The following is a 144,179-nucleotide window of genomic DNA, read 5'->3' on the forward strand; positions in this document are numbered from 1 at the left end:
CTGCATAAAGCAGTAATGAGTTAGAAAATGTACAGGCAAGAGTTAACTCTGTAGGCTTCAGGTGTTCACACTTGGCAGTTTCAAAGAAACACTGGCCATTGGCCAGCTCCTGAAAAAAAAAAAACAACATCCAAACCTTTGCAACTTCAGGTCTTCTTTTTAAATGTTGGGCTTTGTGGCTTGTGCCATACTGTAGCAGTTTGATCTTGGGGTGATGAAGACTGATCAACTATATTCAGCCACATACATGCTCCATGCTTATGTGATCAGCCTCCAAAATATTATGGAGTTCTCTTCAGTCTGGAGAGAGCTACTCTGGTTAGTCATACTTCATGCATGCTTTTGCACATTATTGGTGACAGAATTAAGCACTGTTCACATGATTCTCCAGGGAGAGGACACTGGTAGATCATGACTGGTTTCTCCTGGACTCTACCTTATGCATGCTTTTCCATTTGCTGATTGTATTCCGTGTGCATTTGCTGAAACAGAGTATTACTGTGAATATAACCACTTTTCTGAGTACTAGTGAATAAATGAACTAAGGGTGATTTTGAGGACTCCCAACAGAGGCATTTAAAACTAAAATGGAACAAAAATTTCAAATAATAACATGCAATGCAGAAAGCGAGTTTTATCTCCCACTAATTCTTAACTCAAGAATAAAGAGCCCTCAACCCAATTCTATTCAGCTTTGAGATCCAGGTTCACTTATTGGTGAGATTCTGAGAATATTAATCCAATAGATTAGTTTTTAATGGATTCACAAAGCAGATAACAAAAGCAAAGTGTAAGTCCTGTCTGGAAGAGTACACATTCAGATAAGTCTGTCAGGAAAAAGAGCCTGTCTTTCATTGAACACACAGTTTCTTTCACATGTTTTTTAAAGCTAAATATAAAAACCCAAAACTCTAAGCTATAAATAATATCAGAAAATTCAGGAGATATGCATTACTTCAGAGGGGGGAAAGGAATTTAAAAAAAAAAAAGCTAGTAACAAAAGCCAAAAAGGTAAAATAAAAGAGATTCAATACATAAAAAATTTAAATTTCTGTTCTATGGTCAGTGTATTATCTAACATTGAAGGGCTAAATAAAACAGAAAGAAAATATCAATAGCACATATAACCAGCAACATACTAATACCTAAAATATGTGCTAATAAAATTCAAAAAGTCACTCAAACAATTTCATATCAATTTTTATCTAAAAGACATACTGTATCTAAGTATAATCATCAATGATACAAATTAAATATTATGGTATTGAATTTCATTAGAAAAAATGAATACAATTTATATGTCTATCACATAAGGGAATGACTGAATCAGTTATACTTTATCTGCTTAATGAAATATTACTTAGAGTTGAAAAAGGAAGCTCAATTGGCATAACAGAAAATTTCTAAGATGTATTGTTAAGGTGTTGTTTTAATATTATACAGAAAGAATGCATTGTTTATGTATTACCTGTTTATTTTTTTTAAAACACAGGAAAATCCCTAGAGAGGGGACAACTTTTAGATTGAATATAGTTACTAAAACTTTCATAGTATTCTGATTGACACCTTTATGTGCTTAAGAATTTATTAGGCTATAAAAAGTTACTTTTAAATTTTGTTACAGTAACATAAATAAAACTATCATATCAAAATATAATCAGTCAGACAGGAAAATTGGCTTTTGTCTGTTATTTGATTCCTTATCTTTAGAAACTAATGTTATTTCAATTTATTATCATCTTGGTGGAAGTGTTTTAGAGATTTGCAAGTTAAAAACATATTTATGAATAAAGTAGTTGTGGAAAGGTCAAGATAAAGCATATTTTGGACACAGCTCAATTTATGACATTTTATCATCTGAATAACAAAGTGTAGGTTCTTTTACAGGGGATAAATGTGAGAATGAAATATTTGCTCATTTACAATAATCTGGGTTGGGTCCTAGTGGCCACAGGACTTTGCCTCAGTTGTTTGCATTTCAGCTGGCTTGTAACAAACAACTCAGGTATGTTAAGGGATATTGGAAATTGTTAAAGGCATGAAGAAGGCTATAATGGACTGAATTCATATTGACACCAGGCTGTGGAACAGAACAGAAAAAGATGAGCAGAAGAAGAAGGGTAAGAAAACAGATTCTTTAAGGAGAATAGATTTTTATTTTTGTTTTTGTTTTTGACAGACCTGTGAGTAGAATCCAGGCCTTTCACATGGCCAGAAAGCACTCTGGGTTTTTCCATGAGCTATAGTCCCATCCCTAACATTTCCATTTTAAAGGAGAATATTTGTGCCAGTTACGCCAATTATATGCCAGAGATAGGTACTGACAGTGCAGGCCTGAATAAAACATCTCTTAACTCCCATAGACTCCAGTCTATGATCTGGACAGAATTCCTCAAATCATCCATTAAGACTCGGATTTCTTAGTGGAACACTTAAAAATCTATAAAAATGTGGTTTCAGCAACTAAGGGCTTATATTCTAGCCCAGAATTCAGACCATAAGTACAAGAACCCATAACAAAAACAGGCAGTTGTAAACTTTGACAGTGAAGATAGAAAACTGGGTGCATAGTGTGTGTTGCAGAATTACAAGAGGAAAAATAAACCATTAGCATAATTTTAAGCTTTTACTTTCTGACTAGATTTTAAAGGAATTAGGTCTTGAGTCTGGCAAGAGATTTTCTCAACTGTATTTGTTATTTGATTGTTAAGTAATGTAGCAGTGTTATCAGCTCACTTTTCCTATTGTCATGTTTGTAAATCAACTTCAGCAATTTCTGAAGTGACTGGTGTGATTTCTGTGAGAGAAATGTCCCAACTGAATACTTTTGTCTTTTATAGAGTCAGGATATGCTACCCCAGAATATAGCATCTTAGCATATTGGGCATTTAAGCAGAAGGAATTTGAAAACATTATGTGCAGGAAGGATGTTCAGATCTTCTCCTGAAACAGATCATAATACCTTCATGCTTGTTTAAGATAGTTGAAACAGAGAACAGGAAGGTAAAACAGGTCCTGTCAGGGGGGTTGGTATCACTGGGAGGTGGGGAGGATGTAGTGAAAGGGGTGTAGGAGAGTGAATGTAGTAGAAATAATATGTACTCATGTATGAAAATGAACAAATGAGACTCGTTGAAACTATTCAAGGAATGGGGGAAAGGGAACATAAAGGAAAATGATGAAGGGATGATTTCAACTATGATACATTGTAAGAATTTTTATAAATTTCACAATGTACCCCTAGTACAACAAAAATATGATAATAAAAAAATTACCTTCATGTGGAGGTGGCTTCCTTCTACCCAGAGGAAGGAAGCAGTCTCCATCTCCAGAGACAAAGGGACCAAAGAGAGAAATTTTAATTAACAGGTTTTACTAAGTTCCCTCCCATCTACTGACTTAGCTCATGTCTTTATCCTTTGGCATTTATCCAGAATTTTCTGCTCTTCATCAAACCACTTATTTTCCCAATTATTTGGGGTCTTCATTTCTTCATTAAATCTCTAATGCACAGTAAAAGTCAAATCAATTTGTGTACTCTTTTTTATTATCTACCTTTTTTATGGAGGCCCCAGTCATGAACCTAGGATAGATAGAAGGAAAAGATTTTTATCCTTTTCCATGTATCCATCATTTTTTTTCTTTTATTCATATGTGCATACAATGTTTGGGTCATTTCCCCCCTCTTCCCCCCACCCCCCCTTATCCCCCACCTCCTGCCTCTGCCCCCCTATCCCCCTTGCTACCAGGCAGAAACTATTTTGCCCTTATCTCTGATTTTGTTGAAGAGAGAGTATAAGCAATAATAGGAAGGACCAAGGGTTTTTGCTAGTCGAGATAAGGATAGCTATATAGGGAGTTGACTTGCATTGCTTTCCTGTACATGTGTGTTACCTTCTAAATTAATTCTTCTCGAACTAACCTTTTCCCTAGTTCCTGGTACCCTTCTCCTATTGGCCTCTGTCACTTTAAAGTATCTGCTTTAGTTTCTCTGCATTGAGGGCAACAAATACTATCTAGTTTTTGGGTATCTTACCTATCCTCATACCTCCCTTGTGTGCTCTCGCTTTATCGTGTGATCAAAGTCCAATCCCCTTGTTGTATTTACCCTTGATCTAATATCCACATATGAGGGAGAACATATGAATTTTAGTCTTTTGGGCCAGGCTAACCTCGCTCAGAATGATGTTCTCCAATTCCATCCATTTACTTGCGAATGATAAGATTTCATCCTTCTTCATGGATGCATAAAATTCCATTGTGTATAAAAACCACATTTTCTTAATCCATTCATCAGTAGTGGGGCATTTTGGCTGTTTCCATAACTTGGCTATTGTGAATAGTGCTGCAATAAACATAGGTGTGCAAGTACCTCTGGAGTAACCTGTGTCACATTCTTTTGGGTATATCCTCAAGAGCAGTATTACTGGATCATACGGTAGATCTATGTTTAGATTTTTAAGAAGCCTCCAGATTTTTTTCCAGAGTGGTTGTACTAGTTTGCATTCCCACCAGCAGTGTAAAAGGGTTACTCTTTCCCTACATCCTCGCCAACACCTGTTGTTAGTGGTGTAGCTAATGACATACCCATCATCTTTGATTTGTCCTTTGGTAAGTCTTTTATACCCATCATAACTAGGACTTGAAGAGCAAAAGGACAAGTCAAAGTGTAATAAATGAGGGGTTGGCAGTATGGCTGCCTAGCAAGCATGAAATCCTGAGTTTAAAAAAAAAAAAAGGAAAAGAAAGTAAAAAGGAGGGGAAGCATAATAAATGAGGATTTAGAAAGTACAGAATAAAACCTCAGATCTAGATATGCAGATAGCTATTAAATAATAGAATAATGGCCTATGGGGAATTATTCATTATTTTCATGTCCACCTGTATAGTCACTTTAAGAACTACAAGATTCTACAAACTAGACAATGCTTAGGTGTTCTAAGGAAAAGTTGGTGTTCTGGGCTGCTGGCATTATAATAACAGAGAAAATGATTCCACAAGGTCTTTATTGACTTTTCCCCAGATGCATGCCTTGCCCCCACACTTCACAGGCAACCTCTGAGGGCATCTAGGTTATAGTTCTGGAATGTTTTTCTCTATATTACAATTTGTTTGTTTTCCTCATTCAAATTAATAGCATTATGTTCTCCATATAGAGCTCAAAATTTTTCATATGATTAAAAGGAATTCATTTTCCCACAGAGGAGAAACACTTAGAGTCACTGAACATAGATATCATTTGTGATCATGTGGAATATGTTTTTCATATACAGATTCAATGTCATAAGGTAACTGAACATGAACCATAAAGGTAGGCAAGCCCAGTAAACCCTGTAGTGGGAGCTTACAAGTTGTGCAACCTTGAAAAAGTTACCTAATCATCTTTAGTGTCCTCTTTAAAATAGTAAAAGTAATGCTAATTACCTCTTAGTCAAGTTGTGAGGATTACCTGGAATGCTGCATGGAAATAACTTACCACGCTGTATAACACTCAAAATGATACCAATTTCAATAGCAACTTAAAATATAGATTTACTTTGACAGCTCCGGAGAGTGCATTCTTAGAAAATTTCTATAAGATATATCTGTAATTAGGGTAAACTATTTAAAAATATTTTTGAAGATGTTTCCCAGCTCTTTGAATTGACAGCTCAAAGTTTATATGGTACAAGGCTAGTTAGTTGTACTTGCAAACTCAGGATAGAAGTTCAATGATAATCATTTGGAGGAATAAATGGTTTCCCAATTTTGACAAGGTGATTGTCTATGGATTATGCTTCTCAGGAAATAAATTTAAATGATAAGGTCTGCAAAACATTGTATCAACAGAATTTTCCATATCCATACTTTATGACCTATTGACAAAATAATTTTTTAAGTGACTGAGGCTTGAAGAGTTTGAGAAATTGACCTATCAACCTAAAATAACAACCAAAACAAAATTCAAAAGGCTCATTGGTTACTGAATAAAAATGAATGAGGAAATAGCCACTTCTGAGCTAAAAGTTCAAAGACAGTTAAACTGACTATTCTTGGTTTCCCTTTTCAAAACCTCATTGCAACATTTTAGATTTTTGTTTCCTTCTTGTTTATTTCTCCAAGTCAATCTAAAGAGCTCCCAAATTAAACCATTCTCAACACAATTTCCCAATCCCAAGTACAAACCAACCAAATATTTCTTAGAAATGTTTACCATGATTTTTTTTAATTTACACAAAAATACATTGAGCACACTAAAAGGATGGAAGCAAGCACTGTTAATAGACATGCAGAGTAGCTTATAATATTCAAATGGTGTTCTTAATAAAGCAGTCAACTCATGACAGAGCCCAGCGTTCTTACTTATACACTATTGATCTGCCCCTCACATCCTCTCAACTTTCAAGAATTTATTCATTCATTCATTCATTCAAGTGTTTATTAGTTTATTTACTGAGCTGTTCATCTATTCATTTATTATGTATTGAATTAATTGAAGGTATGCTTCAGGTGTGCTTTTGACATAATTCATTATTCTTGCCAGGATATCAAACAATTCTAGTTTATTCACTGGAGTGCTCTTAGATCTCAAAGTCAGCATCTAATTCATGCAGATGTAGTTCTCCATTTACATGAAGCAGAGAGTAGAAGTTTATGCATACACTATCTGCTAAATATGTATGTGTAACAGCTTGAAGTCTATCCTTTGTCTCCGTTTTTCTCTAGAAACACCATACAGACAGACAGACACACACACACACGCACACAAAGAGAGAGAGAGAGAGAGAGGGAGAGAGAGTTCACTAAACATAATGAGAAATCATACCTTTTAGAAAAACTTTTGAGAATCCAGAATCTTTGCCACACTTTCCCCTATAAACAAAGGAGCTTGTGTAGTGTCATCAGTTTAATGTGCTTTAAAAAGAATCAATGAAGTTCCTTAACATGGCTGTTGAGGTAGAGGAAAAACACAATATATGAATATACAAGTCCACATACTGGTGCAAGAAGAAAAAATATAGATTTACTTCACGTAAATCTATGTTAGCCATAGTAACCCATTCTTAGCTTAATATCTGTCTTGGATTATTGGTGAAGATATTGGGGTAGAAACTATTAACAGTGGAAAAAATCTATGATAACTGTCTCTCTTCTCTGCTGAAGATATTTATCTACTTAAAATGCCTTAAAACTGTTTTAGTTATGCTGTAACATGAACAGAGTTTGCCATCAGTATCTACAGTTTGCATTTAAAGATAATAGGAAAAAAATTATAGGCAATTATATGTGACTTGTCTGGTTACAAAGAGTAAATATCCTTACAAAGTGCAGCTGAAAGAGCTAGTTAATCAAAGCACAGAAGTATTACTGTCTGAAACTCCATGATTTTCACCATATTTTCTCTTATTTCTCACATAACTTTCATAATATGTATATGCCTATTCTTTGAGTTCGATATAATTATTCCCAACATATAAATAAAATCATTGAAACTTTGAATATTTATGATTAGGATGTTCAGAGCTAACTCCAACGATATTAAACCATCAAAAAACCCACTTAATGGTTCTGTCAGCAAGTTTCCAATAGGAAACTTAATAAATAAGTTTAAATTTAATAGTAATTAAAACAGGAAACTTTTAAAAAAAATTATTAATCATAGGAAGGATTTGGAAAATTGGTGATTGACTATTAAGCGGTAAAGAAAACTCTAAGGAAAACAAAAGTAGCAGCTAGAGGAGAAGCCACTATCTCTAGGAATGACAGAGTAACAAAGAAAGAAAAGAATCTGTAAATGAGCCCCTCTGTTGAATGCTGGGACTCAGACCTCTTTGGATAGAGCTCTAACACACACCAGGGGATGGTGGAGAAGTTCACAGAGAGCTTCACTGGGAAAGTGGCTGGGAAATAATCCTCTGGGAATGCAAAGGGAGGCACAGTAGAGAGAGGTCAGATACTACTGGCTGCAGCCAGGCAGGAGCTGTTCACAGAAACTAAGAAGTGCTTCTCTTCCAGTGTCCCTTCAGTCTTCTGTCTTGATAAAGTTTACGGTTTTGCCAGCTAGCAAGGGAGGAAGGTTCCAATATCATAAGCAGAGCCACAAAATGTGGCTTTGTAGCTGAGAAGAGTAGAATGATACCTGGCACATTGATATATCAAGAACATTCAGATGCATTGCATCATTTATTTTTCACAAATAAAAGGTTGATTTTTATTCCATCATGAATGAAGTCACTTAAAAATAATTTTATGTAATTATTTAAGAAAGATGGTGCAAGATTAAATATTTTCTCTATTACTACAAAGAATAAAATTTATAATCTGGGAATTGAGATGATAGAATTTAGCACCAGACTGTTCAGATATAGTTTTTGACTGTTAAGTGTTTGGGTAAAATATGACAGGAAAAGTATTCCACATGCTTGTATTTCTGCTACCTCATTAAACAAAGAAACAAATGTAAAAAGTGGAACTTGCTCGTCTATTATATTACCTCATATATTTCTTATGGAGTTTAGATTAGAAGGTTATTTCAATGAACATAGACATATACATAGCTGACACATAACATGATGATCATTTCTAGATTGTTCTTTTATTACTGTATATTACTGAGTTACTTCTCTCATTAAAAGATCCTAAATATATCTAGGATAAGGAACAAAAAGCTGTAAGAATCCTGGGAAGAACATCAATCACATACAAAAAATAACCAAGCTATACTCAGAGTACATCCCCCAAAATATGGAATACAAAACTGTAGAATGACATGCAGTTTCCGTAAGCAAGCTGGCTCTTTCTTATTCATATCTATATAAGCAACAGAAAAATAAGACAAAAATTCTGTCCCTGCAAAGTTCATCTACTCCTAAATGTATATGTCTGAAGACAAAAACCCAAGCACCTCCTATTTGAAAGAAAATATTTTTATGATGCTTATTTTGTTTTTCTTGTTATAAATCTAATAAGGGTCATCTTCCATGTATGTTGGAGACTGGTTCATGGAACACCCATGGATTCCAAATTTCACAGTCCCTAATATAAAATGGCATAGTTGTCTACATGTAACCTATGCACATCACCTACTTTGAGTCATCTCCAGCTTGCTTCTAATGTAAATGCTGTGTAAATAGTTGCTAAACAGCATTGGTGAGGGAATAATGATAAGAAAAAAGTCTAAACATGTCCACTGCAATATTTTATACAAATATTTTTATCCATAGTGTGTTAATCTGCAGGAGCAGAATCCACAGACAAAGCCGGTCAGATGTATGTAGTTTTCTGTTGAAAGACAGATAAAAGTTTAATGATCATAAAAATCACTCATCCATTTACCCAGAGAGAAAAACACAGATTTATTCCCTTGTAGTTTCTTCTCTATGTACATATTTATACCTAAGTCTTTAGAAATATATCTTTTAAAAATTGGTACAATGCTATCTAACCATTTTTATCCACTTTACCTAGAATAAAATTTAAACATACAATTCTTTTATTTCTTCAGGTACTGGCCCTTGAACTCAGGAGCTCATGCTTTCTAGGCATATGCTCCATGACTTGAGCCACTCTTATTTTTCACATAAAGTATTGCTTTTGCCTGGGTCCAGTCTCAGACCAAGATCCTCTTACCACTGCCTCCTGCCTAGAGAGGATTAGAGGCATGTGCCATGCTCAGCTTGTTCATTGAGGAACAATTCAACCATGGTGGTGAATGTTGTTTGTATCAGAAGTTTTTCCCCATTTTTCATGATAGAATAATATACCACCTTATACAGACTTTTTTGTAGACATATATTTTCACTCTATGGGATAAATTCTTAGGATTGGACACATGGTAAGTGAATGACTAAATTTTAAGAAACTATGAAACTGTTTCCCAAAGTGTTTGGCCCATTTTGCACCCTAATCAGCAACATGTAAGAAATTCAGTTCTTCTTCATCATTTGTAATCATTGCTGGTTTGATTTTAGCCAATTTAGTGCACATGAGTCATATTTTATTGTAGTTTGAATTAGCATTTCCCTGATAACTAATGATGTTAAACATTTTTTCATGTTTTTTAGAATTTTTATATCTGTTTTGGAGCATCACAATATTCTTCCAGTTTTTAATTGGATGCTAGTCTTTTATTATCTCATTGTAGGTATTTTTTACACATTAATGGCATAAGTCTTTTGTCAACTTATTTTTTTTATTTTATTATTCATATGTGGATACAAGGCTTGGGTCATTTCTCCCCTACTCCCTCCCTTACCACCCACTCCGCCCCCTCCCTCTCCCCCCCACCCACTCAATTCCCAGCAGAAACTATTTTGCCCTTATTTCTAATTTTGTTGTAGAGAGAGTATAAGCAATAATAGAAAAGAACAAGGGTTTTTGCTGGTTGAGATAAGGATAGCTATACAGAGAGTTGACTCACATTAATTTCCATTTTGTCAACATATATATATATATATATATTGCAAATATTTCTTCCCAGTCATAGGCTTGCCTAATTATTTTTATTGGTATGGTCTTCTGAACAGTTTTCACTTCTCATCAAATATAATTCATCATATTGTTTTATTTTATGATCAGAACTTTTATGATCCCTCAATTTCTTCTTACTGCAGGACTGCAAATCTATTCCTGTGTTTCCCTCTGGAAGTTTTATTTTTACTTGTAAATTTATGATCCATCCTGACTTAGTGTGTGCAGTATAAAATGAAGTCATGATTTTTTTTACATTGTTTTTGCACTTCATTGAGTGGGTTTTTTTTTATTTATATTTTGTTATTATTGTACTGGGAATACATTGTGACATTTGCAAAAGTTCTTATAATATATCATAGTTGGATTCATCCCCTCCATCATTCTCTTTTTTTACCCCCTCACCACCATTTCTGGAATAGTCATGATTCTTTTATTCCTCTACATATAACCAATTGTTCCTACACCTTTGTTGAACAGACTTTCCTTTCCCTCTAGAATTGTTTTTATTCTCTTATCAAAATAGTTGCACCATAAAAGTAGGAGCCTATTTCTGGATACTCTATCCTATGCTATTGTTCATTTTTCTTAATTCTTTCACCAATACCATGTTTTTTTGATTACTATGGCTCTGCCATAAATTTTAAAGTCATGTAAGTATGCCTTCCAAGTTTGATCATTTTTCAAGATCACTTTGGGTATATATGTGTGCACTGTATTCCATATCCATTGTAATTATCTTGTCAATATATTAGAAAAACAAGTAACTTTAACTAGAGTTTTCCTTGTAATTTTACTGATTCTATCAACTTGAAGAGAACTGACCTTCAACAATACCAATTCTCCACATAAATCAAGTATTTTATTATATTAATTATCTATAAGACTTCTCCCAATAGATCACTTTGAAATGAATGGAACTTCTGTAGGAAATACTTGGTGAATTGGTAGATTCCTTTTGTTCCCTAGACTTATATAGATTTTTTAAAATATCACACCAGTCCAAACTCCATTTAAAAAAAAATCTTTGATGGTCTCTTTAATCATAGAATGCAAGTCAATAACAAAATGATTTTTCCTAACACCCTGTCAATCAAGAGATCAGGATGTTGTTGCTTGTGTTCAAGATTCATTTCTTTCTTTTTTTTAATTTTCTCTCTTTCTATTTTATTGCTTTTACATTTACTTACATGTGTATACATTGTGCCACCTTCTCCCATTTTTCTACCCCTCTCACCTCCCATCCTTCTCATCTCCCACCCTTGTCACCTCCCCCAACCCCTCCATTTCCAGGCAGAACCTGTTCCATCCTCCTCTTCTCTGATTTTGTTGAAGAGAAAACATAAGAGATAATAAGAAAGACAGCCTTTTTGCTAGTTTAGTATAAAGATAGCTGTACAGAGAGATTCCTAGTGTTGCTTCCATGCACTTGTGTATGGCAATCCAAACTCCATTTTTAAGGATTATTAATACCTTCACTATTTTAATTTTTACCTACTGTGGTTGGTAGCTTCCTCCTCCCACTGATTTGCAAAAGATGAAAGCCAGGGTTTGCCATTTTTTAAAATTTCAGCTTATTACATTTTAAATTTTTTTTTGGTCACAGTTCTTGGATTTACTTAAAAACATTGTACTTTTGTGCAGTATCCAGCTTGCTGTTGTTGCAAGGATGTGTTTTCTTTCAATTTCCTGCATACTATGGGGAATCTGAAGTACCATTGACATTTTAACATGAACCTTTCCCTGTGTTGTTAAGTATTCTTTAAAAACACACATATTAAATGCCTGCATAATAATCCATCCTATAGCTATATATTAATTTGCCAAACACATCCTCAATTTGTAGACATTTAGATTGTTTAGATTTTGCCTTATGAAAATATTCAGATTAATTTTCTAAAATCAGTTAAATATTCATGTGCTGCTTTACCTTACTCCAAATTACTGCATTTATATCAATTTAAATAATGAGGCATTATGTTTACCTATCAAAATGCACATCTAAGTGGTTGACTATACTCCCATACACCACTGTTAGAAACCCAAATTGATAATAACCTTAATTTTGCCCTTTGAAAGCAAATTTAGCAATATCTACCATATTTATTAAAGTCAAGTGCCCCTTAATATGTAACACACATGCCTGTGGTTATTTATTGCATTAGTTTTCACAGTGGAAAAATTCCAGAAGTGACCTAAACACCCAGAAGTAAGAGACTAACTAAATGGGATAAAGTGTACCTGTACAACAATCATTGAGAGGATTAACTCGACTTTCATATGCTAACAGAAATGGATTTGCAACACTGTTTAGTTAAAAAAAATAAAAAAGAAAATGTGGGTAACAGACACCAAAGCAAAGTAAGATAGAAGAAATAAGTTCCAATGCTTCACAATAATCTATTATATATTGTATGAAGATCTAGGAGAGAGGAATTCAAGGACTCCAAACAAAGAGATGACAAGAAGAAGGAAATACAAAATAGTGCACACTGTATGCATGTTTGTAATATCACACTGAACCCAATTAATATGTGCAATTAATAGGTTTTCAAAAAATAAAATGTCTTAAAATAATGAAAAGAGACAATAAGAAAATGTATTTTTTAAAGTGGAACATTAGATATATAGTACTCTCATTTGTTAAAAAATGAACTATATGATTTCATGTATATGTACATGTACACAAATAGGTGTTTTATGCATATATAAACACATATACATGTGTTTGGATATGTGGGGAACATTTCAGGACACATGAAAATCTTTCAATCAGTTGTCCATGTTAAAAAGGACTGGATGCCTGTCTAGGAGAAATGTTCTATTTTATGTACAAACCCCTCATGCTGCATGAAATGTTGAACATATATTATATATATATATAAATAGTATAAATGGTTTTTTCTTATGATTTTATATTGCATTTACAGGTAAATATTTCATTCACTTAAAATCCATTTTGAGTAAAGTGAAATGGAGCTCTTCAAAATAATTTTTAAATTATTTTGATTTGTTTTGAAACATCTGAAAATTTCTTTCATTTTGTTACTTTTTACTAAAAACTATTGTTTGGATTGAATGTTTATTTTTATTTCACTAGAAATAATGTTGATTTCTCTGGAACTGAAGTTAATAACTTAATTAACAATAAGTTAGTATGACTTTGTATATTATAATTTGGTGGGAGACAGGTGGACCATATGACATTATCAGGTTCTTACTTCACCCTTTTTCCATCAATTTTTGTTTTTGTATTTATTCTTCTGATTAAATTCATTTCTTTAATTTTAGCTGTGCTGTTGTTTGAACTCAGGGCCTTAAACTTTCTAGGCAGGTGCTCTACCACTTTAATCATACTCCCAACCCTCTATTGCTTTAGTTATTTTTCAAGTAAGGTCTTGTGTTTTTAACTAGGGCCAGCCTCAACTGTGATCCTCCTACCTGTGGCCTCCCACATAGCTGGGATCAGAAAAATATGTCACCACATCTGTCTAAATGATTGAGTTGGGGTCTTTCTAACTTTTTACCTGAGCTGGCCTCCAACTAAGGCCAAGTGTGAGCTGCCAGACCTGTCCCTGGAATTATCTTTTATATGCTCCTGATATATTTTAGTAGTTTTCCCAGTGAAGAGATATTAATCACTTTCTTTATCTGAGAAAATTTTAACTATAACAAAATGTTTGTGTACATACATAAATAACAGAAACTTTATAAATAGAATTGTCCCCCATTCGATCTATATATGTTGTGTAAACAGACAAAAACACATTATACATAATGTTCTACTGTGTCATGGTACATAATGTTTTAATGAAGAATGGTGAGAGTTGCTTTTTTTTTCTTATTTGCAATTTTTATAACTTTTAAACTCAAAAATGTATCAAAGCATTTTCAAATGTCTTTATGAACGTTTGATTTTTTTCCAATCTCAACCCTATTTCAGGCCAAAAATTTCATCTTTTCTTAGATTTAAGTTTTTATTTCCTTGCTATCTTTCTCTTTCTTCCTCAGAAAAAGTTACATGTCTTTGTCATACCTCTGCACCTCATACCCATCATTATCTAGGTCATCTTTTTCATCTTTGATTTTGCTCCTGCAATATGAAAACTTTTCAAATTTTTCTGCATTTCATTGTATGAATTTAATTTTATGTGATCTTTACTGACCCAAATGATTTTTCATTTTTTTCTATTGAATTTTATATTTTCACCCAACCTATTTTAGCTTCTGCCTTTTCCATTCTTCATTTCATCCTATTACCTTCTGAGAAACACCTACTCCAAGTTCATAGAAGTTCTCCTCCTGAATCATTTGAACACACTAAGATTTATACCTTGATTTATGATTTTCTCAGGCATTTCACATTCTATACATTTAAACTAAATTTTAACTAATATGTGAAAACATTTAAAAATTGTGTGTAATTATGGGTACCATGTGATATTTTGATATATGTACAAACTGTGTGATGTTTAAAACAGGTTAACCATATTATCTTTCCAAACATTTATTATTTATTTATGATGAAAACTTTCAATATATTTTTTCTGGCTTTTTGAAATATATAGACCATTATTCTTATCTATTTTCAACCTCCTGTGCAATATCACACCAAAATGTCTTGCTCGTATTTAACAATAACACCCATTATTGGCATTTCCACATCCCTTTACCTTATCCCTCCCCAGCTTATTTTAACTACCATTCTGCTCTTAACTTTGATGAGATTGACTTCTTTAGAATTTTTAGCTCTTTCAGGATAAACTAATTTTAAGAGTTATGCTATCAATGGTAATTGATAATTCAATTGTAATAATTGTAATTGAATTGTAATAATTCAATGGTAATTGGTAATTCTGTACTAACCTTCACATATCCTCTCTTAGTCCTGTTTTTCCTCTTCATACCATTCTTTTGTGTTCTCCATCTTCAAACACACACACATGCACAAAGACATTTATGAGAAACTCACAATATTCTGTGCTTTTACTTTTTTACTATTTTGATAGGAAGTTAATAAAACCTATCAGAAATGTGTATCCCATTATTTTTTAACCAGAAAGTTTCTTTACTATTATGCCTCATTTTTTTCTGAATCAAATTCACAGAAACCCTAGAGCTCTTTCATTTATTCCACTCTTTCATCAAAGTTATATATCTAATCTAATTTATATTTAAAGATATAGATGATCTACAATGAAGTACCCAGTAAAAAACATCACTTTACTTTTCATATTGAGAGGTAGATCATGTGAACTCCTCTTCAATGCATACTTCCAGGGTGAGTCAAGGGGTGGGGAGTCTACATTCAGCTTATTAGTCAGGTGTTTACACACTCCTCTTTGCCCCAGACAGTTCCAGCCTATGCTGTGTGTTGGCATAATTATTAATAGTCCTGCTTTCATTCTCTAAAGTTCTCTGGTTTGCATAGTAAGTTACCTCATCATCCTACATAAGACTATGAGATAGGATTGAAATGAGTCATATATGCATAAAGGCCTCATTCATACTTCCTTAATATCCTGACAAAATTTTAATGGGACAAGACAAGAATAAGAGGAAATTATGCTTAATGATATTCACCTACAGTTCATTCACTAATACTTTAATCCTAGTCAAATGATACCTGAAGAGCTCATGCCATCTACAATGTCCAAAGGAGATTGCTAAATCCTAATCGTTGGCCCCATATTTTATGTTTGCTAGTTAATTATGTATTTATTCTTTAATTGTAAGAATCTTAGATAGGCCCCTTTGGTCCAAAGATTACAGATCAGATGACTGATATATATTTCAAAGCCTCACCCTTTCTGTCTCTGAGGGTCCTCTCATAGTCCACTTGCCGTCATGCACAAACAGCCTACCTACTGCAGCCATACACTGTGCCCTCACCTGTCAACATGTGAAAGAGCTAATCCCTCTCAAAACTTATCACCCAGCTCATGAAATAGTGGATGGGACTTTTAAATTAGGTCAGGATAAGTAATGTCCCAAATAATGTGAATCTATAGAGTCAGCAGAATTGATTATTACTAACTTTTGTTCTTGGAAATGTTACTTCAATCCTCCACAGTTTTCTTTCTAAGGAATAGTGAAAGCGCCAATGTCTTGGGCTATCTGTGAAAATAAGAGAAAATAAATGTAAATATCTACAGAAACAGCTGGCACATTCCCTTTATGAATTCCAGATATTATTAATTAAGGGGAAATTAAAGGAAAAAGAAAGATTTGCTACCTTTTCTGGAATTTAAAAATAAAAATTTTATGACTATTTTTGGAGCAGTTTTTGCTTTGTAGCAAAACTGAGTAGAAGGGACAAAGATTTCCTACTTACCTATTTCCCACAAGCATAGTTGCAGTTGCCCCTATTATAAAATCCCCCAACAGAATGGTACAGTTTTTACAATTTTGATAAAACTACATTGACACTCCTTAACCACATGAAGTCTATAGTTTATGTTAATGTTCACTCTTGGTATTAAATATCCAATAGATTTACCAAATATATAATGATACACATCCACCCTTATAGTGTCACACAGAAAGATCCTCTGTATTCCACTTATTCATCCTCCTTTAAACCCTGTAAAGAAATAAGTTTTTGTACAGTTTTTCATTGCCTAGAAAGTCATAGAGTATACAGTATGTGTATTTTTCAGACTGGATTTAACATATGTGTAAGTTTTATCCATAGTTTGATAGCTCATTTGGTTTTTATCACTGAATAATGGTTTGTTTTCTGATTATACCAGAGCTTATCCATTCACCAAATGAGATGCTTGGAAGCATCTCAGTTGCTTCCAAGTTTTGGCAGTTTTGAATAGAGCTGCTGTATATATATATGTGCAGGTTTTTGAATGGAAACAAGTTTACAGCTCTTTGGGGTAAATGCCAAACAACTTAATTGTTGGATCATGTAGTTTTGTAAATAATCACTAAGCTGTCTTCCAAAATGGTTCTCCCATTTTGCATTTCCACAGCAGTAAATGATGCTTCCTCTTGCACTACATCCTAATCAACACTTGGTGCTATCAATGTTCTTGATGTCAACCCTTCTAGTAGGTGTGGAGTGGTACCCCACTGTTATTTTAACCCTCATTTCCCTGATGACATATGATGTGGACCACCTTTTTATATGCTTAGTTGACAATTGTATATCTTCTGTAGTGAAGTATTTATTAAGTTTCTTGGCTCATTTAAAATTTTTTACCTCAAAGTACTTTTAAATCAATATTTAAAAATATTAAAATTCTACATACAAATGAGTACCATGTGATATTTCAATACAAACATACTTTGTGCAATGTTCAAATGAGATTAAATGTACGTATTTTCTCAGTCATTTGTCACTTCTATATGATGAAAACTCAGAATCCTTTCTCCTAGCTTTCTGAAATATACAGCAGATTGTTATGATCTATATCCACCATTCTGTATAAAAGCATACTAGAACTTCTTGCTCTTAGCTAACTATAAATCAATACCAGGTGATCAATATTTCCATCAGTACCTCTCCCTACATTCCCCAGACCTTGGCAACAATCATTCTACTCTCAACTTATATATATATATATATATATATATATATATATATATATATATATATATATTTGTTTGTTTGTTTGTTTTTGGATTCTACATAGGAATGAGATCATGTAGTATTTGTCTTTCTGTGCCTGGCTTATTTCACTTAACATAATGATCTTCAGTTACAACTGTGTTATCACAAGTAATAGGATTTCATTCTTTTTATAGCTAGATGTATTCCATTGCATGTAAGTGCCATAAATTCTTCATCCATTCATCAGTTGATGGACACTTGGATTATTTCTATCTCTTGACTACTGTGAATAGTGCTGTAATAAACATGGGAGTGCAGATGTCTCTTCAACATACAGATTTAATTTCCTTTGGATATAGCCAGGAGTAGGATTGCTGGAACATAAGCAGTTCTATTTTTAATTTTTTAAAGAACTTCCCTACTTTTTTTCCATTATTGCTGAACTAATTTACATTCCCACCAACAGTGTGCAGTTGTTCCATTTTCTCCACGCCTTCACCAGCTGGCCCATTTTTTAAATGAGTTGCTTGTTTTCTTATTGTTGAATTTTAGGACTTCTTTGTTTATTTTGGATAACAGCTGTTTGTCAGATATATACTTTGCAACTTTTTTTTCCTGGTCTATGGGTTATCTTTTTATTATCTTATCATGTCTGACACAGAGTGAAAAATTTTAATTTCAATGAAGTTCATCTTGCCCATTCTTTCATTCCTAAACTATGCCATTAGTGGTATATCTAAAAAGTCACTGCCAAATTATACAGCTTTTCTCCTACATTATCTTAAAGGAACTTTATAGTTTCATGTTTTACATATAGTGTTGTGATTCTTTTTAAGTTAATTTTTGTGATGGTTGTAACTTCTGCATCTAGCCTCACTTTCATGTGTATGTCCAATTGTTTTAACACAACTTGTTGAAAAGAGAAATGTTTCATTTGTTGTTTCTCCCAGCTTTATTAAGATATAATTGACATATAAAATTTATATGAATTTGTGGTGTACAATATGATGTTTTATGTATACATTGTAAAATGATTAAGTCAAGTTACTTAATTTATCCATCAACATAAAAGAGAAAAGTTTTAGTTTTTTTGAGCATGGAAGTATGGAATTTATTAAAGCAAGCAAGACAAAAAGAAGCGTAGCTCATGTCAGGTGAGGGAGATCCTGATAGAGGGATGCTGAAAAAGTTTTAATATTAATGAATAAAAAAGAAAGTGAAACAGATGAATTCTTTGATGATGCCTATCCTTTATGTCAGGATTGTCTTCAGCCTCCAAATGATAGAGCCAAGAAAGTAGATGAGGGAGTATAATCACAGTGGAATGCATACACTAATAGGCATACTAAAGGAGCACTTAGAATTTTGAAATTCCCTAATCAGCCAAATTCTATTTCTAGTTATCAAGAGCTCTAAGAATGTGGATTACTAAGTGGACCTAAACTCATATGTCAGTTTTATTTCAAAGGGAAATCTTTAACAATAGTATGACTTTTTAATATGGCACTGGCTTTATGCTGTTAAATTTTCCTTATTAAGCTTTGAATAAGACACAGATCCCAACATGTGAAGAAACCAGTACTCAATTTCAGAAGCAAGTTGAAAAAGTAAGGTGGCACTGTTTTCATTCAGTTAAGCACAAACTGTACAAATATAAATGAATGTAGCTGTGACTTGTCAGTATCATTTGTAAAACAAATGTATTTGAATGAGCTATAGATACATGAATCAAAATGTTGTATTCTATAGATCAAGTAACCCCCATTCAATTTGCAATATAAATGCTCAAACTGAATCTATTTCCTCTCTGCCTGTATTCCAAATCACTAGTCGTATTTTTTATTGTTTCTGATTTACTGTTAAACCATCTATTGAGTTCTTAATTTCTGATTTTGTATTTCTCAATTCTAGAAGGTCTATTATTATGTCATTTTAATTTTTTCACGAAACTCTCCATCTTTTTAAATATTGTTCTATTTTCTTAAATATTTAAATCAATATAATCATTTTAAAGTTATTGTTTGCTAATTTAAACATCTATGATACCTGCTTTCACTCTCTGTAGATTATCATGACAATGTTCTTTCTCATTTCTTGACTGATAGTTTTATAACTATTTATCTGGCCACTATAGAAATCAATATGGAAGTTCCTTAAAACACTAAAAATAAGACTCCCACATGATCCTGCTATACCACTCCTAGGCATATATCCAGAGGAATATATTCCAGAGGAATGTAAGTCTGCATACAATAGACACACCTAGTAAATAGTGTTGCATGTTTATAGCAGAACTATTTATAATAGCCAAGCTAATGGATAAGGATTTTATATCTACATCTATATATCTATATCTATGTATACAAATAATACAATGGAGTATTAATAGAGTATTCAATGGAGCCAAAAGAAGAATGAAATTATGTAACTTTCAAGAAAATGGAAATCATCAAGTTAAGCAAAATAAGTCAGATTCAAAAAAAAAATACTGCATTTTTCTCTTATATGTGAGTTGTAGCTATTAAAAACACATGAAAGTCAAATGGAAATTATTTGGGGGTAAAGGTTCTAGTGGGAAGACAGGGGTGATAACAGAGGATAAACATGACCAAAGGACATTGCACACATGTATAAAAATGTCATAGTGCAACACATTATTTTGTACAATTAGCAAAAGCTAATAAAAAGGTCAAGCATTGCATATTCAGAAACAAGAAGGAAAAGCTTCAGATGGTGTCACTTTACCAAAGAGGTTCAACCTTCCCTCTGTTAGGCAGATGGAATATAAGGGGAGACAGGGGCTGACCACTATAATTTTGGGTTTCATTGAAAATCTTTAGATCCTTTCCTTCCAACTCTGAGATAACAAGAATCTCTGCTTGATTCTTTCAAGGTCCTTGGCTTCTATATTTGGCCTCACACCCAGTGAAAATTCAGAGTTTGCTGATTATCTTGAGAGGGTGATTGGCTATGTTTGAGATAAATCTAATCACCAACTTTACCATCCCAATTTTGATAGATGCCAAAATTCATTGCTGGTTTATCTGTGTTCTGTCAGGGGCCAAGATAGAATCCTCAGCCTCTAGCTAAGCCAGACTGCCAAACACCTCCAGGGACAAGGCAGTTGTTGCAGATTATTTTTATTTTTATTTTTTTGAGTGCGACTGGGGTTTGAACTCAGTGCTTCAATCTTGCAAAGCAGGTACTCTACTGCTTGAGCCACACCTCCAGTCCATTTTTTGCTATGGTTATTTTGGAGATGGGATGTTGCAAACTATTTGCCCAGTGCGGCCTTGAGCCAAGATTCTCTCTATTTGAACTCCCAAGTAACTTGGATTATAGACATGAGCACCAGCACCTGGCTATTGCAGATTATTTTGGAGTTAATTCAATTCATTTCTTCATTTGAGGATATCAGCTACTAACTATCCTCCTCATAGACGCTTGTCTGCTGAGCATTAGAAAAACATGAGTTATTCCACTTTGCTTTTCTGTGTTTGGGCTTAAAATTGTATCCTGCTATCTATGAGATTTTAGAACATAGTGGGTATGTTGGGGAAAAACAGAATTTGAAGTCCCTCTACTCTGCAATTTTATCATGCCAGATTCAGGTCATGGCCAAAAAAACTTCTACTGTTTTTCTGTCTTCCAGAAGCAATATTCTTCTTGAGCCAAGCTTAAGTTCACTATTTGCATCCAAAATTGGCAAGTATTTCTAGAATAAGCTTTAAATCTTTAGTTTAGGTTCTTCTCTTTCTTGAATTTTGCTCCCTTTGGTTCTTATTGGTTTGGTTGACCCCTGATGCCTAGTATATATTATCTCTGTGACTGATCCAGGGTTTCTAATTGCTGTCTGTGGGAGCACAGACCTGACATTAATTACTCCATCCCATAAGAACAACTCATGTAGGTTTCAGTTGATTCCTGCACACTTTTTAATAGGTGCAGATGAGGTATCTAGTATGATTTAGATAGAGAGTAAAGTTTTCCATTTGAACGCTAAGTTCTTGATACAAGGAATTGCCTTATGGATCTTTCTACCTATAAACTTATACATCTATCACCCATCCATCCATTGATCCATTAGTCAATCCTGTTTACAGTAATTCCATGATAATGATAATGGATTATATCACAGAAGACAATTGGTATCAAAGCTGTGTTGACATCTTGTGTTAACTCAGCATTGTCCAGTTGAACTTCCAGCAGTGACAGAAACATTCTATAGCTTCACTAATGAGTACCACAAGCTAAATATGGAGACTGAATACTTGAAATGCACCTACTACAATTGAGGAACTGAATTTTTAATGTTATTTAATTTTGATCAATTAAAATTTAAGTGTTCACATGCCCATATCATACTGGGCAGTACAACTCCAGACGGATTATATTGGTTCCTAAGCCTGGAAAACCTTGTGGAGTATTCAGGGAGACAATTTCAGAAAACATTTCTTAGAGTTAAGAAGCTGCACTGTCACTTCTTGACCTACTTTTTAAATAGAAACCGATATTGTATAGGGAGAAAAATGCATATCCTCATCTTTATTACTAAATAATATAGTAAATAGCCTACTTGTAAGTATTTTGTATGAAATAAAGAGTATATAAATAAGGTACTTTCCTCAAGTTGGAGAGCATTTTCCTTTTTTTATTTGGGTTTGTTGTGTGCAGCTGGATGCACACAGGAACACCACACTATATACAATGAAAAGCTGTTATTTTATATTTACTAAGAATGCATTTGATGTTGGCATTGTGGAACTAAGTGGCAATCCTAGTTGACTTCCCCTCTCTTCCCCTGAGTCAGGCTGACAGGATGTGCTGAGTAAGCAGGGTGGCAGCAAAGGATATTTAATATGATTCTCTCCGGAGCATGTGAGGTGACTCCTTCTCCTCCTGCTCTTCCTCATGCCAAATGATTTAAAGCAAGTACTAATGGCCAGGAGTCATAGTCTAAGTGTATTCTTTATTACCTCCAGAACTCCTCACTCCTCTTCCTTGACTTTTTCAACCAAAAGAGCAATTCCTTTATTTATATAAAAGCTAGAATTCTGCTTTTGCTTTATATAAGGAGTCTCAAAAAGCAAACCAATATTTTACATAGCTAAGAACATTGTGTGAAATAAAAGCAATGACCCTCTTCCCAATAGAATAAATTGGAATTTTTCTACCTACTTTTTCATATTTTTGGCCCCTTAAATGATTGAAATTATTTTAAAAGTGCAGGTAACTCAAGGGATTTATTCCTCTGCTTCCTCCTCAGTGCTGGTTGTGTTTTTAGTTCTTGTTGGAAAGTTCAAAATTGGCTTAGTGGTCGTGGCTGCAGAAGGACTTTTGATTGACTGCACATGTGTTAAAGCCATGCATACATTAATTACCAGGACACTGTGAAGCAGCAGGCCCTCAGAGACACACTTATGAAAAGAGTGGTTGACTCAGGCCCCACCTATACAGAGCTCAGTTCCTAAAAATAGGTGTCAAGTTGCATCCTTTAGACACATGGCTAAAATAAATTCAGCCGTCCTATCTCCTTTCTTCATAGACCCTTTGGTGGAGCTGGACTCCACTCTACTGATTGCTTTCAGGGGACTGGGAAATTTGCTGTACATGGAACAAGGGAGGAAACTACCCAGTGAAAAACTGTAAGGATATATGACATTTGTACAAACGTGGGGTTAAGTCTTTCACAAAAGGTATGTGTAGTATAGTCATTGATATGTGTGTGCTTACAAGGTTGTAAAATGTTCTTGCTAGTCACTAAAGATCAATGAAGATGTTAGGTCAAGTTTTCTTCATTACTAAAGAAAATACTCAGTTGGATTTTGTTTTGTGGTCATATTATTGCCTTATATTATGAAATTTAGGAGTTTATACATTAATCTCTGCAAAAAAGCATTTCTCATATTTAATATAGAAGAATATTGAACTCAACTTAATCAACAGTTGCAAGTTAAAAGTATAGTACAACCTACATCTAAAAAACTGAAAAATAATTTGTCATTTATGATTATAAATTGAATGAATATAGTAAGAAAACTGTATTTCATGGAATTTGGTGAGACAAAGGAAAAGTTTGAAATATTTTCAGTCATTGTGGCTTGCTTAGGGAAATAAAGGAAAATTATTCTTTTCCAGACTTAGTTTGATTTTGTAGTTCTTGCTCCAAACTATGGGCTCCAGCCATGGGCCCATCTCCTCTGGGAGTTTTACTGGAGTAAAGATTAAAGAATCAGGTTTTTACATGTTTTGCAGAATTAAGAAAAGCACTGCCAGTTGAATCTGCCAGCCCTAATTATAGTGACTACAAACTTAAATAGAGAAGACTGAGCTTACACTTTGAAGGTATCATGCCCTATATACTGTTTCAAATGGATTTTTTTCTGTCTTCGATTGCCTGTGAACACCTTAATTTGGTCCTGTTGTGCCTTAAGTGTTTAGATATTAAGAGGCTGATGTGATTTGGGAAAGACATTGTAACAGAATCTCCTAAGACACATCTAAAAGCAAGGACACTTTAAGATTACATAATGTAGAGTTTAAATTTAGCTAGCTGGTGCTGAACTGAAAGATATTTTATTTTTACCAGAGCTCTATTTGGTCACTGACAAGCTGTAGGTTGTTTGAATTATTTTAAAATTTTATGTGCAAGTGCCAAAGGACAAGTAAAATATTTACCTCAACTATATTCAGAGCCATGAATTTTTATATGAAAAAGCACCTGTTTAGGGTTTAGAAGATATAACTGGTGACTGGCAAAGGTACTGGGAACAAAAATTAGAAAGTACTGAATTTTATGCTTAAATATTTCTCTGCTCCTCTGCCTTGTCTTTGAGTATTTTTCCTTCTTACTAGCAACATAGAAACTAACAACTAGACCCATTTTTAAATGTCAGTCAGCATTTCAGATGTCTGCAATCTGGCACAGTGCCAGCTGTTTGGACTGAATGCTTCTGCTTTCATGGCGTATTAGGTATCTTGAAGGTACAGCTTCTCTCAAACACCTGAAAAATGAAAGTACACATTCTCTAATGATCACAGAGGGCTCTACTTCAGAACATGTTCTTGCAGAATGTCAGCCTCATGTCTTTTGTGATTACAGAGGAAGAGGAGGGTAGTCTTTCTTAGGTCTGCTTTTGGATAAAAAGTACATCGAGTTCATGGGTAATTTATTGTTGCTTACAGAAATAACTGCCCGCTATTCACTCACTTCCAGCATTCTGCCTCTCACTTTATATTTGCCACAACCAGAAAACTTCTGCACAGCACTGTTCTTTTCACTCGATACACATACCACTTATGATGAAATAATTTGGTGTTGGACTTCCCTGGTAACTTCAGTTCTGGTAATTAATATTGCACACTCATTCACATACTCACACAAACACTCATGCACACAACTCTGAGTTTTAAAAGGGACTGTTTTGTAAGGCCTGTTTAATAGGGAGTAGTCATGTCTAGATTCAGTAATTTATAGAGCAGGGTAAACACTTAATGAGTGCCTGGCAGTTAATTCCAAGATTTTTGATTGAGCAATCTGTGAGGGACAGAACTTAATTGGCATTACTCTGTCCTTTTTATTTGCTTCCCACATCCTCTTTTCAAAGTATTGGAGTTACATTTTGAAACCTAATTAAATTGCAATTTGTTTCTTCCTGTTTCTGAAATAAACACATGTTCATTCAAATCACACATTCACTTCTTGCAGAGTGGTGAGTAACCTCGGCCTTTTCTGATTCAGAAAAGACTTTTTTAGAACTGTAATTTATTCCATGTAGGTGCATGGTCCTTATATGACTGTGTGGTATGTTGTATTGTCTGTTTCCAATCACTACTTTGAATACCAAATGTTGTGTCTTTTCCAACAGCAAGCAATTCGCCAACACTAACTGGACATCCCACCATTCAATTCAGTTCTGACACTAACTCTCAGACTTGGCAAAGGCCCTAGTGGTTTTAGGCTCAGTCACATAGACTTCCCCTACTTCAGATAGGAAGAGCCCAGACCTATACACTTATGTCCTGCTGACTATTGACTGTCGCCCCCAATCCCCTCCTCAGGTCTGATACTTATTAGAATGGCTCACATGACTCAGCAGCATATTCCACTTATTACAAACTGATGTATTATAATGGGTACAATCTAGCTACAGCAAAATAGAAGAGATGCATAGGGCAAAGCAGACTGTGGGAAATGGGGAACCATAGAGCTGTCTTCTCCATGACACTTTGATGTGTTCAAGGTTAAACCAACACTCTTGAGAAGGAATCTCTGAAATTAAAGGGCTTATTGATCTGTTGCAGCTGCTAGCCAGAAAAAGGACCAGGTCCTGGGACGGATTCCCAGAAGTACCAACAGCAAGACTAGATAGCAGTTACAGAATTGTCTGCCAGACCTAGCCCTTAGGACATTTTTATAGTGAAAACTTGGGGAAGGGGCATGTAGGTTGTTTATACATAAAGCCTGCATTTGGCTTTAGATCAAAGGTGCCAGGATCATGCAGAACAGAGAAGGCTTTGGGGTAGGACAGCTCATAAAGACAGCTAGTGCTTTCTGGGTTGGTTGGGACTGTAAGCAGGATAGAAAGGCTCCTAAGGGGTCAGCAATATGGGGTTTGGGGTCAAGCTTTTTAACATCTATTCAGAAATGAAAAATAATCCTCTATCTGCTTCTGGCAATACTGTTAGCTGGTAACTTTTCTGATCTCTCTTCTCTGCTATTCTCTGGCCTTGGCAATTAAACTTAGGACATCTCGGACTTTTTCTCTTATGATCAGCTACCCAGAAACTAACAAAATCTATCATTTAGGTTTCATGGAGGAAATCAATCTGCAGTCTCTCTCCCCTTCTTAGAGGTAGGAGGTAGGGATGAAAGTGCTAATTCTCTCATCCTTGGATTCATTTTTGTGGCAAGCAGAACCAATTCTGAAGCCACTCCCGCTCCCCAATCCTACCCCACCTCACTTGTCACGAACTATTCCACTACTATATAAAAAAGGCACCATCGCCCAGGAGACTTTAAGGATTTCTGTGTCAGAAACCAGGAAGAAAGAGCAAATATTTGTTTTTGGTATATCATGAATGTCTACAATGTGGTCTTCTTCTTCTTTCAAATGCCATTTATAAACTCCAGATTAAAGATTTCATAGTATTTATTTTCCTAATCATTAGAATCCATCTCTCATGAATTTAACTAACCTGAGCATTTTTTCATTTGTACAATATAGTTAGTAAGGGCGTAAACTAGGCAATGAAAAGAATAAAGGTTTTCTTAAGACAAATCAGCAAATTCAAATATTTGATACATCAAATGACAACGGGTCTATATTTAATGACTTTGGGGACTTTCTGTCTCATTGATGGCATAAAAATAATCTGTGAGCTGCACAGTAAGTAATCTAAATTCCTGGTAGAGTAGTTGCACTTCTTAAAATATTACCAAAGATAAAAGTAATTATGACATAGATGACACAAAGCAAAGAACCTTAGTCATTATTTGCTTCAAGTCCTTTATGTTCTAGATGAAGAAAACAACATATTAGAACATTAACTAGTAGCTGATAGAGGGTTTAAGCACAGAGATCTAGCAACAAAGTCCACATCATTTTGTAAATCTTTGTGCCATAATATCAACTCACCCTCTCCCACATGACCTGGGAATCATTTCAAGGGAGATTTTGACAAAATCTTATTTTAACAGCCATAACCTTTTATTGTTTTTCATTTTGCATTTCATGATTTTCTTAAAATCAGAACAAATTTTATAAAAGAAAACCTGATCACATATTCTGTTAAAAGTCAAAGGATGATGACTGGCTTATTTGTAAATTTTACTAAATGTTTGTGATCATCTTCTTTGTTAGATGAGATCCCCTCCCTCAGCCCCCACTGTCTTGTCTTTGGACACTTGTCATTTTTCACTGCTTTTTTTGGCAAGCCCTCATGTGTAGCCCTTTAATGCTTTTATAATTGTACACAGGATATTTCCTTGTCTTGAGCACAATGATTTAGGTATGTCTTATTGCTCAAAAGTAAATAATTGCCAAATTGCTCCAGGCCTACATATGACTTAAAATAAATATAATATTAAGAGTTAATTTTGGCAAGTCTCTCTGTTAGTCAAAGATCCAGTAACTCTTTTCCCCCCAAAATCTGGTTGTTACCAACAAAGAAAAGCTAACAACAACAACAACAACAACAAAATCTCATGTCACATGTTTAAGAGCACAGTTTGAGATTATAGCTTCAAATCACATGCTTAGTCTTTTTCAAAAGTTCAATAAAGGTGGAATGAATATAAAATAATGTTCAAATAACAATGATTACCTTTATTTTACTTTTAATTTATAGGAACTCAATCACATTGTAATGAGTTGTAGGTAGATATCACATTATGAAGTACATGGGTTTTTGAAAATTGTGTGCATTGAATTTTGTTCAGTCACATTTAAAATATTTAATTGCATTATAATGTCATAAGCAATTTATCAGTATCTCTGTTGTTGATTTTTTGTCTGTTTTTAGTCAGCCTTCTCATAATAAGAAATGGGATTTATGTTCTTTAACTACTAAGCCATTTAGACAAATAATTAGAAGTTTATAAACAACTATAGTGATTAAGTGCTCCAGGGAAACAGTGAAAATCTTTTTATAAAGTTAAAGCTTGCTTATTGATTTATCAGTTTTGTATGTGGAATTTTTGAATGTCCACTCAAGAGTTATATTAACAAGATGGAATATTCTGAAAGGGACTGAATGAAATAAGTTTGTTCATAGAATTAAAGGTTGTCTGTTTCGCTACAAGCTTTGTTTAAAATTCACTTCCTCTGCTCCTGTTGAATCAGAGCCATTATCCTAAACACAACATAGGACAGAAGGCAACTGTTTGTCTACTAAGGTAAAGTCCCCCAGCAGCCTCCAATCAGAAAACAGGGGAGATGGCAAGGAATGCATAAAGGAAAACCATGGGCAGTAATCACTCCTTCTCTCCTCTGCACCATTCCAGGCCAGGATGCTCAGAGTGGAAATAAGTCTTCGATAGGGCCATAACTTTTCCGTAGGACTCACACTAGTTCTCTAAGTCCTGGAGGACTCTGGACTCTGAACCACTTTTTTTAGGAATGGAACTGTACTAGCACATGTCTGCTTTCATTCACTGACTCATTCTTGCATGGAATGATTTCAAGATTCATCAACCTTCCATCATCCAGAGCTGGACAATACCCACACCTTTACTCGGTAAAATTTAGAGAAATAAAATTTGGGAGGCATGTTTATATCTAAGTAATATACCCTTTTATTTCTCAAAAGGTCTAATCTGCCTGTTGAAGTTGTCAATTCAAAACTACTATTTATAGTTTCCAATGACCATTTGTAAATAGAAGCAATAAATTATTATATGTTTCATTTCAATTTTTACCAATTTCATTTACTTTACCATTTCAGCCTACTTGGCTTCAACTTCATAACTGTGCCATTATGCTATGTTATTGCCATGTCTTTCAATTATGCTCAAGTATCCTCACATACATACACAATATGTAGTATATGTATGCATATGTACGTATGTATATATAAATATTCTCAGTAAAGTATAGTGCTACCTGTGCTTCCATATAGTTCTCTATTTCTTTCATATTCTCAAAGTCTACTTGGATGTTAAAAGAATGATGAGTAGTCTGCAAATAACCACCATTATCCACAATGTCGTCTATGATGACATCTTCTTTTATTTTTGTATAATAGTGAGTAAAGAGCCTGACATAGAATTTTATAAATATTTGTATTGAGAAAGTATAAAGGTAAGTCTTAATAAAAATAGAGATTCCTATACAATTATTCTTCTAGGGGTAGATATTAAAAATATTCCAGGGGTTGATATAGAAAATGTCATTATTAGTACCATCTTCACATTTTGATCAATCCTTGAAATTAGAAAGATTTTATACATGCTGTATTATGCTTTTGCTTTCTGTCTGTCTCTAAACCGTCTTTCTTTATATTTCATTTTTATGAAAGACCTGTAGAATATCTTTCTTGATGCCAGAATGAAACCATCCATGAAATGTTTGAAGTGCCTTCATTTTAACAGAATGACAAGGCATCATCTCCTAGAGCCAAAGAAAGTTCCAAATGAACTTTCCCCACTAGAAATGCAGTCATATTAACCCTAATAGGCTGAACACAGACTAGAACCACCTTTTTGGGTTTGAATTCTGGCTCTCAACACTTACTTACTAATTAACCTTGGACAGATTAACAACTGACTCATTTCCTCATATGAAAATAGATATGCTAATAGTATTTGTCTGATAGGGCTGTTCTGAGGATTAAGTAAATTCATTTTTGGTTTTAGTTTTGGTTTTGGATTTTTGAAACAGGGTCTCCATATGTTTCCCAGGATGGCCTTTGTCCCTGGATCCTCCTGCCTCAGCCTCCCATGCCACCATGCCCAGCTTTGTATTTGTAAAGCAACTAAAACATTAGTGCCTGACACACAGTGCTGCATAAGCTTTTGTCATTAATATCACTATTATTGCCAATTAAATGTGAGGCTATGTAGTAATAACCATTATTAATATATTCCCAGGGAATAAGATAAGAATGGAGAGCACCAAGTTACCCTGCATGTGGAATGTTCAAAATAGCAATACATGAAAAACAGTTTAAGAAAGAAAATTTTCTGTCTGATTAAAAAGTGTCTTTAAAGTCTTCCTTACTTTTCACAGATGTGCTGTTCAGCTCAAATTAAATTTCTGTCCTCTCTGGAGTTGTAGAAAGTTATTAGTACTTTCTTTCAATTATAATTGTTCCATCTTTTAAACAAATGACCTTTTTGTTATTCTTGTTGTTGTCAGCACCACATTACTTTAAATTAGGGGGAAAAAAGAATTTTTCAACCCTTCAGTCCTAATGATTCCATCTCTTTCTGAAAGAGCTGCTCATAGCCACATTTGAAACTCGTCACTATTTTGACCTAGTTCTTGAAATCAAAATAAAATCTCTAATCACAATTTGCACTTCAGTATGTCTGCCACTTTCCCTTTTTAATGGAAACTAATCTTGACTCACAGATACTCTCAGCATGTCCTGACTGTAGACATTTCTGACTTTTTTTTCCTCATTTTCTGTCTTGGAAAGAAATGAAGGACAGCTCTTAGTCAGGATGGGAGACCAGACTGTTTATCTTGAGAACCTAAAGAAGTAAAGGCAAAGGAGAATCAAATTATTGAAAAGAAAGCAAAATATAATGAGCCAATGAAATGGTGCAATTCATGAGGTTCAAGGTAAACAGGAAGCTAAAGTATAAACAGGAAAAAAATCATAACATGAAAAGTTAAGGGGCAAGATAGGATAAGGCCTAGAATAGACTAGGGCATGTTTCATAATGAAGGTCAAGAACAATTCAGATGTCTTGGAAGTTCCCATTCTGGATTTCAGGGTTAGTTTTGAAGAGCCATGTTAGACCCAATGCCTACTCAGCCTGGGACCTCCTATCAGCATTATCAGCAGAGTTTCCATTGATTCTCTGTCTCACTTGTCCTCACACATTGGTCTAAATTCACTTTATGGAAATCCAATTCAATCTTTCCCCATAATCTGCTACTTTTATTCCAGTCTCCAAACTGCTGTGTGTGCGTGTATGTGTGTTAGATCAAGGTTCATGGGTTTGCACATACACTAATATTCAACAATCATTTTATTCACTTCTAATTAACTCCTTATTACTTTCATCATTATCCCCGACAATCCCAGATTGTTCCCTATTTTAATATACAAGTAGAAATTTTGAGAATGGAAACAAGTTTGTGTATAAAAAGCCACGCTGTATTTTTACAGTTTTGTCAACATAAGATCAAGGCTTAGTTACTAGACATGTAATTGGATGTAACATGGACAAAGCAAAACAGATAGAGTGTGGGTAACAAGACAGAAAAGGCAAATTGGGGATAAAGCCCTGGAGATGATAGATTATTAGGTGTCAGGAAGAACTTGTGTGTCTCGGGAGATGGGAGACTGGTCACAATGGATGTATAACATTTGTCTCTGGTCTAAGCTACTGACTGATTCTATGCTCAGGTCTGAGATTTTATAAAGAATGGTACAGACAGTGTTGTAAAGCATCAGCATTTAGAATTCTTCCTCTGTGATACACTCTTTTATGGCAGCCAAGTGTCAGGCTTGGTGAGGTTTATGGCATTTTCCTGAGGCCCTGCTCTGTTAGTGAACAGGACCCAGGGCTTTGTGCCACATCTGCTTTCCTTGGCAGGCTTCCAACTCAAATGTGCACTGGGACATCCTTAAAACCTACTGAGGCTCACAAAACAAGAAGAATACTGATTCTGATTATATGGCCCTTCAAAGAATAATGTGTGTGTGTGTCCATGCATGTGTACCCATGCTCTAGCTTTATATGTTTTGTCTGTACTTAGCTTGCTGGACTGAGGTTTCTGGACTGAAACGTGTTGAGGACATGAATGTTTGGGGAACTTTTTTACTTATAACATGTTTTTAATTGCATTCTGCAGCTGTATAATAACAGGAGAAATTCTGGCAGAAATTAAATTTGGCAGAAGGCCCAAATTTGACTCCTTTCACTTTCCAAACAAAGATTTTTGCACAGTTCTAATTTTTACCTGTTTATGTGTTACCTGCTGAGCATTTTGGGTGATGAGCTGGATTTCTTTGTGGGAGACTCACAAGTTCATAAGCAAGGCATTTATTTTTGCTCTCTCCTGGAAGCTCTAAACCCAACTTTCACATAACTTCTCTGTTGCTTCATAACTTCTGTTGCAGAATTTTCTACTCTTCAAAAAAAAATTAGGACAGAAAAGGCAAGAAAATCTGTCAACAAGAACCATTAAAAGATGGGCATTGAAGTTTGCAATATTGTTTTAAGACAAATTCATTCAATAAGTGTTTAATGGGCACCTACTGTATATAAAGTTATTAGGTTAATTATTAAATACTTGTGAAAATAGCCACTTTAATCTAAAACATCAGTTTGCTTCTTTGGCAATCTAGGAATTTTAGTTCCAGGTAATAATAAAAATTTAATAATCAATTCTGCAAACATGTCAAGGACCCTGCCACTTGCTATTAGGGAAAGCACATGCTTTAGACATAGTTTGTACTTTTGCCATCTTTACATGACAGCTTCTTAGGAGCTTTTCTGGCCACTGTGTGATGAGCAGCTGTTCATGCTGACAATGTGTGTATTGCCATTTTGCAAATGGATAAACTTAAAAATTCTTTATCTATAATCAAGATAGAAATGGTTATGTAGCTTACTATATTTAGAGATAACAACTGATGCTGAGTTGACAGCAAGTAGTTGATAATCTATTGTTACAGTTAAGTGTCTAAAATTTAAAAAATAACTTTGAAAACAACTGAAAAGATGGTTAATTTCTAATCTGAGTTCCCTTTCAGGTGCATTGTCCAAAGGTAGTGGGAGATCAAATTAAGTGGAAGCAATCCATCTATACTTTTGTTTCAGAAAAAGGAATACATTTTAAGTGATAAAAACTTTCAAATATGTGGAGTAGCAATACATGGTTTTACAAAGAAACCGATATACAGTAATTTTTATTACATTTTACATTTGCCCGCTCTCCCACCTCCAATCTTTTCTTTCAACTACACTTGAGTTTAAATACTATTGGTCCAGGAAAGCTTTTGTTTGCAAGTGTTAATTAAATTCTTTGCTGTTCACGGATGTTACTTACTGTGCATGGGAAAGAGCAAGCTTCAATCTGAATAACATTTAAAGGCTGAATTTTCTACTTCACCCTTTAAAAACAGGAGTGAAATAAGCAATATAAACTGAATTCCTCTACTTATCATGTGCTTACAGGACAAAGTTTTGAATCTGAGGGGAAAGCAATACATGTCAATGAAAGATTTTAAGTATAAATACTGTAAATAAATTAAGGGACAATGAGACTTAGTAACTATGCACTCTATGTGTATCTTAAGCAGGGAAGACTATTAGGTTACTTCCACTCCTAGGGTTGTTCCTACTACTAGTGTATTAGGAATCTGACATAATCTCTTTTTTTAAAATTAGATGCTGCATTTGCATGCAAAGGGTATTTAAGTCATGTTAATGGTGAAAAGGGAAGTAACCCAGGACCTAATTGATTCAAAATTTTAAAATATTAAAATTAGTATAGCTTTAATTTCTAAACATCCTTGTTCTAATTTTTTTTAAAGATGTTGTTTGGCATATATACAACATTATCCAGGATCTCTTCCAATTGCAGAAGTATGGGGACAGTAATCAGAAAGCAGTCTTGACAGTACAAACATTTAAACAAGATTGCAATTATCTTTTATTTCAGAACACATTATCAGAACCTACACTTTTAGTAAGAAAAACAATATCTCACAAAGATTCTTAATATTTCTGCCTGCTATCAGTAGATTACTAGATTTATCTTCCTACCCAAGATTAAATGATTGAAGACAACATATTGTTTTGAATGCGTTCAAGGCTTTGTACAGAATTTTTCTAAAAACATCACTGCATTGAAAGATGAATTTACTTCCAAAAGAGTAGGTTGTTTGCCAAGAAATGTTGCATTATTTAAGCATTTTACTTTTCTCCTTGATTACTTAGCTTTTCCAATAGTATTCAAGAAAGAAAGTATGTGGAGTTAATGTAGTTTCCCTTCTTTGACTATCAATCTTCAAGTTCAAAAGAAAAAAAATATCAAAGAACTCTGCAATTTGTGGATTTAGGCAAAGAAAGCAATTTAAATAAAGATTTACTTAAGATCATTAAAAAATTTGTTCAAATTCAGCTACTGGATTTTTTTAAAAGACAAAATTGGATTGATTTAAATAAATTTGATTTTTCAGAGGAAAAGTATGATTAGTAGAAGAAAAGCTACCATATCATCTATATTTAATTTGGTGAGATTTAGAATTGGATGATTTGGACTTTCTTTTAGTGTGCTTTGTCAGAATAAATTTCAGATGCCAACCATAAAAGAGAAGTGAATGTTAGAAACAGGGTTAAGACTTGGGATATTCCTAAAAGTAGATGCAGTTTTTGGCTACTCCACAATGCTCTTAGCATGGAAATGATTTAAGGTAATAGTCAATAAATAATTAACTTTTCTACCTCTGTCTACACTCAAACAACTTAGAGATGCCAAAAAGATGCTTTTCAAAGCTGCAAATTATTAAAGACTCATCTCTTCTACATAGCTGCTGCTTATTATTTTGATATCTTGAATTCTAACTTATTTTTTAATATATTGGAAAAGCTTAGAACTAAACAAAACATACACATGACCTAGATTCATATGAAATTTTACAAAGCCTCTGAGAGTTAAAGGTTGATGGTTTTAGGAAAAGACAGATTTTAAGCTGGTATACATGGGTCATCACCATCTACCAATGACCTGCTTTTCAGGAGCATGAAATCCCTTTCTACGTATTTTGGAGGCCTTGGAGTTTTGGGGTACAGGTAGATATTGTTGCAGGCTGGTGTCCAGAGTTCTTGCCTTTATTGGACATAGAATTGGCTTGTGAGGCAGCAGATTGACTCATGAGACAACAATGTCAGCACACAAAGTAGGATTTATGAGAGAGAAAGGAAAAGGCTTCAGCTAGAGCAGTGCAGCAGAGCCCAGAAACCAGTGGTTCCTCACTGAGGTGAAGGCTGGGGCTTTTTATGGATGCTTTAACTCTGGGTTAGGGTAAGGATTAGGTGGATTCTTTCCATTGATCATGGATTCACGCTGGTCTGTTTGTCCCTTATTGGGGGGAAACAACCTTGAGAGCTTCCTATCTATCAGCCCCATGGCAGATTTATAAGACCAAGTATCTCCTCCTTAGGGTGCAGGGCTCATAGTGCTCTCCATCGGGGATGGGATACTGACTCACTCATCTGTCCTTTAGGTCCCCAGACCCAACAATATTCTAACCAGTCTTTCAGAGGCAAGAACATTTGCTGTTGACTATAGATTTCTTCTTACCCATTGTCTATTCACAGCTGTGGAGGTGAGCACATTTGTTTCCTATTCCTCAAGTTTTCATTTCCAGCTTTGAAACACAGAAAGACAAACTTGTCCCCAGGCACTACCCCAGGAAACTGAGTCACACAGAAAGGAGGATGTAGAGAGCTGAGAATTACAGGGAAATTTAGACAAATCATAAATGAGGCAGCAGGAATAAGAAAAAGGAAGCCCATTGGGAAACAAAGAGGAAGAAAAAGAAGTTACATCAAAAAGGTAGAAGTAGGATAATGTAGAATGGTAAAAATGAACAGACACTAGGAACATCAGGATAAAAATAGAAAAAATTTTCTAATAGAAAGAATATCCACATTCACACTAATCAAATGTAACAATGCCTCTTTATGTAGGGGTGAATTTTCTTCGCTTTGTGACGTTTTGCAAGACAACTACACTTAGAAGAATAGCTGTGAAATGAATCATTCATGAAGGATTTGCTTCCTTCTCTTTTCCTTGATAGGTGGCTACAGGAAAGCACAGACTTAAGGAGGGGCCCAGTTTTGTTGTGTAACCCGGGCTGGTTTCAAACTTGAGATCCTACAGCTTCTGTCTCCTGAGTGCTGGGAGTACAGACATACACTCCCAAGGGTGGTTTTCAGGAACATTTTCAAAAGAAACTCACGTTACTCACTAGTGGAAAGTATGGTGGTTCATGTCTGTGCCAAGACACCAATAAAACATTTTGAATATTATATGGATTAGCTCACTATTTTCCCGTTATAGTCTTCCCTCTGGCACTGTGGCATATGGGTAGCACTATGTCACCTTTGACCCAATCGTGTCTAAAAGCCATCCATTCTTTCATAATATCCCACATACTCTGTTTCAGACATCGCGTTAGGAACTTGCCTGGAAGAACAGAATATCCTCCTGAGAAAAGAGTTTTGATTCATGTGGAGCAGAGTCAAGTGCTATCCTTGCTACTTAACAGTTTTGAGATTTGAGAAAATGACATAACTTTCCTTATTTTCAACTCCTCATCTATGAATTCTTTACCAGCATAATGACACTTAAGACTTAGGATGTTTGGAAAATAGTGAAAAGATTTATTATTTACTATGTGCAGATGATATGAACAACTCTTTTCTAAGATTTCATTCAGTCTTCACAGACAACAATTTAGGCATGTCCTGTTATCATTCTCATTATACAGAGAAGAAAAAGGAGGCTTTAGAGCAGTCAAGCAACTTGGGTTAAGTCAAATGCATCAGGGACAGACTAACAATGATGCATTGTAGGTCCAGATCTGATGATTATTTCCCACTGCAAGTATGTTTCTTCAATATAGATTACCCAAGCAAAGCATGGCAGAAAGCAAGCAGACAAACCTGCCCTGGAAGACCTTACACTTTGGTAGAAGATGAGAACAGTGGGAAGCCAGAGGGACTTACAGACACACTATAAGTAATAAATAATACAATTAGAAATATAATTTTTAAATGTTAGAGGTTGCAGCAGAGGAAGCTATCACTGCCTGGATTAAATATGGATACCTGGAAAATAAATTGAGCCAGCATGAGGCTACATGTGACTTTTCAATCCCTACAAGTCTGGTTGAGCTTTATTCATTTAAATTTATTTTCATCTCTATGAAAATAAGTGTGATTTAGGGGGATGGTAGGAATATGCAGTGTGTGCCACCAAGTTCCTCAGGATACCCCATTTAAGGACAGCTCCATTTGCAGTGTCTTCAGACAGCTGGCTTCCTCAGCAGGGCCAGCCATCTGGGAACTTGTTTTATTCAAAAGTCAGCATTGAAATGATACAACCTGTTTTATTTCTGATTTTAGACATAAAGTCAGATCAACACTTGTTAAGATACTGTACTTCTTGAACATCTCTCCGGTGTTTTTCTTTCCTTCTCTTTTCAAATGGAGCATGACTGAATTTAATGGTAATTAATTTGTCCCCAGCTCTGAGTCCCTTGGCTGACCAACAATGGATGAAAAGCAGATGTTTGTTGAATATCTGTTCCCTAGGAGGGCAGTGTATCAAATACCCTCAGTAAATGGGGATAGAGGGCAGGTGTAAGTCAGCTGAAATATAGATGGAAGCAGCATCACCTCCCAAGTCCTGGAGCAGAACAGATCACTGGGGAATGCAGCAGTGACCCCTGCTCTGCGTTTTCTTTCTCTTGCAGTAACATTCAACCTTTTCTTGGTTCACTTGGGTCTATGCTAACCCTTTCTCAAGTGTAATCTCTATAACAAGCAAAGCAAAATAGCTGAACAATTTACTTTGATTTCTAATTCTAAACTCAAGCTTATAAGAATAAAAAGGAGCCACTTAGAGTTGTAGAAATTCAGTGGATTGGTAATCCTTTGATCTCTCTTAGATTTCCCTGAAATCAATATCTAGAAAGGATTTTTGTGAAGATGTTTAGAAAGCAGAAAGTAGGATTCATACCCTTAATTAAAAATTTACTTGAAAATAAAAATGTTGTATATTAGTGAAAATATATTTACATAGGAATCTTGTGGAACTAAATAAACTTGTATGCAGAAATACCTGTAGGCTCAGGAACTTTCTATTTGATTTTATCATTTAATAATTACTTCTTCATCAGTAAAATGGGAATGAACCACCTAGCAAATATGGTTGCTGTGTGAATTAATGGTAGAATGCATGTAAAATGATTAACACATAATAGATACTCATTAACTGATAGCCATAATTATTGCAATGTAATATGTCTGAATGTATTAGAGAAATAGCAACAGGGGATTTAGGCTGTAAAAAAATATGCACCATCTACAGGCATTTAATGGTTCCAATTTATTCAACCATCTCAATGAAACTTAAATCATTTTATTCAATTATTGATTCTAACTGCCCAATTCTCTAAGCTAAGCAATTAATTAAAAATGTTTAATAGCAATATGATTAAATTTTCAAATATGCCCAAGCTAGCAATATTTTTATACTAATGATTATCAAATTTCTGATTAAATTCTGCTTATTCACAACTACTCTATTTCCAGAAGAAATTTCTGCGAGTTTACAGGAGCTGCAGAAAAGAGATGGCAATTCTATAGAACAAGAAGATATTACAATTAAACGTGGCAGTTCAGTTTCTTAGATTAGAACCTAAATGGACACTTAACCTGAATCATATATATAAATAGGTGGGTATTTTTTTTTTGAGGCATGAGAGTAACTTCATAGACCTTTCCATCACACACACTATTTGGTTTGCACATATTTGTGTGATTTGCAAGAGGTGAAATTGAAATATACCTTTAAAAGTATCTAACTATTGTGATTTCTGAACTGGACAGATATATTTATGTATTTCTATTACTTCCGTAACAAATTACCACAAACATAGGAGAATTATATCAGCAAAAAATTATTATGTTAAACTTCTAGTGGTCCAAAGTCCAAAATGGGTTTCACTTTGCCAGGCTCCAACCTGATTCTCTCTCACTACCCTTCCCCAGTTCTGTCAACACATCTGCTTCTCTTCACTCTAACTCTCCTGCTCTCCTGTCTCTCCCTTTCACTGATGATTTGTGATTGCGTGAAACCAAGTAAAAGCCAAGAAAATCTCTCCATTTTAAGATTCTTAACCTTGTCACATATGTGAAATTCTTTTTTTTTTCATGCAAGTTAACTTATTCATGGGTTTTCAGAACCAATATTCTGTCTACCACAATGCTGAATCTTGTCTTCTTTCAATGGGCAAGGAGAATTGCAGAATGTCTTTCAGTATTTGGTGAACTAGGAAAACATTGGTTAGGGAAGATTTAATAAGAAAGCAGAAACTAATCCTCTTCATTCCATGAAGATTATGCGTTTGTTAATGATATAAAGCACAGCTCAGTGATCATATGAATGGATGTATTTTGGGGGAAGGTAACTAACACATATGCAGTATCACAATATATTAGGGAAATAAGATCATAGGGTGGTTACTTTAAGAAACAGACTTTGTTCTTATGCTAGAAGGAAGCCATAAAACAGTTTATGTGCTGTCATAGTATATAACTCCACCCATTTAACTCTTTTCCCCTTCCTGTCAATGTTTTTTAAAAACTGTAAATTAATCCAGGACTGTGCTGTACACTTGCTCTTTCAATTTATTCTCTATGTATTTCTTGGCTATATAATATTAAATGAGGATAAGAATATATAAAAAGCAAATTGATTACAAATATGACTTAACAGCAGCATTTTGAATTTTTAAAGGGGATGAATTTTCTCATCAGCTGAGGGATATGCAAATATTAAGAATTACAGAAAAATTTATTCCTGCTAATGGCTCTGAGCCTATGCTATGTCTATCGGTGTGATAACTTGCACACAAATCTAAAATTAGTTATAGGTCACATATCTAGGTTTAATAAAATTTAGTTCATCACTCTCCCAATTCAACTCTAAATTAATTTCCCGATAAGTAACAGTTGACTTCTTTATAACACATGCAGAATAAAATAGCAGGGCTATTACTATGTTACAAGAGTGGGCTTGCATTCTTGAAAATACTACCCAGGACTGATTGGGTTCTTGAGGTTTCCATAGACACAGCAGTGCATTCTGCCTGGTTCTTAGCCAGAGCTAAAGGCTGTTTAAATTGCTTTTAGCAAAGTTCAGAGAAAAATAATCAAACTCTTATTTTTATTCCAAACAGTTTTAATTGCTATTGAATTTTAGAATTTCTTTGGGGTCATACTCATACACTGAATTAGCCATTTAGTAATTTTTAAAACATTTTTTATTATATACTGCAGTATGAGTCAGTTCACCACAGAGAAAGACATCCGTTTGTTGTTTGAGCTTTCCTTCATTAGTTAACTGGGGAAGATGATTGTTTGGCTGGGTTTTGGACAGGACCCTTGGCTTCCTGAGAGGTAGCATAGGATCATAGCTAAGCCTGGCTTCCCTTCCTAGCTCTAAAGCTCACTAGCCACCTGACCCAGAGAAAGTTCCATAACCTTCTGTATCTCTACTTTCTTATCTGTAAAATGAAGATAAAAAGTAAAAATAGGCTCTATCGCACAGTGTGGTTAAAAACATTTGATGGATTAATGTCTGACACATAGAAAGTACTTTATACATATCTGCTATTATTTTTGCCTTATGAATCATTCTTTTAAGTTCCTTAATCATATTTCAAGAATGTTAACTTTTTTCTGACCTGTCAGTGTTCTTTATTGAAAACTAACACTTAAGCCTTTTTTAAAATTGTCCTCTTCCAGTTTTCCTTTCTCCTACAAACTTTGTTTAAAATATTTTACTTTGAGATTTTTATGTTTAGAAAATCCAATTGAAATCATTTTGTGAGCTACTTATACTGTTGTCAAAATTCCTATATATTAAAATATATAAGAATATATAAATATTATTAAAATATTTAAATATTTAAATCTGCACTCCATTGGCAGTATGCTATGAGGTAAAGATCTCTTAAGTTTTCCTGAAAATCATTTATCCCACACAGTTTCTTGGAAGAGCTGAATTTTCATGATTTCTGCATCTTTCTCTCTTACACGTACTCTCAAGGCCAGTTCCGTGATTCAAAGCAGGTGTTCCATTTTTTTAAATGCTCTCCCTGACACCTGCCCCACTGACATCTCAGATGACTTACGTCTTCCCAGTAGGTTCCCAACTCATCTGGTACAAAACCTTTACATATTGAGCTATAGTTGCTTGTTTCTCCCCCCAACTAGTCTGAAAATTCTGGAAGATAGTGACTATGTCTTATGCTTTTTGTAGATAACATCTTAAGTCAAATGAATAAATACATTAGCATAAACCTTATTAATGATATAATTCAAATAATTTACTTTTAGAATTTCATCTGAGAAAGAGGGAAAGTGATATGTTAAAGATACCTACCCATAAATTTCTCCTTTTCCTTGTCATGCCTGCCTTCATACTGAGGTATTAAATTTCAAGAGCCTTTGTTTTCTTTTTGTTTGTTTTTTGGTTTTTGGCTTTTTTTGTTCTTTTTGTTGTTTTTGCAGTACTTGGGCTTGAAATCTGGTTGAGCAACTCTACCAGACTTTTTGTGTTAGGTATTTCAAGATATAGTCTCACAATCTATTTGCCTGGGCTGGCTTTTAACTGTGATCCTCCTGATCTCTGCCTCCTGAGTAGCAAGGATTATAGACATAAGCCACTAGCCTCCAGCCTTTGGCTGCTTTTAAAATTATTATTAAATGACCTGTGTTTGACTTTTTGAAGCCTTCAAACATGATTGTCAACGTGGATTCTTATATAAGTTCATAAATCTACAACTTCAATAACCAATAATTGGTTCTTTAATTCTTATTAGAGTTTAGTGTTGTAAAGGAAATATCTAAGAATGTCTGAAGTTTGGTTCTTCATCACAGAAACTCTTCATGTATCTGGATATTTGTAACATTTTTCCTTTTCTTGAAATTAAATTTTTCACCAGGATTTCCCAATACATTGATGTTTTAGTTAAATTTATTTCTGGGTTATTGTAAATATTTTAAATGTAGCCCAAATTTCATTTTCAGCAATATATGTCTTTCACTTCTTCTTATTTGTTCTATCTGTTCTCTGGCTCTCACACTGAAATGCTTGTAATTTAGACTTTCTCTTCTCTACTATGTGATATTCTTTCATATCGTTGCTAATGTTATTGATTTTCTTTTCTGTAGTATATATTATTCTATTTATTGCCTTCAATGTGTACCTTAATTCTTACAAGTACATCAATATCCCTAGTACTTTTCTCATCTCTTTCTATCCTCTTGTCTTCTGTTTTACCTCTTCCAGGTAGATCTGTTTCTGCTGTAAATCAGACATGGCTATCAGCTTCCCAACCCAGATATTAGCAAACAGTTTCTTAATGAAATGAAAAATTCAAAGTGCTTCCCACTTTATTTTATAGACTTTTTACTTTGTTTTGTTATTCATATTAATTATACAAACTTTTACACAGTCCATATTGTACAGCTAAAAAGGAGAAGGAAAGAGTTAATTCCTACAAATTTAAATAATATTTGAGTAAACCACTTTCAGAGCATGTAGTATTTAATATTTATCTTTCAACCAATGACATCCATTATGTTGTTATGCAGTCATCCTTTTCATATGACATTTTTCGAACTAAGAAATATTTACATTTAGAAAACGAACTGAGATGGAATGTGGCTATAGAAATGAGAGAGTGACAAAGCTCTTGGCTTGGTGACCCTGCCACATGAGCTATTTTCTGCATGGACATTTTTCTTATTCTTGACAGTATTTTTGAGCAACACATTGACCCCTAGCTCTATGTATCAAGCTGTTGACTTTTATTTCAAAATCGTTACTATATGGAGATCTTAGGATCATATTTATAATATTTCTGGTGTTTAGAAAGTTGCTTGATGGACAAGAGAATAGGCATGTCACTTCTTAATGCTGTGTGAACACATAATTTTTACAAACCATTGAATTTCAAATTTTCTGAACACCTAGATGAGGATGATTCTTTGGGGGTGAGGAGGCCATACTGAAGCTTGAACTCAGGGCTTTTCACTTGCTAGTCAGGAGCTCTACCTCTTGAGCCACACTCCCACTCCTTGATAACTCATTTGTAATGGCTCTTGATATTAATATGTATGGGTGCCTAAGTATTCTTTCTTTGATAAAGAAATTGTGAAAGTAGGAGAAAAATCCAGTGGTATTAATTACATTGACTATTCACCATTGTTTTCTGTCTCTGACATCTGAGTCATTATTTTATTGCCTCCAAGGAAACAGAGAAGAGTAACTATGCAATCTCTGACTACAGATATGTGAATAATTGGCAGAAAATGAAAGCACAGTCTGCTTGTATATATTGTCCCACTGTTGTTCTTAAAAATGCTTTAAGCATAAACTATCCATAGCAAATAAAATTCAGGAAGGCTGCAATGTGGGAAAATTTTATTGATTGATAAACTTAGCTTGTTTTCAAAAGCTATAGAGGAAAAGCAAATGTCTGGGGCTTGATAAAATAGAACTCTAATCACACAGTGTCTCATGAGTTAAGAAAATAATAATGGACAGAAGTTAGATGCGCATATGTTTATATACCTTTTTGCATTACAAATATGTGATGTAAATCTTTTCTCCATGACTCTGAGAACACATATAAAAGATATTCCTGTCTTCGGAATCTTAGTAGTTGTCATGATTATATTTTGGTATTTGTTTTCTTTTAAAATCCTTTTCTAAGTTTTTTATCCTTTATTAGATTTATTTTGTTACACAAGGAATTAATGTTTCAATCCATTGGCAATTATGTTTGTATGAGCAAATAAGTCAAAGTTTTCTATATTTAGTGTGGCACATCGTACTATGGATTTTTGTTTACTTATCTGCATGATGGATTACCTATAATCTCCAGAGAGAGGAAACATCTAACAAAATCATTTTTGATATTAATATTTATGATGCTTTCTAACTAGAATAGTCATCTGAAAATTTTATTTTTCCTTTTTTTCTTTTCCACAGAGCATTTTAGCTTGTTCCTCTGTCTTATTTGCATAGTGATAGGTTTCAGCATTCCCTATTTTTCTACTAGTATTGTACTACAGCCAGAATCTTTATGTGTTCTTTTGTCTCTTTTCTCCTTTAAAGAATATTCTAAATTCATTTTGTGCTGTTCTGCAAGCCCACTTAAATTCAATTTTTTGAGCTAGGGCATGATGAGGTTGGGTTCCTCATGTCCCTCACTTTTCCCCCCCCACACATCCCTAAGAAAACGGCTGTCTTGTCAACATTGAAAATGTACATCAGGTGTTATCATTACCAAGTTAGGGGCACTGCATTAGACTACACAACAAGCATCTCCTTTTTCTCATGAAGACTTTAGCATACATCATCTTAGAAGAGTAAGAAACAATATGGATACAGCCCTGTTACCTGCAAGTAATTTTTCTACTCCGTGCCATTACACTTACCTGAATATGTAATTACTGATGGGGAAGGAAGAGAGAAAGAGAGAAAGAGGAGAGGAAGAGGGAAGGAAAGAGAGACAGAGAGAGAGAGAGAGAGAAATAAAGTGTCTTCTTCATACTCAGCCAAAAAAGGTCAATGAGACAATGGAATCCAAATCCCTTAACACACAGCCCATTGATTTCTTGAATAATAACACCTTGGTCATTTTCAGTAGTTTGAAATATGATAACAATTGATTGCTTGATAAGCAAATACCATCTGTAATTTTAGCAAAAGTAAACGAGTTAGATTTCCACTAAGATTAATAAAAGATGGTGGTAAGGGAGGGGGTGGGGGCAGGGGGGAGAAATGAACCAAGCCTTGTATGCACATATGAATAATAAAAGAAAAATGAAAAAATAAAAGAGCAAAATAGCCACATTTATGAGTAGTACACAGAATAAAAATTTAATGTGGAAAAACTTTAATGGGTCATGTTCAATAAAAACTAGTGTACATTCATAACAAAGAGCAGTACAGCTGGATATAAACTGAATTCATCTATGCAGATAGATCACTCACAGGAAAAATAGAGATATCTTTTCTTTAATATGTAATTGGGAGGTGGGAGGGAACTCTTTTTACCAAAAGCAACTGGAGGAGTGGATTGGATATGAGGGTTTAGATGACAGGTGAATTTCAAAAACAGCCAAAATTTGTCGTAAGCATATCAGGGTTGTATAATCACAGTGTTCATATAATACAACTTCTTATTCCTTTATATTTTATAACATGTCTAAATGAAATATTTTACTACTTTAATTAAAACCTATGAAAATAATTACTTAAATATAAACTCTCTATAGAACACCAAATACTCTTGGAGGGAGTCAAAATGCAAATGATCTTTAGTTTAGTTTAATTTCTGAGTAACAAAAGTTTCTCTCAACTTCCATTGTGTACATAAACATTGAAGACAGCAATTAAAAGGCAAATAACTCAGTAAGAAGGGTTGATGTGGAGGCTAAAGGCTGAGAGGAGTAACAGAAAAGTGAGGGAATGATTTAGAAGTCTGTTACTTGAGGTTGTTTGATCCTTGGTTCACAATGATTATAGCAACTAAACTCAATAAAGTACACCAGAGAGCCTGAAACCTTTCAGTTCCAAGAGCTACCCCTAAAAGTGAAAAGCATGGGTGCATGAATGAGGTTAATATACAAGCATCCTTATAGTGACTAATGAACCATCAAGCAGAGCAATAAGATAACAAATAGCACTAATTTAAATAAGAAAACTTAGTTTTGAGGCCAGCTCTGGCATATATAAGCTAAATAACGGTGGAGAACAATTAGGCACATGGATCCTTATGCCTGGAAGAATATATTTAGATTGAGTTAGACCAGCCAATCTCTAAGATTTTTCTATTTCTAACACCTGCACTCAGATCATGCACTCAGTCCTGTGCTGTTTCCAGGTGTGTAATTGCTAATACCCTGCATTTTTGTCAGGTAGATGCTTTAGTGGGAAAATATCAGACTGTCTGAAATGTGTGATGGGCAAAGCTGTTTCTAATGATACAATCACTTTTCTCTTATGTAAGATATACCTCTATGAATAAAAGAAAAACTGCAGTCTATAATTCTCATAGCACTTGCATATTTTTGTTAGCTGAATCTCCTTGAGGGTTGAGGGGTAAGGAAAGAAACAAAGAGCCATTTTTAGACTTGCTGAAGATTTAGTCTAACCATGTTCAACCCTGCCACTTATGAACTGTGATCCTGGGAAAGTTTCTGTAAATACTGTGAACTTCTTTTCTCATACATAAATTTTAGCAAATAACAGCACCTACTCACAATGTTGTTAAAGAAGTAAATGAGATAGTGCTTTTATAGCATTTAACGTAAATACAACACACAGTGCTTGAGGAATCTTAACTAACATTATACATCGGTAATAAATAGATGTTTCTCAATCACAGGAGTAGGAGGTAAAAACAATTTTTTATAAGCATATGCTCTCATATAGGCTTTTTTTTAACTTTGCATGAAAGCTTGAAGTAAAGTTTGCTCATGAAACATCAAAAATACTGTAGCATGTTGCAGTCTATTTTATGAGAACAAGTATTTCATATGTCTGTATCGCTTATGCTATATCTTGTCAAGCCTTACAAGTATCTAAGCATGCTGCATTTGCTTTCAGTGACCGTTGGCCCTACCAAGCCCACAGAAGACAGTGTTGCTGGAAGTGAGGACCTGCCGGTTCTCCAAGACGTGGTCTCTCTGAAGGAGCGGATGGCAAGATATCAGGCAGCTGTTTCCAGAGGTGACTGCCGCGACTTCTTGGCTAATGTAAGCTACTCTTGATGGTTTTGTGTTAGGTTTTGTATTCTGCTTGCTTTCTCTAGACAAAAATACAACTAAGCATGGGATAAAGTTGAAAGGAGACAAAAATAGTGTAAATCAAATTCAGACCATCTGAAATTAAGGTTCAACTGTGCTTCTTATAGGTTGTACAAACTTGACCCCTCTCTGAGCTTCAGCTTTCTTAACTGAAAAATGGGATTAACCATCTACTACATAGGGTCTTGGTGAAAAATAAAGGAGATAATTTATGTGTAAGCCATAAGGCACTGCATAAATGTGTTATTATTGTCATCATTATCACTTAAACTATAGCTATCTCCTGAGGAAAGTTGGGAATTAATTTCAAATTTTAATAATGTGGGTTTGCATTCTGCCCTCCTTGATCTTCTATGTGGTTCATTTAAATTCTCTGGCAGTATAATTTCTTTTGCTTTTCTCTGTATGCACTAAGTCCATTAGGAAAGGCTTAATCAACACAGAAAGGAGAGAGATTAGCAATGCAGCCACTCTGCTAAACCAATTATGATTATAGGAAACTGCAGGATTCAGTAAGACCACCACTTTTAGAGCCAACTCGTAATAAAATCATATTCAAAAGAATTTTTTGGATTATGTATTCTGTGCCCTTCAGTTTAAATAGGACATAAAAATGTTCTTATGATTATAATCTCCAAATTAGCCTAGTTCTGTGTGTGTATGTGTGTGTGTGTGTGTGTGTGTGTATATGTGTGTGTAAAGGAAGATAAAGAGAGAGAGGGAGTGAGAGAGAGGGAGAGGGGTTGGGGGAGAAAAGAAAGAGAGAAAGAGAGAGAGAGAGAGAGAAAGAGAGAGAGAGATTGGCCACAAAAGGCAGTATTTTAAAATAGCTACTTAACATTGTAAATTAGAAACAAGGCTGATGATGCCAAAATTGTTAGCAGTATTGCAATTCTATACGCCATTTAAGTTTTTACATAGTCATTAAAATATATTTTAGACACAGTACAGATTTGGCATGAATGTGCAAACTGACATAAGTAACTAGATTAAGATTACTTCCAAAACACAGAGTAACACTGTAATGCCTCCTGCCAGTCTTTTTAGAGAGCACCCCCTGCTGGATCACTTAGGAACTTCATTACAAAGTAGTTCTAAATTAAAGAAATGATTCTTAGGGAAACAGCCTATTTTGAAATTTCCTGGCTAATGATTGGTTATTTATCGGTCTTCTATTTAAGACATAAACTCTTTCAGGTGCATTGATAATATCTCATAAAAATTGGCAACAGGGCATTGAATTTGCAATTGTATTTCTAAGCTGCTAAAAAGAGAATGTTTAAAATGGGTACACAGATAAATTAAATAATCATACTTTTTAATTTAAAAAATTAACCCTAATGTTAAAATGATATATACATAAGGAACTTAATGGTCCTTCTCTTTTTCTGCCCATTTTATACACCCAAGAATTGAGTGAAAATCACTTTAGATTATACAAATGGGTAGTGAAGAAGTTAAGGGAAATCCCTGGTGTCTGGATTCTGATAACCTTTTAACTATATTCAATCTCCTTCTCCCATCCAAGGAAATATTTTTGATGCCAAATTACCATACTTGGCTTGTCCCAAGTATTGTAATAAGGAAGAACATACCTGTCATCTTACAGAACTCCTGGCAAATATAAATACAAAGAAAAATAATTGCTTTTTAATCAGTTGTATCAAAGGCTTGATCAATCCTACCAAAAATAAATCAGGAAAACTGCTTGTGACTAATTCTCTGTCTACACAATTAGCCCCAATATTGATGGATTTATTTATTTATTTATTTATTTAATCATTTTTATATTTACTCACATGTGTGCACATTGTTTGGGCCACCTCTCCTCCCACCCCCACTATTTTAGTACAAAATCTACAAGTTACAGATTCAGACCCAAACCGAATCTAATATATTTCAATCATGTTTAGCTAGCTAACAATGATCGGGTTCTCCTTTATCCCATATCTAGTCAGATGGCATTTGGTCAAACCTAAATGCAAGTCATGTCCATGAAAAAACAGTTGTCTGCAGAAGGCCCTAGAAGAGAGAAAGGAAGTAATTCGTGCTGAGCAACAAATTCAAATGTCACATTATTTGTTATGTGATTTTATTACCTTTTTCCTTTTTAACATTCACAATAAATCCGTGAGAAAAATATTGCTCTGTCCAGTTTATCAGTAAGAAGTTTCAGGAACTTTAGCTTAAGGTTTTGTCAGAACTTGGACTAGAATCATTGTTGGTTCAATTCCCCAAATTATATTATTTCTATTAGGCCCTATAACTCATGGACAGTTCTTGCTAAACAGAATTGATGACTGTGTAATATATTTACCTAGGTTTAAGTGTTAGGTATTTACATTAATTTATTATTATTGATATATCCATTATATTGGAAATCTTATTTCCAAACCAAACAATAAGACACACAGAATAAAAGTAAATGTGAAAAAGTTCCAATACAAAGCAGTCTCAGTTATATGGTCATTAATGGCAACATGGGTTGGTCAGGATATTTAGAACATGGTACTAAACCAGGCAGAGTCATAGGAGTGATCACCTGAGCAAGGAAGTTTCACTCCAGCCATGGCCACAGACTGCTTCCTGAGAAAATCTTGCTTTTCCCCATGAGTAGACATTTCTCTATAGGATGTGCTCAAGGAAACATTAACACTACCAATACCCACCTCTCAAAGGTTTATCTCACCTGAGCAGATAAACTATAGCAGATAAGCTATAGCAGTGTGTCTTAGTACTTCAGAGGAAGCAAGAGTCAGATTAATACAACTATGAAAAATAACAAGCTATATGCATGTTTGCATGTACAATGTGGTCTAATTCCAAAGCACAATGCTAAAGGAAAGGAATGAGCATGTTTGGGCTTTAATCCATTTGGTAGAAAAGATGCAGCCTGTCCAATATGGGAATTAATACCTTTATGAAATCACACTTATTGGGAAAGTATCCAGTCATTCTCATAATTACTGAGGCTTGACAGATTAATTTTAATACAACTTATACATTATATATAATTGTGTGAAACAAGGCTCTTCTTAACAATAATTACCTTAATTTTTATAATCTAATACTTATATGTAATCTCCATATGCTCTATGCAGGTAGGCCATTATGCAAAATAAATGGAAGATGTGTTTAAAATATATATATATTGTGATCTTAGGGTACACTTCTGTTTCTTTATTCTGTCTTAAATTTCAAAAGAGATGTTACACTTTCTCATGACCTTCACCTGTATTAAAATGACTTACATTTAAGATTTCTTGCAGAATTTGATAGAAAAGTATTAATATATAGAAGTACACAATCATATCTCTTTTCCCCATACAACCAGTATGTATATTCTGATATGTCTGACAGTCAGCAGAAGTGGGGAAGTTGTTAACTTAGTCATGTAAACTCTTGAGTATTTGCTAGTAATTTAAATAATCCTAAATATGAGCTTGATCCCCACTTTTCTTGAGTATGGAAAACTCAAATCCTGTATTTTTAGCATCTGTTTGTGAAATCACATATTTGGTCAAAGACTCCAGGACCTTAGTAGTCCACAGACTATGGTATAGGACCTTCAGCTCCAGACCTCCAGTAACTTTTCAGCTCCCAGAGTTATGTCAGGACTGGACCGGACCAATCTCCTCCCAACAGTAAGCAGACATAGAAACTCCTGCCATGGGGTTTGTCTGTTTGAATGTTGTCATCCCATATGGCCTTTAGTGCCCACTGGATTCTGGAATATGTTAAATCATCAAAACCAAAACCCTTGAGCTACTCTGAACTTCCTGAAGAAGCTTAAGATCTGACAGCACTCCTGGGTGCTCTTCAAGTTGCTTCCAATGCTGTGCATTGAAATCAGTTCTCTCACTGTAAAATGCCTGGGATGGACCAGAACCCACTATTAAAGCCACTGTATTCTGACATGCCAGTGTTCAAAGCTGAACTCTTCCTGGATTTGCCAATCATGGAGTGTGGTAGTTGCCATTTTCATTCCTGTTTTCTGAGACTCATGATTAAGACAGACATGTGACGCTTAAGACAGACATGTGACGCAAACTTCAGCATCTACACTCATGCCCTAGTTATGAGAGCTTAATAAGCTGTCTTAACTTGCTAAACCTCAATTTCCTGACTTTAATATATGAATCCTAGGGTCCATATCTCACAGAATACTGAGGATCATTAACTGACACAATAAGAATGAATATATGCAAAGTGACCTAGTGCTTTAAGCAGTTGTTATTACCAGTACTATATTTTTTTTACATAAGGGATATTGTGAGGCTTTTTATTTTGTTTTGTTCTTCATAATTACAGTAAATTTTGGAGTGAAAAACTGACTTTAGTAATTATTCTTAATAATGTGTTGTCTATCAGCTGTTTGGAATTTTAATGACTTCATTGTGGATTAAAATTGAATCCATTTTTCTAGTTTCCACAAGTCTACTAGTATAATATTAGAGGAATGCATTCTACTAGGTCTAATCTCTATCAAAATTTATCTGAAATAAGGAAAATTAACTCAATGTTTTGGAGATTCTTCTGATTTTATATGAAAAGACTGATAAATGAGAAAACAACTTGGAGAGACTATTTTATTAAGGCTTTCAGTAAAAGCCTGCAGAAATAATTGCATATGTTAATATCTTTTTAATATACCACCCATCAATAATTGTCAACTGTTTAAAAAAAACAGCAAGAGTTCCATCCTGCACAGATGTAAGGCTGAATTTCCCTCTTTCTTAAATCATTCCAGGCGATGGAAGAATCAGAAGTTTGCACAGTGCCTGGGGGTTTGGCGAAGGTAAAGAAACAATTTGAGAAGGACGAAATGGCCTCTTCCTGCAATACCTTTTCACAGTACAAATACCAACATGGGAACAGATCTGAGCAGGTGGGTGATGGATAAATCATGGATGGTAGAATTGCTCTTATCAATATGGAAATCCCCCTTCTTTGGTTGTGGAGTTATTTTCATTACTTGGTTTTTTTGGTTTTTTTTTTTTTAATGTTTTAGAAAATCATCTTTAAAGCATACCAATGGGTTGGCTTAATTACTTGGAACATTTTGCCACATGAACCATGCTGGAATATCCTCCTCAGCTTCTCATGTTTCACACATGAATGAAAATTAAATAGCCTGAGTTAGTCAACAAGTAAACAGAACTGTTGAGAGCAATGTTTGTATTGAGCCTCTGCTTCTAGGTTATAATTCATGACAAACTATCTGCTGGTTGTTTGCATATATGAAATGTGAAGCATTATTCAGCTGTTTATTGTGGGGGGATTTTTGTTTCCTTAAAATCATCAAAAATTGAACAGTAGAACCCAGATGTTATGTAAAAACGCATCATGCAGCTTCTAAATATTATATAAAATTTGTTTCCCATTCCATTACTTCATTGTCATATATCACCAAATATTTTCATGATATATAATGATATTTGAATATGAAACTTTAAGTAATAAAACTCTCAGATGGAGCTCAACACTTGGAAAAAAACACAATTTCACTATAAACAACTGTCCTTATGCCTGTGTTTTCTGTGAGGAAGGTCATAACAAGTATGAAATTTTGTAATGGGAGATGAGAGTGAGCATGTTTTATTTTTTAAAATACACAGGCTATATAGAGTCATCTAAAGTTTAAAAGATTAAACAACTAGGAGTTAAATGCAGTAAGGGGGAAAGGGAGTGCTTCAGACAAATGATTAAAAATCTAAAATGGTGAGCTATTATTTTTCTTGTTCTAGCTTTGCTTGAAAAGTGAAAAATGTCCAATATTGCTAGATCAATAAATTTCTGGAAATATTTTTTTCTAATGTTACTGAGGAAGCTTAATATAAACAAGAAATTAAGGCTGGATCTACCTGTGACCTAATAAATAGCAGTTGTAACAGGAATTTTAGAGTGAATCAAGTGTAGATGTGTTGTTTGCTTGAAATTAGACAACACTACATCATATAATGGTGTTAATAAATGAAACAACCAATTCCACATAGAAACATAGGAAGGTACTTACAGATCCTTTACTGTGCAAGGAAGTACTGTGGGCCTTGGGATTGTAGCTCTGAGGTCAGCAGCCATCTCTGCTACTTGCCTGCTGAGTGACATAGACCAAGGGCTACCTTGGTGTGTGGGTAACCTTTGCACAAGTCCCCCATGCTCAGAGGACCCTGTGCTTAGTTTAATGCTTTTCTGTCTCTATCTTGAAATTCTCAACAGCTTTTAACAAAGGACCCCATATTTTCATTTTTTCTTAATCTGGTAATTCTGTAACCAGATTTGATGGAATAAACCAAATCCATAACTTCTACATTTCAGCTTCAGATGGATAGAAGGGGAAAACTTATGCGTAATCTGTTGATCACATGAGGTTATTATGGAGATGTAATACAACAAAGAGCACCTTGTGAAAAAGTATCTCATGATCTGTGAAAGTCGGTATCAGTTAAGACTCTAATAAAGCAAAAGACAGAAAGTCCAAAGTGGCTTAAACCAACAGAAATATAAATTGACAAAGGTACAGTCTTTTGGAAGGGAGGTTTGACTTAAGCTGCAGTGGTATGTCAGAGCTGGTTTGTACCAATTATTAAATTTTGGAGAATTTTGAAAACCAGATAATATCATGGTAATAGCATAAAATCAGCCACAAGTATATTTATACCAGGAAAGATTGAAAAGTATGGCCTATGTATAGTGACTAGGGGCACAGATAGCAGAGTCAGATCACTGACTGAAGGAGTACCTCCTTCTTCAGTTGTTAGCTTTGTGATATTAGGCAAATTTCTTAACTTCTCTGTGCATTGATTTCCTCCATTATAAAGTCAAGATTATAAGAGTATCCACCTTGTTGGTTTGTTTAGAGGAATTAAGTTACTATATGTAGTGATTAAAATACTGTCTAGCCCATCATAAGTACTACACAAGTATTTATTTTTTAAAGTATCACCTTAACCATATTTCTTCTTCTTAATCTCTCAATCTCACTTCCTCTAAATTGGCCCCATTCTCACTCAGCTTTCTTCAAGATTTTAGTGGAATGTTGAGAAAGACTGAGAATCCTTTTCCCAGAAAAAAAAAAAGCCTGATAGCATCTACTGGGTTCTGAACAGAACACACATGTTCATCCTTGAACAAATTGATGTGGCCAGGGGATGTTCCTCTGCGCCTCATTTACCTAACTGGAAGTTCTCAGCATATGTTATCAACAAAGAATACATGCTGCAGAAAACAAAACCAAACAAAAACAGATATCCACTATAAGCTCCTGGAAAACTGTAGTTTTTGAAAGATATGCAAATGTGAAATACCAACGTGCATAAAAGCAATAAAAGCCAAACACAAGAAGTCTGAATATCTGTGTGACTCTGTTGTGGTGACTTCTCTAAGTCTCATTTTCATTATCTATCTTTAGAGATATTAGTAACACCTGATAATTCCCCGAGGAACAAATAAACCTAAGCCACATTGCAATGCAATATAGCTATAATATAAAGCAGTCACAGGCATGCATAAACCAATAAACGCCATATACTGAATGCCCACTGTATGCCTAAGTCTGGGAAAATAAATTAAAAAGTTATTTATGCCTTAAAATATGACTTTAATTTAAATCCTTATTGGAAATTTAAGCTAAATGTCGAATTTGGTTTTAGAAGGGAAAGTGAAAAAAAATTGTCTTAGATATCCACTTAAATTTTATAAGCAATCTAAATGCATTCTAAAAATTGCTTCTTTTATCAGCAGGCCTCGAAGACAAGATGCTTGCTAGCATAGATAGATGGTTAATTCTAAGATGTTGTGGACTCTTTGCTTATTCAAAGTATTTGAGATCTATCTCACTGCTAAACTGCCCCTGGCCGAAGAATAATTTGTTGACATACAGTAGTTAATATTAATTTAGATATCAAGTTAAATTAGAGTTAACATTTGTGTTGGATGTCTGACAACACATCACAATTAGTGACAATTGCATAAGGTATAATAATTAAATTCAATGTGCCTCTTTCCTTCTTTAATGTATTGAAGTCAGATGTTTCGAGGTCATGGACTGACTATATGGTAGCAGTTTGTCTGGGAGATAAGCAATTGGCCTAAACAAGTTTTGATAATTGAGCTACGTCCGAGATTAAGCAGCCTTTCTGTTTGCTCATAGATAGCATGATTTGTACCTACTGAAAAAGGGTTCTGAAATAGAAAAGGAAGAGGGGATATAACACATAGGAACATTCATTTATGCCAGACATTTTAAACAGGATGGTGTCCCATTTATATTTCTAGACTGGTCAGTTCTGTGGTCTATTTAACAGCTAGCAGTATCCTTATGAAAATTAGGAAAAGAAGCCGCCCATTCCCTAGGGAAAGGGGTAGGTGGTGGGGTGAACTCAGCTTCTTGCAAGAACAAGGCAGAGAATCTTGATTAGGTAGGCTAATCTTGATTAGGCACTAGCAGTTTTTAACATTACTCGTTTTTCAAAACAACCATATTGCTCCCAAAAGTTGTGAATGATACCTAGTCCTCTTGAGGGAACTATAAGCCTCTCAGCATGTCCTCTGTTGATATTTAGGTTAGAAATATCATTTCAGCCTTTTTAAAATTTAATTTAATGTCTTTATTTTCTTTTAGGATTGAATGCTCAGCACTCTATACCAGTAAAAATCAGTAGACCCATAATGCTAGAATTCAAAGGTTCACTTAAGAAGGATATTTTCTCTCCATTCACTATGACAGACTTCTTGGTAGGAGTATTCTAAATAACTAATCTTCTCAACCTCAAAGGATTTTCTCAAATATACTAAAAAAGCAGATGTTAGAAACAATGTGTGATGGACAGGAAACCACCATAGTCTCTTCCCTGAATTCCATGATTGGTATTTTTGGACTTTCTTTCTCTTTTTCTTCTTTTTCCCTATTTAGTAGCTTTATTAAGATACATTTTGCACAACATAGAATGCACGCACTTTATGAGAATGACTCAATGACTGTTTCATATATTTACGATTGTACAGCTTCACCACAACCTATTTTTAAAATATTTCCAACCTCGATAAAGAAACCTTGGCCATCTAGGACAAGAAAATTTCTTTGTGTCACATTCTCAGGCTCGGAGTTTGGCTTTTGTATTCTTATGTGAATTTCCTCTTTGTTTTCTGCTCCCCATTTTTATGTAGCACTGGGGAGTTCTTTGTGTATTAATTGTGAAGCCTTAGAAACCTCTTCTTCTGAAGTTGCTTGTTTTGTTGTCTTGTTGTTTTCAAATGGCTTAAGTAAGAAAAATCTGGAAAGAACAGATGGAGCTTCAAACATTTTGGAAGTAATGAGTGCAATCCAGCACCTAGGTAATTGCTCTCATGTGAAATCACTGCACTGAATCTATGTCAAGAGTCAATAGCATCCCTAACCTTGGCCCTGTCGCCTACTCAGATGTGCTGGGTGACAGTACTCATCTGTTTACTTACATCCCTGTGGCAAAAATCCCAATGTAAACACTCTTTCTCTGAAAGATAATTTGGATTTGGAGCAATTCATGTATAATTTTAGGTCAATAGAAAACATTTTTGACAGCTTGTGACAGATATAATCTGACATCTATATGCTTTAGATTCTTTAAAGGTGACCCTGTAATTATTTTCTAGCAAACTAAATGTATTTTTATCAGCTAAATGTCCACATTGCAACAGTATTTCTCATATGTGCTTTCAAATTACCTTTAGCTTCTGCCAAATGCTTAATTTTTCAAGGACATAAGCTGCTATTAACAGCTGTAACCTGACCTAGATCTGTTATCAACACACAAGGTTATGACCAAGTATGTCTTGTATTGTCTTTTAATTATGTGCACTACAAAATGAAGCAATCATGAATAATGGATAGGCCTTCTGACTCCAACATCAGACAGTCTAGGTTATAATTTCGAGATAGCCATCTACATTAGTCTCTGTTGTGCTACTATAAGAGAATATCACAGACTGAGTAATTTATAATGAACAGAAATTTATTGGCTCACATTTATGAGGCTGGGAAGTCTAATATCAAGATTCTAGCATCTGGCAAGGGTCTTCTTGCTGCATGATAATTTGCAAACAGCAAGAGGACGAGAGAGAGAGAGGGAAAGAGAGCAAGACAGACAGAGAGCCAGAAACAGAGAAACAAAAAGGGAAAAGTTAACCCCATTTATGAGAGCAGGACCCTGCTGAACTAAACACTTTTTGAAGGACCCACCTCCAAATACCATCACCGTGGCAATTCAATTCCAAATAAGTTTTAGAAAGGAAAAGTATTCAAATCATAACACAATCTAATATCTTCTGTGAAATGAGTCTAAAGTAGTAAGGTCATTTCAAGAAAAAAAAGGCACAGTCTATTCTAACACTCTTACTATAATGCCTGACATAGATACCTGAACAGTGTTTGGTAAACACTGACAATTGTCATCAGTAGTATTGCCACTAAAGCCAGGAGAAGGCAGGATTGAGTGGTAGTTATTCTTGAAGTAGAATATGATTCATAACTCTTCATGTATGTGTACAAAATGAAGGAAGGTACCTCATACCTCAGTATTCCTGTCAATTCTTCCTTTAGATATGGCTGGCAATAATTTCTTAGGAGCTCTATAATTAATTAGAAATTGCATTCAAATAAGTGTACCTGTACACGCTTTGGGCATATATTGTTCTGTAGTAATCAGTAAGTTCAGTGAGTGGATATTTTAAAACTTATAATAAGTCTTCTTTTGAGGAAAAAGTGCTTAACCTCATTTAAAAAAAAGAGAGAGAAGATGGACTGGCCCTTTCAGAAGGCCGAAGAGAGCAATGTGTATAAAACTCCTCTGTGCAGGCACATTGCATCTATGGGATGACACTTGTGAATGCTGGCTTTTTATAAGTTGAAGCAAATAATTAATGCCATAGCATTTGCTTTGAAGACTATTTTATTCATAGTATTGTGACAAGATGTATTGAGAAAAAAAATAATGTAATTAATATATAAATTGATTCAGGCAGAAGAGAAAAAGGCTGTTCTTGAATAAATGAAGAAAAGAGGAAGAGTAGAGGGACGTACTTTTTTTTCCATTGCTCTCAGTGTTGAAACTACTATATTGTGTATTGTGGTTTCCCAGCACGTCTTATTGATGTATGAAAGGAAAAGAAAATAATTTGTAAGGGAAAGAATCTACCTCATGACATTTTATGGTTTGTGCAGTTCAAGCAATGAAGATAGATATATTTCTACAATTGTCTTGATAAAATATAGCAAGTGTTTGTTCAATATACAAGGCCATTATGTACAAATACTAAGAAATAAGAGCCTCTGTGTACCAGAGAACTGCTTCTTTTCATTTGACACAGGTGAGTGAATCTTTCCACCTTTCTCCAGCCAGGCCAAGGGAATAACACACTGAGTCTTACTGATCATAACAGATTCCAGATTGGTCTAAGGGAAACATAGCCACAACACAGTCCTTGTCCTCAAGGGGAAGATAAATGAGTCATAGACTGACTAGATAACAGACTTATATGGTTTAAAATTAAAACTCTAACAACAAAATTTTCACTAGTTTTTCTTCCAAATCCAATCTTTTAATCTTGTTTATTCTCCACAGCTCTTTCTCAGTGTCTGTGGCTGAGTGGCCTTTGGTGTTGAAAAAATAAATAAATAAATAAAATTAACTTTTTAAATTCTAAATCAGAAGCAGAAGACCAAGAATTTGCTAAATAAAGTACAATAACCTCAACCAATTGCCATCTGTAACACACATGCGGCCAGATCTTCAAGAGTTCTGGATACAAAATTTAGTTGACTTCAATTACATTCCAGTTCCTGACTCTGCCATATAACCAACTAGCTTTGTTCTATACTGGTAACTCAACTCAGTTTTCCTTTCAATTTAGAAAAAAAAAAAAAAAAAGTGAAAATGCCAAACTCACGTAGGCACATATTTCATGAATTGACATTTTTCTTCTACTCTTGCATTCAGAACTTTGCCATGTTCACAATGCACATTTCACTACTGCTTTTCTTTACATGTGCTCTGCCTCTTCTGTCTTGTCTCTTTGCAACTAGCTTGTCTCCTGCTACTCTGTCTCTGGCAGTGTCTCCTCTCTACCTACCTATTTCCAACTTCCTATATTTCTGCAGGTCATAGCAGGATCCCACATTACTTTTTATAGAAAATAAAAAGTAAAAAAATAAATAAATAAAAATAAAATAAAAAATAAAAATAAAAAAAGTAAAAAATAAAAACTATAAAACCATAGAATTGTAATATGAGAAAAGATTACTTTGCTCAAGTTGTGAAGTAAATTAACTGAACTTAGAACTGCCTACACCAGCTATGCAGGGGAAAGCAAAAACTCAAACCAAGCACATGAGGACTAGTATTTCTAAGGATGAAAGGTAGAAATACCTTCTTTAAAAGCCCCAATAAATCATTAATTCTTCCCTCATCTCACTTAGAGCATGCATGACTAATCTGTCCAGAAACGCACCCCATACTCCTTGCAAAGCCCTACTATCTCCTCTACTCCACGTCTTCCTTGAGTCGAGCACCAGGGATGTAGTGGTAGGGATTTAAGAAGTCCTCTGTCTACTGGTTCCTACATCTCTTGGGGCTGAAGCAGGGCATCTTTTCAGACTTCTTCATGCATTGCTTCCTACCCCTTCCCTGTCTGTAAAGGATTTAGGATCAAATCATCCACTATGTTGGACTGGGTTATGGGATCTCAGTAGGAACCCTGGGTATCTAAGCTCCCTTCCACCTGGACTTATGCACTGGAATCCCCTGGGCAGCCTGGCTAGTTCTGACATAATTGTTCTGGAATATGATCAGGGATCAGAAATCTTGTGGATCTCTTGGTGATTCTCATGAGCAGCAATGAACACAGTACAAATCTGAGCCAAGATTTGTAACCCACAGTTGGCTACTCCCCTCCTGTGGGGAACGGATTAAAGCCTATGAGACCTGGACACAAGCAAGGCGAGGTGCAGTTAGTTGCTTTTACCTGTAGGCCAAGATAGGCACAGCTCTGCCACAAAACAGGGAAAGGCAGAAAAGCTGAGTCTCCTAAGTTGTGTTCAGAGAAGCAGGAACACAGGTCTCTCTTGTTACAATGTCAGCCCCTCCCCATGGCTCCACCCTGTTTGCTGCTATAAAAGACCCCTGAAGGAGGAAGAGGGGCTTTTGCCTTTTGGGGCTTTACTTTGGGCTTTTGGACTTTGGTTTTTGCTTTGGGAGGCTTTTTGCCTTTGAATATTGAGAAGAAGCCTTTATTTTGGGCTTTGTGGTATGGGAAGATTTTGGAAGGGAAAAGAATTATTGAAGGGAAAAATTTCTGAAGGGAAAAGAATTGTTGAAGGGAAAATGCTAAAGAGGAGTTGATAGAAAATCTGCACAGAGAATTTTAACATAGACCTAGGACTTAGAAAGCTAAGCCAAAGAAAGAACTTTAACATAGGCTTTAGAAGCTAAAGAAAAGCCAAAGAGAACATGGGACAAGGCACTGTGCAAGTCTAAGGACCAAGCCCTTAAGAGTTAGGCATATGCAGGTTGTAGGCATGACTGTTTGCAAATTTGAGCACCCAGGCTTTGAGAGAGCTAAAGAGAGATGGGACAGGGCAAGCCTGGGAACAAAAGACTTTAACAGCAATTAAGCTAAAGATAAGCTAAGAGCAAACATGGGACAGTGGGTGCCTAAGGAAAGAGGTTTTAAGCAAGGTTTAATTTTCATTTATTTTTTTAAGTGTATAATCTTTATTTTTTCTTTTATTCATATGTGCATGCAATGTTTGGGTCATTTCTCCCACCTTACTCCCACCCCCTCCCTCTGCCCCCCTACCCCCTCGTTACCAGGCAGAAACTATTTTGCCCTTATCTCTAATTTTGTTAAAGAGAGAGTATAAGCAATAATAGGAAGGACCAAGGGTTTTTGCTAGTTGAGATAAGGATAGCTATACAGGGAGTTGACTCTCATTGCTTTCCTGTAAATGTGTGTTACCTTCTAAGTTAATTCTTCTTGAACTAACCTTTTCTCTAGTTCCAAGGTTTTAAAGAACATCAAGGAGTAAGGCCTTAAAGAATCAAGATAGAGAAAAAAAAGCAAAGAAGGTTGTGCATCTCTAGCCGAGTGTACAGCACACTTGACCCCAACTTTCTGTCTGGCTATCCTGTGTCTTTTCTAAAATCTACAGTCACCTCCAGTTAACCCCAGTTAGGTCCAGTAATATAATAACCAAGGAGGGAGAGGAAACCTCACTCCAGCAAGGGAGGGAGTGAGAGAAACAGCTCCCTCTTCGCCCTCCTAGTTTCCAACTGAGGCTGGTCTCCTGCCACCACCCTCTTGGTCCGCTTTAGATAACAAAGCCTTCTGCCCCTGAGTTCATTTCTCTTGAGGTGTCTGCTGCAGTCAATGAATAGAACATGAGGCTGTGGAGAGTGCAAAGAAAGCAGGGCCTTAAAGACACTGTGGTGAATAGCACAAACATCAATCAGCCAAACAACCAATGTATGGGTGCCCCCATCCCATTCAACAACTTCTGTTAATGTGAAACCATATTGAAATACTTGGTTTGTGTGAGGCGAACGTGATAACCACTACACTACGGAAACCGGCCTTTGGTTTGTGTATATAAATGATATATTAGAATATTAGGAACAAATAACTAACACAATACTATAAATTAAAGGTGTATTAAAAGATTAAAATAAGCTATATAATTAGACCAAAAGTTATCTAAAGAAATTAATAAATTTATTAGTTGATATGTCAGTAATTAAAACTGGGATTTCTCTTACTCATTATTGCAATCTTCCATTAAATGTTTATTTTCATAGGATCATACAATCTATACACTTAATCTCTCTTGAGTTTGTACCTTTGCTATTTCTATACTAATGATCTAATTTTGTGAAAGACACAGGGCTTTACTCAATTATGAGTGAAATACATGATTAAATAATGTTGTATAGAGGCCCATAGTCATATGGATGTTTTTACTAAACCAGTGTGTAGACTTTCCCTGGGAAACAACGTGTGCTTGTAAAATATAGTAAGACTGTCTTCTGTGATCCTCTCACATCAATCACACTACTTTACAGTCATAGTTGGTAACTCACACCCTCTACTGTCCCTAAATGAAGTTGATGGTAGTTGCTAACTGTCTGCTGAGGTGTGACCATAAAATCTCAGTCATGGTCCCTTTGCAATTTGCCATTTCAGCTTCTGGCTGCAGAACCTGTTGGTATATGAGTTATCCTGCCGGTGAATAGAAGGTTTCTGTCTCTCCTCCCCTGTGGGAACACTGCAGGCCATTCCAGTACATCATTATAAAGGGAAACTCATTCCCGCCCACACTGCAGACATAGACAGAATGCTGGCCTAGGTCTTTTGTGGAAACTCTGTCGTCTAAGTGAGATAGTGCAGATTGTATACAGCATCCATTCACCATCGACGTTAGTGTTTTGAAAAAAAAAAGCTAACTGAACTACTCTTCCTGGTGACTCCCAGGGTTTGGAAATATTAGCATATGGAGGGTGCCCTAAACTTGCTTCTCAGGAAGTCAGGGCCTCAGTGGATGGTACAAATATACCTAAGTAGGACTGGGCTGCAAAAAAACAAATCCTAAAGTAATTGCTTTTCTTTCTACAAGTCATCCTATTCACTTTCACAAATAGAATTCGTAGGAGCGATATTTACCCCAATTATTGGAGTTCCACTACTGCAGCTCCTCTCTTTCCTAATGGCATTGTGCGTCTGCTGTTTCCATAGACCTATTTGTTCTTATAGGACACATTTTCAATTTCATTTAGAGAAGACAAGTGCACTTACATTTGTATCCTTCACTCCTTTAAAGTAAAATGAATTGGGACTGCTTTAGAAATGAAGGAGTGGTATGTTCTTATCACAGCACTGAGTTTTTAGGGAGCATGTGAGTCCTTCCCCAAAGACATATGATCACAGTAGAGTGGCCCTCTGACACTTAAATAAGTGATCTCAAAAGTATTTGATGTTGATAAAAATGTGAAATGCAGATTTTTGATCCTAATGGTATTTTATATCTTTTATTAGAGGAAGAGGACAATTAGGAAAAGTAAAAGAAACATTTATGTATTGCTCATGCTATTCTAAGGCTTATACTTAGAAATATAATCTTTTGGTTTGAGTACATTGAACATAATTCTTAAGTATACTGATAATACTTTTTAATATGCTGCTTAAATTTACTACATTTAAAGTAGTAAATGGAAAGCTACATTATTTTCAGTTCTTAAGATTTTAGTATTTTGTGAGAAACAAGGAAAATATAACAGAAGGAACCATTAACATTATAGAATCTTTATGCTTGTAAAACAGTGAAATCTGCAAATTTTTTTCACATAGTTACTTTTATGAAAATGAGTATTTACTGTCAGTACTTGACATCATGAAGTATTATTATCTCTTTCTGTTTTTTCTGTATTTCTCAAAATAAACCCATCCTCATGGGTTTCTGAAAATGCTTATCTGTTCTTTTGGATGTTCATTTAACTATTAATTTACATAATTACAGCACATTATCATGCTTAAAAAACTGGAAGCATGGAAAGCCAGAGAAAAGGAAAAGGTACTATGAGTTTTTGTCATTAGCACCACATTCTTGTAGGGAAATGTTTGGGAAATTCATTTTTTCCAGGTTTGTAATAAATCACAGCATCACAGAATGAGTAAGATTACATCTTCTAACAGCCTTTTCTTGGGCATATTCTTTATCCCTCTCTCCTAAGTGATCTACCTAAACAAAATGAGAAGCAAGTTGTTTATCTCTTTAGGAACGAGGACTAAGTGGAGGCTACTTTATTTCCCACCCCATCAGGAAAATAGGGCCTATGATATGCCAGCCTCTTGATCAATAGCCACAGAGAGACCTGGAACTCAATTGACCTTTCTTATCCCTAGGTAAATACCAGTGCCCTCTAGAGACAGGAGTAAATTTCTGTTGTAGCATTTGAAATGTATTCTTTATCCTCAGAGTATAAATTGCAATAATCTAACACAGCAATTCAACATATTGTAATGTTTAGAAATGTTTGGGGAAGACTGAGGGCTTCAATGAAGTCAGTTCTTAGACAGGGCTTCAGTTCATGAGCCTTTTACTATAAACATTTTGCATCATCATTCTAAAAACATAAAAAAGTAAAGACCTCCACATTATAGTTTCTTTGTTTATATTCAAAGATCTAAAAAATTTGTTTTTTCCTTGACTCCTTTTACTTCTTTTAATCATAATGTAGGTCTTTTGTTACTGTACAGGGACTGTGAGATAATAAATTTTACCATGATTCTGTAGTTTAAGTACATCACAAATACATGTCGACTACTTACTGCTTTAAAATGTTTTTTAAAATGTTGACTCAACATATCTGGTTGGTGGGATCCTACTTAATGCTCTACAATCATGGTATACCTTTGTTTTTTGGGTTTATAGCAGGGGTTGGCAGTAATAGGGTTTGGACTCAGCACTTGCTAAATAGATGCTCTAACATTTGAGTCATGCCGCCAGTCCTCTTTTGCTTTAGTTATTTTACAATTAGGGTATCACACTTTGTCCAGGGCCTGCCTCAGACCATGATCCTTCTACCTGTGGCCTCCTGGTAGCATGAATCATTGATCTTACTGAGTAACTTTTTGCCAGTGCTGGCCTGGAACCATGGCTCTCCCAATCTATGCTTCCCACGTAGATAGGAATATAGGTATGCACCCCATGCCCAACTCTGACTGGTTGGTTTTTTGAGACACACTCTCACTATATAACCACCAAGTCTGGCCTCAAACTCATTATCCTCCTGCCTCCACCTCTGAAGTGCTGGGGTTATAAGCATATGTTACCACATCTGTCTATCTTGTTATTTTTAAATTGTTCATAGCATTCCTCCTTCAACTCCTTTTACTTGTCAAGTTGATATGCAGTCAATGGATAGAAAGCTAGAGTGGTAGAATTTTACTGAATTTTGATATGGTGCAACAGGCCTTGTACATCTTGTGATACTTACCCACGTTCAATCAATAGTAATGCTTTCCATCTTCTTTGGGGCTTCCTCAACATCTGTACCAATAAGGACACTAAGTAAGAATGAAATTAGTTATAATTTATTTAACTGATCTTTCTGTTTAATTGATGAGAAAATTCAGTCATAAGGCAACACTCCTGTCTGCATCTCTGATTTCTTTCCATTGCCCAAGTTGTTAGTAGATACATTTACCAGTGTATTTACAAATTTAGTTTCCACATTTTTCCTTATTTTAGAGAAAACCCAAATGATCAAACGAATTCATTTTAGACTAATTAATATTTACCCCCAAATGCTTTATTTGCACAGACAAACTTGAAGGCATAAATCAGAGACAAATCTATTTTATTCTTCTTCCTTCTTGTTCGGATTTTATATAAAGATTTAAAAGGTCAGTCCTCCCAGTGAAAAAAGACTGATGGCCATAAAACCTCAAAGAGACAGTAAAAGAAGGAGGAGGCAGATATGTGTACTGGAACTCTTTATGGCACTCATAGAAGGTAAATTGTGCCATCTCAAAGTTTTCATACATTTCCTTGTAAAGCCCTATGAAAAATGCATTGCCAAGAAATAAGTCCAAACCAGAACCATTGTAAGATTTGAATAGTACTTTCTGCTATGTTCTTTGTCACCAAAAATGAGTGACATTTCTTTTTTGTATGTGTTTTTAACTTGTTTTTATTTGGTTAAGAAGACTTCAGTATTTATGAATGATACTTTCTCAGCAAGAGTAATGAGAAGTTTTCTTTTCTTATTTATTTATTTGGTCATCTGAACCTTCTTCCATTTCGCTGCCCAATGAGTCTAGAACTAGACACTACAAGGAAAAGTTGCAACAATCATACACTCACTCCCAGCCTTCCAGAAATCTAGGATCCATACCTGTGAACTACACTGCACTGATATGATACCTCCATCTGGAGCTTTGCGTAAGAAGTTAGTGACATGAGAAGCAGGGACCCCAAAGAACCCATTCTGGTAATGGCCAATGGCAAAATAGCTACATCTAATTTTAATAAACAACTATTCCAAAGGCAAGATGCAGTACTCACTACTGATGGACTTGGCAGTGATTGTGTCTGGTGCCTAGTGGCAGCATCAAGAGTACATTCACCAGATGGTTCTGCCATTGCATTCTACACTATGACTACTGCATACAAGCTCTCCCTGTTCTATTTCTTCATGTCCTGGAGTTCCTTGAGATATTCTTCTCCCCCAAGGAGGATACACTTCTCCGTCCAATGTCTCTTCAATAAATTTTTCTTTCAGTTTGTATCAGTCAGATTCCAATACTCAAAATTGGAGCTGTGACTGATAAAAAATAATAACCTACAGATTTTTTATTATCAAGATAAAGATTGAACAACAGTATCTTTTATAAAAAGAGTAAGTATAGAAAGCATTGAATAATAGTAGATTATCATTGTTAACTGATTGTTCATGAAATAAGAAGCACAGAAACCTGGATAAGTGATCACAGATCTACTCTCTGGCCACATTTCTGAATACTGTTTCCATGTCACAGGGAGGAGAAAAGTTTGGAAGGGATATAATGTGTACTCTTTGCTTTTCTGTCCTGTGTAAACTCCCCAAATCCACTACTTCTCTGTTGAGAAAACTATGTATTACTGAGATTTTCTTCTTCCTTATTTCTACAAAAAAATTCTCCGTAGCCTGACACAGTAACTTCTTTATTTTTTCTTTGACCTTGTTTCTTAGTAAATCCTGAAGTATTAAGAAAATGTCTAATACAAATAAATACACGATAAATTAGTAGAGATAATAAACACTAATGTAGCACTTATGATTCAAGGTTTAAGATATATTTACTTATTTCATTCTCAGATAGACACTACTGTTTTTCCTGCTCTTTTTTGTTGTTGCTTTTTTATTGTTTATTCATTTATTCATATGTGTATATATTGTTTGGGCCATCTTTCCCCCTTGCCTTTCCCCCCCAACCCCCACCTCACTTCTAGGCAGAACCTGTTCTGCTTTTGTTTTCTAACAAGACACAGATATACTATAAGTCTCGATAACCTTCCCAAGAAAAATGAGCAAAAATACTAAGCCAGAAAAGCTGGCTTAGCCCCCTCTCTGATATTTCTTTTTTTTTTATTAGGCCAATAATCATTAACTACCCACCATATTTCAGGCACAAAGAATTCAATGATAAATATGACATTACTTTGCCCTCACAAAAGTCACTCTATCAAAAAGAAGATATATAACAAGTAATTACAAATGCAATGTGGGTTAGGTGCTAGGACAGAAAATATAAATGAGACTCACTGCGAAAGAAGTTGATAAACTTTAGTCTGAATGAAGGATAGTCAAGAACATCTGAGGGCAGAGAATATTTCATCTGAGACTTGAAACAATTTTTCATGCATATAGAATATATTCTAAGCCAAGGTACAACTTAAGCAAAAGATAAAATAGCATGATATATTTGTGAGTATAGTAAAGAATAATTGAGGTATGAAGGTAGAAATGTAGGCAAAGGACAGATAGAGGAAATTATTTGCCATGTTAAAGAATTTTTACCTTATTCTCAGGTCATCAAGAGCCACTGAAGAAATTTAAACAGGGGAGAAAGATGAATAGATACACTTTTAAGAAAGATTACTGTGACTGTGAAAATTGATATAAAGGAAGTTAAGGTTGGATGGAAGAAGGTAAATTAGGAAACTACTGAAATAGTTCAGATTAAACATATGTGAGGACTTTAATGCGTAGAAGTTCTGGGGTAAAGAGGATACTGGGTCGGGATGTTTAATCATTCAATAGCATATGCGTGACTTAGAAATCAACTGGCTGTTGCTGAAGGAGGGGAAGAATTCTTTACTTCTCTAATTTGGCTGTGTTAATTAACATAAGATGCCTCTTACCTTTGGCTATTTCTTTCTTTACAATATTTTCCTTTTTTTCAAACTATTTATAGGTAATTTTACTGCCCTTAAAGTTTTAGCCTTTTCTGCTATACTTTTATGTTTATTTATATCCTAGTTCCTCTTCTATTTTTAAGATCCTTTTGCCTACGCTGAATTGGCATGTTATATACATATATCTTTAATATATCTACATAAAACCTCTAGAAGCCATCTTTTATTTATTGCAAATTGAATGTTTTTATGTAAGCTGCTGTTTTTCATTTGTCAAATAAATGTTGTTATTTATATATCTAATATGTTTGGTGACCCAGTTGAGAGTGCATCTTTTATATGTTCTTTTTTGAATCTTCAACCCTTGTGGATTCAAGTCCTATGACTCTATAAATAATAATTTTAGAGAAGAAGAGGACAGTCAGAGTTCTACCAGTTAAAACTGGAACTGCTTATTGAGAATATTCCCTTGTGTAAGGCAAACCTTTTAAACTAAGTACATTTTATTAAAAATGATGTTTGATATTTATAGCTAAATAAGACCAAAGCCTAATTGGTTTAAATAAAGAAAGAATTGAAATTAATTGAATAACATATCTTTCAGAAATTTATGCAATAAGTTTGCATACTTCATGCATCTGTATATAGTTAGAATTCTTATCTCAAGGGACTATCAAGCTAACTGAATCATTTTGAAACATTTAACATGTATGTATATATTTAAATATATATCACATAAATACACAATAAAGATATGATCACAGAAACTTATGGAAATAACATTGACCATGTTTAGCACAATGCCATGGAGATACCCAATATTCAATAACCACCTGATTGAATAATAAATAAATGGATATGTCTAAGGTTACCCATATTTAAGGAAGCAGTATTTTCAAAGGAATAAGTCACTACCCTTTGTATTTTTTAATGTTTTTCATCAGCACTCTTTTAAGATACAATAATCTGTCTAGTACACTCCCATAACTTTAGACAGAACTGCTATTGAACCATGTAAAACTAGAGGCTTCATTTCTGAGAATTTTGAATCATACAAGAATTAGGACTTGCAATTCCCTGACTCTTCTTTAAACCATAATGCTTTTATTCTTATTTGTATAAATTTAAAATGAGGATAAGCCTTTTTTCCATTGTCATAAAAAGCTCAAATTTAATTTTTTCAATGTTCACTGTACTCTACTGCTGTCAATATGTGGTATCAGATTCATCTGCTCCATGAGTAAAAATTCAGTAACAAAAGACTCAGCACTAGTTTGTGTAGTCCCGTGTATAATTTTAGACTATTTGAAAAGATATTTTCTTTTGAAAGTCCCTTTACTTACTTCTCTGTGTGTGTGTGTGTGTGTGTGTGTGTGTGTGTGTGTGTTGCTTCGTGTATTTATTGCATTCTTGGCACAGTCCTCTCTCTTTGATGGTGTTAACTACCTTTTACCCTATCACTGCACTGCACATATTTTCCCATAGATGTTCTGACCACTTGGAATACTATCAAGCACCTTCATTTTCAGTGGATTTTGTAAACTGATTGACATGTTATTGTCATATGCATCGGCTTCAGTAACTTCACCTACCAATTATGCAAATATTCAATATCAAAGACTGACAGCCATAATAGCAAAAAATAATCATAGGATTATGTGGAAAATCCACAGTCTCAGTTTTTAAAGTTAAAAATTGAAAATCACAATTTTTTACACTCTTAGACAAAACAGTGACTATTTTCCCCTTCATTCACTCCTTGATATTTTACAAGGCATCTCCTGTGTTCTAGGATTGAGGATGCATGCAACAGCGTCACAGTTCAGTTGAAGGGAAGGGGCATGTTACTAAATGATGACTCTGAAATGTGATAAGTAGCTAATAGATATGTGTACTGACAACCACAGGAATAGGAAAAAAGAAGCAAGACTAGTTCACCTTGTAAGAAAAGTCAGGATTGTTTTGAAAGAGAAAATTTTTGAGTCAAGTCTTCAAAAGATCATAGTGAATATAAAAAATCGAACCACAAAATCAAAGGATGACAGATAGTTTATTATAATATTTACTGCAAATTTGAAAAAATAGAGAAACCAAGAGCAAAAGAAAACATTTTAATTTGAATATACACAAATCAAGACAAACCACAAACTTTATGCTCATCTTTAAAAGAAAGAACTGACTATTCTTTCAATCTTGAATCCATTGATATTTTTGCCAAAAAAAGCTACAATTGTTTTTATGTCTGTTTAACAAAGATTCTAATAACATTAATACGTCATAAAAATTTCTGAGTTTTTTAAAGAATGAGATTAGTTACGGGGAAAATTGCTGAATTACTGGGATTGAGCACGAACGTCTGATTATTCCATTCTGTTAAAACAGGTATTTGCAATTCTGGCATTTATTCCACCTACCTTTTTTTCGATGGAGTATACTTCTAACAGTTGATAATAGTGAGTCACCATTTAAAAAGTATTTTCTTTTTCCTCACTCATATCATTGAAGTGAGTTTGAATTTTTATTGTTAAAAAATTAATAATATATTTTTCTGTAATGATAATCACAATGATAAATTAAGTGGCAGAATGCTAACTATTTTCTGTGCTGGAAAAATCTTCTTAGAAGGTATGTATATCATCAATATATTTTTATAATATACTTGGCTAACATACAAACTGACATCAGATTGATGTGAGTCATGCAAACACCGAAGTATTGTTTGGCAATGTGCTACAATTTCTCTTTTAGATTTCAATGTTAGAGCATATGTAGTATCCCATTTTCTCTCTTTTAATGGCTGCAAGAGATAAAGAAGCAGAGTTTAAGTTTGATTTAGTGATTTGCCCAAGATTATAATATACCTAGAAGAAGAAGAAGTATTAATCACTCATTCCTGGCTACTGGTGAATCCACCTGTGAACAAAACCACATTTTGTCTCTTGCAGCCTAGTCTGTATTTGAATGCAATTTTCAACAACCAATTTCATGAATCATTTCATGTGAATTTATATATAGTGTTCTGACCAGAATTCTTTACTGCGTTTTATTTGTGTAATTGGAGTTTTGCCTGAGAATTATAATGATCCATCCTTTTGCCTAATGCTATGCTTTAGATAGACACCAAAAATTAGGAACTAAGACAGAATTAAAATCCAAATTAAACTAATTGCAAAACTGAAAACAGAAAAAGTGATGGAAAGAAAACCTTGGAATATTTTAAGAATATTCCAACTTTATAGATTTTATAAAGTTATAGCAAACAGGGGGCAGTAAAATTGATGCATTGAAGCTAACATACCAAAACTGGGATAGCAATTACAGTTCTATTTAGTAATAGCACATAAATGCTGTAGTAGAAACAACTACAAACAAAATTTATGTACACTTGTGCAGCTCATGTACTATCTCCTATAAGAAAATATATTTAGCGATCATAAGCATTTTACATGAGTAGGTACACACTAGCTGAAATTGTTTTGTTCCAGAAAATTATAAATTTTGAAATCCATGTCAAAAATACATTTATTTGTAGTTTTTCTATTCCAAATATTCTGCATTTGTTTTTCTTACCACACAGATTCATGTCACTTACTTAACTCTACTCAGCATAACAATTATTGGCAGGTATCATAAATTCAAATTTTAGTGGAGTCAGAAAGTTTTTTTAATGCCAACTTGGTATTAAATATTGGGAAATGACAGCATGGTTGCCTGAAAAGCATATGCCCCAACTAAGAAGGCCAGTCACTATCTTGTCTCATTCAGACACTGCCATGTTGGAATGTGAACTCAATGTTTTCAGATATTCAGCATTCAAAAACAGAAAGAAATACTGATTTTTGTAGGGTTAACTAATCTAAAACTTTAAAATAACTATGTAGGTCCAATAAAGCATGTCAGCAGGCCAAAACTGGCATGTAGACTTCTAGGCAAACACGGTTCAATAGAAGTGATCATTGTGTACTCCAATAAAGACCTTGGTTCTGGTGAGGGTTTCACTCTCTTTTGATAGTTCATTGTTTAATTGGTACTTCTCATTTCTCTTTGTATGCATAAGAAAGTCATAGAAAAGTCTCATTGTATCTTTATAAATGGAAATATTTGTCACTGGTGTAAAGAGTTGTCATTTGTACCCATGCATTTTTTTCTGTCTGCTGTCTTCAATGATTATTATTGTTCCCCCATCACAGTACTATTGATACCTCTAAAAAAAAGTTGATTATGCAAGGCATCTATGGAATTCTGTTTCTTTGAGCTTAAAATATAGAATATGGAGTATTTATTTTCTATACTCCTTTTTGAGGAAAGAACTTTTTTTGTTCAACATTCTATCACCTGTTTCTACAATACTCCTGGCAAATAGAAGTTTAAATAGAATTAATTTATTAGTGAAAATTTGCTATTTTATTTTTGTCATTCCTTATTCATTCACTATATGAACTTTTCCTTAGATCAAACTGTGTGTCAAGCATATTGTCAAATTTCATTCCAGATATGTAGATCCTCAATTAGACTAGAAAACCATTCGGTTTAGAACTATAATTCAGTGATCTTCAATTTAATGAGTTATAACCTAAATTTTGAGGTGAAGTTGCACTTTTTGACTTTAGTTCTGTGTAGACCTTTGGGGCATGTCTCAACTTTCATTCCCAATTCTCTTTCCAAGAAAGGTGTAATGAAATCAGATTATATCATACATTCTATTATAACTACTCCTTAGTTAATAAGACCTTTAACCTTGTATGCTAACCACCCTTGGGGGGAGAGTCATATACTCTAAATCCACTAGCCAAAAAAAATTAAAAGTACAAATCAAGATTTCATGAATTAATTTTGTACTTATTCTTTGCTTAAGAGATAAAGATTTGATAGTTTAAAAGTACTTAACTCACCATAAAAAACTTTAGTAACCCTATTTGATTAATAATGACATTACATCTTTATACAATTATTCTTTACTAACATAAATTTAAAAATAAATTTCACTTAGATATCAAGATAAAAGTAAAGTTACAACTTGAAATGATCAAACACATGAGTTCTTGTGAAAAGACAACTGTCCACAACCCTGTTTTTTGACATTAAGATTTTTAGCAATATGCCAAATCCTTTGTTATGTTAGTCAATCATACACTGTGTCAGAATGATCTTCTGTAGTAAAAGCAGTGCTGGGTCATCAAAATCATCAGTAACTTCAAATTTCCAATTCAATAGGGTCACTTATCCTAACTTAACCAAAATCAAAAGTAGTTCCATGTAGGAAGATAAGGAGTTTATAATATGGGCTACTTGTATTGATTATATTTAATGGTTACATCTTTTAATTAAATTCTGAATGTGCCATCATACTAGACAGCCAACCTGAAAAACCGAATGTGTTTTTGAAACATGATAATATGTCTTATAAACAACAAAATATATTTCTTTTTCATCCAGATTTTGCATTTTCTTTTTGAGGTTCATGATTCTCATACCATACAAGATGCATCATTATCATTTGTTACTTACTGAAGGTAGTAGGAAGAACAATGACTTCTAAAGATAGCTATGTCTTAATCTTCAAGATTTGTGAATGTATTAAATTATCTTGAAAAGGAAAATTAAGATTGTAAAGGAAAGAACCAATTTGCTAAGCTTCTGATTTTATGATGGGGATATAATCCTAGATTATCTGAGTTTGTTCAATGTAATCGTAAAAAGTCCTTGAAAGTGGAAGAGGGAATCATACAGGTGGCATTGGGAGATGATCCCAGCCCAACAAAAGAGCAGTCTAAAAGAACAAGTAGGAGAATACCCTTTAGAAGCAACCAAAACCAAAAGAATAGGTTCTCCCCTGCAGCCTGCAGAAAGGAACATCTTCTAACATCAGTCAACAACCAGTGAGACCCATTCAGGACTTCTGAGCCACAGAAGTATAAAATAATCAGATTATGCAGTTTTAAACAATTAAATGTGTTATAATTTTTTTACAGCAGCCCAGCAAACTAGGGAAGCTGCTTTTTGTTTTCAATGAAATTGCATTAATAAAATAGGTAAAATGTTCAGATTTTTCTTTTTTTTTTTTTTTTTCAAATTCATGGCTCATTATCTGTAAAAAATGGGCAGATAACTTCACCTTGCCCACCTTCATTTTCTTTTTTTTTTTTTTATTTTTCTTTTATTATTCATATGTGCATACAAGGCTTGGTTCATTTCTCCCCCCTGCCCCCACCCCCTCCCTTACCACCCACTCCACCCACTCCCGCTCCCCCCCCTCAATACCCAGCAGAAACTATTTTGCCCTTATCTCTAATTTTGTTGTAGAGAGAGTATAAGCAATAATAGGAAGGAACAAGGGGTTTTGCTGGTTGAGATAAGGATAGCTATACAGGGCATTGACTCACATTGATTTCCTGTGAGTGTGTGTTACCTTCTAGGTTAATTCTTTTTGATCTAACCTTTTCTCTAGTTCCTGGTCCCCTTTTCCTATTGGCCTCAGTTGCTTTTAAGGTATCTGCTTTAGTTTCTCTGCGTTAAGGGCAACAAATGCTAGCTAGTTTTTTAGGTGTCTTACCTATCCTCACCCCTCCCTTGTGTGCTCTCGCTTTTATCATGTGCTCATAGTCCAATCCCCTTGTTGTGTTTGCCCTTGATCTAATGTCCACATATGAGGGAGAACATACGATTTTTGGTCTTTTGGGCCAGGCTAACCTCACTCAGAATGATGTTCTCCAATTCCATCCATTTACCAGCGAATGATAACATTTCGTTCTTCATGGCTGCATAAAATTCCATTGTGTATAGATACCACATTTTCTTAATCCATTCGTCAGTGCTGGGACATCTAGGCTGTTTCCATAACTTGGCTATTGTGAATAGTGCCGCAATAAACATGAGTGTGCAGGTGCCTCTGGAGTAACAGTCTTTTGGGTATATCCCGAAGAGTGGTATTGCTGGATCAAATGGTAGATCGATGACTAGCTTTTTAAGTAGCCTCCAGATTTTTTTCCAGAGTGGTTGTACTAGTCTACATTCCCACCAACAGTGTAAGAGGGTTCCTTTTTCCCCGCATCCTCGCCAACACCTGTTGTTGGTGGTGTTGCTGATGATGGCTATTCTAACAGGGGTGAGGTGGAATCTTAGTGTGGTTTTAATTTGCATTTCCTTTATTGCTAGAGATGGTGAGCATTTTTTCATGTGTTTTCTGGCCATTTGAATTTCTTCTTTTGAGAAAGTTCTGTTTAGTTCACATGCCCATTTCTTTATTGGTTCATTAGTTTTGGGAGAATTTAGTTTTTTAAGTTCCCTGTATATTCTGGTTATCAGTCCTTTGTCTGATGTATAATTGGCAAATATTTTCTCCCACTCTGTGGGTGTTCTCTTCAGTTTAGAGACCATTTCTTTTGATGAATAGAAGCTCTTTAGTTTTATGAGGTCCCATTTATCTATGCTATCTCTTAGTTGCTGTGCTGCTGGGGTTTCATTGAGAAAGTTCTTACCTATACCTACTAACTCCAGAGTATTTCCTACTCTTTCTTGTATCAGCTTAAGAGTTTGGGGTCTGATATTAAGATCCTTGATCCATTTTGAGTTAATCTTGGAATAGGGTGATATACATGGATCTAGTTTCAGTGTTTTGCAGACTGCTAACCAGTTTTCCCAGCAGTTTTTGTTGAAGAGGCTGCTATTTTTCCATCGTATATTTTTAGCTCCTTTGTCAAAGATAAGTTGCTCATAGTTGTGTGGCTTCATATCTGGATCCTCTATTCTGTTCCACTGGTCTTCATGTCTGTTTTTGTGCCAGTACCATGCTGTTTTTATTGTTACTGCTTTGTAATATAGTTTGAAGTCAGGTATTGTGATACCTCCTGCATTGTTCTTTTGACTGAGTATTGCCTTGGCTATTCGTGGCCTCTTGTGTTTCCATATAAATTTAACAGTAGATTTTTCAATCTCTTTAATGAATGTCATTGGAATTTTGATGGGAATTGCATTAAACATGTAGATTACTTTGGGGAATATCGACATTTTTACTATGTTGATTCTACCAATCCATGAGCATGGGAGATCTCTCCACTTTCTATAGTCTTCCTCAATCTCTTTCTTCAGAAGTGCATAGTTTTCCTTGTAGAGGTCTTTCACATCTTTTGTTAGGTTTACACCTAGGTATTTGATTTTTTTTGAGGCTATTGTAAATGGAATTGTTTTCATACATTCTTTTTCCGTTTGCTCATTGTTAGTGTATAGAAATGCTAATGATTTTTCTATGTTGATTTTATATCCTGCTACCTTGCTATAGCTATTGATGATGTCTAGAAGCTTCTGAGTAGAGTTTTTTGGGTCTTTAAGGTATAGGATCATGTCGTCTGCAAATAGGGATATTTTGACAGTTTCTTTACCTATTTGTATTCCTTTTATTCCTTCTTCTTGCCTAATTGCTCTGGCTAGGAATTCCAGTACTATGTTAAATAGGAGTGGAGATAGTGGGCATCCTTGTCTGGTTCCTGATTTTAGAGGGAATGGTTTTAATTTTTCTCCATTAAGTATAATGCTGGCTGTAGGTTTGTCATATATAGCTTTTATAATGTTGAGGAGCTTTCCTTCTATTCCTAGTTTTCTTAGAGCTTTTATCATGAAATGATGTTGGTCTTATCAAAGACTTTTTCTGCATCCATTGAGATGATCAAGTGGTTTTTGTCTTTGCTTCTGTTAATGTGGTTTATTACGTTTATTGATTTTCGTATGTTGAACCACCCCTGCATCCCTGGGATGAAGCCTACCTGGTCATGGTGAATAATCTTTTTGATGTGTTGCTGAATTCGATTTGCCATTATTTTGTTGAGGATTTTTGCATCAATGTTCATTAAGGAGATTGGCCTATAGTTCTCCTTTTTGGAGGTGTCTTTGCCTGGTTTTGGGATAAGTGTAATACTGGCTTCATAAAATGTGTTTGGCAGTTTTCCTTCCCTTTCTATTTCATGGAACAGTTTAAGAAGGGTTGGTATCAGTTCTTCTTTAAAGGTCTGATAGAATTCAGGAGAGAATCCATCAGGTCCTGGACTTTTCTTTTTGGGGAGACTCTTGATTGCTGCTTCAATTTCATTTTGTGTTATAGGTCTATTCAGGTGATTAATTTCCTCTTGGTTCAGTTTTGGATGATCACATGTATCTAGAAATCTGTCCATTTCTTTAACATTTTCAAATTTATTTGAATATAGGTTCTCAAAGTAGTCTCTGATGATTTCCTGGACTTCCATGGTGTTTGTTGTTATCTCCCCTTTTGCATTCCTAATTCTACTAATTTGGGTTTTTTCTCTCCTCATTTTAGTCAGGTTTGCCAGGGGTCTATCGATCTTGTTTATTTTTTCAAAGAACCAGCTTTTTGTTTCATTAATTCTTTGTATGGTTTTTTTGGTTTCTATTTTGTTGATTTCAGCTCTTATTTTTATTATTTCTCTCCTTCTATTTGTTTTGGGATTTGCTTGTTCTTGTTTTTCTAGGAGTTTGAGATGTATCATTAGGTCATTGATTTGGGATCTTTCAATCTTTTTAATATATGCACTCATGGCTATAAACTTTCCTCTCAAGACTGCCTTAACTGTGTCCCATAGGTTCCGGTAGGTTGTGTTTTCATTTTCATTGACTTCTAGGAACTTTTTAATTTCCTCTTTTATTGCATCGATGATCCATTCTTCATTAAGTAATGAGTTATTTAGTTTCCAGCTGTTTGCATGTTTTTTGTCTTTACTTTTGTTGTTGAGTTCTACTTTTACTGCATTGTGGTCAGATAGTATGCATGGTATTATTTCTATTTTCTTATATTTGCTGAGGCTTGCTTTGTGCCCTAGGATATGATCTATTTTGGAAAAGGTTCCATGGGCTGCTGAGAAGAATGTATATTGTGTAGAGGTTGGATGAAATGTTCTGTAGACATCTACTAGGTCCACTTGATCTATTGCATATTTTAGATCTTGGATTTCTTTATTGAGTTTTTGTTTGGATGACCTATCTATTGATGATAATGGAGTGTTAAAGTCTCCCACGACCACTGTGTTGGCGTTTATATATGCTTTTAGGTCTTTCAGGGTATGTTTGATGAAATTGGGTGCGTTGACATTGGGTGCATACAGATTGATGATTATTATTTCCTTTTGGTCTATTTCCCCTTTTATTAGTATGGAATGTCCTTCTTTATCTCGTTTGATCAATGTAGGTTTGAAGTCTACTTTGTCAGAGATAGGTATTGCTACTCCTGCTTGTTTTTGGGGGCCATTGGCTTGGTAAATCTTCTTCCAGCCTTTCATCCTAAGCATATGCTTATTTCTGTCGGTGAGATGAGTCTCCTGTAAGCAACAAATTGTTGGATCTTCTTTTTTAATCCGTTTTGTCAAACGGTGTCTTTTGATGGGTGAATTAAGTCCATTAACATTAAGCTTTAGTACTGATAGGTATGTGGTGATTCCTGCCATTTAGTTATCTTAGTTGTTTGAAGGTTTGATTGTGTGTACCTAACTTGATGTTACTCTCTACTGTCTTGCTTTTTCTTATCTTGTGGTTTGGTGCTGCCTGCCTTTTCATGGTTAAGTTGGGTGTCACTTTCTGTGTGCAGGGTCCCTTGCAGAATCTTTTGTAATGGTGGCTTTGTGGTCACATATTGTTTTAGTTTCTGCTTATCATGGAAGACTTTTATTGCTCCATCTATTTTGAATGATAGCTTTGCTGGGTAGAGTATCCTGGGGTTGAAGTTATTTTCATTCAGTGCCCGGAAGATCTCACCCCACGCTCTTCTTGCTTTTAATGTTTCAGTTGAGAAGTCTGCTGTTATTTTGATGGGTTTACCTTTGTATGTTACTTTTTTTTTCTCTCTTACAGCCTTCAATATTCTTTCCTTAGTTTCTGAACTTGTTGTTTTAATGATGATATGTCGTGGAGTAGTTCTATTTTGATCTGGTCTGTTTGGTGTCCTGGAGGCCTCTTGCATTTGTATGGGAATATCTTTCTCTAGATTTGGGAAATTTTCCGTTATTATTTTGTTGAATATATTACGCATTCCCTTTGCTTGCACCTCTTCTCCTTCTTCGATGCCCATGATTCTCAAGTTTGGTCTTTTGATGGAGTCAGTGAGTTCTTGCATTTTCTTTTCACAGGTCTTGAGTTGTTTAATTAATAGTTCTTCGGTTTTTCCTTTAATTACCATTTCATCTTCAAGTTCTGAGATTCTGTCTTCTGTTTGTTCTATTCTGCTGGATTGGCCTTCCGTTTTGTTTTGCAGTTCTGTTTCGTTCTTTTTTTCTGAGGTTTTCCATATCCTGGCTGTTTTCTTCTTTATTGTTGTCTATTTTTGTCCTGAGTTCATTTATCCATTTATTCATTGTGTTCTCTCTTTCACTTTGGTGTTTATACAGTGCTTCTATGGTTTCCTTTATTTCTTCTTTTGCTTTTTCAAATTCTCTATTTTTATTGTCTTGGAATTTCTTGAGTGTCTTCTGTACATTTTGGTTGACCCTATCCAGTATCATCTCTATAAAATTCTCATTGAGTACTTGTAGTATGTCTTCTTTTAAATTATTCTTGTGGGCTTCATTGGGTCCTTTGGCATAGTTTATCTTCATTTTGTTGGAGTCTGGATCTGAGTTTCTGTTCTCTTCATTCCCCTCTGGTTCCTGTACTAATTTTTTGCTGTGGGGAAACTGGTTTCCTTGTTTTTTCTGTCTTCCTGTCATTGTCCTTGGTGTTGTTACTGTCCCTGTACTGTGTGCAATTAAGTATTTTCTAGCTTGTAATAATAACAATGGTAATATTGAGAATGGAAGAGTGAGCTGAGATGGAAAGCAAGAAGTTAAAGAAAAGGGGAAAACAAATATACAGACGAGGGAGAAAGCAGAACAAGGTATCAGCCAAGAGAGTTTCAAAGGTATAAACAGGGAGTGTTAGTGTACTAATCGACAGTAAGCTGAACAGACAATAGAGAGACAGAGAGAGGATTGAAAATCAAAGATAAAAAAATAAAAAATAAGTATATGAAAGTAATATCTATTTATAAAAATGAATTAAAATAAAATGGAAAATAGAAAATTAAAAAAAAAAAAAAAACCAAAAAACTTCCAAGTTTATATGCAATGCAATTTCAGTCTTAATAATTTGGATGTCCATCTCAATCTCCAGTCCTGGAGTTGGTGCCTCAGATGTTGTTCTGTAGTTGTCTCATCAAAGGGGATGCATAAAGTAGAACAAAACTACACTCACACACACACAGAAAAAAAAAAAAAAAAAAAGCCCCACCAAGTGTCCCCAGTTCAAATGCAATACAGTTTCAGTAAGTTTTTCGGCTTGCAGGTGTAATTCGGTTGTTCTCTCATCAAAGGTAGGGAGAAAAAGAGAAAAAAGTGTCTGGAGGCAGTTCTGAGAGTGGTATCTGCAACTGTGGCTTGCCTGCCTGCTGCTCTCAGCCTGTAGCTGGCGGCGTTATTTATGCAGATCTCTGGGGTGAGCTAGCACTCACCTGGTCCCACAGGCTTTGTTTGCTCAGAGTTCTCCTGTGCAGGGGGGCCTCTGCTACAGGCTTTCCCCTTTCCAAGCACTGGGAAAGGTGACACTGCCCCGCGTTGTCAGGCCTGCGTGTTTATTTACAGTTCACGTGGGAAGTGGGTCTTCCCTCCTCTCACAAGGGTCCCCGCTCCTGGTTGCTGGGCGCGCCCCGCTCCCACCAGAGCCTCTCCGGCCCGCCCGGCTCGTTTATTTACAGTCCCGCGGGAAGGAGTCCCTTCCCCCAATCTTCAGCGCTCAGGGCACCCCACCCTCTTTCCAGCGTGTCTTAACTGTTCTTATTGCTTAGTACTCAGTTTCTCTTTTTTTCCCGGGTGGAGGTCAGTCTGTCCAGGGGGCTATGCTGCTCTGGCCCAGGCTTGTCTGTGGGGCTACCGCGGTACCGCGAAGCTCACCTGGTCCGCGTCTTCCCAAGCCGTATGGGCGCCGGCCACTGGCGGCCCCAGGGGCCCTCCTTGGTTCTCCGTTTAACGTGAAGTGGAGATTCTCTGCACCAGCTGGAGATGTGGAGGAGTCAAAGTTATGCCTTTTCTCGGTGATTATGCCTGCAAAGTGTGTCTCCAGCATCTCTCCAAGATTTCACTATAGGAGGCTCGCTTTCTGCTTCCTACCTCTAGCCGCCATCTTGGAATCCCCCAGATTTTTCTTAAGGCATTAATAAAATAGGTAAAATGTTCAGACTTTTCTTAAGGTTGATTAGCTGCTTGTTTATTTTCAGGAGATAATCCATGGCAATCAGCAAATGAAAAGAAATGAACACGAAGTTTCCACAGCACATGGAATTGATGTTCTCCAAACAGAAATGGTAACTACTTAGAAAAATAATATTTGCCAAATAGTTTCAGTGGAAGTTCTGACTTTGTTGTAAAGATTTGATTTTTATCCTTTATATAATATTTAGTACCAATATATACACGTATTAGTGTCTCTTTCCTTACTTTTGAGTTGGAATAATTTTTAAGAAAAATTGGGCACCCTCAGAATATGACTGAATTTTAGGTGGTATTCAAATATGTTCTGAAATAACTTGAGTACATGCATTAAAATCCATGATAAAAGCTCAATTAGTTTCTCTCAACATGTACCAGTCTTAGGTGAATATTACTGTTAAATCAAGAATATTATTTGTAGTACTCAAATAATATGAAAACAATTACTTTTTAAAAATTATCTTTAAACATAGGTCTCTCATCTTGAAAAACATGCTGAGGAGATAAACAAAGCTTCTCGGTTCCATCAACATGTCCAAGAAACAGGTAAGAGTCTGGCGTTATTGGCCCTCATGAACCTTTCTCTTTTAGGTGGACCTGAATTTGAATGGAGGAAATTTAGAGCCCAGTTCTCTAACTGAGTAACTTTAGTAACTGTGACTCATGGTCCAAAAAGGATAGGATAGTGCTTCTACATATAATTAGATATTGCCTGTAGTAAGAGATGTAATACTCAAAAACAGCCCATTGCCCACAAGCCTATGATGTGTCCATGCTGAAGCCCAGAAGGTGATAGGGTAGATAAAGTAACCACTTCTGAACTCCTTTGTGCCTCAGAGGCCTAGAGTAAAACAGGGTACTACCTCCTGGACAACAGAAAGATCTAGATTATATTCATTTTAATAACAGATTTAACCAATACTAACTCCAGTTCTCCAACATACAGAAAGGAAATTAGACTTCATGAAAATTTCTACAAGTTTGCATAAGACAAGGCACAGCTGTCTTGCTTAGAAGAGAAAAAAGTTTTGCTGCCTGAAGAGATGAAAGGAAAAATTTCATCCAACTGTGTCCAAAACATTAATTGAGTATCTTGATAATTACTTTGCTCTAGCTGATTAAGGAATTAGGCCATATACTATGCTTTCTTTTTTTTTAATAATTTTTATTGCTTTTCCTGAGCATAGCAGTAGAACATAGTTATAGAAAATGTGCCCATCCAGAGATAACTACCAAAATTTTTCTTCCTGCATTTTCTTCCTATATTTCACACTATATTCCAAAATTACATAATGGAATAATACCATATGCATAAATTTGTGCCTTGAATTTTATTAATTTACATTTTAAGAAGTTTCTGATAGTATTATATTTTCTCTTCAAACATAATTGTTATTCATTATCTAATATCCCTGTTTTCCTCTTCTATCTATAGTCATTGATACACCTGAGGATGAAGAAATTCCTAAGGTTTCTACTAGGCTTTTAAAAGAGCAGTTTGAAAAGTCTGCACAGGAAAAGATCCTCTGTTCTGACAAAGAAACCACAACCCCAGCCACACAGATTAAGGTAATTTCTCTTCTCAGAAGCATACTAAGTGTAAAATTAGGTTTAAATGCATAAAATTTTCAAATATTGAATTTTTGATGTGTTTTTTCAACAAAAAATTCTTGAACTAGCATTTATTCTGTTCCATAAGGAGAATATTGATTTACATGTGGAAAGAGGCAGAGTAAAATTTTTCACAAGAGCAAATGAAAGCAGAAAAATTATGTAGCTTAGAAGTTATAATTAAGATTAGATAAAGTAATTGAGTCAACTTTAAAAGTCAGATGATTACACTGTTCTGCTCAAAATTCCAAGGAAACTAAAACAACACTCAAAAGTACTTCAGGACTTCAACTATTCCCCTGTAGATTACTCTGCATGGCACATTAAGTAAAGGGGGAAAAACCAAGAGTATATATTAAAGTACTGAATCATCGATGCATTGAATGGGTACTATAACTACATTCATAAAAATGAACAATAGGAAAGATCGTAACAAACTGAATATTCTCCTAATCATTCTTTAGATGCAGTGTATTATATGACTGTTTTTCAATAAAGATATCACAGCAGTTCTGCTTGTGGACAGGTGAAGGGTAGCACATAGGAAGCTTCCACCACTACACTCATCTTTATAAGATTTGATTTTCTCTCCCTTAAAGATTGAAAGTGAATATGAAGAAACTATAAAGCCATCATCAGCTGTGGGTACCTCTTCCTCTTCTTACTCATCAATCAGCCAGGTGAAAGAAACATCAACCTCAAGATATAGTGACCACAGTGTCACTTCCTCAACTTTGGCACAAGTTGATGCCATGCCTTCGAGAAAAATGGAAGAATTTCCACCTCCCCTACCTGATGTACCTCAAACTCCAATAGATGTGACAGCATTTTCCCAGTCCCCTGAATTCCCCAGCCCGCCTCCTAGAAGATTACCAATTCCCAAAGATTTATATTCCAAGCAAAGAAATTTGTACGAATTAAACCGTTTATACAAACACATACATCCGGAGTTAAGAAAAAATTTAGAGAAAGATTATATCAGTGAAGTTTCTGAGATTGTTTCGAGCCAAATGAACACAGGGAGCTCAGTTTCTGCGGATGTGCAACAAGCTCGGTATATTTTTGAAAATACAAATGAAAGCTCTCAAAAAGATTTGAGTTCAGAAAGAGAATACTTGGAGTGGGATGAAATTCTGAAAGGGGAGGTACAGTCCATGAGATGGATCTTTGAGAATCAGCCATTGGATTCTATCAACAATTCTTCTCCAGAAGAAGGTAACATTTCCAAGAGCACTGCTGACCAAGAAATCATCACTAGTGGTGATGTGAAGTATACTACATGGATGTTTGAAACCCAGCCCATAGATACACTGGGGGTTCATTCTTCTGCCACTGAAGTAAATGCAGAGAAAATTCCTGAACTAGCCAGTGGAGATGTCCGCACCGCTCGATGGATGTTTGAAACAAGGTCACTTGACTCAATGAATAAAATGCATCAAGCTCAAGAAGACTCCATTTCAACTGTTGTTAAGGACATAACAAAGGGAGATGTTAAGACAATGAGGTACATGTTTGAGACACAACATTTGGACCAACTTGGACAGCTTCATTCGGTGGATGAGGTGAACTTACTGCAACTCAGGTCTGAGCTCAAAGAAATTAAGGGAAATGTTAAGAGAAGTATAAAATGTTTTGAAACCCAACCATTGTATGTTATCAGAGATGGTTTAGGTCAAATGCTAGAAATTAAAACTGTTCACAGAGAAGATGTTGAAAAGGGAGACGTGAGAACAGCACGTTGGATGTTTGAAACTCAACCCTTAGACACAATTAACAAGGAAATCACAGAAATTAAAGTTGTCCGTGGAATATCTATGGAAGAAAATGTCAAAGGTGGAGTGAATAGGGCAAAATGGTTATTTGAAACCCAACCTTTGGAGAAAATCAAAGAAGAGTCAGAAGAGGCCATCATTGAAAAAGAAACAATAATAGGCACAGATGTTTCCAAAAAGTGTTGGATGTTTGAAACACAGCCATTAGAAAATCTTAAAGAAGTTCCTGATGCAGGTCCTATGTCACCTGAAGAGATTATAGGGGGTGATGTACAAACCACCAAGCACCTATTTGAAACACTTCCAATAGAGGCTCTAAAAGATAGTCCTGATGTAGGGAAGCTTCAAAAAATCACTGCTTCTGAAGAAGAAAAGGGAGATGTTAGGCACCAAAAATGGATTTTTGAAACCCAATCCCTGGAAGAGATTAGAGAAGATAAAAAAGAGTATACACGAACCGTAAAACTTGAAGAAGTTGACAGAGGGGATGTCAGGAATTATACACACATTTTTGAGTCAAACAATTTAATTAAAGTTGATGCATCACATAAAATAGAAGTAGAAGGAGTCACAAAAGGTGCTGTGGAGTTGAATAAATCACTCTTTGAGACAACGCCATTGTATGCCATTCAAGATCACCTTGGAAAATACCATCAAGTAAAGACAGTCCAACAAGAAGAAATTCTCAGAGGCGATGTAAGGAGCTGTAGATGGCTTTTTGAAACAAGGCCCATTGACCAGTTTGATGAAAGTCTTCATAAATTTCAGATAATTAGAGGAATATCTGCTCAAGAAATACAGACTGGCAATGTGAAATCTGCTAAATGGTTGTTTGAAACCCAACCCCTTGATTCAATTAAGTATTTTAATAATTTGGAAGAAACAGAAAGCAAAACTGAACAAGCTACAGATATTGTTAAAGGAGATGTTAAAACTTGTAAATGGCTATTTGAAACCCAGCCAATGGAATCTCTTTATGAAAAAGTTTCATTAATGACTGGCAGTGAAGAAATTCATAAGGGAGATGTCAAAACCTGCACTTGGCTTTTTGAAACTCAGCCACTTGACATCATAAGAGATGACTCTGAAACAGCAGTCAAAGTGCAAACTGTAAAACAAGAGGAGATCCAAGGTGGGGATGTTCGTACAGCATGTTTTCTTTTTGAGACAGAAAATTTGGACAGCATACAAGGAGAGGAAGGGAAGGAAACCAAGCCTGTGGAAATGGACATCCAAGCTGGGGATGTCTCAAGCATGAGATATAAATTTGAAAATCATACTTTAGATGCTATAAGTTCCAGTTCAGAAGAAGTTTTGAAAAAGATCAAAACCCTAAAAGCTGAAGATATTCAGAAAGGCAATGTTTTAAATTGTAGGTGGCTGTTTGAAAACCAACCCATTGATATGATAAAAGAAATCCAAGAAGGTGATGGATTGGTTAGGACAGTGACAGACATACAAGGTGGGGATGTGAGAAAGGGATGCTTTATTTTTGAGAGTTTTTCTTTAGATGAAATTAAAGAAGAATTGGACTGTATCAGCACCAAGAAAACAATGACTGAAGAATTAATAAAGGGTGATGTAAAAAGCTACCGAATGCTCTTTGAAACCCAGCCACTCTATGCAATTCAGGATCGGGAAGGGTATTACCATGAAGTGACAACAGTTAAAAAAGAAGAGGTAATTCATGGAGATGTACGAAGAACAAGGTGGCTTTTTGAAACAAAACCATTAGATTCAATTAATGAATCAGAAACAGTGTACATTATTAAATCTGTCACACAAGAAGACATTCAGAAAGGAGATGTTAGTTCTGTCAGATACAAATTTGAAACCCAGCCACTGGATCAGATTTCAGAAGAATCACATAATATTGTGCCCACTGTTGACAATGTTCAAGGTGGCAATGTAAAGATAAGTAAACAATTCTTTGAGTCTGAAAATGTTGATAAGAGTAATTATGTAAGAACAGTAAGCGTCAATGAAATACAAAAGGGCAATGTTAAAACATCTACTTGGCTATTTGAAACTCACACTATGGATGAGCTGAGAGGAGAAGGCTCAGTGTATGAAAATATCAAGACAGTCACCCAAGAAGACATGCAGAAAGGTGACGTAAAGCAAGCCATATGGCTCTTTGAAAATCAAACTTTGGATTCTATTAAGAAAACAGATGAAAACAGCACAAAAATGACCATGGAAGAAATTCCTCCTTCTGATGTCAAGACAACTACATGGCTCTTTGAAACAACACCCATTCATGAATTTAATGAAAATAGAGTAGAAAAGGTAGAAATTATTGGAAAGAGCATTAGAGAAACCTTAGAAGATCTCTACACTCAAAAAGTTATTGAGGCTCCTGGAATTATCATTGAAGCTGATGAAATTGGGGATGTCCGAATGGCAAAATATAAGCTAATGAACCAAACAACTCCTGAGATACAGAAAGAAGAAGTTATCAGGGCTGATCTCAGAAATATAATGATGAACTTACTTTCTAAAAGAGACTGTACAAAAAAAGAGATTTGGGTTAGTGAGGAGGAGAAAGGAAATGTTAATTTGACTAAAACTCAATTATTAAACAGATCGACTGAATTTCATACTGAAAAGGAAGAGATCGTGAGAGGTGATGTACAACAAGCAATAAAAAACTTGTTCTCAGAAGAAAAACCTGCAAAAAAAGGCATTTTGATTCAGGAAGATGAAAGAGGAGATATTAACATGACTATCTACTGTCTTCTTCATGAAAATACAAGTAACGCAATTGAGCGTGAAGAAATAATAGGAGGTGATGTAAAACATACCATTCATAATTTGTTGTCCTCAACATCAAACAGTAAAATATCTGAAAGGGCTAAAATTGGTGCCTCTGAGAGGGGAAATGTTCAATTTTTCACAACATGTATAGAAGCAGGAGCTTTGGACTATCTCAAACAACTCCAGACAGGATCAAATGAAACATTAACAGTGAGGAAACCAGAAGGAGAGGAAGAGATAATTGGTGGTGATGTTGAGGGCACAAAACTGTTGCTAAAGAAAAAGCAATCTCGGGTTGAACGAACAGTTAATGAAACTGACATCATCCCCGGAGATGTACATAATACAGTTAAAGTTTTTATGACAGAGCCTCAGAGTCCATGTTATAAGATACCTAAAGAAGAAATAATAAAAGGTGATTTGAAATCAACTCTGAATTCCCTCAGCCAGGCCATAAATCAGAAAACAGTGGCTAAAACAGAAGAAATTATAAAAGGTGACATGCTGGCCACACTCAAGTCACTTAGAGAGTCAAGTGACCGATGGAAAGAATCTAAAGAGCCTGATACCATTCCTGGCGACATTGAACGAGCCATTGAGTGCCTTGAAAAGGCTACAAATACAAGAACAGAAATCTTAAAGAAAGAGCTTGTTCGAGAAGACCTTGAAACATCATTAAGATCTTTAAAAGAAGTAGAAAGAGGTTTCAAAGCAGTAGATAGAGAAAGTGTAATAAAAAACAATGTCTACACTGGAATGATCAGATCCTCAGAAAGGCAGAAAGCAGATATTCATCAGGCAGCCATCCAGAGGGATAAAAACAGTGTTCTTCAGCCAAAGCCAGGACCATTTGAACCAGTAGCCAGGTGGCCAGAGGAAGCAGACACTCTCAGTGAAACTACAGACAAATCTTACCAAGAGACTTTAATAAAAGGAATGACTGAGGTTAATCTTTCCAAAGCCCCCAAAGGTGCTGTGAAGATTGTCATAGATCGTGAACAAAACAATGATGCTCTTGAAAAAAGTCTTAGAAGACTATCTAATTCCCAACACGAAGCTATGAAAAATGGATTGTCAACAGATGGCAGAATGGGTATCTGGACTGAGACCACCAAAGAACAGGAACTTAGCAATGAGCATATGAGCAGACAATTAACTTCAACTGCATCAGTGACGGAAAATCTAAAATCTAAGGAATTAGAAACTGTGAGAGACCTGAAGGATGATGTCTTTAACGCCACCAAATCAATTGATAAAACACTTGGAAAGCAACAGACTGAAACCTGCAAACTGAGAAATAATTACCAAAAGACTGAGGCTTTCCATATAACAAGTCCTAGAAATACCAAAAACAGTAATAAGTCAACAGAGGCGCAATGCTCCACACGAATGCCCACCCAGCACCCAGCCAACCAGCCAATTGGAGAAACATATGGAATTACAAGGGACTTTCAGAAGCAAACTCTGTTAAAGCAAGAAATGCAATATTCAAATAAAGATATAAAGAAAAATAATATGAACCTTCAATCTTTGCCTATAGATCAAGATATAGCCAATGTAACCGATGTGAAAGCCTCTGGAAAAAGCCATAATAAATTCAAGGCAACTGACAAAAATCAGAAAACTGATGTTAATCTTGAAAGCCAGGACTTTCTAATGAAGACAAATACTTCCAAAGAGTTAAAAATGGCAATGGAAAGATCCTTTAATCCAATCAACCTTAACCCTGAGAATAATGTAAAAGAAAGTGAGTGCTCCCTTCCACCTCCATCTCCACCTCCTCCTCCACCTTCCAATGCATCATCTGAAATTGAATTTCCTCTTCCTCCTCCACCTCCTTTAATACTGTTGCCTGAAAAAAATGAATTTCCTCCCTCATCATCCACCGAGAAGACAAGGGCTGAATTTGAAAGCTTCCCAAGCCTTCCTCTTCCTCCACCACCAATAGATGAGAAATCTGAAAGAGAATGTCTCTCAATGTTCCTACCACTCCCCCCTCCTCCAACTGTATCTCAATCAGCAAATCTTCTTTCCTCCTCTGTTTCAGAAAAGCACAGTGAAGCATTCATACAACAATATTCCCATAAAGAAGACTTGACCTCTCAGCAAACACATTCTCTGACTAAAATCATCACAGGAAAATCACCACCTCCCACATTGCCCAAACCCAAATTTCCTAAGCAAATTGAAGAAAAAAATAACCATCTTTCCTCAAAAGTTGAATCAAAAAGTTCCCTGTCAGATAAGGAATGTAAAACTGCTCCCTCCAAAGATCAAAAAAGATTAATGATGGCAAACAGCAGTGAACACAAGATGATGAAGCAGGACACATTCAGAAAAAGTCTTGATGAAAGAAAACAAGTGTCTGTTGACTCTGTCAAGTCTCTTTCACAGACAGTTCCAAAAACTTCAGCACTCAAGGGAAAACAGACAACACCTCTCATAAAATCCCACTCATTTCCAGCAAGTTCAGGACAACAAGGTCCAAAACCTTACGTGAGAAAATTTAAGACACCTTTAATGATTGCTGAAGAAAAATACAGACAACAAAGGGAAGAACTTGAAAAACAGAGGCAGGAGAGTTCTTGCTACAACATTGTCAAAACAGAAAACCAAAATCAAAACATAAAATTGGAAAAGGAAATGCTGTTGCAAAAGACAAGTGAGGAGGTACCCCTCACCAGAATGGATTCAGAGCTCCCTGTGTCTGCATTCAACCCAGATTCTCAAAGCAACGCTCCAGTTTCAGGAGTGTGCTGGGACAGCCAGCTCTCCACCACACCAGTAGTCACAGTCGCTACCAAGAAGCTCCAGGATGTTATAGCAGCTTCAGAAGACAAAAGCAACATGAAAAAGGCAGTTTTACAGAGTTCAATGAATATTCTACAATCTAAAGCAGCTTGTGAAATTAACCAGACTCACCACGATAGTAGGATGCAGCAAACACAACAAGAGAAGTGTCTACAACAGTTACACTTGCCCCAAAGCAAGGTAGTTTCCCCAAATTTCAAAGTTAAAACCATCAAGCTTCCAACTATAGATCACACATTAAGTGAAACAAATCACACCTATGAAAGTCACTCAAAGCAATCTGAAGTTGATGTTCAATCCATTACCAAACAACTGTATCAGGAAACTGAGAAAACTGAAGCAAATACCAAATATAGCAATAAGGAGTCTATGGCTGAAAAATATTATCAACTACCTAAAAAGGAGAAAACAGTGACAATACAAGTGCCTACAGAATCTTCAGAAAAGAGTCACAGAAGTAAGATCAAGAAAATTCTTGAGGTGAAAAGAGAAGTCAGGGAACCTGAGAGAGGTAACCTTTTACAGAGTGAATCAAAAAATCAAGGACCACCAATGATCAATCCAAATGAAGAGCAATTAATAGATAAAAGAAAAGAACATCTGAGGAATAAGTCAGTACCGAAGGTAGTCAAACAAAATATTATTGATGCACATCTTGATTCACAGACTCAGAATTTTCAACAAAGACAAATACAGACTTCTGAAAGTACAGTTGAACGTAAAGAATTGTCCCAGTCGTATAATACTCTGCAGAAAAAACAATGTCTCAGAGACAAGAACACACAACAGAAACAAGACTTCTCTAAAGATTCAAAGCAAGAGATTACACAGAACAAATCTTCATTTGCACCTGTGAAAGAATCCCAGCATGATGATGGAAAATGCGCTGCAAATGTACTGGAATTCATGAGAAAGCGTGAGGAACTACAAGAGATTTTGTCTAGAGTAAAACAGTTTGAAGCAGAGCCAAATAAAAGTGGCCTGAAGACATTTCAGACACTGTTAAATATTATTCCAGTATGGCTGATAAGTGAAGAAAAAAGAGAATATGGAGTTCGGATGGCCACAGAGAATAATTTAGAAAAAGTCAAAGAAGAAATAATGCATATTAAAACTCATGCAGAGAATATGCTTGTGCACTGTGAAAATATAATTCAAACTGCTATGAGAGCCTCCAAAACAGGAAAGCAGGGAAATAAGCCTATCAGTCCTAATGAAGCATCATTTAAAGTGTCTAATATTAATGCCAGCTATAATAAAAACAGTGAACAGAAAGAAAATAAAATTATAGAAGAAAAAATAGTGCAGCATCAGCAAGCAACTCATCACGAAGCAACTTCTAGTAACCATACAAAAATCCACCAGGAGATTAAGGTAGAGGACAGCAAGGGGTCTCCTCCCTCTTTAAAAACTCGCCCACCATCACCTACTTTCATCACAATCGAGTCCACTGCCCGGAGAACAGAAACCTCTACTAAGGATGAACTTTCTCAGTCCCCTAAAAAGGACGGTGGTGTTGCACCCCCACCAAGGAGAGCCATGGCACAAATACCTGGAATCCACAGAGCAAACACCTCCCCTTCTCCTCCCAGGAGTCGCTCTGAACAGCTTGTTAAACTCAAAGACACCACTGCAAAGTTATCCAGGGGCGCCACCCCATGCACCCCAGGTTCCCCCGTGCCAATTGTGGAGAAGAGATCTGAAATTGTCTTGTCTCCAGCCACACTTCGTCGTCAAATCAAGATAGAAAGCCGTGCCAGGGCCTCTCCACCTACCATCACAATACCTGTGGATGTGAATCCCCTTAGCGGTGGTTCTTTCAGGGAATCGGTGGAAGCTCGGGATGCAGTGAGGCAAGTGGAGAAAAGAGCGACGTATGTTCATGAAGACGGAACAAACTACACCAATGCTGTAATGCCAGATGCTCAAAGTTATGATGCGGTGGAAATCATTCGTAGAGTGGAGGTGCCGCACCTGTCCGAACGCGCGCGTAGATACCAAGCCGCCAACCGCACTGCTCAAGGGGCCAAAGATTTCCTGAATGACCGTGAGGATGAAGTAAACACATGGTTCAGGGAATTTGAGAATGGCCCCATTTTTGAAGAAAAGTCAGAGAGAAGAATTTATGCAAATGGAGAAGCAAACCATAACATAAAACAAGAAAGTCATACATTTTGTAAAGAGGAATTTGGATTACCATCTTTAGGAAACACAAATTTTACAGACTTTTCTTACAAACATCCTAGAGAATTCCAACAAAAAATTCCTGTGAAACAGCCCAGGGCACGCTGTGAAACAAGGTCTCTGAGAGAACATTTCTCGGGCATGGATACATTTGAGAGTCAGATTGTTGGATCAACAGTGACATCCTCAGCATCACACAGCTCAGAAGCCGGCAGATCTGGCTTTGACTTCAAGCATGCACCACCAACCTATGAAGATGTTATTGCTGGCCATATTTTGGATATCTCTGATTCGCCTAAAGGACTAAGGAGGGATTTTCAGGAGACATGGCAGGAGAGTGAACGAGTTTTTAAAAGCCTGGGATATGAGACCTCAGATGCTTCTGCTACTGAGATGAGAAGCTCATTCCAGGAGGAATCTGCACTTATTCGTGGTAAATGAGTTTGTAAAGTGTGAAAGGAGTTTAACCCATTTAAAGGCTCGCTTCCAAAGCCAGTGGATTTGCAGTTAAAAGACTGTGTGGAAATAATCAAATTATAACCTAAAACTAACAGCTTTTCCTGCGTGCTTATATCTTGTTTACTATGCTTGCTTTTTACTAACTTCTCTTTACAAAACCATCCGGTATAACCCAACAGCATATCTAAGGATAACAAATTTATATAGATTATTAAGATTTACATTTTTCAAGGTAAATGAGTCTTTGGATAAGCCAGCTGATGCAATGATAGTTGTAATAGTAATTATATTACTACGTATTTGTCAATTATAGAACACAGTGTATTATTAATATTTATTAAAAGTTATTATTGCATCCTATTGTTTATGACAATATTAGATAACATCTCCTGCCCTAATATCATATTTTAACTGTATATTTAATTGGTCTCTACATTGAACTCAATACAGACAGTAATAATCAAGAAAGATCTCTTCATAAATGCCTTAAGAATTTTTTATCGATCTGTATTTCTGATAAAAGCGTATGCGTGGAATTAGACATTTTGGGTATTTAACTGTTGCTATTGAGTTAGATAAAGTTATCTTCCTCTGATGCCATATTTTTGTTCTATAACTGACTTTCACCTTTCTGAAGATAAACCCCAAATGACAGCTCAATTGACCTCATTCACAGATGAACATGAGCAACACATTTTAAATTTTGATTATGTTTGGAAGGAGGGAGATTTAAATCATATGATCCTAGTGCATGCTTTTTTAAAAATTAGAGTAGAGCTGATTTCATTACATTTTCTTGACTTTTTTCAATTAATGAGGCTTCATGATAAAATGATTTGACATAATAAATGTGCATCATTAGTGCAGTCCCTTCTTTCAGATAGATTGAAAGAAATAGCAAACTTAAAAATAAAAACTGCTGAAATTAATAATTATGCCTCCACTTTTGGAACATATGTGTCTAGTTTATCAGTTAATATGGTTTCTTAATGTATTCACTTCTGGCATAATTAAGCAAAGCTGTCTAATTAATTTCAAGTGCTCAGTTTCTGTTGATAGCTCAAAAACAGAAAATACAATGAAACTGATGTTAAATATAGAAACATGCCCACACTAGAAGAAAAGAGGCAAAGAAGTCCCCTTAGTGGTCCAGATCAAGCATCTAGGCACTACAGTGTACACATTGAATAACAGACTTGAGAATATTTTCTCTTTATAGGTAGCTAATGTGAAAGCTTAGTTATTTTCACAAGATTATTGCAAGAATAAGAGGCAATACTGAAGTGAAAGGTCTCTGTCAGTTGTTAACTACAATACAAATACCAGTTAGTAATTTAACCACTATTATTGGTAAGGGTTGGTATTCATAGGCAAGCATAGGCAGACTGTAGATACTGAGATAATAAGTAGGAAGCTATGAAAAGCAGATGCAAAAATCCAAAAGGTTCTAAAATCTAAAGCCATTTAGATTAAGAACATTTGAACATTTGAATGTATTCAAGAGTCTTATTACATTACAGTTCAGAGTTGATATCGTAGTATAAACCCTAAATTGTCAAGAAAATATTGAAACAAATATTGCACAATGTCCTTGGATTAAAAAAAAATGTATGTAACTTAGAAAGATCTATCCAGAATGCTTTAAAGCAAGAACTTTGTGCTGAGTTATATATAAAGATTTTATATGTATGAAAAGTTCACTTATCTAGAATGATAAGTTTTCTGCGGTTTTCCCATGCCTGAGTTTACTATATACGTTTAATATATTAAAGTTAATGAGCATATTTTACTTGTATACATTTGCTTAAAAATAAAAATCAATGTTCACAATACATAAATTAAGAATAAAGTTGATCATTGTACCAGATCCTTTAACCTTATGATAGCATAATCTGTGTTCAGAAAAGCAGCATAACTTTCTACTTTATCTGCATGGACACTTAATATGTTTGTTTTATTATGTTTTTATAATTGCCATTGAAGATAATTATATATAAGCCTTTTTAACTTTTTATTTTTAGAAACTGCTGTTCCAAGACAAAGAAATATGTATACTTTGTCAAAAAACAGTCTATCCAATGGAGTGCCTAGTAGCAGACAAGCAGAGTTTTCATAAATCCTGTTTCCGATGCCACCACTGCAACAGTAAACTGAGGTAAAAATGTTTTACGGTCTATAGTACAAATTTTCAAAGACCATGCAGTGTACACACAATGTCATGCCTCAAGGGAGATGCAGAATTTTCCAGCTCTCACTGCTACCATCAGTTAATACAACCACACGAGGGGATGCCCTCATGTGCTGTTATATAATGGACAGGTTTGTTGTGACTATTTTCCTTTTGGAATTTTGCTTTCTTAATCAAATCCAGAAGGGACCCTTTTTAAACATGGAAGTCCAACGGGTAAGAAAAGTCAAGAGTTACTATGAAATTCAGGATTTTCAAGTTAGTATTTTAGTATCTTAATTCTATATTCATTGTTGGTGAGGTTTTTTGGGGGGTTTTTTTGTAAAGAAAAGGTAGTAAACATTTTCAGTTTTGTAAGACACACTGTTTCCATTACTACTTAATTTCCATTGGAGTGTAAGAGCAGACATAGTCAACAAATGGGTGTGGTTGTAAATGAATAGGCTTGGCTGTGTTCCAATAAAAGTTCACATACCAAATGTAGGGTATGGGTGAGAGTTTGTCTGTATTTGAGCTAAACTATGTCAGTTAAAATGGAATTTAGAATAATATCATGACAGGTCAGAGAAAACTTTTTATTCTCTGAAGCAATGGAAACATCCTATCAACACAGTTACAAATGCATGCATTTTCCAAAACTCTGGAAGAAAATGCATTTAAATGAATGTGACATTTGGTATGACTATAATTTGAGATGCTGAAATAGAATTAATTTTGCTGAATCTAATGTGTATCTCTCATACTATATCTTTCCTGACTTTAATTGGCAGTGTCAAAGACCCCTCATTGCCACATTCTTTTCCCTAGGTTTCCATGACAACACAATATAAGTAGGTATTTCCTACTTTCTGGGTGCTTTTTCTCAGGTATCTGTGTGGGTGACTCTTTCTCTGTCCATCAGTGAGATGTTAAACTTCTTCAGAATCCTGTTATGGGAAATTACTCTTCTCACTGTTTCCGTTCTTTTTACTGAATCATATCCATTCCCATGACTTAAATTATCATCGATGTGGAAATCACTCTGAAATCTGTCCTGCTAGCCCAGATCTCTTTTTTTTTATTTTATTCATATGTGCATACAATGTTTGGGTCATTTCTCCCCCTTTCCCCCACCACCTCCCTTACCCTCTGCCCCTCCCCTTTTCCCCCCTACCCTCTCGCTACCCGGCAGAAACTATTTTGCCCTTATCTCTAATTTTGTTGAAGAGAGAGTATAAGCAATAATAGGAAGGAACAAGTGTTTTTGCTAGTTGAGATAAGGATAGCTATACAGGGAATTGACTCACATTAATTTCCTGTGCATGTGTGTTACCTTCTAAGTTATTTCTTCTTGAACTAACCTTTTCTCTAATTCCTGGTCCCCTTCTCCTATGGGCCTCAGTTGCTTTAAAGTATCTGCTTTAGTTTCTCTGCCTTGAGGGCAACAAATGCTATCTAATTTTTTAGGTGTCTTACCTATCCTCACCCCTCCCTTGTGTGCTCTTGCTTTATCATGTGATCAAAGTCCAATCCCCTTGTTGTGTTTCATCTAATGTCCACATATGAGGGAGAACATACAATTTTGGGTCTTTTGGGCCGGGCTAACCTCGCTCAGAATGATGTTTTCCAATTCTATCCATTTACCAGCGAATGATAACATTTTGTTCTTCTTCATGGCTGCATAAAATTCCATTGTGTATAAATACCACATTTTCTTGATCCATTCGTCAGTAGTGGGGCATCTTGGCTGTTTCCATAACTTGGCTATTGTGAATAGTGCCGCAATAAACATGGGAGTGCAGGTGCCTCTGGAGTAACCTGTGTCACAGTCTTTTGGGTATATCCCCAAGAGTGGTATTACTGGATCATATGGTAGATCAAGATCTCTCTTCTGTGCATCAAATGCTTATATTTCAATGACTAGCATATTTTTCCAACTAGATTTCTCTGTAAGAACAGCAAATTCAATATTACTCAATATTACTCATTTCTTCTCTCTACGAAAATTCCTTCTCTGATTATATATTCTCTATGCCATTATATCAGTAAATGATATTAATATTAACTCAGTAACCAATGTATGAAGTTATCTTTGATTCCTTTCTCTCTTTCATCCCCTACATTCAAGCTATTACCAGGTCCTGTAATTACAGGACTCATAATTACCGCTCCATCTGTGCACATTCCTCCACTCCCATATCCCAACTATTCTTCATGCAAGTATTATCTCTCACCTGGACTAATGCCACACCTTTCTACCCAGTTGGTCTCCCTACCTCCAGCATTTCTTACCACCACCAAAAACAACCTGTCCTAATGCTGAGCTCCATGATATAGAAAAATCACCTTTCTAAAATGCAGATTTGAAGTCACTTCTATGTTTAAAATATATAATAGCTTCTCCTGTCCAAATCATTTTTTTTTCTTTCACTTGTAACTGGTCTCAAATGTCATTCTCATTCCTTATAGGAGTTTCTCATAACTTTCCTCCATCTCTCAACCAGGCTAAAATCCACTCACTCTTCAGACTTCGGTAGAGAGTATATAATCCATGAAGCTTGTCTGACCACCATAAATGGTCAGGCAACCTTCATGTATACACCCACAGCATCTCTTGCGCTTAACACATTCTAACACAATCTTATGTAGTTGTCCCCAACATTAATTATGTAATGTTTGTCTTCCCAACATCTACTAAAAACTGATGTGCAATAAGGGATAAAAATCTTTATTCAATGACTATTTTTTAAAGATAGATAGATGATAGATAGATAGATATTTTACTAAAAAAGCACAGGCACAGAAAAGCATGCAAACTAAATGTATGGTTCAATATATTATAATAAAGTGAACATTTTGTAATTTCTACCAAGGTCAAAAAACATAGCTTTGTTGGCCACTGCAGAAGCCCCTTTCATCATGTGCTCCATCCTAAGCACAACCTGCTATTTCTCTCCCATGACTAAGTAGTGTCCTTTGAAATAATCATTTCCTTATATTTTTATAGTTTTGCTCTCCAAAACCCTAGACACTATGCTTTCTCTTCATCCATTTTTAAATTTTTTATATGTCTTTTAAATCTTTTTTAATCTATGGGCTTCCTTTCCATTCTCTTTCCTCAAAATTTACTCACAAAGAACTCAGGACATGTGACCTGTAGAGTTGTCCTCTTTGGATTTGCTGATTACACACTTATAGTGCAGTTCAGCAGGCTCTGTATCCTCTATATTTCCAAATTGCCAGCTATACTTGGATTCTGGGTTAGACTTGAATTTGATGCCTTCCATAGGAATTTAGATAGTGTTGACAAGAGCATAGTAAATGTATAATGTCTATCTATATCTCATTCTATAATCCTAGCAGATATTAAGACAATACTAGCATTCATTCTTTGATGTATTCAAAGTGGTGATATTCTAGTTCTGTTATTTCTTTTTCACCTTTTAGAATCCTTTTTCAAGGAAACACTTCCTCTTATCTTTTAATTGGATCCACACTGGTACATTTGGTGAAGGAAAGAGAACAAAATTCATGATTATTCCCCTTATTTTCTAATTAATATTGTAATTGTTTATTCAACAATATAATGGAATTGTTCCTTATCATTCCCTGATAGTAACTAATTTTTAAGAATTATAGACTCATGAATCTTTATAGACTCATGAATTTACATATATTTGATTGGTTTCAATCAAGTATAAAAATTAGCATTATTATAGTTCAAATTGCCCTCTCCTTGGTCAGTAAGTATGTGTTTAAGTTGTCTCTTGAGTTCTTTTGACATGACCTTACTCTTTGAGAACTTCCTCATTATCTGACAGGTCCAGGCTATCTTGTACATCTGCTCTGGTCTGGATTCAGTCATTTCTGAAGGCCCTACTTCAATCTTGGTGCTCATCTTATTGGGTTAGTTACTGTTTCTAAGATTTTTCTATTGGGAAGAGCTATAAATATTTACATATACAATACACTATAAATTCATAGTAATATTTCCAAGTCAAATTCAAAACTATACTATTCTACTTAGCTTCTTCTCTACTATATCTGTGTCTCTTTTCTTCCACTTCAAGATTCTTGGTTCTCACAGACAGAGAAAATAACAGAATTAAGAAATCTCTTTGAGCACATGATAAAAGCGAGAGCACACAAGGGAGGGGTGAGGATAGGTAAGACACCTAAAAAACTAGCTAGCATTTGTTGCCCTTAACGCAGAGAAACTAAAGCAGATACCTTAAAGCAACTGAGGCCAATAGGAAAAGGGGAACAGTTACTAGAGAAAAGGTTAGATCAAAAAGAATTAACCTAGAAGGTAACACACACGCACAGGAAATCAATGTGAGTCAATGCCCTGTATAGCTATCCTTATCTCAACCAGCAAAACCCCTTGTTCCTTCCTATTATTGCTTATACTCTCTCTACAACAAAATTAGAAATAAGGGCAAAATAGTTTCTGCTGGGTATTGAGGGGGTGGGGGGGAGAAGGAGGGGGTGGAGTGGGTGGTAAGGGAGGGGGTGGGGGCAGGGGGGAGAAATGACCCAAGCCTTGTATGCACATATGAATAATAAAATTAAAAAAAAAAAGAAATCTCATATTCACTTTTACAATAGTTCTGGAGTAATAAAAACTATTAGTATTGCTACTTTGTTAATCAAAAATTTTTTAAGTTGCATTTAATCTCATTTACCCACCCTCAATTACTTACATTATTGTACTATGTTCTCCAAGTCAAATCATATGACAATACATATTATTTCTTTCTTTGCCCTCATTTCATTTTAGTTTGCAGGTAGCAAGATATTAATGCTCACCATAAATTCTGCTGTTGATGTTTCTGTAATCATTCTGTTTGTTGAAACTTGTTTTTCTACTAGATTTTTCTTGAGAAAAAGACTCATGGAAGTGCATTCCTTAAATTCTTACATACACTAACACTGCTAACACTTGGTCTGTGATCTTAAAGTCACAGATTTTAAAATTAAAATACTTGGCTTATACTTACTTTCACTGAGTATCATAAGTGCATTATTTCATTTTCTTCTGGACTAAAATGTTGGAATAGTCTAACTATAGGCTAATTTTCTTTTCCTTATAAGACATAGTCTTCTTTTTAAGATGCAAAGGATTTTTTCTCTTTACTTTTATATAAAGCCCAGTAACTTTGTTAGAATTATTATTGGCATTGACCATTCTTGGTCAATAGTGTCAAATATCCAGGGTGCTCTTGCAAAATGTCATTGCCTACTTTTTATATTAGGACTGTTTCTTTTTTATAGCTTTTTTTAGAATTTTCATTAGCAAACATCAGTTGTGTTTTCTGAATATGCTTTCATTGTACCTTGGTGAAGTTTGTCCCTACAATCTCTCTCATTCATCTCCCATCCCCTTTAAAATGATTACAAAAGGTTTTGTTCTTCTCTTTCATGGATATATATAAAGTACATCAGCCACATTCACCCTCCTTCATCTCCTCCATTACCCTCCCCTTCCCACAGGCACCCACTCCCTCACAAGACCTAGTTAGTAGTCTTTCATTCATTTTTAATTCCAAAGTCAGGGTTCAAAGAGGTTTCTCCAAGTATCTCTGCTGTGAATATACTGTATTTTGGTCAGTTCAGCCCTCTTGATTACTCTCCCTTCCCCTTTCCCTCCTACTCATTATTATTCAAAAACTTTAATATTTGATGTGCTTCATTACTTTAGATTTCTTCTATACTTTGGCTATTTGTGGCCTAGCTATAATGTGTTTCTCCTTTTCTCAAATCCTATTAACCTCTTTATTTCCTCTTCAGTGTTTAAAATTTCATCTTCTTCCCCTTTGGATTCTCTTCTAAACTCACTTCCTATTATATTTATTTGATCTTGTCTTTCTATTAGGCTAGTTTCTATTGCTGAAATTTTTTTCTTTTATCTGTATTTTTTTCCTGATTTCAATTCTATTTTCTTATTTCTGAGGTTACTTATGAACTTTTCTAACTCTGTTTTATATTGTTCTTTTAAGTCTTTTATCATGTTCTTAAAGTTTTTTGCTCATTTTGAAATACTAGGCCAAATTTTTTATCTAATTTTTGAGTATGTTTTATTTTCTTAGGATAACTTTACGAACTATATCACCTTTATAGATTTTTTGTTGTTCATTTTTATAAGAAATAAGTTTTACCAATCCTTAGGAACTGTAGGGCTTTTCTGACTTCACAGACCTATTTCCTTTAGTTTTCATGTATGCCCAAAAGACCAATTTAGCTAGACTTGTGGGATTTCCTTACTTATTTCCTCTCTCCCATCTTGGTCTAGACCTTTTTCATATGTGTTGTCATTATTCTGTTTGAATCCCACTCCCATATTTTCTGTCTCATTTTGAGTTTCTGTTCTAGAAGCAGACCTAATGTATCAGTTTTGAGAATTCAGCTTCACTGGGTTCTTCAGTCTTTCCTATCACAGAACCCTTGCAGTCAGTGGCTATTGGAAAGAAGAAAATCCCTTCCAATTTAGCAGCTATTGTCTGATTGGCTGTGATGCCTTCCAAGAAACACTGCCTGGTATTTTGTGGTCTCATATTTTCAGGCCCATCAGATACTTCCCTTGCTCCCTCTACTGTCACACACAGATGAGACTACTATGCTGGTCTTGTGCCTCATGGTGGTTTGTCATTAGCCTTTTCTTTCTTATTGTAGATGTTATTCATGGATTTTAAGTTTCACTATCTATTTTATATATTTGTTTTTTTGTGTAGATTCATATTCAAAACTATTGCCCCTAACTAAATTTTATTTTATTTTATGAAGCACTCTCTTTGCTGATCTCCCTAAAGAGCTTTATAAACAATGGCAGAAGTAAATTTACCAATTCATTCATACTTCAGCTAACAAGAAAGTTCACGTAGGTGATTTATGTGTGTGTGTGTTGTTCAAGAATTAGTGAAAATTGTAACCTTCACAGATCACTGAGTTGGCACAGATTTGGTCTTATCATTTTATAATTATGTGCATTATACCACCATACCTATTATACCAATATCTAATGCACATTGTAAAACTATAAATACTGTAAGACATGTATCATGAGGGGTATTAATGATAACTATTATTTAACAGGAATGCTCAATTAAGAGGGCCATTCCTATTGCTAGGAAGTGATTTTGCTGAGACTTAGACACATGACTAAAATAAATAATTCCCTAATTCTCCATAAATTTATAGTAAGTGTACAGAACACTAATTTTTTTTTCTTTTTTTTTCCTTTTTGGCAGTTTGGGAAATTATGCATCACTTCATGGACAAATATACTGTAATCCTCACTTTAAACAACTTTTTAAATCAAAAGGGAATTATGATGAAGGTTTTGGACACAAACAGCATAAAGATCGATGGAACTGCAAAAATCAAAACAGCTTAGTGGACTTTATTCCCAATGCAGACCCAAATGTGCACAAAAACACTGCAACAGATCCCCCATTACTTGGAGATCTTACTAAACATTTGGATGTTGATGACATGGAGTGGCAAAAAGATGACTTGAGAAAATTGAGGGAGAGAGGAAAGTTAAAAATCACTTGGCCTCCTTGCAAGGAGATGCCAAAGAAAAACTTCCTCCTGGAGGAAGAACTCAAAATGAATAAACCTAAATGGCCACCTGAAGTGGCAAGCCCTATATCCTCTGAATTTAAAAGTAAACTGCTGATAGAACAGGTTGAAACTCCAGAAAATAAAGGACAAGAACAAGATAACCTTTCTTTCCTACAGCCATATCTTCAGTCTACCCATGTGTGTCAGAAAGAGGATGTTACAGGTATCAAAGAAATGAAAATGTATGAATCAAGAAAAGATGAGAAAAAGGAAGGAAATAAGAATGTGCAAGATAAGCTGAATGAGGCTGAAGATGTAAAAAGTAAGAGAAGAAGTGAAGTGGATCTTAATGACAGCGATATGGTTGTGCAGAGTGATGAAAAGGAGAAAAATGAAAAAAATTGTGAACCTGATGATGCAGAAGTTTCACAGGTTACTAACACTGATGAGCAAGTGGTGCAAGGAAATCATAAAGAGAATTTGAATAAGAATAATAATAACAATTATATAGCAGTTTCATATCTGAATAATTGCAGGCAGAAGACATCTATTTTAGAATTTCCTCATCTATTACCACTGTCAAGTGAAGTAAACTACACTGGGCGCAAATACCAAATTAAAAAGCTAGAGAACACATCTAGAATCTCAGAGTTGCTTGGTATATTTGAATCTGAAAAAACATATCCAACGAATCGACTGGCTATGGTTCTGGACAAAGAGGCTGACAGAGCAACCGCTGGCGGTCCTGTGCAGTCGGCTCCAGACCCAGCCCTCCAGGGGGAGTTAATAGTAATGGGGGAAAACTCCACAGTCCCTTCTGAAGAAAATCTCTTCAACATTAAAGGAAACCATTCGATTAACAAAAATTTACGCTTTTTCTTTTCTAACACTGTGAAAATCACTGCTTTTTCCAAGAAAAATGAGGACATTTTTGAGTGTGATTTAATCAATTCTGTAAATCAACTTAAAAATATGCCTTGTTTATATTTAAGACAACTTGGAAAGGACATCAAACACTGGTGCAGTGAAACAACAGGAGCATCCCACAGTGAAGGAAACACAGGTTTGGGTGCTCTGAGTCATGAATATGCAGCTCAGTCTTCCTTTCCCAGTATGGGGGGCCAGGCTGAACAACTGACTGTGGAAGAACAGATTAAAAGGAACAGGAGCTACAGTGACCCTGAGTGAAACATATGGCCACTTGCAGACACATGCAGGCACTGGAGAGATACTAATGCTCTGAAATAAGACTTTAGGTACTTTGATAATCTTTTGTTGAAGTTGACATAAATCTAATGTTCAAAAATCTCATGTCTTTCACAATGAAATATTTCTCGTATTTCACTGCATAATTCTTTTTCATAATTCATTTGAATCTATGTTTGTCCCGAATAGAATGAAGAAGTGAAACAACATGACTATGTTCTCCTCTCAAGTGGCACTTACCTGTGTTATTCTCATTTTCTATTTAACATCATGGGTGAGAGTCTATGCTTCTGAGATTTATCACAATTCTTATACCTTCTCTATAATTCCTGCTTCAATAAAATTGAATTGTCTGTGGTGCAAACAAATATTCTTCTCTGATATTTTTCCATGCTATGCCTTGTCATAATAAGTATTAGGTTTTCAACATTTAAAAAATATTTCTCTTGGGGCAAGTATTTACCTTCCCACACACACATGCACACATGCAAAAATTAAATGAAAAAGTGAAATAGTAAACCAAAGCCACGGCACTGGTATGAAATGCAAAGCGCTCACACTCATTTTTTGCTCTGTGTTTTAAAGAGATGAGGGTTATTATGAGTCTTTCAGCAATTACCTATATTAAGCTATCATGGGCTATGTCTATAAATATTTAATAAAAATATCAAATTTTCTCCAGAATAATGTAGAGTCCAAATGTGTCAAATTTTTAAAAATCATATTTGATAAACATTGTTTTCCTGTTATAAAAACATTCTTTTGAAAATTTGACTTCTGAATTATCTGTTGATTTTGCCTTTCCTCAAATACATGTGATGACTCTGAGCGACAAAAACATGAATATAAATCAGTTACTTTGCATAAATTTGGACTGTACATGTATGAAACAGGCCTTATTCAATATTCTCCTACATAAACACAAATCATTAACTTTCTATAAATAGTAAACTGAAATACAGTGCTGGACACTATTTCTTTTTAGGAAGTCTAACAAATTCCCTCTAGCTAACATGTTCTCAACAAATATCTAAGACATACATTGTATTAGTTCACCAAGGCTGCCACAACGAAATACCACATAGTGGATGACTTAAACAATAAAAATTTATTTTCTCATAGTTGCTAAGTTTCTCAAGTTCAACGTGGAGGCAGTGTTAGTTCTTCCTCAGGGCTCTCTCCTTGGTTTCTGAGTGGCTGTTTTCTCACTGTGGTCTTCACACACTCTTTCCTGATGTCTCTTCCTCTTTTTTGAAGGACACAGGTCATATTGGATTAAGGACAACCCATATGACTTTGTTTAGCCTTTATTACTTCCTTAAATACTCCATTTCCAAATACAGGCACGTTGAGTATTGGTACTTCAACAAAAAGTTTGTAAGGATATAATTCAGTTCATAACATACATTTTTATACAATACAATAGAATACTGTAAAAGTCTGCCAAGAAAGTGGCAAGTATGGCTACAACAGCAAGTTTTTTGTTTAAATTGAATTATTACATTTTGCACTACTCTTCATGTATTCTTAATGACAGCATTATTTCTACAATCATTTATGCTAACACAAAAGTTTCTATAAGGAAGAAATAATTTATGAAAACTCATGTCATAATATCCTGAAGTATAGTTCCTTAATGTCAGTGATCCTTTTATAAAAGTTACTTTTGCTTTGCAAAAATCCTCTCTTATTAATTGGGACTTTGCCCAATTAATCTTGGTTACCCAGTCTTCTGTTCAATTATGTTAAAGCTGAATATTAAAACAAGCTAATATATACAACAGGGAAAACAACAAAAATATTAATTCTTCTTCTGTTTGCTTTTCACTTAAAAATGAAGCATTTAAAAAAATCTAAGTTAGAAATTGCATTTTATTAAACTTACTGGATGTTTCTCCTTTTCTGAATATAGTAGTTTATAAAACACAAATATGTTTTAAAAATCAAACATAGTTTCATTTAGTAATGGGTTCACTAGCATTATAACAAAATCTTCCAGCTAAATAGCAAGCCTTTGATAATAGGCTTTTTACAGTCAGCGTGTTATTTTGTTAAGGCTGTCAAATAATAGTACAACATACTAAGTGACTAAAACAACAGGGACTTATTTTCTCATAACTCTGGAGGCTAGCAAAGTCCAAGATGAAGGTGTCCACAAATTTGGTGTCTTCTGAGGTCTTCCTCCCTGGCTTATAGACAACCATCTTTTCCCTATGTCTTCATATCGTCTTCCCCTTGCCTGTATAATTTTCATCTTACAATGACACCAGTTATACTAGATTAATTCCAACCCTAATGATTTCATTTCATATCAATTATCTCTTTAAAGACCCTATCTCTAATTAAGTCATATTCTAAGGTACTGTGCCTTAAATCTTCAACATATAAGGGGACATGATTAAGTTCCTAACAGGCAAAGTTAATTAATCATTAAATTTTTTCTATTATTATTCATTTATTCACATGTGCGTACATTGTTTGGGTCATTTCTCTCCCCTGTCGCCCTCCCCTCCCTTCTCCCCACCTCCCCCCTCGCTTCCAGGCAGAACCTGTTCTGCGCTTTTCTCCAGTTCAGTTGAAGAGTAGAAATAAGCAATAATAAGAAAGACATAGCGGTTTTGCTAGTTGAGATAGCTATACAGAGAGATTCCAAATGCCACTAATATTAATGAAGCAACTTCTCAGCAATTTTCACTTGGCATTTATACCACGGAACTATATAATATATAAATTTATGCTACAAAAGTTAATGTTTACAGGAAAAACTCTCTTAAAAAGAATCAAATGGGTGCATAATAGACCAAATGCACTTCCAGAGAAGATTGTGTGATGGCAGACTTTGCCATTTAAGGGGTTTTTTATTAATTGAAGACAAGGTCTTCCAATGAATCTTGTAAAAGATGTCTTATCTTCTATGAAATTGTGCTTGTCTTTTGCTACATTATCTTTTGCAACTTCCACACAATCAATTTCTGTGACATATTTTAGGCTCTGAGCAACACATTCTCTGGATTGAAGCAATGGTTTTCCCCCAATGCAGTAAAACTGAAGAATGCAAACTTTCCACCCATTCCCAAGTGTACAACTGATGTGTACATCTGGCATCTCTCCTCCAGACTAACAATTTTCTGCATACATCTCTAGAGTAATTTCTTAAAGCACATTAACTTTTCAAGGAAATGGAAGCTAGAAAAACAATACTTTCTCTGCTGTATTTTGTTAACTACTGGCTTCTACTGGTTACTGTCCAATTGTAGAAGAGGAAAGTATTCCCAATGCCAAGAAAATGAACTTTAAAAAGATAATCACATATGTTGAAGTAAAAGAGAAGTACAATATTTTTTTTCTCTCTCTCTAGAAATGCTACTTAGAACCAAGAATGATTTCCAAATCTAATGTAAAAATTTTGAAATCCGTAGGTATTAATGATAATGTGAAATCTTATATTCAAAAAATTAAATTCACATAAACATCAGAAACAGTCTATAAACATGAATGCTCAGATTCAAAATAAAATCCCTGAGAACATTTTAGAGTTGCCGAAGAATCCTATTTCTCAATCTCTTGGAAACTAACTTAATAGAAGATAAGAAATACTTTTGGATAAATATAATCTAAAAGTAATTTAACCTCAGCATTGACGAGGCCAATTTAAGCTACCTACCAAGGGTCCATTTGCTGTGAATGTTTTCCCCTAAATTATGATAAGAATTTAAAAACTATAGATGTTTGTGTGCAAATGAAGTGGCAGGGAAAAAGTAATAGCAGAGTACCTAAGGGTTGCCATTACCCTTTAACACAGCACCTTTTGTAGAAAACAAAATCAATAGAGAATGGATAGAAAGCCTGACGAATAAACACTGGGGCATCATCCATCAGCAGGCATTCCTGAACACTTACAGAGCCTCCGGTATGTGTAGGCAGACTGAATAAGAAAAAAAAAATAGGTAAGTCATAGTATCTCCAATACAGAGCTCTCAGACTATCGAAAATTAAATAAAATAAGCAATTACATGGTCGCATATGAATGTAAGAAACCCAGGAAAATGCATAACCACAAATTTTTGTTAAATTGGATGATGGAAGAATAAAAGTAAACAGAAAGAAAAAATGCTTGGGGTTTAAAGAAAGAGTCTTTGTTTTGTTATAACTCACTTAGTTATAGTTTTCTGACTGAACTGTGTGATGCGCAGCCAAGATTTCTCTTCACGAATGAAGGATTTACTTCCATAAATGCTAGGAATGCTGCCCACAGAAAACCCTTACCTCTTAGCTTCCTACCAGGATTGCTTTAGTTGACAAGAACTGTCTCTCCCGTGAGGACTGTATACAATTTGTGATCAATGGGAGAACAACTCAGCACAACCCTTAATGGTCACTCCAGGTCAAAACTCCACATAGGGTTGGCTGAGGCCTTGCTTGAGACTGCATCTCAGTCCATCTTCAGCTCAACCCTGCTGCTTTTCCATACATTTTACCCCTTGATATCAAGAGCACACCCTAATAAAGCTTCTTCATATTAGTTTCTAGTTCAGAATCTAGTTCTTGGAGAACACAGTCTATACTAGTTGGTGTTAGGCGTGGTCCAAGAAAGCAGATCTGGAATGATATTTTGGAGCTGAATTATTTTCTGCCTGACTGACAATGGGCACAAGGTGGCAGTGCAATTGTTAAAATTCTTAGCTGTAGTACACAGGGATAGCTATACTGGTTGAAGCAAATGTCTAGCTAGTACCATGTATAATAAATTTGAGATGATAGTGGAGTTAACAATTGCAAGGAACATGAACTTAGGTAGCCATTGTTAAACCCTATTGTTCTGGAGAAGATAATGTATAAAAAGCTGAGTATGATGAATCAACAATTAAGAGGTGAGTGCAATTTCATTCTAAGAAAAACTGAGCCCCATAGCAGGTTGAGGGAATTTTTTGAAAAAGAATGGGATCTAGATCATAGATGGAGTTAAACTGGCCAATGCAACAAAAAATACTGACACTCCTGAATACTCTGAGCCTTCACACCCTGCACAGGCAGTCCATTCCTCCTCATTAAGGGTCAGTGCCTACACTCTTACTCACAAATTTTGCAGAGGCTCTCCCCAGCCCAACTAGATCATTGTGTCTTTCTTGTCTGCCTCACTCAAGCATCAGTGAATCTGCTAGGTATTGTTTCTAGACCGTGCTTGGCAGGGACACCTCAGCTGTGACCGCTCTGCACTGGGTGAGTTTCATTCTCTTCTTGCAACTAATAGGCTTTTCCAAGCATGCTCTTCTCATAATGATGGCAGAAGTTAAGAGAAAAGAAGAAAAGATATTCTAAGCTCAGAATTGGCATGTCTTTGTTTAATGTTGTCTCATTCTAATGGTCTAAAAGTCTTATATTCAAAAAAATCAAAGCAAGAAATCACTGCAAAAGTACATGAATTCAGGGAGTTGTTAAGAATTAAGGCCATTAATGTAATTTAATGGACTAAATATTCAAAGGAAAATATATGAGTTTTTACAAACAGGGCCTAGTTCTTCCTGCATAGTTGTCTTTTATCTATTTTATTATATGGTCGGGTTTTATCCCAAGGTACAATATAACATAAGCACATCCAAGGAAAAGGGTAGGCCAGGGTTACATAAGAAAGAAAGCAGTGTATGACTCTAGGTCATGATTACGAACAGAGAACACATGCACCAGGCTAAGGGCTAGAGTATTTACTTGCACAAAGAGGAGAGAGTACACAATCTGGGCGGGACCACGTGTGTGTCCCCTATAGCTGTGGACCCATTCTGGAGCTGCCAGTGGCAATGCAGCTGCATGCACTCCATTTCTTATTTCAGTAGCGTACCTCAACCCTTACTTTGTTGGATCCACAGATACACATGTGGCTAGGCTAGTCCAAGAAAGGTTTGAATGTGGCAGATACAGAGGGGACTTGGATATACTGGTTGTGACGTTGTGCTTAGCGTGCAATGTGCTTTATTAGCTTGCCAGCACGTCCCATACCCAGCATAAGGATCTTCTTGGCAACACAGGGAATCATTCAGATGTGCTCTACCTTTCCCTCAGTGCTTGCTTTAAAGCGGCAATAATTGAAAATGACCACCACTGTATCTACCCTCTAACTTACTGCAAGTTTTATAAAACAGTGGCAGATGTTTACTTACATATTTTCATGGTGTGTCTGTCATCTTCATTAAGCCATTTCCTTGAGGAGAAGAGCAGGCTGGTCAAATAATACATCTGGTTAAAACACCTTTCCCATTGCCTTTATTTTCCCATATAGAAGTTTCTTCAAACAAATTAGTTAAAAAGTGAATTCTAAAATAATTAATAATTTCTTGAACTCTACCTAACCTAAAATATTTATCACTCAATAAAAGCTTCAATGATTTTGTAGTTGAGATGATATATAAAACATAATTAACACTGGCAATCTCTAAGAACAAATAATGAAAAAAATTATTAAATGTCATGCCCTTGCTCATTAACTTATCTTTAAAAATTTTTTAAATCCTGATATTTAATACTGTGTGTATGTTTATATGTGTGAATGTGAGTGTGTATGTGTTTAATAGTTAATGTCCAAATTATGAAAACATCAATATCAGCAATTTTTAATACAGTTCAGTCTATTTCTAGTAAGCCAATACACACAATCTTAATGCTATCAAAGTCACCAACTCAGAATACAAATTTGCTCTAAATTAATAAAAATACTAGTTGGGTATATATTACCAAGTGGATAATTTTTTGTATTATCAATTATTGGAATTTAGTTTGTGCATTTTTACTCCTCTAAATGTGGTTAACATTTGTATTAATTTGCTGTTGTTAATTCGGCTATCATGCTTATAAGTTATTGTGCTTACAAACCCCTTTTATTTTCTCACCTAGACTATTCCTAACAATTATGTTCATGCCCAACACTTCAAATATTCCAACACTGGTGGCTCCCAGGTATGTATCACCTTCACTGATTCCTCTTCTGACCTCTAGAATTATATAAACAACTGCCTGCTCCACAGTTTCTCTTGAATGTTTCAATGGCACCTTAAAGCCAGCATGTCCACATCAAAGCATCACCCACCTCCAACACCAAATTTGGGGTCCTTACAAATATCCCATGGATATGACATGAGATGAGGTTTCATTACTACGGTGGAGAATCTATGTATTAGAAAGATTAAGTTTATTGACCAAGTTTATTCAGCTTGTAAGTGCTGAGACACAGGCTAAAATTTGTCCTTACTGGATTTTCTATATGCAAAGGGCTTCTTAAGCCTTTCTTGTGCACGTAAAAATCTATATGCAAAATGTTCACTTATATGTATAAATATACTTCAATTGTATGCCAATAAATATTTACATGGATATCTCATAGGGCATATACATATAGAATATATACACACATTGCGTTTCTTCACGTTGCATTTTGTATGTGCACATGTGTGTGAAAGCGTATCTGTATGCATATTTGTATTTGTTCACACACAGTGTACCATGAATATAGCCAAGCACCTATGTCTGTATATTCCAAAGACGTATTTATAATGTGAAGTAGAGAATAACAAATAAGATTCCTTATTGAAAATGTCATCAACTGCCAGGAGTGGATGTGAAAGAAATGTATCAATTCTCCTGCCTACCTTAAAAGCAAGCAGAACACAGAACTGCTCTTTTTAAATCAATGAAATTAACAAAAGCAATTGAATGTGGCAGAGAGGAGATGTCAGGTAGAAACCAGCAATGTGGGACCTGAGGACTGTGAATAACTTAAGAGAAAGACATCAATGCCTTTGCTGCTAGTGATTACCTCACTTTTCGTGTGGCTGTAAAACATGGCACAGTTGTCCCTGTGCCAGAAAATGTCAGGCCTTTAATGGTTCAGCCCTAGTTATGTGAAACAAGCCAAGAACTATTTGCCCTAAATACTAAACCTTTTAATTTTAAAAGTTCTAAAATATTTAAGCAAGAAATACTCTCAACACTGGAAGAAGTTTAAATGGCTACTTTATAAAGACGAAAGGAAGAGCTTGTTCCTATTTTTTAATTCATAAGAAAATTATTAAATCACTAGCTTTTCAAAGAGCCACTTTCAATTATCCATGGAGAGATTGCCTACAGAAAATATTAAGTTCCAGACTGTCTCCATCCTGCCCAGACCACTGCTTCTCTTCTACCTTCCCTGTGTCCTCAGGGAATAAGCAAGAGCTTCAATATCAGCAGAAGTAAAACATAATAGCACATTTAAAGAATAATTTCCATTGATATTTTTATTCCAAGGCAGAAGAGAGTTGCAAGCTTAACTAGCACACCTGGGTTTCCACTGCCCCTACTGTTAATGGCAGCCTTTACAAGACCTAGTGAAAGGCTTCCCTGTGGTCCTCCTTCCCAGGTCTCTCCAGACCCCCAGGGTTACCTACTCCCATGCTAGGTTTTCCAGCTTTTTTTTTTTTTCTTTAGTTCCAGACTTCTGCCTCTGTCTACCTTAACACTAGCATATGATGACTACTCAGTGAATATTTGATAAATGAGTGAATGAATGAATGTCATAGGTTCCTGGGGGAGGCAAACGGTAGCACTTTGTAGAAGTCTTTTGTCCCTAAATACAGCTAATAATAGAGAGTAAGGGAATAAAGGAAGAAGGAAAGTAACACTTATTGGATACCTACATTTTATTAAAGTTAATTTTTTAATAATAATCCACTAATACCTTGAATATTTATTCATATTAAAATACATGGGATACATCTTAGATCATCTTGTAATTGATTTAGTTTTGACATGATACTTCTAAGATATTATCTTTAGGTGAAGATTTTAAGTTTTGAAAAGGTTAAACTACTTTCCCAAGGTCACCTGCCCAGAAAGTGGCAGATCACAGTGAGGTGTGGGAGACCATGGGAACACTGGTCAAAAATTAACATATCAAAGCCCAAGCTGGGTAAAAATGCATTAGAAATAGTAAAGAGAAAATTTTCCAGTGAAACAGCTTAAACATATATTATTTTTCATTTTCTTTAAATGAGGGTCAGAGTGAGCAGATTGAGGAAAGGTAAAAGGAGTGGCAACAAAACCAGGCCTCCATCAGTGAGGACAGGGAAAATCAAATTGCTTCAGATTATAGGATCAAAACCCCAGAGAATAAAGCAGATAGAAGAATGTGTTAGATAGATGTAGTAACTCCAGGCATAACAGATAAACACTGAAATGGAAGATAAGAAAATTTTTATTCTTGCTCATGTCACAATCCAGGATACTTTCTTGAGGAAGAGACCTCTGCTTGGTAAAATTCTTTAGAAGCTTAGTCCTACCATATAGTGATCCAGCCCTCCTCTGAGACTCTAGAGTCTTCTCAATGCCTGGGGAAGAGAGAAAGAGAACGAGAATCACCTGTAGGAGGTTTCTATGGGCTGAACCTGAGAGTTGCCCACACCCTTTTTTTCTTTTACATATTTTTATAATTACTGTATATTAATTGTACAAAGGGGTAAAAAGATTTCACGATGGCATTTCACACATGCATACATTATACTTTTATCAGATTAATTCCATCTGTTCCAGTCTCTCTTCCCTCCCCCATTTTTTAGCCATCTATACCCCTTTTGTCTACATACCTTGACCAGAACTCACTGACATGGCCACACCTGCCTGCAAGGGAGCCTGGGAAATGTGGACATCCTCCTTCTTAGGAAGAAAATAAAACAAGTATCTAAGTGAACCTCTGCCACATGAGATAGTATGAGACTAGAATATCAAATGCCTAATCATATTTGATACCTTTATATGAATATTGTTTAAAGTCTTTCATTTAGCAAACCTTCATAGATACATCCTAGAAGCTGAACAATAGGCACCTGGTTGATATTCTAGATCATTAGCATACTGTTTTAGGAGTTACAACAGGTGGAACAGAGACTAGACAGGCAAGTACTTCAGAACAGGAAGAGAGAAAGAGACAGGGGGATTTTTAATGATATCTGAGTCTCTGGGAGATCCAGTTGTAGGATAGGAGGCCGCCTAGTGGCAAGAGGGAGGCTGCAGTGATTGGCTATGATAGCAAAGATCCAAAGCAGAGTATTGTTTACTCTGAAGTCCAAGAGCCCAGGTTTTGGACCTGCAATGAATCTGCAATGGGAAAAGCTGAAAATCTTTTTTTTTTTCTTTTATTATTCATATGTGCATACAAGGCTTGGGTCATTTCTCCCCCCTGCCCCCACCCCCTCCCTTACCACCCACCCCACCCCCTCCCTCTTCCCCCCACCCCCTCAATACCCAGCAGAAACTATTTTGCCCTTATTTCTAATTTTGTTGTAGAGAGAGTATAAGCAGTAATAGGAAGGAACAAGGGTTTTTGCTGGTTGAGATAAGGATAGCTATACAGGGCATTGACTCACATTGATTTCCTGTGCATGGGTGTTACCTTCTAGGTTAATTCTTTTTGATCTAACCTTTTCTCTAGTACCTGTTCCCTTTTTCCTATTGGCCTCAGTTGCTTTAAGGTATCTGCTTTAGATTCTCTGAGTTAAGGGCAACAAATGCTAGCTAATTTTTTAGGTGTCTTACTTATCCTCACCCCTCCCTTGTGTGCTCTCGCTTTTATCATGAGCTCAAAGTCCAATCCCCTTGTTGTGTTTGCCCTTGATCTAATGTCCACATATGAGGGAGAACATACGATTTTTGGTCTTTTGGGCCAGGTTAACCTCACTCAGAATGATGTTCTCCAATTCCATCCAATTACCAGCGAATGATAACATTTCGTTCTTCTTCATGGCTGCATAAAATTCCATTGTGTATAGATACCACATTTTCTTAATCCATTTGTCAGTGGTGGGGCATCTTGGCTGTTTCCATAACTGGCTATTGTGAATAGTGCCGCAGTAAACATGGGTGTGCAGGTGCCTCTGGAGTAACCTGTGTCACAGTCTTTTGGGTATATCCTAAGAGTGGTATTGCTGGATCAAATGGTAGATCGATGTCTAGTTTTTTAAGTAGCCTCCAAATTTTTTTCCAGAGTGGTTGTACTAGTTTACGTTCCCACCAACAGTGTAAGAGGGTTCCTTTTTCCCCACATCCTCGCCAACACCTGTTGTTGGTGGTGTTGCTGATGATGGCTATTCTAACAGGGGTGAGGTGGAATCTTAGTGTGGTTTTAATTTGCATTTCCTTTATTGCTAGAGATGGTGAGCATTTTTTCATGTGTTTTTTGGCCATTTGAATTTAAATCTTGTGAATTGAGATTATGAATGGCTGGCACAGCTATGGCTCAGGCCCCAAATGCTGTGCAGAAGAGGGACAAGTTCCATAGCTGATCATTATGTTTTTAGATGAACAAACTAAAGGAAAGGCATATTCCAAATCCACACACGAATGGGTTCAGCATTGGCATTATCTACTGCTTTGCATTATCTGAGACCTCTGCCTCTTTGCTGGAGCAGATGATGGGAAACTACACATTTTTGGAACCAGGAAACAGCATATGACAGACCCATGAGTCATATAACACTATCACTGCTGTTGCCACCTCCTCTGCTGCTGCTTTGTCCCTCCTCCTTTGGCAGGGACACTGCTGGGTATTTTGCCATCGAAGACAATTTAGTGTAGCCCTGTTTTTTCTCTATGTATTTTGAGTATTCCTTTACATTTTTCCTTGCATTTATTCAAATCAGGTCCTATTTAAGCCTTACAAATACAAAAATATATGAATATTTTGTCAGGTAGAGTCTTTCCTTTCAATCTGCGTTTTCATGTGTGTTGAAAAATGCATGTTCTCCCACAGAGTGGGAGAAAATATTTGCCAGCTATATATCAGACAAAGGACTGATAACCAGAATATATAGGGAACTTAAAAAACTAAATTCTCCCAAAACTAATGAACCAATAAAGAAATGGGCAAGTGAACTAAACAGAACTTTCTAAAAAGAAGAAATTCAAATGGCCAAAAAACACATGAAAAAATGCTCACCATCTCTAGCAATAAAGGAAATGCAAATTAAAACCACACTAAGATTCCACCTCACCCCTGTTAGAATAGCCATCATCAGCAACACCACCAACAACAGGAGTTGGCTTGGCGAGGATGCGGGGAAAAAGGAACCCTCTTACACTGTTGGTGGGAACATAAACTAGTACAACCACTCTGGAAAAAAATTTGGAGGCTACTTAAAAAGCTAGACATTGATCTACCATTTGATCCAGCAATACCACTCTTGGGGATATACCCAAAAGACTGTGACACAGGTTACTCCAGAGGCACCTGCACACCCATGTTTATTGCGGCACTATTCACAATAGCCAGTTATGGAAACAGCCAAGATGCCCCACCACTGACGAATGGATTAAGAAAATGTGGTATCTATACACAATGGAATTTTATGCAGCCATGAAGAAGAACGAAATGTTATCATTCACTGGTAAATGGATGGAATTGGAGAACATCATTCTGAGTGAGGTTAGCCTGGCTCAAAAACCCAAAAATCGTATGTTCTCCTTCATATGTGGACATTAGATCAAGGGCAAACACAACAAGGGGATTGGACTTTGATCACAAGATAAAAGCGAAAGCACACAAGGGAGGGGTGAGGATAGGGAAGACACCTAAAAAATTAGCTAGCATTTGTTGCCCTTAACGCAGAGAAACTAAAGCAGATACCTTAAAAGCAACTGAGGCCAATAGGAGAAGGGGAACAGTTACTAGAGAAAAGGTTAGATCAAAAAGAATTAACCTAGAAGGTAACACACACGCACAGGAAATCAATGTGAGTCAATGCCCTGTATAGCTATCCTTATCTCAACCAGCAAAACCCCTTGTTCCTTCCTATTATTGCTTATACTCTCTCTACAACAAAATTAGAAATAAGGGCAAAATAGTTTCTGCTGGGTATTGAGGGGGTGGGGAGGAAAGAGAGAGGACGGGGTGGGTGGTAAGGGAGGGGGTGGGGGCAGGGGGGAGAAATGACCCAAGCCTTGTATGCACATATAAATAATAAAATAAATAAATAAAAACAAAAATGGAAACAGACAGAGTAAATTTTGGTAAAGGAGGAACTTTAAGGAATTTGCTGAAATAAATCTGCATGGAGCTCTAAAAAAAAAAAAGAGAAAGAAAAATGCATGTTCTGTTCCTGTTAAAAGAACAGAAAAGTAGTGTCAGGTTCTGGGTACACAGAGCAGACTATACTGTTAATATTCTAATGACTAAATTATTTTTTCTTTCAAGTATTAAATGTAGTTGTATTTCTAGACATGCCTGGCTTTGATGCCTAATCAGACACAGATGTTTTCTAAAACCTATTTAAATACTAATTGGTGAAATACACTTTAAACATGTGCAACTAACAAGTAAATGAAACTCTTCTGAGATATAAAAGTGCTAGCACCTACTATGAGTAGTAAGTTGAAAGAGTTTAAGTGAAACAAAGGAAAAATTCTGCTTGTGGAAAAAGAGTTGGAGGCTTTTCCTTTTAAATAATTAAGTGATTTGTGATGCTCTAAACAGGAATATAATTAATAGTTTCAGGTGTCTCCTTATTATAGAGTCAACTTTTTCATGCTGATTTTAAAAATGCACTGTTGATCTGCCACACTAAATGAGCTTACATTTTTAACCTTTTTTCACTATATTTAGAGGTATGTATGTGTTTTGCATAAAATTCTGCAAATAGGAAAATAAGGCTGTCATACTATCCAAACAGAGAAAATGAAATTTCTCTTTTTCCCAAAGTCAAGAGCCTCAGAAACTAAGTTGTAGCGAATGTTGCTCATCTCTTCTGCCTTTCATCACTGCCGGGCCCTTTCAGGGATCACATTCCATGGGCTGTGTTTGTGTCTCTTTTTTTTTTTTTTTTTTTTTGTCATTCTTATCACTTCTTTCTTAAAGAAAAACAAGACTTTCTAGGCATTCTCCCTTAGCTACTCTCTTTATCCCCCCTCTATATTCTTCAAAGCCATAAATCTATCACTTTCTTTTTTGTTGTTGTTTATTTATCTGGTTTTGTTTTTCAGGTCCACACCCTTAGCTCTTTTTTCTTTTCTTGTTTTTCAGCTAGGTTCTAACATTTTTGCCCAAGTTGGCCTAGACTATTTCTGTCTTCTTTATAGCTGAGATGACAGGAGTACTCCACCATGCCCAGTTGAAATGGGAGTCTCACTTACATTTTGCCCAGCCTGATCTTAGAATGTAATCCTCTCAACTTCTGTCTCCAGAGTAGGTAGAATTACAGGCATGAGCCACTATGACTGGTCTTTAATTGGTTTTAGCATCTGCATAATGTCAGCATTATAGAATGTGTTTGGAAAGATTCCTTCCTCTTCTATTTCTTTTGGAATAACTTGATCAGAAGTAGCATTAGATTCTCAAGATGTCTGATAGAACATCCATCTGGTCTTTGATGGGAGACTTTTTATTACTGATTCAATGTGATTACTTGTTACTGGTCTGCTCACATCTTACGCCAACAAGTCAAATGTTCTTTCTACTACTACTTAACAACAGAAAGAAAGAAACAAAGAAGGAAATATAGATATTAATTCATCATTATACCTTTCCTAAATATGTTCATTTTGAATAAAATGAGAAAGTCGAACACATTCACATTCATTTCAAATTTTGGATTTAAGACTGAAGCACAGAATGGCTTAGGAAACAGAAGACATAAAAACTACTATAAATGTAATGCACTGCTTTTCTTTTCTCTTCCCTCCAGGATTGAAAGTACACATTAAGGGAAAGCAAATACAAATGCCCATGGAGCCAAGCACAGCTTCTAAATGGATAAGCAGATGGGGTACAACAGTGTTAGTTTAATCATAAATAGTAACTAACACTCACCTTCCAGCACAAGGGCCAGAGGAAGGGAGCAGGGCCTCATCTATGGTCACTAAGGGGCAACTTCTTCTCTACCAGACTATGTTCACTTTCTAGAATATTGACACAGTGCTGACAATCAAATCTTTAAAGGGGATAAGCCAGAAATTTAAATTGTAATTTTTATATTGAATCTTCCAAAAAGGGAAGATTAGAATTTAAATTGTTTTATGACAGTGAATTGCCAGATGAAACATATATGAAGACCAGGAAGAGCCCATTTGTGATTTCTAACATAAGGACATGGATTAGTATGAACTTTTTCTTCAATAAAAGATATGGGAATAAAGGAATGAGAAAGCATTGAGAGGGAGCCAAGGAGAATTAGGGAATGGAACATTGTCTACACTGTCTCCTCTCACATTCCGAAAGACAGTCATCTGCTCCTTGAATGTTCTTTTCTTATTGTATTTAATAGTAACCCAGGGATGTAGATGCAGCTATAAGACATATTTTTTTCATGATTTTTTTCTGGAAGTTCACAGCTGAAAAAAAAGTTAAGATCCCAAAATGTTTCAGTTTTAAAAGTCTTAAAGCTGTGACGGAAGTGTGGAACCACAGACCCATCTGTGTAGGAGGGTGGGGAAGGGGGAGGGCGGCGCTGTTAGTGGGAGAGGAGAAAGAGCATCTCCTTCCTCTTGTGTAGCTTCTGGAGATGTGGACACATGAGTGAGTGTGCAATGGTTCCAGTGGTGGGAACTCACTTTTAGTGGATTGGTCTTACACTGAGAAGTGGCATTGGAGGATGTATACTTGAATTTCACAGGACTGCAGAAAATCTCCTTGAATTTTAAGTAGTAGAGGTTGTATCAGCCCAAGAAATGCCTGGAGAAAGATTTGGAATGTTAACTAGTAGACCCATTTCTCCCATTTTGATATAATTAAGATAACTATCACTAAAAAGTCATTGTGGCAGAGATGCATGCCTGTAATCCTAGCTACACAGGCAGCATAGGAGTAGGATCACAGTCAGAGACCAGCCTCCTCAGGCAAAGTGAAAAATCAACTAAGGCAAAAAAGGTTGGGGCATGGCTTAAGTGGTAGAGCACCTACCTAGCAAGTACAAGATTCTGAGTTCAAAACTCCAGTACTACAAAAAACAAACAAAAAAAATGTAATCTCATTACTAAGAGATAAGTGCAACTTACAGAATACATAAAGAATATAGATAATATATAGAAATATTTTATGACTATCATATGTTATATAAGATGTAATTTTTTTAAAATTTTTTTACTTTATATTTTTTTTCATTTTTCTTTTATTATTCATATGTGCATACAAGGCTTGGTTCATTTCTCCCCCCTGCCCCCACCCCCTCCCTTACCCCCCACTCTGCCCCCCCCTCCCCCCACAATACCCAGCAGAAACTATTTTGCCCTTATTTCTAATTTTGTTGTAGAGAGAGTATGAGCAATAATAGGAAGGAACAAGTTTTTGCTGGTTGAGATAAGGATAGCTATACAGGGCATTGACTCACATTGATTTCCTGTGCGTGGGTGTTACCTTCTAGGTTAATTCTTTTTGATCTAACCTTTTCTCTAGTACCTGTTCCCCTTTTCCTATTGGCCTCAGTTGCTTTAAGGTATCTGCTTTAGATTCTCTGCGTTAAGGGCAACAAATGCTAGCTAGTTTTTTAGGTGTCTTACCTATCCTCACCCCTCCCTTGTGTGCTCTCGCTTTTGTCATGTGCTCATAGTCCAAAACTCTTGTTGTGTTTGCCCTTGATCTAATGTCCACATATGAGGGAGAACATACGATTTTTGGGTTTTTGAGCCAGGCTAACCTCACTCAGAATGATGTTCTCCAATTCCATCCATTTACCAGCGAATGATAACATTTCGTTCTTCTTCATGGCTGCATAAAATTCCATTGTGTATAGATACATTTTCTTAATCCATTCATCAGTGGTGGGGCATCTTGGCTGTTTCCATAACTTGGCTATTGTGAATAGTGCCGCAATAAACATGGATGTGCAGGTGCCTCTGGAGTAAAAGTCTTTTGGGTATATCCCCAAGAGTGGTATTGCTGGATCAAATAGTAGATTGATGACCAGCTTTTTAAGTAGCCTCCAAATTTTTTTCCAGAGTGGTTGTACTAGTCTACGTTCCCACCAACAGTGTAAGAGGGTTCCTTTTTCCCTGCATCCTCGCCAACACCTGTTGGTGGTGTTGCTGATGATGGCTATTCTAACAGGGGTGAGGTGGAATCTTAGTGTGGTTTTAATTTGCATTTCCTTTATTGCTAGAGATGGTGAGCATTTTTTCATGTGTTTTCTGGCCATTTGAATTTCTTCTTTTGAGAAAGTTCTGTTTAGTTCATGTGCCCATTTCTTTATTGGTTCATTAGTTTTGGGAGAATTTAGTTTTTTAAGTTCCCTGTATATTCTGGTTATCAGTCCTTTGTCTGATGTATAGTTGCCAAATATTTTCTCCCACTCTGTGGGTGTTCTCTTCAGTTTAGAGACCATTTCCTTTGATGAACTGAAGCTTTTTAGTTTTATGAGGTCCCACTTATCTATGCTATCTCTTAGTTGCTGTGCTGCTGGGGTTTCATTGAGAAAGTTCTTACCTATACCTACTAACTCCAGAGTATTTCCTACTCTTTCTTGTATCAACTTAAGAGTTTGGGGTAATATTTATTTTAAAAATATATATCAGTTTTACTTATAGAAATAGAACATTCACAAATACACATTCATTCTGTAATCTGCCAATCTCATAAAAGATTTTTTTCTACTTTGCATATATTTAGATTTACTTTTTCTACTGTAAATTTCTATGAGTTTTGAGAAATGCATTATGTGATGTAACCACCACTGTGGAAAGCACTATTTGTTTACTATCTGCAGTTTTGCCTTTTCTGGAATGTCATGAAGACAGAATAACATGGTATGCAACCTTTGTAGACAAACTTCTTTCAATTTACAAAATGTATTTATGATTCACCAATGTTTTATTGTAGCTTGTGAGGTTATTTATTTTACTTTGCATCTCTGAATAAGTGAGTTTCTCTACTCACTTATTGAAGGAAGTCTTGGTCACCTTGAGTTTTTATTGATTGTAAATAAAGTTACTATAAACATTTGGGGGCAGGCATAAACATTTTGTGTAAGGGTAACTTTTCAAACCACTTGAGTAGATACCAACAAGTGTGATTGCTAGATGATATGATAGCACTATGTTTAGCACGGTAAGAAACTGGCAAACTGTCTTCCACAATGGTCACATCACTTTGCATTCCTATCGCCAGTGAATGGGATCCTGTTGCACCACATCCAGACAGCAGTCAGTATTGGCAGACTTGGGGTTTCAAGTCATCAATATATGTGTATAATCACACATCAACACATCACTGTTGCATTACTGTATAATTGCCCATGACATACGATGTTGAACACACTTTCAGATGCTGGCTTGTCATCCACATAGATTCTTGGGTGAGATCTTTTGTCTGGAAATTTTGTTTACTCTAAAATTGGGTTGTTTTCCTTTGTTGTTTGTTTGATATTTGTTCTTTTGTTTTTGTTTCATTTTGTTTTGAGGCAGGATCTCATTATGTAGCCTAAGCTAGCTTTGAATTTGAACTCCTCAGTGCTGGGATTAAAGGCATTTTCCATTAGGCCCAGGTCTGTTTGTTTTATATTTGATGAATTTTAGAAATTCTTTGCATAGATATTCAAGCCTTTTATTAGATATGTTCCTGGCAAATATTTTCTTTGAGTATATGGTGTGTTTTCATTTTCTTTGCTGGATGTATCATAGAGAAGTTTTTAATTTTAATGAAGTTCAACTTACCAATTTTTCTCTTTCATAGATCATTTGGTTTTTTTTTTTTTCCTGATGTTTCCTCTTAGCAATATGTCTCGAATATATTCCTTGCTAATACATACACATTATACTATAAACACTCAAAAAATGCTTTCTGGGCTGGCAGAGAGGCTCAAGTGGTACAGTGCCTGCCTAGCTAGCATGAGGCCCTGAGATCAAATCACAGCACCACCAGGAAAAAAAATGCTTTCAGACACAGAAAAACAAGAGAGAAGGAAATATTTTCTATTTTCATGAACCACAAAAGTACAAAAGAACTTCACTTAGCAAATATATAAATGTATCATATTACACAAAACTTATGCTTTATATTTTCTGTATTTTTCTGATTGTCTCTTCTTAATTTCTCTTTTACTATTACTATTGTTGCAATGTCAAGGCAGATATATAAAGATAATTAGAATGCTGTGTCTTTAGTTAAGCTATTTAAAAGATAGGCTATTCTTTGTGAAAAAATAAAAACCTTTAAATCTAAGAATGAGACTTCAGATAGAAGAAAAAGTGGAAGTGAATTTGAATTATTGAAACACTGAATTTAAGGATAGAATTTATAAGCACGTTTGTGACTGTAGGTTGTTTGAGCCTTTTTATCACACTTGATAACTAGGAAAAGGAGGTTTATTACTCATTAAAGTCTTGCATTTAATGTTCCACTCTAGAATTTATAAACAAATGGCTTTTCATTTATGCTAATGTTAATCAGGGAAATTAATATGTAATATGTACCTGAAAAAAAGACATCATGCCTTGTGCCTTTTTATCCTTTTATCTTCACAATTTCTCCTCACAAGAATTATTATCATCCCACTTAACAAATGAGGAAACTAATGCTCTGGGAAGTCCAGAAATCAACCTCACACAGCTACTCTGTGATGGCACTGGGTTGCAGTCTCAAGCCTGACTGGTTCAAAAGCATGAGCTTTCTCAATGCCCCACACAGAAATATGCACCATGTATACCAAGTATGTGTCATGTTTGACCCAGACAATTCTCATCTAGGAAGGGCGTGAGGCAGAATTGACACAGACACAGCTCCTGGAATGTGATGAAAACCACTTCATATGGTGTTATAGTAAGTGTAAAGGAGAGGCCAGAGAGAACTGAAATAAATTGAGAGGCAGAACTAGTATCTTGTTCAATAAGTTGATTTTCCTTTCCTTCTATACAACTAAGACTACATTTCTTAGCTTATCATATAGATGGTCTGGTCATGAATGTATATCATTTCCAGACCTGGCCCATTAATATCACCTATTAATCTTTCCTCTTTCTTCTTCGGTGCTTTTGTAAGACTTTACCCTTGAATGAATTAGTGTAGTGAGAACTGCCTACTTCTGATAAGACTTCCATCAGTTCAAGACATAAAACTTCCACTATGTCAAGCCAATCATATTTCTAGCTTCATCTGTCACATCCGGTAATGCTGCTTGACTAACATATTACAAGGTACCAGAAGTGGGGTGCAATAAACAAAATCTAAACTGTGTGGCACTGATTAGTAGTAATTGAGCAGCAGTCTACAAGAGGACTAATATTATGAGGTGGGAAGATTTAGAATGATGTTACACAAATACAAAATATTTTGGAAAATTGCTGTCCGCAATGAAGTAAACACCAAGTATCCACTGAGTCTTTAGAAGCAGAAGTTGGTAAATACAATTTTAATAGTGTATCTTATTTACTAATTGCTAAACTTAATAAGGTATATTTAAAGTATAAGACCAGCAAGAATTGGGAGGTTTATAAGCAGTAATGATAGGGAATAGTAAATGTAAAATAATTGGGCACTCAAAGTGTCAAAAAAAACCTTACTGTTTTTAGTACTCACATACTAGGGATTATAATTTTAAAATACATTGATTCAGCTTGGTCAATTAAGTTGGATTAAAATTTTATCTGCCCCACTCATTCCTGTTGGTCTTAAAGAAGTTTCCTTTGGGATGAAAGCTAGGGACAGAAAGGCAAGGGTAAAACCAAATAAATAAGGCTTAAGAACTATGTCTAAAAGAAAACTTCAATTGTGAATGCTAATATCCATAACTCTCTAGAAACAAATAGAGCAAAGCAATATCGCATTTTGATGAACTGTGTTGTCAAATAAATAGGAATTTTAGGTTTTTGAAGCAATTATGACAAAAACAAAACTTAAATTTTTAGAGTTTAAAAAACTACCAGGTTGCTAAACCTGTACCAGCAAGAAGCAGGCTAGGAAGACAGGACAAATGCTCCATGCCCACCTGTGGAATCACAGAGATAGTTTACAAGGAAGGACTTCGTACAGGCAGAAGCAGGGTACAAGAGAGCTCCTCCAAGAAAATGGAAAGGACCTCATAAGTATATCCACCTACCCAGGATACCCAAGACCCACAGTAAAGTTTTCTTGATTGTTACAGAGCAGTATTTCCTTGGTATCTCTCATTTCTGAGAAGGCAGTTTTTAATTACTATTGTGTCTACTGTTGTTCTTTGGGGGTGCTGGTGCAGGCAGCTGTCTTTCAGCTCATGGTTTATAAGTGAGCACATCAATTCTGACAGAGAATAATGTTCAGCACATCTTGATTTTGAACCAGATGTACCGTGTGGTTGGGAATTGGCTTCTCTTTCTTACCATGGGGGATTGAGTGAAATATATTTTTTTAAAAGAGAGGGTGTAGCAAAAAGTTATGAACTATTATTTTTCTATTCTCCTGGTCCAAAGCTAGACTGTTATTTGCAGATTCCTGTGTAGTTGATGTGTCTGTGTCATTAATTTCTGGCAAATAAAATGTCAGTCTAAAGGACACATGCCACCCTTGAATAGGTTTTTCTTGTCTTTCCTCTGGCTGTTGATTCTCAAAATGATTTTCAAAGGTATGAATTGAAGACAAAAGATCATGAGTGACTGCATGGAGCAGTTCCTCCTCACTAGATCCATAGAATTAGAATAAGAAAAAATATATCGTATTAAAACATTGGTATATTGGGTTTTACTGTTGTAAGATGATCAAATTAATGAATAATTCAGGAAAGACTTTCCAGAAAAAGAAAAAAAAATTTGAAATGGGACGTGAAATTCACTTGCACTAAAGAAATGTATCTGTGTTAGTGAGAAATATGTGAGCAAAAGTCCTGGCTAGATTGAGCTTTGAAAGAATGTATGACCTCTGAGACAAGTCAGTCACCTTGACTGTATGGATTCAGCTATCATATTATTAACTAATAGCTATTATTATCATCTATGTGGTGTATTGAGAAGTTATCTTCCAAATACTCTAACAACTAGATGTTCTAATCATTTTACATGTGAGGAAACTAAGACACAGAGATACAAGTAACTTGCCTAGATCTCATATTTTATATGAGGTACACTTAGAATTTAACTCAGGTTGGTTTGTCCCAAGAACCCACATACTTAATAATTATTTCATTCTATTGTTTAGAAAGCAGTAACACTTTAAAACTTCTCTGCCATTACCTCTTTGATATAAGTGAAATGATGAAAATGAAAATGTGCAGATGATGATTGAGGTCTTAAGGTTGAGTTTTCCAAAATACTTCAGATCATGCTCCTATTAAACATATTTTTAGTAGATCACCAAAACCAGCACTCATCTAACTGTATCATTATCAGTTGATCTCCAGAAAACCTATAAAATATAAATATGTCATCTGTATTTACATCAGTTTACACTAGACAGTCCACCTCAGCGAATATAGACATAACACATTACTAGCCCAATGGTTAATTTTCATTTGTTTCTAATGACATGCCAAGCACAAGTGTACATGCACATATTCTAGGCCTTTTATTTTCTTTTTTTGGCCAATCTGAAATTATTTCATGTAATTATTCTATTACTCTCCAGAAAATTATGATGTCTTTGCCCCTAGAGACTAAAGTCCAACAAAGAGGATCTATGTTCTATTGCCAATACCAGCTGTTGGAAATTATCTTCCAACTCAAGCAAGCCTGTTGCTTTTAGATTTCAGGGGTACCTGTTCAATTCCCAGAAATAACATTTTTTTCAAAGGCCAAAAAGACACTAATTAGTTGTATTAAAGTACCTGATTTAGTGTCTGATTAAGGGATTTACAAGTTGCTACAACACCTTGAGACTTTATTCAGTGCCTAATAGATAGTCTTGTTACAACATTTTTAGTATACTTGGCCAGGGAATGTAACCCCAGTGTGCTGTTAGAGGGCTTTAAAATGCTTGTGGCTTAGCATTGGATTAATTCAGGCTGATTTACACTAAAGACTTAAAAATCATAGGGCCATGGCTTTATGGGAGCTGATGGAGTAGGAAGTAGTGGGGGAAGACAGTCAAATTCAAGCAAAATACATTGTTAGATCTATGTTTCTTATGCAAATAGCATCAATTCTAATATGACTTTTTTAATATCTAAGTTGTTATAAGTGAATCAAATTGAGAATCTGACTTACATAACCCTATGAGCCGTATTTTGCAATGTTCTTGTCATAAATATTTATAATTAATGTTGCAATTTAAAAGTACTTGATTATAATCTGAATTGCTTTTCTAAGAACGAAAGTACTCGACTCAAGTCAAGTACCATATAGGTCTAACTGCTGCATATAATTAAGGAAAAATGGAATGCCGTATATACAAATAAAAATCTCAACCAAAACACTGAAGGATACAAAAGTCATCATCAGTATAATTTTTAAAAATTTAATGAAACAACAGGTTTGTATTTGTAGATACATAAAGCTGGTAGGAATTCAAATCCCTTGGGAGAGGAAAATCATCTATAAAGGAATAGAGTTGTAAAGAATTTCAGAAAGGATTGTAAGCATGGGACACAAAGATGTGGACTATAAAATTTTAAATATTCTAGCTCACATAAGCCAGATACTAAGAACATCCTGAAATGAGAAAGCAAATTTTTCATTTTGTGATTAAATTTTAATAAAGAAATTCGGTTTTACTACCACTTTTTAAAGCCTTACCCCGCTTCCTGTTTCTAATCACACTAAAAGTTCTTTCTGCTAGCAGCTAGAGGCAAATGAGCATGACTGTGTCCTCGTTCAATGAATATACATATTCATCACATGGAATATTACATGGCATTGAGTTCATAAACAGATGTTCTCAACTTCCTAGTTTGTTTCAATGCCTTAAAAATTGTTGACATAGCAATGGTATAAAATACTTTGTTGGGTGTTTCTGTATTAGGACATCAACAGGGAGATGTGCAAGTCCATTACGTTTTTCTTTATGAATATAACAGTATTCCATGGCGCACACTGGATGTCTAGTCAACATGTTGTAAAATAGAAGCAACAATGGCCTTTCATGCTTCACTTACCAACTGAACAGCATGGCCTACCTCCAACTACCATCACCAGTTCAACAGCCACTAGGAAACTACCAAAAGGGTAATGAAATATTCTTTCCAACATGGCATTATATACATTGAAAGAAATGGTCTTAAAATACCAATCTCATTATAAAATATGAGTCTGCTGATAAATAGACAAAGAAGTTTACTGAAAATAAAGTGTGTGCATGGCCAGACTCCATCATAATATGGAAAACAACAAAAAAAGGATTTGCTAAAGAACTCTAGCGATATCGGGATATCTTGCACTTCAGGCACAAAGACTTTCAGAGAAGAGGCTTTCAGAGAATAGAATAAGTTTTTAAGAAAAAGCTTTGCAAACTTGATTTCTAGAAAGTAATTATCAAGCTGTGTTGTAGCACAGTCCTATTGATCCAAATTTCTCTTTCTGTATGAACTTCACAGACTTGCATGACTTGGCATCAGGAAAAGCTAATGATGATTCATGCTATTAGCTTCACCAGCCCCAGTCCCTAGGAACTCAGCTTTGACCTTTTATTAGCACTTTCTCTCGAGGCAAGTAAGATCATTCCCTAGGCACACTTCCTAATCACCATAAAACACCTGGGGAATAACTTAAGAGCCAGACAGGGTGAGGAGCTAGAATGCTAAAGAAAGGGAAATTCAATCTAAGAAGAGACTACATCTGGTTATATAATCTAGCTAGCAATCCTGGGAAACCATTGAAAATAAAATTACAGGTTAAGATTTAATTCATGCAAAAGTAAAATAGCTATAATTACAAGAATGCTTGCTAAATGTTACCAAGTTTCAGCTTTTGGAATCATTTCCATCTCTTTTCCCAATAACCCCATATAATATTTACACATTCATTTTTTCCTTGATCAAACATGTATTAGGCACCTAGCACTATGCTAGGCACTTAAACTGCATTCGGTTGTAGTAATACAGAAGTCATTAATTTTTTTTAATTAATATTTTAGTGTCTTAAGCTTTAAGTGTCTTTTGGTATAAGCATGACTAATGAAACCATAAAAAACTGCTGCAAATGTTACTTGAAACCTCTCCCCTTCTCTTCTCCCTACTCCTTCTTACTTCCACCTGCACCTTTCACTTTTCTACTTAGTGTTGGACCAATGCAATGTGATTTGCAGCTGCTCTTTAGTGGTTGAGGCTAAAAGAAAAAAGAAACACTTTATTAAAAAAACATTGAACTCTCTTACTCAAGCAAATAACCTAATTCTAAATTATAAAAATTAAATTTTTATAAACAATTTGGCAATTTTGCAATTTTGGTAATGATTTCTATAAAATTATAAAGAAATACTCATTTAAAGATTGTATCGATAACAACAGCAAAAAGACTGGCAATAATTTAAAACTTTATGGGAATTTATGTCAATTCCAGTTCTTTATATAGCATAAAGTCATCTGAATAAGTCATACTCTATGTGTATTTCAGAAAATCGAACAAAAAACAATGTATCTCTTTTCTAATGTAAAAGAAACAACTCACTTGACTTATCCTCTCCTACTTCTTTGTGTATCAAATGAAATGATTTCACCCTTACCACTCAGCTACAATTCTTCATTCAAAACAAGCCAAAGATCTGCTCACCCAGTCATATTATTTAGTCAACACAGTCAGGAGTTAATAAGATTCACCTTCCACTACTTTAATAATCTTACCTTTTTTGGATTCTATAATATGAATTACTTTTTGTTTTCTTCTGAGATTTCGGATTAATCCATCCCTTCTTCCGCACAAATAAACACCATCCTTATTTTTCCTTAATTAAATTGTTTCCAAGGCTTGCTGCTCTGCCACACTTGGTCCTTGGATCCCTTTTTACATTCTTTTGGTTTCAGTGATTGACTCTTTACTGATAATTCCCAAATATCAAGAGAAAAATATGAGGTATTGGGCTAAGAGTCTGAAGTCTGAGGACCTGCTTTATTGGGAGCCCTATCTTCTACAGAATTTTGATGAGTGACTTTCCATTTTTACTCATACTACCGCATGTGTTTGTACAATGTCCTAGTGTAAACTACACTTAAAATACCAGTTATGTATGTGTTCCATACAATCCAATTCCATCTGTTTCCATTTTTGTCATGTTTTGATTTTGCTTCATTGTTTCAACTCAAAAACTTTTAAAGGAATCTTTTTATACAAGCATAAGTAATATCCATTTAGATATTTTCCACTTTCAAATATTAGGGGTTTTATGTTTGAAATTATTTAAATCATATTATTTGGGAAAATAGCTTTATTAAAGATGTTATTGGCCTCAGATAACAAAATAAAGTGTCACACTCCATTTATAAGGTGCACATGTTAATCAAATTGGCATTGGCACAGTGAAAGCACTGGAAAAATTCTGGCTGGGCAATATCAACAAATAATGTGTATCTGATAGCCAATTCATCATCAAATTGGCAGAAGAACCTCAGTGGAACTTAATACATTAATCTGTAGAAATAAATAGTGTCCACCCATGAAGAGCAGGGCTACTGTGAGAATTAAACTAATTCACATTCAAGAGAGGGAGTATTATCATTAAATTCCAGTTCTCCACCTTTTTCGAAGAGCTTTTCTGCAAAAGCCCATTGTGGCTTGTGGTTCCAATTATAAGTTAATCCTCACATCTGAGAAAGGCAGCTATAGGTTTGATTTTGTTTTTAATCTCTATTTTATAGATAAGGAATATTGGGAAAGTTTAAATGCCTGGCCTGAGATAACTCACACAGACATAACTAGAACTGGAACTAGACTTTCTCTTTCTTCTTATTTACTTGTCTGCCTGTAAGATACAGCTTTCCTAATAACTGATCCTCAAAGAAGGAATATAGCTCCTATTCCTAATGAATATGTATCTTCTGCATTAATTAATGTGAAATCATTGGACATATGTTCGAGATTGGGTGAATCATTGATATAAATAGAGAACAAACAAATTACTTCCTGTACTAACAAATAGAATGAATTCCCTCACTCCACAGGGGGAAAATCAAACATATCTAAGGAGGCAAAAAAATAGAAATATAAAACAATTACATAATTAAATATAATTTGTTCATTAAATTGTCATATAATTAATAACACTGAACTTCTTGCCCAATACATTCCATGAAACTCATAGCAATGTACGATCTTTTCATTTACTTTGAAAATCTTTTTCTTGGTTTTTCATCTTCACTGATTATAAATATTCATAGTTCTCACTATCAGTGGGATGGTAGTTGTGCAGATTTGTTTTGCTCAGAGACATATAAGGTTGTTGATTTTCTTTAGCTTTTTTCTTCTATAATATAGTCATTTGATTGTCTTAATCACTAAGGAATATGGTATGTAGGACCCATATAGTTTCAGGAATAAGAGTTGCAAAATACTATAACATGGAAAAATGATGCAAAATACTGGAAAATTGCATGTTTGGGAGGGCCTGGAAAATGGTTACAAAAATTACATAGCTATTTGAGTGTATTCATCTCTGCAAGTTTCTAAACAACTTAACGTTCTAAATTCAAGATTATCTTTTGATTGAACATCATTCTAAACTTATCTTTCATCAGGAATATTTCATTGCACTTAGTTTTCTAATTTTAACATTTAAATTCTAAGATTTGTACATTTTACAAATATCAACTGGCCTCCTTGAAGTTTGAATAAAACACACTTTTTTCTTTCTCTCTAAGACAAACTGATTTCCTCAAATAGTCAGTGGGGATGTTGATTTTATTTCATTACACAATAATAATAAATACATATAAATAATTTAAAAACAACTAATCATACAACAAATCTCTCTCCAGATTAAAAAAAAATTCAAAGTGGTATAGTTCACACCTGTTTTTAACTTTTAAAAATGAACTTACTATCAGTACTAGGACAGCCAGTTTTTTTTAAAAAAAGAGATGGTTTGGGCCCCAGGATAGATGGGTCAAGTGACTGAAGCAGCAGAAGGCACCCCAAACTGGAATGAACAGTTAAGAAATGCATTTTCTGTAGTGCAAAAAGATGTAAAAACCCAAGTCTACCCTACAGTGACATTTTCCCTATACAGCTCATAAAATTTGGGCAGTGTTTGGGGAATCACAGGGCACACACAGGTTTTTAAAAGAAAGATAAGTGAAGAAGTGGATAAAGGCTGCAAAAGGAAATGGGCCACTTAAAAATTTAATTGGCAACACTCCAACGCCATAGGTAAGACAAATTGAATTTCAACCATTTGCTAGACAACTATATAACTAATTTCAATACTTTGTTTTTTTACCCTTGCAACAGCCATGTAAGGTGGGTATGACTATGACTCTCCCCATGGAGGGGGTGTCACTGGAGAAATCCCTTGCCTACTAAATTTTAAAGTCTTTGTGTAGAACTCTCCCACTTATCCGCGCCCCCAACAGAACATGGGGTATATACCTAATAGTCTGGGCTATTTAGACAGATTTGCAACAAAGGGACTTAAAATGTTCCACAGGTAAAAAACTCAGGACACATTTGGGGAGACAGAAAAGCATGGGAAGCTTATCACTTTTTCTTTTCTTTCCAAATATCACTTCTCTAGTGTTTGAATCAAACACATACACACTTGAGAGAGAGAAGAGAGAGAAGACAAAGAGAATGAATTAAGTTGCCTGCTTAAACTACCTTTTCCCAGTTTCTGTTTGGTTTGAATGCGTGAAGGCAGGGAAAGTTTATATGGAGGGAAAACACAGAAGGTCTACTCCAGCACTAACTTTGACAACGTTTCTCCACCGTCTCTTGCACAATTCTGGGCTGCGAGTGGTTTCCAGGCTGAGAAGTACCACTCTGTTCAGCTGCCAAAGGGAGAAGGACGGGGGCGCTGTCTGGTGACTGTGCTCGCTTCCTTCAACGCGGCGACCACCTCCTGGGATTTGCTCTCCAGCAGCGCCCTTCCCGCTGGGGTCCCACGCCCGCCACACAGCGATGCCAGGACGCTGAGAAGCCTGGCCAAGGCTCTGGGGACAGAGTCACCCCGGGACGCACTGTCCTGCCCGGACGCGCGCTGCTGGCACTCAGAAAGCGCCCAGGGCCCAGCTTTATGGGCTCGGCTTTCACACCGCACCTAAGCCTCCCGGGCTAAGAGCCCCCCACCACGCGCCCCTGTCGCGCCTCCCCCATCCCGGAGCCCAGCAGCATCTCCGCCTCTCCCGGAAACAAGCCTGCTGAGCAAAGGCGGAGGAAAACCTTGGGCCTTCCGCTCTGATTGGTCTCCCCCCGCCGCGCGGGGCGAGGCGGCGATTGGCTGCCGGGCGTTGTCAGTCGCCGAGGCCAGAGCCATCGCCGGGGAAGCGCAGCCAGCCGGGCTCGGGTGCTTCGGCTGCCGCCGCGGCTGCTCGCCGGGTGCAGCTGAGCGAACCCGTGAGGGCGCCTCCGCTGCCACCTCAGTGCTGCCCACCGCGCCGCGCCGCCTGGGCTGCCGGTCTTGCAGGAGGCCGCCGGGAGGGGCGGCCGAGGGAGCGCAGCACGAGGAGGCGGAGGCGGTGGAGAAGTGATGCTGGCGCCAGGGAGCCGGGCAGCGGCAGCGGACCAGCAGCATCCTCGGGACTTCGGCTGCAGCGTCCGTGTGGCCCGCGGGCCAGCCGATCGGCCAGAGACCAGGCGCCCCGCGGGTAAGGCGCGGCCCCCAGACCGCTTTGTGATCTTTGGGGATTACGAGGTGCATTGTGCCCAGGGCATCCCGGCACGGTGTTTGGTCCGGGACAGCGAGTCCCGAAGCTAGGCTATGCTGATGCTGGTGCCGGTGCGGCTCTAGCTCCTGCGTTCTCCCTTCCGCGTTGACAGACTTTGACAGCGCGTGGATGGCATTGTGTGTAGTGTGACTGTATGTGTGTGTGTGTGTGTGTGTGCGCGCGCGCGCACGCGGTTTGGGGCACTTTACAGGGAGGTCCCCTCTACGTGGACCGATGTCCTTCAAGGATCCAGGCTGGGAATGGAGTGGAGAGGATGCTCTTGTCTCGGCGGGAGGGAGAGCGCACAGAGCGCACTGGAAAGTCTACGGTGGCTAGTAAGAGCCGGGCAAATTGAACTTTATTGCCTTAATGGAAAGGAGCCGTGGGTCTGGCGCGCCGGGGGAGAGGCGCGTTCACCGTGGCTCCCCAAAGTCCTGCTTTGGGCTGGGAACTGTGGAACAGAAAAGGGAAAGGAAAGTAACGGTTGGTCCGCTTCTCTGAAGAAGAAAGAAAGAGAAGTTGGGGGGTAGGGGGTTGGGGGGTGGAGGTTAGGCTTGGGGAGTGGAGACTCTTAGGTGTCTGAAGCCCCGCGCAAAAGGCTTACTACACTTTTCGGGAGCGCAGGTTTGGGGGGTGGAGAGAATCCTCCTCTCAAGGACTGCCAGAGGCTCTTGCTGTCGGTCGGCGCCTTAGGGCGCTGGTATTTGCCACGGAACAACTCAACAGAGGCAGAGCTGGGCTCCGGTGCGGGAGATCCAGGCGTACAGGTAGAGTCACTTCCTCATGAGGTCGCCTTGGCCCCCGTGACTTCTGATTTTGGGACTCACCTGGTGTGTCTGTGGCCAAACACTGGGCGGGTGGCTCCTCCCTCAACAAAATTCAAGCCCTTCTGGGCAAGGAAACCTAGAGTCCATTAACTACCACAAGGTAACCGGGTTCATGTACCCAGCTTTCTCCAGAACGAATCCTGGTTTCCACCCACCCATATCGGGTATTTTATAAAGCCATTGAGAGCTCCGTCTGCGCTGCAACCCCTTCCACAGAGGACGAATTTTGTGCGCTGCTGCAAAGGGATGGTACTCCCGGGCTAAGTCTGGACCGCCAAAGGTCGGCGCACAGGTTCAGGACATCCATCCCGATTCAGGACATACAAACTTAGTCTTGGCGACTATTTGCTGCATGACCCGTTTTCTCTGTAGGAATCTCTGCTTAGGAAACTTCTTGCAGCATCTTCGTAGTAAGGAGCTGTTCCTATCTTGGCTCACAGTGGAAGAGGCCATTGAAAGAGGCTGTGGGGTGGCAGCGAGTTGTGGAGGTGGGGCAGACAGCTCCCTTCTCTGCCAGCGCTGGTGAAACGAAAATTAGCTCAACACAGGGAGGCGAATCTTGAACTCGGACATCACTTGCCCTTTTACGTAGCTTCGTAATCTCTTTTACTGGAGGAATGTTTTGTTAAAAAATAAAACAAATCACAACACAGAGAAAATATCCAAATCTAAACCCCAGAAACCACTTTATTTTTGGCTCATTTCTAATTTGGTAAAAGAGAGAAAATTAAAGTAAGACACCTAATAAGAATATGTTATAAAACAGGAGGGAGCTGTCCAAACTGTCAGCCTTTTTTTTTTTTTCCTACAGGTTTTGGGCTATTTGAAGTGTAAAATTCTGTCTTCTCCCAGTTTAGTAACTAAGTTGTTCTAAAGCAGATGAATAAGTTGTGGTAAACTAGCAGTGATATTAGTTTTGTGTTAAAGGATGGTTGTGTGTTTTTCATCACTTAATTGATGAGCTGTAAATGGAATTTTTAGTAGGATTTTGGTTGAACGCTTGCACATTGTATTTCAGTTAGAAAACTGGTGCTAAATATTTCAACTTAGCGTTCATCACATCTGGCTCAAGAGTCTGGTTTTGTGATATAATTATTGGCTGTTAGGTTTCTATATGAAATTTACCTACTACCTCCAGATAATTATTTCATTACTGCAACATTTTAGTTATTATTACATTCAAGACTTTGTGAATGTTATTAAACACATTAAGCAATTGATTTTAATTTTGTGTTTCATTTATGCCACCCTATGGTGGCAAAAACTGTTTCTCCCATGGGTTGATATGGAGGGAATAGATTAAAAGGTGTTCTACATTATTAATAAGTAATTTTAAATAAGCTTAAGTCAAAACTAAGTTACCTATAACAGCCAATACTAAAAATGGAAGTTCTAAGAAAAATTTTAATAACTTGGCTAAGAAAGTGCTTTTCACCTTGATATCAAGTAACAGAGTATACATCCCCTGCATTGTGTATTGGGGAAAGCCACAAGTCTTAAAATGGATTAAGAGTCTTTGCACTCATTTTAAGATTGTGTTTTTTAACAGAAGGCACTTTTACTTTGAGAAATTATTTTTTCAGATAATTAAATATATTTTGAAAAACCACCAGGACAGATGTAATGAAGTTTTGAGAAATGTGTTTGTGGGCATAGATATTAGGATAAAACAGTAGGGAGCATATTGAAGTGTAAAGAAAAGTGATGCAAGGTGTGAGAATGGGGGGGAGAAGGGGCGCATGGGTGAGTAGTATGAATCATTTAGTTTATACGTGCAATTCAAGCTCTTCCAGTTCTGCAAATTTACTTCAATTTTGACTTGTTTGACTGCAGGGAAACTCATGAGCTTAGACTACCATATATTCTCGATGGATTTTAGTAACCAAAGTAAATGTCAGCTTTTCAAGGTTATGGGCCACTACATTTACTTTTTGATTTACAACATATTTTAATTTTAGTACTTACTGGTTAACTTTTCTAAAAAGATCATGCTTCACATGAAGAACAATGAAATAGGTACTATTATATTGTAAAATAGAACTTATTTGTCATATATTCACAGTAAGAGTTTGTACATGGTTGTGTAAGATAATGAGGTTTATGTTATAGTAATTTGTTTTTATCCATGGTGAAGCTGTTCTTCTAAAGCTAACATTTTTAGGAGATTTACAGTCCTCAACCAGTAGCAAATAAGAAATCTATTCTTACTCTGTCTCTGTCCCTCTTTCTGTTTTTTTCTCTCTCTCACACACACACACACACACATACACACCCCTTGTAACTAGAAAGAATGTAACTATTCTGATTTTGAAACAAATTCAAGAGTCCATTCTGAATGGTGAATATACTTCCTATGGGAATATAATCATCGTCTTTAGTAATAATTATTATGATACTGGTTTATTCAAGTAAAATCTAACAAGTAGTACAGTGTTCCTCTATATAGAAGAATACTATTCTAGTTGTTTGGGTTCTTTGCAGAATAAAGACAGGACCACTGCCCTTATGAAGCTTATTTTCTATTGGGTGAAACAGATCATAAAATAAACCATAATAGTAACTAACAGAGAATACTTACCTCCTGCCAACCAATTTCTTTTAAACCCTCCTTCTCATGGTACAGTCTTTCCATTTCATTTTCTCTCCAAATTCACTCACCCTTCCCTATACATATACAGTGTAATTAACGCATGAAATGCCAAATAATCATATTGATAACCTTTCTCCTTTAGTTGTATATGAGAAACTATGTGAGAAGTACAGAACACTGCATGAGGGTTGAGGGTTCAAGGCAAGGGAGAGAGATTCCAAGATGATTTAGCAATGAAGTGACAAGATATCTGCCCTTTAAACTATTTTAAAATCAGCCAGATAATCCCAGTGTTGGGAGGATGACATAGGAGGAACACAAGTTTAAGGCTACATAGAAAGCTCAAGGCCAGCCTTGGCTACATAGCTAAACCTCATCTCAGGGGAAAAAAAAAAAAGAAACTCTAAAACCAAACAAAATATTTTCAGAGGAATTAAAACTGGAAATCTTTATCATTTAACATGTTTGTATCTAATGCCAATTATATATAGCCTCATCTAAAGGAGAGGAGTTGGTAGTGGTTAAGGATGAATTAACAATCATAATTCTAATATGCAATATTCTGCTTCTTCCTCATTGAAGGTATCACATTTGTGTACTCTGTAAAAGCCAACCAAAAACCCTAGGAATTGAGGTCAATGTTTCTCTAAAGTTTATACATCAGTAAAAAACTTACCATCTGATTTTGTCAAAACAGTTGAAAATTTTCCAAGTAAGTCTGTTTTTAGTTAAAAATCAATGTAGTTATCCAGTCAGTCCAATTCCAAGTAAAACTTGGCAAATTTTACCTAGGTTCTATTTTCTTATATGCAAAATAGCATGTAATTATGATTCCAATAATATGGGCTTCCATTTTATGATTTTCTTCAGGGTCTTTAGCTTACATCTAAATGAATTATTATGTATCCTCAAATGAAGAATGGAATGTAGCTTGATTTTTAAAGCTAGTTTGTGAGTGATACTTTCATATTGGAGGCAAGTTGAAGTTTTACTTCTAAGAAGGTATACTACATAGTCAATTAGTGAACTTATCCTCAGGTTGTAATGTGATAGAATTTTAGTATAGCACACACAATGCTGCCAGTCATTTCTGAATGACTTTCCATCTTCCAAGAAGGGTCTTCGATATTGCTGTGATCTGTCCTAGGTTTAGGAGTTGCAAGAAGTCTTCTGATAGTGTCATCTCAATATCTTGTATCTCCAGAGTGAGGAGATGAAGAGAAAAAACCCCTCTCTTAAGCCTTCACATTTAGCTCTCTGGGTTTTCTCCTGTTGGTCCAAAATGGAAAACTTGGATAAACAATCTTTTAGAAACAGTAAGTACATCAACAGTAAGCACACAAAATCAACCCTGACATTATGAAATTATTTGATAAGACCTAAGCAGGAATCAGGTATTTTGAGCTTGAAAGCTCACATCATTAGCCCACCATTTTCTGTGTATAAGAAAAAGCTTTACTCCAGAATATGGATATTAATTGCCAAAAAGCAGTTGAAAGTGGAGCTAGGGGATCAGGCATGGTGGTGTATGCCTGTAATACTAACTACTCAAGAGGCAAAGGTAAAAGGAATATGGCCAGCCAGGGCAAAAACTCTATCTGAAAAACCACCCAAAATGCAAAAAGGACTGGCAATGTGGCTCAAGTGTTAGGTAGAGTGCTTGACTAGCAAGTGGAAGGCCCTGAGTTCAAGTCCCAGTACCACAAAAAAAAAAACAAAGAGGAGCTAGATCTAGACACATAACTGCTAAGCATATAGTTTTAACCCCTGCCAATTACTCATTAAATAGCTGTACATTTTGTAAAATAATCAGGTAAGAAGAAATGATTTTACCTACTTATTGATATATATATATAATATTTTAATATTTGACATAATATTACATTGTATTAATATTATGTTAGAACCAAGAAAATGATGAATTGTAATGCATTTAGAAATGCCACCTAAATGTTATAGAACTGGAAGTGCCATTACAAGTAAAATATTCCCATTTAGTTCAGTTCTTATATCTACAGTGTAGAGGTGTATGCACTCTAGTGGTAAATCTAAGTCTCTAGAATCTGATCTATAGATTAGAATATCTAACCAGGATTTCTTATTTCCTAAGATGTAAGGAATTCAAAGCAATTGATAAATTAGCTGCAGGGACTCCAAGATACTCTAAGATTGTTTGAAAGCTTTTTGTTTGTTTGTTCTTGAATGTTCTAGAGTAATGAAAATGTGGTAAGGGAAAGTTTAAAACCTATTGTTCTCTGAGAGTAGAGGCTCAAACCTATAATCCTAGCTACTCAGGAAGCAGAGATCAGGAGGATGGCAGTTCAGGGCCAGTCTGGGCAAAAAGATTGTGAGACTCTGTCTCAATCAATGACTGGGAGTGGTAATGCATGCCTGTCATCCCAGCTAACATGGAAAGCATAATTTGGAGGGTTGCAGTCCAGGCCTGGCCAGACATAAATGTGAGACCCTATCTCAAAAATCACTAAAGCAAAGAGGACTGGAGGCATGGTTCAAGTGGTAGAGTGCTTCCTGGCAAGTGCAAGGCCCTGATTTCAAACCCTAGTACTGTTAAAAAAAATTGTTAAAGAAAATAAAAAAATATAAAAGCTACCGCTCTAAGTTAGTTTTCTAAACACATGCACACACACACACACACACACACACACACACACACACACACCACAGCAAAAATCAAGGCAGAAAGAGAAAACCCCAATGGACTTTAAAGAACTAGGACCTCTCTTTTTGGTGCTAAAAAAAGGAAGGAACAAAAAAGGAAGAGAGAAGAGAAACCATTGCTAAATTTCATCAGAAAACACGTCCTGCGGAGATTTGAAGAGACACATCATTCCCATAAAATACAAATTAACGAGCAGGTGTATAAATGGCATACTAACTTGGTTGTGAGTTGTAATTAACATTTTGTTTATTCTTTGTTATGAAGTGTTTTCATGACATATATAGCTGACATCTTGGCTGAATCAATTCCTCACTGAACTTGACTTGTGGGTAACTTTTCTAAAACCTTAGCTAGCACTCAGTCAAGGACAATTGTTAGAGGCAGAGCTTTTTGTATAAGCTTCATTGTAAGCTTAGATGTTCCCAGACAGAAAGAATTATGCTAAATGTATGTAAGCACACCATTAGTTCATGAATAGAGCATACGAACTGACAGACCTCCTCAGTTCTGTGTGTGTGTGTGTGTGTGTGCAGATGTGTATGTGTGTACATGTGCCACTACTAAGCTAGTGAATATGCACCATGGCCTTTCACTACCTCAGTTTCATGACTATAAAATGGTGGTAGCATCAATGATTACTTGAATTCCAGCTTTTGAGGAATTATATGAACCAAATATGAGAAATACAAGTTGATTTCTCTGAGGGAACACAGCAATCTAATTACAGACAGGAGAAGTGCTATATTATAAAGTAAGCAATAACTAGTGAATGATAGCTTGCATCTCTGAAATTATTTTAGTAATTATTTTGGCCTAATTTCCTTTATCAAAAAAGATTATCTTTCAGTTTCTGAAATTGCTGACTAAAATACAAAGTGGGCCAATTTTGAAATTACTTGAAGTCAGCTAAAAGTAATAATTTTTTCTGTCTTTGTTTTCTTTCTCTGTACCCATCTCTCCATGTATAGTATATATCAGCTTTGTATTTTAAGTATTGTAAAGAGTTACTTCAATTTTATCATAATTTTATGTCATAGTAAGCCAATTATCAGAGGATATCAAAGCTTTACTAAGGGACTTTACTAAGGGGCATTTACGATAAATGTGAATAGTAGAGAAATTTATAAAATAAAAATGCTGAATGTGTGTATGTGTGTGTGCATGCAAAGACTTACATATGGATGATTCCAGTGTAAATACAAAGTTGCAAAGATTCTACAGTTTCCCTGGGACTGGGGATGTAGCTGAGGGGCAGAGCGTTTGCCTAGACCATGTATATTCCTGGGTTAGACCACAACACCAAAAAGAAAGAAGAAGAACTGAAGTTTATCTGGAATAACAGATAGATTGAAACAGCAAAAGTGTTTCAGAAATACAAATCACATTGAAAGGAAGTTATACTTTCAAATATTTAAAGATTTACAAAAATTAATACACAATGTACCAGTATATTAACATGCAGACAAACATGCAGAGAACATAAAAGGCCTCAGCTACAACCTCTAAAATACGTGAAAATAAAGCACACTAAGAAATAATCACAAATTTGTAGGAAAAGTTTAGAAAGATTAATATATGGTTCTAGGAAAGTTGAGTAATTATTTCTGAAGACTGTTCATTCCATATCTCATATTCCATTCTTAAATAAGTGTCAGATAACTCTAAAACAAAATGGAAGAAAATAGAGACAATAAACAAACATAATGGAGAAAACATTAAGCTTTAACCTTATAAAAGTTAATAATTTCAAGTCCAAAATGCTATAAGCATAATTACAAACAACTTAAGCAGGAAATATATTCAACAGAAATTACCAATAGCAGTTTACTAGTCACTATTTCAAAACCTCTGCCTGTTTTCTCCTGTTAAAGAACTTCTCTCAGTGTAGTGATTCTTAATGCATGGATATGCCTTCAGTGACTGAAAATTTATTAAAGATACATGCTCATCATTTTATCTCAGGAGCTTGAATATAATTGAACACAATAAGCATTATCATTGGCTACAAGGAAATTAAAAGTATTCCAAAGAATAATGTGGACAAAAAATAAATTTATAACTTATAAAAATGGAAATATATAAAGCCAATAAGCATTTAAAATGTTAGCTTATTAATAAAAATAAAGGCAATTTTAAATAAGAGGTTTCTAAAGCTCTAATTAAAGTATAAAAGATCACAAATAAAGATTGACTGAAGATCATAAAGATCTGATAAATTCATAAAGTAGCACTGGTAAGGCTACTTATTGCTATTTGTACAACTCTTCAGCTGCATGCTGCAGAAATCAGATACAATTATTTAAGGAAGAAGATCTACCTCAAAAGAAAGGAATTTTGTAGGTTACAAAATCAAAAGGAAAGGAAACAGAACAGCTACATGGATCATGGGAGGAACTGATAAAGTATTTCCCAGGCACCAACATTGACTGTATGAATCAGGTGTATCAATTTTTTTCTGCCCATGTGTCCATCTACTTCAGAACCATTTTACTAGAATGAGGAATGGAACTGGCTAGCTGGGGTTTCACACTGTAGTCACTGCAGTGATCCATGCCTGGACACCTGTCAGTCCTACCACAACTAGATTTCAAGGAAAACTAAAAGACTGTCAACCACCAAATGGGAAAATGGATGCTGGACAGGTGGTGATAAAAGATATCCATTGTGTGTATCAAGGGCCTTAAAAATACTCCTTTTGTTAGTACTATCATTCTTAGACATTAATTCTATTTTAATTAACCAGAGACATGCAGGTTTCATTAAAATAACATTTGTAATAGTGTGTAAGTAGAAATAATCTTTTTGGCCAATAAAAGGGGAATAATTATAGTATGGTGATACTGTAAAGTCATAATTTTAACTTATTACCTTTTTCATGATTTTTGGAAGGTTGCTAATTACATTTGAAAATGCTAATGAAATAATAGTGAAATAAGCAAAACATAAACTCTTGCATGCTATAGGATTGTACAATCACATATGTGAAAGTCTTAGATAAAATATTAACATTTGTTATTTTGGGGTAGCTTGATTATAGGTATTTTAGTTTTAAGTATATCAAATGTTTTTCCTAGAGCAGTCACTACATTATTATCTGCTGATTCATACTTATGGACAATAAATTATAACTTCTAAAGAAAAGCATAGTGGTCTGGAGAGAGGAATGGGTAGAATTATCCTAAAAGCATAAATATGTTGGGATTTTCTTGTCTTTTTTTTTTTGTGGTACTAGGGCTTGAATTCAGGGCCTACAGCTTGAGCCACTCCACCAGCCCTTTTTGTGTTAAGTATTTTTGAAATAGGGTCTAAAGAACTATTTGCCTGGGTAGGCTTTGATCCATGATCCTCCTGATCTCTGCCTCTGGAGTAGCTAGGAGTACTTGAGCCACCGGCACCTATTGTTCTTACATTTGTTTTTAATTATAAATTTTTTGTTAGGATAGACTCAATATGTGGGGAATATGAAGTGACGATTCCAATCAGACTTATATTGTACATGATTTACATTTCCCCCATTGTTTCTGAGCCTCAGCTCCCTTGTTCTTATATTTTTGAGCAGCAGATTATTATAGCATATTGATGGAGCTCTGTGCAGGATGATTTTGATGATCTCATGAGCTTCAATTAAGCAAATAATGAAATTATTGGAGAACAAAGGAAAATTGGCTGATCATCGGTTATTTGTTACAGCCATTGCCTTTCTATAGCTCATAGGGACATGCGCTCTTGACAACTTTCATTCTAGTGTATGGGGTGAGGTAATATGGTTGTTAATGTTTTCTTCTGTCAAATTGTTCTTTCATTTCTTAAAAGATAATATATACATGGTCCCCAAAATACACAGAATATTCTCCCTCTTTTATGCTTCTGCCTTACAGCCAGATATCAACCCCTTGTGTTGGTAACCACTCTTTTTAGTTTTTTTGGTATCTGTGATGATTAATTTTGAGCCTTGATAACTGGGAAAATATTATTTCTGTTTGGTTGTCTCCAGAAGAGATTATTAGTTAAATTGGTAGAGCGAGGGTAGGAGGCTGCCCTCACCAATTAATGCCTCATTGAGTGCATTAAGACCTTTAGCAGAACAAAAAGGTGGAGGAAGGATGAATTTACTCTTTCTCTCTGCCTGATCTGAGACAAGATATTGGCACTCAGGCTTGTGGAAGTTAAAGCACTGCCCCCTCTCCTCCACTTCTCAGGCCTTTAAACTCTCCTTGAGTTATACCACTGACTTTTGTGGCTCTCCAACTTGTAGATGGAGATCATGGGATTTTTCATTCCCTATAATTGAATGTGCCAAATCCAATAATAAATCTCTTCTGTCTTTGTCTATCTATTCTATCTATCTAGCTAGCTATCTATCCATCTATCTATCTATCTATCCAT

General features: G+C 35.7%; 1 protein-coding gene across 3 annotated transcripts; it reads left to right on the forward strand.

Annotated features, from left to right (window-relative positions):
* Positions 1-23,512: 23,512 nt before the first annotated feature.
* Xirp2 (xin actin binding repeat containing 2) lies at positions 23,513-104,374 on the forward strand. Of its 3 annotated transcripts, none has more exons than XM_074071021.1 (9): positions 23,513-23,655; positions 47,116-47,264; positions 52,066-52,203; positions 81,485-81,571; positions 81,950-82,022; positions 82,912-83,045; positions 83,687-93,044; positions 95,092-95,225; positions 102,485-102,623. In XM_074071021.1, exons 2-8 carry the CDS (start codon positions 47,208-47,210, stop codon positions 95,184-95,186), a joined length of 9,942 nt encoding a protein of 3,313 aa, XP_073927122.1. In that variant the 5' UTR covers positions 23,513-23,655; positions 47,116-47,207; the 3' UTR covers positions 95,187-95,225; positions 102,485-102,623. The 3 variants fall into 3 exon arrangements, with proteins under 3 accessions (XP_073927122.1, XP_073927121.1, XP_073927123.1); XM_074071020.1 differs by having other exon boundaries at positions 23,550-23,706; XM_074071022.1 differs by lacking the exon at positions 83,687-93,044 and having other exon boundaries at positions 23,550-23,706; positions 102,485-104,374.
* The last annotated feature ends 39,805 nt before the right edge of the window (positions 104,375-144,179 follow it).

Source organism: Castor canadensis, chromosome 4 (assembly GCF_047511655.1).
Source record: "Castor canadensis chromosome 4, mCasCan1.hap1v2, whole genome shotgun sequence".
Lineage (NCBI taxonomy): Eukaryota > Metazoa > Chordata > Mammalia > Rodentia > Castoridae > Castor > Castor canadensis.

What these genes read in the sequence shown, in the direction of transcription:
- Xirp2 (XM_074071021.1), top strand. Translation starts at nt 47,208, where the DNA reads ATGGCAAGATATCAGGCAGCTGTTTCCAGAGGTGACTGCCGCGACTTC. An exon ending in ATGTTCTCCAAACAGAAATG is followed by an intron (nt 81,572 to 81,949) that starts GTAACTACTTAG and finishes CTTTAAACATAG; the next exon opens with GTCTCTCATCTTGAAAAACA. An exon ending in TCAACATGTCCAAGAAACAG is followed by an intron (nt 82,023 to 82,911) that starts GTAAGAGTCTGG and finishes TTCTATCTATAG; the next exon opens with TCATTGATACACCTGAGGAT.